Below are 144,179 nucleotides of genomic sequence, written 5' to 3'. Positions count from 1 at the left end.
CTCATCTGCCAAAAGAAATTCAGCAAATACTGCACTCCCAAATCCACATGCCCCCTCCCTTCTGATCCTCAGTGTGCATAAATCACTTTTAGCATTCACATTTGGCAGGGGTATGATTTCCAAAATGTAATCACTTGAGGGGGGATTCTGCTCTCTAGCACTAGCATCAGACGCCTCACAGCCGTCACTCCGGGCCTGTGCGCCGGGCGCCGCCTCCTCTTGCTTCATTAGCTTTCCTGGCGCCTGCGCTGTAAGTATTTTTTTCCAGGCATTCGCAGTTGCGCTGCCCTTCGAACTTACAGCGCAGGCGCCAGGGACGCTAATGAAGCAAAAGGAAGCGGCGCCCGGCATGCACAGGCCCGAAGTGACGGCTGTGAGATGTCTGATTAGGGGGGAAAGACCTGCCCCGGGACGATTTCACGGTATGAGGGGACACATTTTATAAGCGTTTATTTCAGCGCCCACGCAGTATATAACACAGCCCACGTAGTATATAACACACGCCACGCAGTATATAACACAGGCCAAGTAGTATATAGCAGTGTGGGCACCATATCCCTGGTAAAAAAATTAAAATAAAAAATAGTTATACTGTATATTCACCCTCCGGCGTCCAACTAAGCTGTCCTGATGCACGCGATGCTGCCGCCAGCTTCCGTTGCCAGTGATGCATTGTGAAATTACCTAGATGACTTACCGGTATCGCCACACCGCTAAGTCATCTGGGTAATTTCGCAATGCATCACTGGGAACAGAAGCTGGCGGCAGCATCGCGCGCATCGGTGGACGTCGGAAGGTGAGAATAGCACAATTTTTTTTAAGTTATTTTTAACATTATATCTTTTTACTATTGATGTTGCATAGGCAGCATCAATAGTAAAAAGTTGGTCCGGGATGTGGCGACACACTGGCACTGACTGGATGGGAGTAGGGAGGGGGGCACTGACTGGAGGAGAGTAGGGAGGGGCCAATTCACGGCCGGACTAAGCCTGTCGCTGATTGGTCATGGCCAATCAGCAATGCGGGATTTCCATTACAGACAAACGACAGAAAGACAGACAGACAAACAGACGGAAGTACCCCTTAGACGATTATATATGCACTGTAGATGCTCTCTGAATAAGAGAGTCGAGAGTCTATCCTGTTCTTAAAAATGGTCGTTGGGTCTGAGGGTAGAACCAAATAACAGTTAGAATCATTCAGCTGTCTCAACACTTCCTTAACATAAAGGTCATGTGGCCACAATACGATGTTCCCCTCTTTATCAGCTTCCCATACAATAAAATCATTGTTGTCACAAAGACTCCTTAAGACCCTCCTTTCTTCCCGATTCAGATTATCCTGTCAATTTTTATCCAATCTTAGGGAATTAATGTCCCTACATACACAATCAAATAAAATTTGGATTACAGGGAATAATGATAAGGAGGGGATCGTCTGTGAAGGGGATTTCCTGGTGAACCTTTTGTTATGCATGGGTGTTTCATTTTCTTGTAGAAGCTCTAATAAATCCTGAAAAACCTGCCTCTCATTATCTGGAAAGGAGTTTAGAATTGAGGGTTGGTGGTATAGCAATTTAAAGGTCATCTGGCGACAAAACAAGTAAAGATCTTTTACTAGAATAAATTTATTTAGGGTGTTCATAGGTACAAAGGAGAGACCTCGAGTCAGTACCTGTTTCCAAGGATCCAGGTGTAGATGTCGCAGAATTTAACGCTTCCAATTGAATCTGGTTACTTTTTGGTGAATTGGCGACCACTTTCTGTGTCCTCTGTTTTTCTGTCTTGTGGACATTAGTTTTCCGTCTTCCCCTCCTCCTGTGGCACCTTCTATGTTGCTCGCGTCCGAAGATAAAAAATCGCTTGACGATAGTTCAAGCCTTGAGGTCGTTTGACTTGGGTTAGTGGTGGTATTTTTTCATTCCACTCTGTCATATCGTCTATTATTATGATGTGTCCATTTGAATGCCTGGTTTCTGGTGAAGTCCATCTTATCGCGATGGAATTTGTTACTCTTACCATTAATGATCTCCTTTTCAAATAGATCAATGGTGGTTTTAAGTTTCTGATAAAAGGGGGTAACGAGAGTCTCCTTAACAAAATCATTGATCTTGTTTTCACAGATTTTAATATTTTCCCTAATTTTGGTAAACAAAGCCTGGTCATGTTCTATTAATAAATCTATCAAAATTGTGGAACACTTAAGAAGACCAGTTTCCCAGGTCTCCTGAAATGCCCCAGATACTTCCCACGCCAGGAAGATCTGAACTCGTAACCCTCTAGGGACCAGTCCAGCCTTTTCATATGCTTCCAAACTTCTCACATTCCACCACACCCTTGTACGAGATTTATGTAAATTTATAGCTTCTGATGATAATGTATGAAAATCAGGATTTTTGTCCAAAGTAGAGGAATCAAAAACTGAACCTGTCTCAAAAATCCCTTGTGCACGCTGGCTTCAAGCCATTTCTCTAGCTGTCAAATCCATCATAAATAAACTGGCTTGACTGGGTCAATGACCAACCAAATTTTAAATATCAAATATTCATTCTGATGTGCCTAACACTCCAGAAAAAAGTGGGTAAAAAAACCCCACTTATACAAGAATTCAATATAATCTTAGAACAGGGAGGGCACCATCAAGTAGATAGATTACAAATATTAGCGAGATCCTCCTGCAGTATATACAGAATCAAAAAACAACCAAGACAAGAAGGCATACACCAAGGCAGGGATCACCTTAGAAAATAACAAATTTTATTGACACACATCTACCAACAACAAGAAAATTATAAAAACATTTAAAAACATAAGGTGATTGCACCATAAGCAGCCATAACAAACAGGAGCAACGGTTAGCCTAATAACACCAGGTCATGCATGAAAAATTCAGCACAGTACACAGTTCCCACATTTCTCTCCCTAATCGCCTCATATGGGTATAATTTCTTTACCTTGTATTTGGTGCCAATCTATATCATTATAAATGTGCTAGATATATCCATTTTTTTAAATTATGTATCTCCCCAACTGGTATTTTGAGTCTTGTAATGTACTGTGCTGAATATTTCATGCACGACCTGGTGTTATTAGGCTAACTGTTGCTCCTGTTTGTTATGGCTGCTTATGGTGCAATCACCTTATGTTGTTAAATGTGTTTAGAATTTTCTTGTTGTGTGTCAATAAAATTTGTTCTTTACTAAGGTGATCCCTGCCTTGGTGTATGTCTTCTTGTCTTGGTTGTTTATTCAACCAGTAATGACTGTTACCCAACATTTTGAGAAGGCGAGGGTCACGGGAAAGGCAGAATAACATAAACTTAGCCATGCGTGCCAGACTGCTAACAGGAGTTCTCCATTTCTGCATGGCTTATTTTAATCTCCAACTACATTTTTCATGAACTTGTTTTTAATTGTCAATTTAAATAAAGATCATATTGTTTTATGATTTCTGTTTGGAGGACTTTTGCTCTTTTACATAATTATTTGTCTGTTTCACGGTCCTCCATGTGTAGTTATTGGGGCATCTTTTTGTGGTGTCAATAACTAGACTAAGACACAGCAAAAAATTGAGCCCAAAAAATGACCCAAATTTTAGCCCACAGATAGGTGAGGCCTGTGACAGAGATCCCTCACTTTTAGTTATCTGGCCTGGATTTTTTTTTATAGCAAAATTGTGTCAATAACTAGGCTAAGACACAGCAACAACAGTTCAATGGAGCACAAAAAATGCCCCAATATTTAACACCCGGATAGGTGAGGCCTATGACGGAGATACCAGATTTTAAATTATCTGGCCTGTATTATTTTTTGTAGCAAAATTGTGTCAATAAGTATGCTAAAAAGGAAAGGCGTGGAGGGCACCGCCGTATAATGCTAAAAGGGGTTCATCATGGGCAAATATAGAAACATGGCAAAAAGAGAGGAAGAAAAGCATGCCCATAAAGTGAGAACACCCAGGCTAAATAAAAGGTGTTTGTAGTTTTTATTATTTTCAATATCAAACAGTGATTGAACAAAAGACACAACAATAATTAAAAACATTTAAAAACACAATGTGAACTGCTCTATAGTCATGCCGTATGATATAGGCAATGATCAACCACAACAAATTTCTCAGACTAAGGCCGGCGTCACACTAGCGAGTTTTACGGACGTAAGGGCGCAGAAAATACGTCCGTAAAACTAGCCAAACAAATGGCACAATTATTCTCAATGGGTCTGGTCCTATCAGCCGTATATTACGGATCCGTATTATACGGCTTTCTACGGCCGTACAAAATCGCAGCATGCTGCGTTTGTCAGCGTATTGCGCAAATAATACGCCAATGAAAGTCTATGGGGGGCGAGAAAAATACGGATTCCACACGGACCAGCAGTGTGACTTGCGAGAAATACGCAGCGGTGTTAGTGAAAAGCCGGTAATTCAGTTGCCGGCTTTTAATTTCTCCTTCACAAACCCGACAGGATATGAGACATGGTTTACATACAGTAAACCATCTCATATCCCCTTTTTTTTTGCATATTCCACACTACTAATGTTAGTAGTGTGTATGTGCAAAATTTGGGCGCTGTAGCTGCTAAAATAAAGGGTTAAATCGCGGAAAAATATTGGCGTGGGCTCCCGCGCAATTTTCTCCGCCAGAGTGGTAAAGCCAGTGACTGAGGGCAGATATTAATAGCCTAGAGAGGGTCCATGGTTATTGGCCCCCCCTGGCTACAAACATCTGCCCCCAGCCACCCCAGAAAAGGCACATCTGGAAGATGCGCCTATTCTGGCACTTGGCCACTCTCTTCCCACTCCCGTGTAGCGGTGGGATATGGGGTAATGAAGGGTTAATGCCACCTTGCTATTGTAAGGTGACATTAAGCCAGATTAATAATGGAGAGGCGTCAATTATGACACCTATCCATTATTAATCCAATTGTCTGAAAGGGTTAAAAAACACACACACACGTTATTAAAAAGTATTTTAATGAAATAAACAAACAGGTTGTTTTAGTATTTTATTGCTCTCTCAATCCATCTGGAAGACCCTCGCTTGGCAAAATAATAAACCAACAATATACATACCTTCGGATGAACTGTCAGGTCCCACGAAGTAAATTCATCTGAAGGGGTTAAATCATTTTACAGCCAGGAGCTGCGCTAAAGCACTGCTCGTGGTTGTAAAAACCCCGGGTGCTGAAAGGAAAGCTGGGTGATCTGTACTTACATTGAGTCACGGTGAGGCGCCCTCTGCTGGATGAACTCATATGAACTCGAGCATGGGAACGTTTCCAAGGCTGCAGTTCACGAGAACATCCACCAGAGGGCGCCTCACCGCAACTCAATGTAAGTACAGATCACCCAGCTTTCCTTTCAGCACCCGGGGTTTTTACAACCACGAGCAGTGCTTTAGCGCCGCTCCTGGCTGTAAAATGATTTAACCCCTTCAGATGGATTTACTTCGTGGGACCTGACAGTTCATCCGAAGGTATGTATATTGTTGGTTTATTATTTTGCCAAGCGAGGGTCTTCCGGATGGATTGAGAGAGCGATAAAATACTAAAACAACCTGTTTGTTTATTTCATTAAAATACTTTTTAATAATGTGTGTGTGTGTGTTTTTTAACCCTTTCAGACAATTGGATTAATAATGGATAGGTGTCATAATTGACGCCTCTCCATTATTAATCTGGCTTAATGTCACCTTACAATAGTAAGGTGGCATTAACCCTTCATTACCCCATATCCCACCGCTACACGGGAGTGGGAAGAGAGTGGCCAAGTGCCAGAATAGGCGCATCTTCCAGATGTGCCTTTTCTGGGGTGGCTGGGGGCAGATGTTTGTAGCCAGGGGGGGCCAATAACCATGGACCCTCTCTAGGCTATTAATATCTGCCCTCAGTCACTGGCTTTACCACTCTGGCGGAGAAAATTGCGCGGGAGCCCACGCCAATTTTTTCCGCGATTTAACCCTTTATTTTAGCAGCTAAAGCGCCCAAATTTTGCACATACACACTACTAACATTAGTAGTGTGGAATATACAAAAAAAAAGGGGATATGAGATGGTTTACTGTATGTAAACCATGTCTCATATCATGTCGGGTTTAGGCAGGGGAAATGAAAAGCCGGCAATTGAATTACCGGCTTTTCACATATATAGCGCTGAATTAAATATAAATACATAATATATATATGTGTGTCTCAATGACATATACACTCACCGGCCACTTTATTAGGTACACCATGTTAGTAACGGGTTGGACCCGCTTTTGCCTTCAGAACTGCCTCAATTCTTCGTGGCATAGATTCAACAAGGTGCTGGAAGCATTCCTCAGAGATTTTGGTCCATATTGACATGATGGCATCACACAGTTGCCGCAGATTTGTCGGCTGCACATCCCAAAGATGCTCCATACAAGGCAGGATGGATCCATGCTTTCATGTTGTTTACGCCAAATTCTGACCCTACCATCCGAATGTCGCAGCAGAAATCGAGACTCATCAGACCAAGCAACGATTTTCCAATCTTCTACTGTCCAATTTCGATGAGCTTGTACAAATTGTAGCCTCAGTTTCCTGTTCTTAGCTGAAAGGAGTGGTACCCGGTGTGGTCTTCTGCTGCTGTAGCCCATCTGCCTCAAAGTTCGACGCACTGTGCATTCAGAGATGCTCTTAGGCCTACCTTGGTTGTAACGGGTGGCGATTTGAGTCACTTGCCTTTCTATCAGCTCGAACCAGTCTGCCCATTCTCCTCTGACCTCTGGCATCAACAAGGCATTTCCGCCCACAGAACTGCCGCTCACTGGATTTTTTTTCTTTTTCGGACCATTCTCTGTAAACCCTAGAGATGGTTGTGCGTGAAAATCCCAGTAGATCAGCAGTTTCTGAAATACTCAGACCAGCCCTTCTGGCACCAACAACCATGCCACGTTCAAAGGCACTCAAATCACCTTTCTTCCCCTTACTGATGCTCGGTTTGAACTGCAGGAGATTGTCTTGACCATGTCTACATGCCTAAATGCACTGAGTTGCCGCCATGTGATTGGCTGATTAGAAATTAAGTGTTAACAAGAAGTTGGACAGGTGTACCTAATAAAGTGGCCAGTGAGTGTATATATATATATATATATATATGTATATATATATATATATATATACTGTATATATGTTTTAACGGACATTTGAGCACATAAATCCATTAGATGTCGGTTTTGCAAGCCTGTGAGAAAATATCGCAGTACGGATGCCATACGGATTACATACGGAGGATGCCATGCGCAAAATACGCTGACACACCCTGCCTACGGAGGACATACGGATCACTATTTTGGGAATATTTCTCCGTATTACGGCCGTATTACGGCCGTAAAAAACGGACCGTATTGTCTTACGCTAAGTGTGACGCCGGCCTAAATGTTATATACACTGGCTAGAGGTACACATGTTTAGGCAGAAAAAATATATTAATATATGTATATATATATAGTAAAGAAAAAAGGAACAGCACTTCACTTGTACTTATCTTCGGGTGCAAGGCCCCAGGCAACCAGTCCAACGATTGCACCAGATTCACAAAGACTCAAAGAAGAGGCAGCACTCCATTGTTAAAGTGAAACATGTGGTAGGCCATAGCCCGGCTATATGGGTCGATTAAACCTACCACATGTTTCACTTTAACAATGGAGTGCTGCCTCTTCTTTGAGTCTATATATATATATATATATATATATATATATACACTGCACATGTGCACATTTAAACTAGTCGACCAGTTCACAGTATCATATTAGCCATTGGGTGGAACAAAAAACACATACATTGATCAAAAAATAAGCACCTAAGTCCAGTTGCATAGGAAATGACAATTCTACAATTCTAGGGCCCTGAAAAAGACATGCAAAAAATATGCAAGGAACATGCTCACCCACTCCTGTTTTTCTCAGCTCACATGGCTCTTTATTGGATATACTGTATCTTCTCCCTCAGTGCTGGGTCTGAGTTCTTGTCTTCCTTTCCTTGCCATTTGGTGGATACGGGTTTTGTATGGTTGTATACCTCTGACCATATTGTTCCTTGCATGTTTTTTGCATGTCTTTTTCAGGGTCCTAGAATTGTAGGGACTCCTGAACAAACTCGATCTATGATCCTATATATGCCATCTGTCAGTGGCTAAGCTCATTTCCTATGCCACTGGACTTAGGCGCTTATTTTTTGATCGGTCTTTGATGTTCAAAATGTATGTGTTTTTCGTTCAACCCAATGGCTAATATGATACTGTGAATTGATAGACTAGTTTATATGTGCAGTGTTTATATATATCTACTATATAATTGTCTAAGGGTCACTTCCATCTTTCTGTCTTTCTGTAACGGAAATCCCAAGTAGCTGATTGGTCGCGGCAAAATAGCCACGACCAATAAGCGACGGACACAGTCGAGCGGCAAAATGGCCGCTCCTTACTCCCCGCACTCAGTGCCCGCTCCATACTCCCCGCTCACACAGGGTTAATGGCAGCGTTAGCAGACCGCGCTATGCCGTGGTGTAACGCACTCCGTTAACGTTGCTATTAACCCTGCGTGACCAACTTTTTACTATTGATGCTGCCTATGTAGCATCAATAGTAAAAAGATCTAATGTTAAAAATAATAACAAAAATTAAAAATAGTTATATACTCACTGTCCGTCGGCCCCTCGGATCCAGAACAGGCCTTTACCGCTCCTCACGACGCTCTGGTGACCGCTCCATGCATTGCGATCTCGCGAAATGATGATGTAGCGGTCTCACGAGACCACTACGTCATCATCTCGCGAGACCGCAATGTACTCTTGGGACCGGAGCATGCGAGGAACATCGGTAAACGCTTCGCCTGGATCCAGGGGTCAACGGAAGGTGAGTATATAACTATTTTTTATTTTAATTCTTTTTTTAACAGGGATATGATGCCCACATTGCTATATACTACGTGGGCTGTGCAATATATTACGTGGGCTGTGCAATATACTACATGAGCTGTGCAATATACTACGTGGGCTGTGCTATATACTACGTTTGCTGTGCAATATACTTCGTGGGCTGTGTTATATACTACGTGGGCTGTGCAATATACTATGTGAGCTGTGCAATATACTATGTGGCTGTGCAATATACTACGTGGCTGTGCTATATACTATGTGGGCTGTGCTATATACTACGTGGGCTGTGCAATATATTACGTGGGCTGTGCAATATACTACATGAGCTGTGCAATATACTACGTGGGCTGTGCTATATACTACGTTTGCTGTGCAATATACTTCGTGGGCTGTGTTATATACTACGTGGGCTGTGCAATATACTATGTGAGCTGTGCAATATACTATGTGGCTGTGCAATATACTACGTGGCTGTGCTATATACTATGTGGGCTGTGCTATATACTATGTGGCTGTGCTATATACTACGTGGCTGTGTTATACACTAGATGGGCTGTTATATACTATGTGGGCTGTGCTATATACTATGTGGGCTGTGCTATATACTATGTGGGCTGTGTTATACACTATGTGGGCTGTTATATACTACATGGGCTGTGTTATACACTCCGTGGGCTGTGTTATATACTGCATGTGTGGGCTGTTATATACTACGTGAGCTGTGTTATATGCTACGTGGGCTGTTATAAACTACGTGGCTGTGTTATATACTACGTGGCTGTGCTATATACTCTGTGGGCTGTGCTATATACTACTTGGCTGTGCTGTATACTACGTGACTGTGCTATGTACTATGTGGCTGTGCTATATACTATGTGGCTGTGCAATATACTGCGTGGCTGTGCTATGTACAACGTGGCTGTGCTATGTACTATGTGGCTGTGCTATTTACTACGTGGGCTGTTATATACTACGTGGCTGTGCTATATACTACGTGGCTGTGCTGTATACTACGTGGCTGTGCTATGTACTATGTGGCTGTGCTATATACTACGTGGCTGTGCAATATACTGCGTGGCTGTGCTATGTACAACGTGGCTGTGCTATGTACTATGTGGCTGTGCTATTTACTGCGTGGGCTGTTATATACTACGTGGCTGTGCTATATACTACGTGGCCAGCCGCGAACAATCAGGGACAGGCGCAGTCCGGCCGCGAATTGGCGCGGGATTTGAACCACGCTTCGCTAATTGGTCGCGGTTGGTCGAATCCTGTGTATTCAATGTATTATTTTAAAATCTTCATAAATAAAATACATACATATTCTTGAATACCCGATGCGTTAGAATTGGGCTACCATCTACTGTAGTATACATATATTAATATATTTTTCCTGCCTAAACGGCCAGTGTATATAACATTTAGGCTGGCCTCACACTCAGCATATGTAAATACGGTCCGTTTTTTACGGCCGTAATACGCAGAAAAGTCCCCAAAATAGTGATCCGTATGTCATCCATAGGCAGGGTGTGTCAGCGTATTTTGCGCATGGCATCCTCCGTATGTAATCCGTATGGCATCCGTACTGCGATATTTTCTCGCAGGCTTGCAAAACCGACATCTAATGGACTTATGTGCTCAAATGTTCGTTAAAACATATATACAGTATATATATATATATATATATATATATATATATATATATATATATATATACACTCACCGGCCACTTTATTAGGTACACCATGCTAGTAACGGGTTGGACCCCCTTTTGCCTTCAGAACTGCCTCAATTCTTTGTGGCATAGATTCAACAAGGTGCTGGAAGCATTCCTCAGAGATTTTGGTCCATATTGACATGATGGCATCACACAGTTGCCGCAGATTTGTCGGCTGCACATCCCAAAGATGCTCCATACAAGGCAGGATGGATCCATGCTTTCATGTTGTTTACGCCAAATTCTGACCCTACCATCCGAATGTCGCAGCAGAAATCGAGACTCATCAGACCAAGCAACGTTTTTACAATCTTCTACTGTCCAATTTCGATGAGCTTGTACAAATTGTAGCCTCAGTTTCCTGTTCTTAGCTGAAAGGAGTGGTACCCGGTGTGGTCTTCTGCTGCTGTAGCCCATCTGCCTCAAAGTTCGACGCACTGTGCGTTCAGAGATGCTCTTAGGCCTACCTTGGTTGTAACGGGTGGCGATTTGAGTCACTGTTGCCTTTCTATCAGCTCGAACCAGTCTGCCCATTCTCCTCTGACCTCTGGCATCAACAAGGCATTTCCGCCCACAGAACTGCCGCTCACTGGATTTTTTTTCTTTTTCGGACCATTCTCTGTAAACCCTAGAGATGGTTGTGCGTGAAAATCCCAGTAGATCAGCAGTTTCTGAAATACTCAGACCAGCCCTTCTGGCACCAACAACCATGCCACGTTCAAAGGCACTCAAATCACCTTTCTTCCCCATACTGATGCTCGGTTTGAACTGCAGGAGATTGTCTTGACCATGTCTACATGCCTAAATGCACTGAGTTGCCGCCATGTGATTGGCTGATTAGAAATTAAGTGTTAACAAGAAGTTGGACAGGTGTACCTAATAAAGTGGCCAGTGAGTGTATATATATATATGTCATTGAGACAAAAAAAAAATGCAAAAAAAAAAGGGGATATGAGATGGTTTACTGTATGTAAACCATGTCTCATATCATAAATAAGAAATACTTGGCACTCTAGAGATGTTTGTTGCAAATTTCAGAAATAGATTTTATTCGGTGCATCCAGCTCAACATATAAACGTTTTCGGTCTGTATAAAAAGACCTTCATCAGATACAGTTGTGAATACTGAAATATATATACAAAAACAAGAAGAAAATGTTTCTAAACAAAAATTCATAATGCACAACGTAAATAGAAATACGATGCATTCCGTTCTATCATAACAGCCTGTATAAAAAGCATGATAGGTAACAGACAGCAAAAGTGACGGTTTGAGCGAATCCGGCCTGGAGATACGTGAGACGTGAATCTTTATCCGGGGATGCTAGAGGTTGTACACGTGTTAAAGACATAATTGTTCAGGGTGAGGTGAATATGTTCAGGTTGTTGCCATGCGGAGGAGGAGTACAGACTAATAAATAAATAAATAAATCACCCCAATAAAAGGATACAGGTTACAGGGTGGCCTCCCCCAAAGATACGGGGACATGCGGAAAAAGTGCACAGTGAGCTGCCTAAAACAGAGAAAAATGGAGACATAAATACATAGCGTAATAGACGTGATGCAGAGTGATGGGGCATATCGCCCTGTGGACTATATCATAATGCCAATCAATCTAAGGTGTGACCACCAGATGCCCGGACCCCCAGTCAATATGTCTGTTGGAGCAGTTACACAGAAAAGAGCCCCCTAAGGGACTTAGGACAAATACCTGGAGACCATAATGTTTGTGTGAAGACCAACACACAAAATCAGACGTCAGCTGAGGTTCGGGAGCACAAGGCGTCTAAAGAATATAATAGGGGTGCATATGAAGGCAACAGCACTGCCAATACTGAGTCCAGCCCAGTGAAAAATGTCCTGATAACAAAATTCGTACCTTGATGAGAGTGACGATATGTGCATAAAGTGCTACAGAAGAGCGAACAACTCGCAGGGGCAAGAGCGCTGTAACAACAAAGGCAAAGAGTTACCAGGTGTAGGGGATGCTGGAGGCAGGGCAGAGCCACCGCTGGGACCGGACCGGATACTGCTATACCTGGAAATCACTGACGCCACGAACGCCGTGCTGAAGGAGACGCTCCCGGGGCTGCTGGAGGAGGGCGGCACTTCCGGGTTTATGTTCGCGCCGCAATGTGTCACCTGATCCTGAACGTCATCGGATCACGTGACCGGAGGGGCCGCGCATGCGCAGAAGGGCCGGCTAAGGTAACAAGCCGGGCAAAGCACTAAAAGAAGTAGCGTGTGCGCAAAAGGCCATGGGGGCGGGGTAGCTGCGTCAATGAGGATCTCGGCGCTATGTAGAATGTGTAGAGGCGGCCAAAGGGGAGTATGGGATGGACCGGGGTTACAGAAGTTGGATCCTATAACCTATGGAGGTGGTGTAGGTAACCCCAACCATAGGTACCTCTAAGGTGGTCACACCAGCACTATAGAGAATTTGTTAACACTCTATCAGGCATTGGCATAAAGTATATACTATACCCTGTAAGGTGCTCGGTGCGAGGGGTGCAGTTAGCGATTCTGTGAAAAGAGAGAATAAAACACAATCAGTTAAAAACCAGATATTATAATACAATACACATCTAATGGGGTGCTTATACCCCTTTTAGTAGATTATTACACGTATACAATGTTACAGAAAGGCTGAGACGTCGTAGTCCCTGTTCAGTCCCCTTGGCTCTAAAGTCTGTAGTGTATAAATCCAGTATGCCTCCCTCCTTCGGAGCATACTGATACGGTTTTGGCCCCTTCTAGGGATGTCTACCTGTTCTAAGACCTGGAAACGGAGTTGGGATATGTTATGGCTTTTTGCAGAAAAATGGTATGGAAGACGTAGGTGTGTTTTGTTGCATCGGATCATGGATTTATGTTGGGCCACTCTATCCCTTACTGTCTGTGTAGTCTCCCCTACATATGCCAAGCCGTAAGGGCATTTGATGACATAAATTACATATGTAGACTCACAGGTAAAGAAACCTTTGATGGGAATGGCTTTGCCCGTTTGTGGGTGGGAGACTGATGGGCCCTTCTGGACATTGCTGCACTGTAGGCAGTTTAAGCAAGGGAATGTGCCTTGTCCCTGGGTCTGTAAAAAGGATTGTCTAGGGACCGTAGTGCTTGAGCCAATATCCGCATTGACCAACTTATCCTTAAGGTTCCTAGCTCGCTTAAAGCATGACATGAAAGGCACTCTGAATTCTGGAATATTGGGGTAGCTCTTTGTTAGGATACCCCAATGCCTCCTGATGGTGGACTGAACCAGGTTCGAGAAGGGATGAAAAGTGGAAACGAAGGGGATTCTCCTACGGCCATCCTTGGGTTTGCTTACAGAAATGTTCCGTTTGGCCTCCGTCAAAATCCGCTGAGGGTATCCCCTATCAGAGAACTTGTGTTCCATCTCACTAAGTCTGGGTTTTTTAACACAATCATCCGAGACAATTCTGTCAACCCTGTGGAATTGGGACTTGGGAATGGAGTTTTTGATGGAAGGTGGATGACAACTGGTGAAATGTAAGAGGCCATTACGGTCCGTTGGTTTGGTAAATAAATCGATTGACAATAGGCCTCCCCTCTCTTTGTAAATAAGAGTATCTAAAAAACTGATCTTGGACATGTCATGTTGCATTGAAAAACCGAGTTCGGGCCAGATACTGTTGATGTATTGGTCAAACGCCATTAGTGACTCAAAGGGCCCATCCCAAACGCAAAAAATGTCATCGATATACCTTCGCCAAACCCTGCAGTGGGCTAAAAACAATGGGTGATTGTATACAAAATCATTCTCAAAGGCCGCCATATACGCTATAGCGTAAGGGGGCGCTACGTTCGCGCCCATTGCTGTGCCTTGTAACTGGGCATAAAAAGTGTCCTGGAACATGAAGTAATTTTCCTTTAGAACCAAACTCAATAGGTCGGCACAGAAATGTCGTATTTTGATGTCAATTTTGTTGTCAATCAAGAGTCTGTCAACAGCAGCTAAACCTTTCTCATGAATGATTGATGTGTAAAGGCTATTGACGTCCCACGTAATCAGGAGTGCCATCGAGACCCAATTAACCAGCACCATGCCCCAGGAAGAGTTCCAGGAGCTCAAGACAAAGAATCAAGAACAACTACAGCTACACAGATTAGAAGTGGAAAAAAGAAAAAGATCAAAGTTTCTACGGGACACCGAGGACTACCTTCAGAACCGGGTCTACCAGTGGCGGGATTCTCGGCATTTTACCAGACGACACAGCTCGATAAGCTCTTCTGGTTCCACCGACAGCAGGCCCGGAACCTCAAATTCTGCTTCTTTTTTAGGGTACAACCGTGGCCGCCAAAGAGGAAAACGAGGCGGGGGGGCCAATGCCATCGGGGAATCCAGAAACCAGATGGCAACACGCTCACAGGTAAGGACCTCCCTCTGGTAGTCAACATTTTGTCCAAGAATTTGGACACACACCAACTGGCCGTCCTCCAAAAGGGGTTGTCTTTTTGCCCGATGTACAAGTTCAATTCATTTGAACTTAGCATGGACCTACAAAGGTTCTATCGGAACCTCAGACTACGGGTCCACTTCGCAGCACAACCCCCGGTGTTGAGTCCTGCTAGACAGGACAAAACTCTTCTGGAACTCCATAACCTGGGGCTTCGGAACCATAGCCTCTACATGCCACCTCGGTCCGATCCTCCAGTGGAAACCTTTGTTTCCCTTGTTGAAAGAGACATCCACACACTTACCCAGCAAATGGACCAGGGGAAGTTCCAGTTCCAGACTAATCTCTCATCTTCGGAAAGACTCTCATTGGAACAACTATCTTCCGATAAATCTTTAATAATTAAACCGGCAGACAAAGGTGGGGCGACGGTAGTGATGGACAGGACTGACTACCTTGAGGAAGTGTATAGACAACTAGGGGACACTATGGTATATAAAATAATACCACACAATCCTCTGAATCGACTAGTACAAAAAATTGCACCAATTATTGACTTCCATTTTCAAGCAGGCACTATTGACAGTAAGATGAGGGAGTTCCTCATCAAGAAGGACCCCATCACCCCCATATTTTATGTTCTGCCTAAGATACATAAAAGATTAGTTAAACCTCCTGGCCGGCCCATTGTCTCCCTCACCGACTCGGTCCTCTCACCACTATCAATAGTGCTAGAAAAAATCCTTACGCCACTTGTCAAAACCACTCGTTCCTTCCTTCTGGACACTAATGAATTCATTCAAGTCATCAAAACTCTGGGTCCCATATCTCCTTCCTCCCTCCTGATTACGTGGGATGTCAATAGCCTTTACACATAAATCATTCATAAGAAAGGTTTAGCTGCTGTTGACAGACTCTTGATTGACAACAAAATTGACATCAAAATACGACATTTCTGTGCCGACCTATTGAGTTTGGTTCTAAAGGAAAATTACTTCATGTTCCAGGACACTTTTTATGCCCAGTTACAAGGCACAGCAATGGGCGCGAACGTAGCGCCCCCTTACGCTATAGCGTATATGGCGGCCTTTGAGAATGATTTTGTATACAATCACCCATTGTTTTTAGCCCACTGCAGGGTTTGGCGAAGGTATATCGATGACATTTTTTGCGTTTGGGACGGGCCCTTTGAGTCACTAATGGGGTTTGACCAATACATCAACAGTATCTGGCCCGAACTCGGTTTTTCAATGCAACATGACATGTCCAAGATCAGTTTTTTAGATACTCTTATTTACAAAGAGAGGGGAGGCCTATTGTCAATCGATTTATTTACCAAACCAACGGACCGTAATGGCCTCTTACATTTCACCAGTTGTCATCCACCTTCCATCAAAAACTCCATTCCCAAGTCCCAATTCCACAGGGTTGACAGAATTGTCTCGGATGATAATGTTAAAAAAACCAGACTTAGTGAGATGGAACACAAGTTCTCTGATAGGGGATACCCTCAGCGGATTTTGACGGAGGCCAAACGGAACATTTCTGTAAGCAAACCCAAGGATGGCCGTAGGAGACTCCCCTTCGTTTCCACTTTTCATCCCTTCTCGAACCTGGTTCAGTCCACCATCAGGAGGCATTGGGGTATCCTAACAAAGAGCTACCCCAATATTCCAGAATTCAGAGTGCCTTTCATGTCATGCTTTAAGCGAGCTAGGAACCTTAAGGATAAGTTGGTCAATGCGGATATTGGCTCAAGCACTACGGTCCCTAGACAATCCTTTTTACAGACCCAGAGACAAGGCACATTCCCTTGCTTAAACTGCCTACAGTGCAGCAATGTCCAGAAGGGCCCATCAGTCTCCCACCCACAAACGGGCAAAGCCATTCCCATCATAGGTTTCTTTACCTGTGAGTCTACATATGTAATTTATGTCATCAAATGCCCTTACGGCTTGGCATATGTAGGGGAGACTACACAGACAGTAAGGGATAGAGTGGCCCAACATAAATCCACGATCCGATGCAACAAAACACACCTACCTCTTCCATACCATTTTTCTGCAAAAAGCCATAACATATCCCAACTCCGTTTCCAGGTCTTAGAACAGGTAGACATCCCTAGAAGGGGCCAAAACCGTATCAGTATGCTCCGAAGGAGGGAGGCATACTGGATTTATACACTACAGACTTTAGAGCCAAGGGGACTGAACAGGGACTACGACGTCTCAGCCTTTCTGTAACATTGTATACGTGTAATAATCTACTAAAAGGGGTATAAGCACCCCATTAGATGTGTATTGTATTATAATATCTGGTTTTTAACTGATTGTGTTTTATTCTCTCTTTTCACAGAATCGCTAACTGCACCCCTCGCACCGAGCACCTTACAGGGTATAGTATATACTTTATGCCAATGCCTGATAGAGTGTTAACAAATTCTCTATAGTGCTGGTGTGACCACCTTAGAGGTACCTATGGTTGGGGTTACCTACGCCACCTCCATAGGTTATAGGATCCAACTTCTGTAACCCCGGTCCATCCCATACTCCCCTTTGGCCGCCTCTACACATTCTACATAGCGCCGAGATCCTCATTGACGCAGCTACCCCGCCCCACATGGCCTTTTGCGCACACGCTACTTCTTTTAGTGCTTTGCCCGGCTTGTTCCCTTAGCCGGCCCTTCTGCGCATGCGCAGCCCCTCCGGTCACGTGATCCGATGACGTTCAGGATCAGGTGACACATTGCGGCGCGCACATAAACCCGGAAGTGCTGCCCTCCTCCAGCAGCCCCGGGAGCGTCTCCTTCAGCACGGCGTTCGTGGCGTCAGTGATTTCCAGGTATAGCAGTATCCGGTCCGGTCCCAGCGGTGGCTCTGCCCTGCCTCCAGCATCCCCTACACCTGGTAACTCTTTGCCTTTGTTGTTACAGCGCTCTTGCCCCTGCGAGTTGTTCGCTCTTCTGTAGCGCTTTATGCACATATCGTCACTCTCATCAAGGTACGAATTTTGTTATCAGGACATTTTTCACTGGGCTGGATTCAGTATTGGCAGTGCTGTTGCCTTCATATGCACCCCTATTATATTCTTTAGACGCCTTGTGCTCCCGAACCTCAGCTGACGTCTGATTTTGTGTGTTTGTCTTCACACAAACATTATGGTCTCCAGGTATTTGTCCTAAGTCCCTTAGGGGGCTCTTTTCTGTGTAACTGCTCCAACAGACATATTGACTGGGGGTCCGGGCATCTGGTGGTCACACCTTAGATTGATTGGCATTATGATATAGTCCACAGGGCGATATGCCCCATCACTCTGCATCACGTCTATTACGCTATGTATTTATGTCTCCATTTTTCTCTGTTTTAGGCAACTCACTGTGCACTTTTTCCGCATGTCCCCGTATCTTTGGGGGAGGCCACCCTGTAACCTGTATCCTTTTATTGGGGTGATTTATTTATTTATTTATTAGTCTGTACTCCTCCTCCGCATGGCAACAACCTGAACATATTCACCTCACCCTGAACAATTATGTCTTTAACACGTGTACAACCTCTAGCATCCCCGGATAAAGATTCACGTCTCACGTATCTCCAGGCCGGATTCGCTCAAACCGTCACTTTTGCTGTCTGTTACCTATCATGCTTTTTATACAGGCTGTTATGATAGAACGGAATGCATCGTATTTCTATTTACGTTGTGCATTATGAATTTTTGTTTAAAAACATTTTCTTCTTGTTTTTGTATATATATTTCAGTATTCACAACTGTATCTGATGAAGGTCTTTTTATACAGACCGAAAACGTTTATATGTTGAGCTGGATGCACCGAATAAAATCTATTTCTGAAATTTGCAACAAACATCTCTAGAGTGCTAAGTATTTCTTATTTATGCCTGACGGGTTGGACACCTAACTTGTGCACCTCCAAGAAGCCTTGAGTGCCGTGGCCACTAATTCTACATGTCTCATATCATGTCGGGTTTGTGAAGGAGAAATGAAAAGCCGGCAATTGAATTCCCGGCTTTTCACTAACACCGCTGAGTATTTCTCGCAAGTCACACTGCTGGTCCGTGTGGAATCCGTATTTTTCTCGCCCCCATAGACTTTCATTGCCAATTTTTTTGCGCAATACGGTGACAAACGCAGCATGCTGCGATTTTCTACGGCCGTACAAGACCGTATATTACGGATGCGTAATATACGGCAGATAGGAGCTGGGCCATAGAGATTCATTGGGCCGTGTGTAATGCGTATTTTACGGACGTAGTTTATGCGCTCATACATCCGTAAAACTCGCTAGTGTGAGGCCGGCCATAGTCTGAGAAATTTGTTGTGGTTGGTCATTGCCTATATCATACAGCATGACTATAGAGCGGTTCACATTGTGTTTTTAAATGTTTTTTATTATTGTGGTGTCTTTTGTGCAATTACTGTTTGATATTGATAATAATAAAAACTACAAACACCTTTTATTTAGCCTGGGCGTTCCCACTTTATGGGCATGCTTTTCTTCCTCTCTTTTTCTGCAATAAGTAGGCTAAGACACAGCAAAAAATATTTACTGAAATGGCACAATTTTGAGCACAATAATAGGCGATCCATGTGGCGGACAAAACACAGTATAAAATATCTGCCCTGTAGGTAAAGATTTTTTTTAAGCCTACTGGTATCAAGAACTTGTAAAAGACACTCCAAAAATTCTTTACAGTACCATAAAAATGGCAGAATTTTATGCACACTCAGATGTGATCGCTGTGACAGTAAAATCCTTGTTTAAAATAGCTGTATTTTAACACTGTACTATGCAAAGGATCTGGCTGTATTCTGCAGTACCAACAAGCAAATGGAGAAAAAAAAGGTGTGCTCTGGATTGCTTTTAAATAAAATTATCAGTATTAAGATGCAAAAAAAAATTATTCCTGGCCACTGATACCTGGGGCTATGTAAATACGGTCAATATCTGTAATAGGCAGCAGCAGACAGTAATGGAATGGACCCTCTTGCTGTATGCAATAAAGTATGCCACATACACTGCCTGCCTACCTATCACTGATATGTACAGTATAGACCAAAAATTTGGACACACCTTCTCATTTAAAGATTTTTCTGTATTTTCATGACTATGGAAATTGTACATTCACACTGAAGGCATCAAAACTATGAATTAACACATGTGGAATTATACACTTAACAAAAAAGTGTGAAACAACTGAAAATATGTCTTATATTCTAGGTTCTTCAAAGTAGCCACCTTTTGCTTTGATTACTGCTTTGCACACTCTTGGCATTCTCTTGATGAGCTTCAAGAGGTAGTCACCGGAAATGGTTTTCACTTCACAGGTGTGCCCTGTCAGGTTTAATAAGTGGGATTTCTTGTCTTATAAATGGGGTTGGGACCATCAGTTGTGTTGAGCAGAAGTCTGGTGGATGCACAGCTGATAGTCCTACTGAATAGACTGTTAGAATTTGTATTATGGCAAGAAAAAGTGCAGCTAAGTAAAGAAAAATGAGTGGCCATCATTACTTTAAGAAATGAAGGTCAGTCAGTCCAAAAAATTGGGAAAACTTTGAAAGTGTCCCAAAGTGCAGTTGCAAAAACCATCAAGAGCTACAAAGAAACTGGCTCACATGAGGACCGTCCCAGGAAAGGAAGACCAAGAGTCACCTCTGCTTCTGAGGATAAGTTTATCCGAGTCACCAGCCTCAAAAATCGCAGGTTAACAGCAGCTCAGATTAGAGACCAGGTCAATGCCACACAGAGTTCTAGCAGCCGACACATCTCTACAACAACTGTTAAGAGGAGACTTTGTGCAGCAGGCCTTCATGGTTAAATAGCTGTTAGGAAACCACTGCTAAGGACAGGCAACAAGCAGAAGAGACTTGTTTGGGCTAAAAAACACAAGGAATGGACATTAGATCAGTGGAAATCTGTGCTTTGGTCTGATGAGTCCAAATTTGAGATCTTTGGTTCCAACCACCATGCCTTTGAGCGACGCAGAAAAGGTGAATGGATGGACTCTACATGCCTGGTTACCACCATGAAGCATGGAGGAGGAGGTGTGATGGTGTGGGGGTGCTTTGCTGGTGACACTGTTGGGGATTTATTCAAAATTAAAGGCATACTGAACCAGCATGGCTACCACAGCATCTTGCAGCGGCATGCTATTCCATCCGGTTTGCGTTTAGTTGGACCATCATTTATTTTTCAACAGGACAATGACCCCAAACACACCTCCAGGCTGCGTGAGGGCTATTTGACCAAGAAAGAGAGTGATGGGGTGCTACGCCAGATGACCTGGCCTCCACAGTCACCAGACCTGAACCCAATCGAGATGGTTTGGGGTGAGCTGGACCGCAGAGTGAAGGCAAAAGGGCCAAAAAGTGCTAAGCATCTCTGGGAACTCCTTCAAGAATGTTGGAAGACCATTTCCGGTGACTACCTCTTGAAGCTCATCAAGAGAATGCCAAGAGTGTGCAAAGCAGTCATCAAAGCAAAAGGTGGCTACTTTGAAGAACCTAGAATATAAGACATATTTTCAGTTGTTTCACACTTTTTTGTTAAGTATATAATTCCAAATGTGTTAATTCATAGTTTTGATCCCTCAGTGTGAATTTGCAGTTTTCATAGTCATGAAAATACAGAAAAATCTTTAAATGAGAAGGTGTGTCCAAACTTTTGGTCTGTACTATATATACCCTGTAATTAGTCCTTAGAAGGACAGAACAGCATGTTCTGGGTGCATGGTAAATAAAGGTCATCATGACCCGGGGTAACAGGGGGGCTACATGAGTTACATTTGCTGTACATTTGCTGCAAATGGTATAAAATACTGCCTCTTGCTCCATTAAATCAGATAAAGTGACTTGCTCACAACCTGTGTGCAGTTTCCTTTTTCTCCAAGCGCGCTTGTCAATGAAGGGCGTAACCTCCTGATTTGGCCTCACTGGTGATCTGGCATATCTGACATTGGGTCAGAATGCAAACAGCTACAACAGTGGAGCCAGGTCTGATATAGACTTGATGACGCTGCGTGACCAGCCAATCACTGTAATGCCACAACCAACATGGCTGCGGCATTACAGTGCGTGGCAGACAATCCCTGCATCTTGATTGGTGCTCTAAAGAGCACCAAAAATGTAGGTTGGGGACCCCAGGCCCTGCCGAGCAAACCCGGAAATGCTTGGCGCTCACCAAGCATCATGAGCACTGCGATGCTCAGGCGAGTACCAAGCATTACCGAGCATGCTCGCTCATCACAAGTGACCATATTGTGGTAAATACCAGTTCTGAGGAACATATAAGAGATTACAGTACAGTTATTGATGCTGACATACAAATGACGTTCTTTCCTTCCCCACCGTCCTGTAGAATGTAAGCTAACAAGGGCAGGGTCCTCTCTCGTCTGTATCAGTCTGTAATTGTTAGTTTGTTTACTGTAAGTAATATCTGTAATTTGTATGTAACCTCTTCTCATGTACAGCACCATGGATGCTATATAAATAAAAAAAATGATAATAATAATAATAATGGAATCATTCACTTTTCCCATCTTTCCATTTCACCCAGACCAACACGATAACTTCTCTGACCACGATTTGTCTGCAGAGATTATAACAAAGACACATTTGACTCCTCACATTTCAGGCACTGTCCACATCTATTCCCTACCTGCTCATCCTACTGATACCCCAATGCTGAGCCTCTGCTGTCGTGTGTGTATACTACACCTGCCGAGTGGTACTGTGTGCAATCTAGATGGTAAAACAAACCTATAGAATATATTGATGCTCTTTGCAAGTACCCTAGAAAACAGAGCCCACATTGTACCCTCTTAGAAAGTAATAATGCCCTCTGTGTGCCCCTTTGACATTCACAATAACCAGAGTGCCCTTGTAACAATAAGTGCTCTGTCCACTTAACATTTAATAATGTCCAAAGTCTCCCCCTGTACAGCTTCCCTCTACACAACATAATGCCCCTCAAAGTATACTGACCCCCAAACTGTATGATGACCCCCACACTGTACAAAGACCCCACATGAGCTTCCACATTGTATGATGGCCCCCTAACTGTAATCCCCACACTGTATGATGGCCCTCTCACTGTATGATGCCCCCTAAATAGCTTCCATATAGTATAATGCACCCCATAGTTTTCTATATAGTACAATGCACTCCTCATAGGCCTTTATATAGTATACTGCTCTCCCCATAGGCTTCCATACAGTATAATGCACTCCCCATAGGTCTCCATATAGTAAAATGCACTACCCATAGGCCTCCATATAGTATAATAAACTCCTCATAAGGCTCCATATAGCATAATGCACTCCCCATAGGCCTTCATATAGTATAATGCACTCCTCATAGGCCTCCATATAGTATAATGCACTCTTCATATTATTCTATATAGTATAATGACCTTCCCATAGGCCTCTATATAGCATAATGCACTCCCCATGGGCCTCCATACAGTATAATGCATTTCCCGTAGGCCTCCATATAGTATAATGCACTCCCCATAGATCTCCATATAGCATAATGCATTCCCCATAGGCCTTCATATAGCATAATGCACTCCCCATATGCCTCCATAAAGTATAGTGCACTGCACACAGGTCTCCATACAGTATAATGCACTCCCCATTGGCTTCCATACCATATAATGCACTCCCTATAGGCCTCCATGCCTCCATACAGTATCATGCACACCTATAGGCCTCCATACAGTATAATGCACTCCCCAATTTCCGAGGTTGGCCATTTCACTCATGTCTCAGTGCGTTTTATTAGGTCTAATTTCAATTCTAAAAACAAAAGACCTGTTTAGAAGAGAGATTGTTCACTACTTGAGATGCATTGGCGAGACCTTATGAAAACCAAAAGTATTGCGCATTTGTCCACGTTGCGCATTTGTCCACGTTCGTTGGTTCTGCTGGGGCTTGCGTCTTAACCCACCCCTGGCAAAACAGGACTCAGGCGTATGCGCCAAATGGGCTATAGACTATAATAGTGCCAAAGTATGCTCTGGTGTGCATCATTTTTGGGAGGTATACACCTACTGGAGGCAGACACCGAGCCGTAGTAGATTGTTTAAATATATGAGCATACAATAAAATTAGGGCATCTTAAAGGGAACCTGTCACCCCCAAAATCGAAGGTGAGCTAAGCCCACGGGCATAAGGGGCTTATCTACAGCATTCTTTAATGCTGTAGATAAGCCCCTGATGTATCCTGAAAGATGAGAAAAAGAGGTTAGATTATACTCACCCAGGAGCGGTCCCGCTGCGGTCTGGTCCGATGGACGTCGCGGTCCGGTGCGCGGCCTCCCATCTTCTTATGATGACATCCTCTTTTTGTATTCACGCTGTGGCTCTGGCACAGGTGTACTTTGTCTGCCCTGTTGAGGCATAGGGTAAATACAGTAAAGTACAACACTTGTATGCAGTAATTGTGACAGACAACCCACTTAGGCTAGTTTCACACTAGCGTCGGGAACAACCCGTCGCTGCGCGTCGGGCCGACGTTCCCGACGCTAGTGTGTTCTCCGCCGCACAACGGGGGCAGCGGATGCATATTTCCCACGCATCCGCTGCCCCATTGTGATGTGCGGGGAAGTGCGGGGAGGTGGGGGCGGAGTTCCGACTGCGCATGCGCGGTCGGAAAAAGCGGACCGTCGGGAGCAAAAAACGTTACATGTAACGTTTTTTTCTCCCGACGGACCGCTACCATACGCCCAAACGCCGCCAAACGCATTCACCGTTTTGAAATGCGTCGCAAATGCGTCGCAAATGCGTCGCTAATGTTACTCTATGACGAAACAACGTATCCAGCAAAAACTTTTGCTGGATGCGGCGTTTCGCAAAAACGACGCATTTGCGACGTATTGCAGTTAACGCTAGTGTGAAACTAGCCTTAAATAAAAATGGAAACTAAAATTCAGTCTGAAGTCTGCTCATTAGACCAGTCTACCTCTGTACCCTTAGATATTTTTTTCTGGTATTAAGGGAGCATGTAACCTGTTATAAACACATGAAATAAATTACCATTATAAAAATGCAAAAAAATAATTACAAAATAGTCCCACATGTGCACAATAGAATGTGTAAATGAGATAGCCATACTGTCTCCTACCTTTCACAGAGAGGTGTGACTGTCCATTGTCCCCTTGGCATTAGCCTCACAAAGGCAACCTTATCATTTAGATAGTAGTCTGGCCAACAGTACAGGTGTTAGGGGAAACATAAACAAAAAGAAAAAAATCACTTTAGGTACCTTCACACTGAACAACTTAACAACGATAACGATAGCGATCCGTGACGTTGCAGCATCCTGGATAGCGATATCATTGTGTTTGACACGCAGCAGCGATCTGGATCCTGCTGTGATATCGCTGGTCGGAGCTAGAAGTCCAGAACTTTATTTTGTCGTCGGATCGGCGTGTATCGTTGTGTTTGACGGCAAAAGCAACGATGCCAGCAATGTTTTACAATGGTAACCAGGGTAAATATCGGGTTACTAAGCGCAGGGCCGCACTTAGTAACCCGATATTTACCCTGGTTACCATTGTAAAAGTAAAAAAAAAACAGTACATACTCACCTTCTGATGTCTGTCACGTCCCCCGGCGTCCGCGCTGCTGCTCAGAGCTTCCTGCACTGACTGTGTCAGTGCCGGCCGTAAAGCAAAGCACAGCGGTGACGTCACCGCTCTGCTTAGGGCCGGCGCTTACACAGTGCAGGGAAGCGGACGCCGGGGGACGCGACAGACACCGGAATGTGAGTATGTAGTGTTTTTTTTTTTTACATTTACGCTGGTAACCAGGGTATACATCGGGTTACTAAGCGCGGCCCTGCGCTTAGTAACCCAATGTTTACCCTGGTTACCCAGGGACTTCGGCATCGTTGGTCGCTGGAGAGCTGTCTGTGTGACAGCTCTCCAGCGACCACACAACGACGAAACAGCGACGCTGCAGCGATCGGCATCGTTGTCTATATCACTGCAGCGTCGCTAAAGGTACCTTCACACGAAACGACTTTACAACGAGAACGACAACGATCCGTGACGTTGCAGCGTCCTGGATAGCGATATCGTTGTTTGACACGCAGCAGCGATCTGGATCCTGCTGTGATATCGCTGGTCGTTGAATAAAGTTCAGAACTTTATTTGGTCGTCAGACCGGCGTGTATCGTCAGGTTTTACACCAAAAGCAACGATACCAGCGATGTTTTACGCTGGTAACCAGGGTAAATATCGGGTTACTAAGCGCAGGGCCATGCTTAGTAACCCGATGTTTACCCTGGTTACCAGCGTAAAAGTAAAAAAAACAAACAGTACATACTCACCTGCGCGTCCCCTGCCGTCCGCTTCCTGCTCTGACTGAGCGCCGGCCCTAAAGTGAAAGTAAAAGCACAGCGGTGACATCACCGCTCTGCTGTTAGGGCCGGCGCTCACACAGTACAGGAAGCGGATGCCGGGGGACGCGCAGGTGAGCATGTACTGTTTGTTATTTTTACTTTTACGCTGGTAACCAGGGTAAACATCGGGTTACTAAGCGCGGCCCTGCGCTTAGCAACCCGATGTTTACCCTGGTTACCCGGGGACCTCGGCATCGTTGGTCGCTGGAGAGCGGTCTGTGTGACAGCTCTCCAGCGACCAAACAGCGACGCTGCAGCGATCGGCATCGTTGTCGCTATCGCTGCAGCGTCGCTTCGTGTGAAGGTACCTTTAATGTGACGCTACCTTTAGAATTTAGGTCATCACTCAATGTAGAGGCTTCTCCTTAAACCCTTAAGGAGCAAACCACTTTGTATTGTATGTTAATGACTAAGCCTCATTTTTCAAATCTGATCAGTGTCACTTAATTAATAACTCTGGAATGCTTCTATATATCTTGGTGATTCTGTGAATCATTGTTTTTTTGTGACATATTGTAATTTATGTTAGCAATAAATTTAAGTTGATTCTTTTTTGTTTTATGAAAATATCTGAAATTTTACAAAAATGTAGAAATATTTGGGATTTTCAAACTTTCAAAGCTCATAGCCTTAAATTAGATAGTCATACCACACAAAATAGTTAATAAATAACATTTCCCACATGTCTACTTTATTTCAGCGTCATTTTTCAAATGTACTTTTCATTTGCTGCGATGTTAGAAGGGTTAAAATTTAGCAGCAATATTTCATTTTTTTGAGAAGCGAAACTGTTTTAAAAACTACACACCTCAAATTATTCTAAGTTGCTGCTAACCCTTCAGATGCTACACATGAACTAAGGCAAAGCGGAATAAAACAAAATAAAAAAATATATTTTTTTCCACTACAATATTGATTTAGCTACAATATTTCATAAGGATAACAACACTCAGAGGTGAAACTAAATGTGCCTTGGTGCATGCCTAAAACATGGGCATCATCAGATCACTGGTCAAAGTGTCTCCATCTCCCTCATTATAGGAAATGTTCCGTCGGGGATTCGTCATATTTCAGAAGCTTACACAAAGGTTTACACATAAACTCTCAATTAAAGGGAACCTGTCACCCCCAAAATTGAAGGTGAGCTAAGCCCACCGGCATCAGTGGCTTATCTACAGCATTCTGGAATGCTGTAGATAAGCCCCCGATGTATCCTGAAAGATGAGAAAAAGAGGTTAGATTATACTCACCCAGGGGCGGTCCCACTGCGGTCCGGTACGATAGGCGTCGTGGCCCAGTCCGGGGCCTCCCATCTTCTTACGATGACGTCCTCTTCTTGTATTCACGCTGCGGCTCCGGCATACTTTGTCTGCCCTGTTGAGGGCAGAGCAAAGTACTGCAGTGCGCAGGCGCTGGGCCTCTCTGACCTTTCCCGGAGCCTGCGCACTGCAGTACTTTGCTCTGCCCTCAGCAGGGCAAAGTACACCTGCGCTGGAGCCGCAGCGTGAGTACAAGAAGAGGGCGTCATCGTAAGATGGGAGGCCCCGGCCCCGGCGACGCCCATTCGGACCAGAACCGGACCGGGACCGCCCCTGGGTGAGTATAATCTAACCTCTTTTTCTCATCTTTCAGGTTACATCGGGGGATTATCTACTGCATTCCTGAATGCTGTAGATAAGCCCCTGATGCTGGTGGGCTTAGCTCACCCTCGATTTTGGGGGTGACAGGTTCCCTCTAAGTGCCTCCATCTGGCTCATTATAGGGAATGTTCCATTTGGGGTTTCATCTGAATCACATACTTCAGAAATTTACATGTAAACTCCAATGTAAGCGCTCAACATAGCGCACAGGATAAATGTGATCCAAGCCCAATTGTGATTTTTGGGAGACAGAATAAGCAAATCAACAGCAAGTGAAGAATTTTTATTTAAGCCATTTACTGTGCTGTCTAACTGATAAAACAGCTTTTTTTCTGCGAGTCAGTATGATCACAGCAATACCAGATTTATATTGTTCTGTGTTAGGTTTCGCTACTATCTCACACTAAAAAGTGCTTTTTCTTTTAAGTTTTTTTTTTAAACATATTCTGAGAGCTTGAATTTTTCCATTTTTCTGCAGACAGTCATGTGAGGGTTTGTATGATTAGTTGATCTTTTTATTAGTACCATTTTGGGGTGCATAACATTTTTTATCACTTTAATTCCGATTTTGGGAGGCAGAATGAACAAAAAACAACAATTCAGGAATTTTTTTCTTTTCTTTTTTTATAATGTTCACCGAATCCGCACAAAAACCGCGGTAAATCTGTGATAAATCAGCAGGAAAAAAACAGTGTTTTTGCCCTGCGGATTTATCAAATCTGCTGCGGAAAAATCCGCAGTGGACCATTCTATGTGTACACATACCCTTATAGAGCCGGTTGTTCTGGATGTGGCAATACCAAATATGTTTATTTTTATTTTTTACATAAATATGCACACTCAGCGTCATCCATGTTGCTGGGAAAAAAACGGACATATCTCTGTTTTGTACCGACACACGGTCCTTGTAAAAACATGGACATGTGCATAACGCCGTAGGTTATAATGGGTACATGTGGCATCAGTGAAAAAAAAGCAGAAACCACACGTCCATGCAACATCTGAACGAGGCCTAAATCTGGGTGACATCCGATAGCAGTTTGCCCCCCGTCCATATTCTGGGGTCTCAACATCTAGCTCACATACAACATGCATTGAGTTTAAGCAGATATTTTGTGGTGCCTTAGAGAATATATAAAAATTTAGAATGTGACTTATTTTTGTAAGATAAATCTAATAAAAAAATTAAATTCATGTGGAACTTTCTGGTGAGACTAAATAACGCGAGGCGCTGGCTCCACACAAGAATGAGGCTGTGGGGTCTTTTCTGTCACCAGTGTAGATGGTCATTGATGGTTAATCTCCATGGTTGTTGTCGCTGAGTATTTATTTACTATTGGGGGCAGGACAATCACAGCCTCGTCCACTTTACTGTCCCCAGACCCCACAGAGAGCCCACCCAGCCCATTCAGAGGCCGCATACCGAGACCGCACAGAGCTACCCACTGTCCGCACACAGCCGAGCACAGACGCGCCGCTCAGGCGGGAACCGCACACGTGACCTCAGGCATATCACTCCGCACCGACAGCGCGTTGTTGCCCGGCTACGTGAAGTCACCGGAGTACAGGGCTCAGCGGAACATGTCTGACTGGGAGGAAGAGTACGAGACCGGCAGTGCAGTGAGGGCGCAGAAAGCGCTACAGACCAAGTATTGGGCGCCACCGGCCACGAATGAAAGACGTGAGCCGGCATGGAAGAGGCCCGAGGCTCGTGGCAGGAGGAGAGAGGACGGCGGCGGTTATTCCCACCAACCTAACCGGCAGACTGCCCAGGGGGCAATGGAGTTCAGGAGACGGGAGACCAGCGACGACCCTGGAGCTAAACCCTTGTGTTTCCCCGTGGACGCCTCGATGGTCGGGAAGGTGATAGGTGAGCAGCACGGGTGGGCAGCAGGGTGGGCCATGGTCACCCCCAACCGTTCTCAGCCGAGGTCGCCACTGGCTGCACAGTGTGGGGGGTAACATGGCCTGGGTCAGAGCTCTGCTCCTCACATCCATGGTGTGAGCAGGGCCCAGTCCTGAGCCGCACAGCACACTATCTGCTCACCCTAATTATTATGGTGTAATATTTCCACAGGTGTGAACAGGGCCCAGTCCTGTGCTGCACAGCACACTATCAGCTTACCCTAATTATTATGGTGTAATGTTTCCACAGGTGTGAGCAGGACCCAGTCCTGTGCTGCACAGCACACTATCAGCTCACCCTAATAATTATGGTGTAATGTTTCCACAGGTGTGAACAGGGCCCAGTCCTGAGCCGCACAGCACACTATCTGCTCACCCTAATTATTATGGTGTAATATTTCCACAGGTGTGAACAGGGCCCAGTCCTGAGCCGCACAGCACACTATCAGCTTACCCTAATTATTATGGTGTAATGTTTCCACAGGTGTGAACAGGGCCCAGTCCTGAGCCGCACAGCACACTATCAGCTTACCCTAATTATTATGGTGTAATGTTTCCACAGGTGTGAACAGGGCCCAGTCCTGTGCTGCACAGCACACTATCAGCTTACCCTAATTATTATGGTGTAATGTTTCCACAGGTGTAAACAGGGCCCAGTCCTGTGCTGCACAGCACACTATCAGCTTACCCTAATTATTATGGTGTAATGTTTCCACAGGTGTGAACAGGGCCCAGTCCTGTGCTGCACAGCACACTATCAGCTCACCCTAATAATTATGGTGTAATGTTTCCACAGGTGTGAACAGGGCCCAGTCCTGAGCCGCACAGCACACTATCTGCTCACCCTAATTATTATGGTGTAATATTTCCACAGGTGTGAACAGGGCCCAGTCCTGAGCCGCACAGCACACTATCAGCTTACCCTAATTATTATGGTGTAATGTTTCCACAGGTGTGAACAGGGCCCAGTCCTGAGCCGCACAGCACACTATCAGCTTACCCTAATTATTATGGTGTAATGTTTCCACAGGTGTGAACAGGGCCCAGTCCTGTGCTGCACAGCACACTATCAGCTTACCCTAATTATTATGGTGTAATGTTTCCACAGGTGTAAACAGGGCCCAGTCCTGTGCTGCACAGCACACTATCAGCTTACCCTAATTATTATGGTGTAATGTTTCCACAGGTGTGAACAGGGCCCAGTCCTGTGCTGCACAGCACACTATCAGCTCACCCTAATAATTATGGTGTAAGGTTTCCACAGGTGTGAGCAGGGCCCAGTCCTGAGCCGCACAGCACACTATCAGCTCACCCTAATAATTATGGTGTAATGTTTCCACAGGTGTGAGCAGGGCCCAGTCCTGAGCCGCACAGCACACTATCTGCTCACCCTAATTATTATGGTGTAAGGTTTCCACAGGTGTGAACAGGGCCCAGTCCTGAGCCGCACAGCACACTATCAGCTCACCCTACTTATCATGGTGTAATGTTCCCACAGGTGTGAACAGGGCCCAGTCCTGAGCCGCACAGCACACTATCTGCTCACCCTAATTATTATGGTGTAAGATTTCCACAGGTGTGAAGGACTAACGAGAAACTGATTAATGTTGTGCAAACCGCAGGCAGCATGACTGCGCGATTGCTCTGGTGTTTGAGAAACAGTATACCATAAACCTCTGTCCGGGACCAGATCGGCCCTACTGTCCGTGGCTGGCTCTCCCCGGTGCCCTCCAGGTGACTGACAGGTCTCCCCTTAGCCGGAGACCTGTGGGTCACTTGGATCAGCGCTGGGTAGAGTCACCCGTGCAGCGCTGGCTAGTGTGGTCTCGGCCTGTGTGGCCCGTGCCCTGATCTCACGCCGGAAATCTGCTTTAGGTCACATCATTATTTTTAAGCCAAAATCAGGAGTGGGACAATCAGAGGAAAAGTATAAGGCCAGGTTCACATTGCGTTAACAGCAGCCCGTTCAACACATGCGTTAACGGGCTGCTGTTAACGCAAGTGCTGAATTTCGCTAGCGCAGATAGATCATCTGCTAGCTCTATCTGCGCTAGCGGTGACGGACCCGGAAACGCTGCAGCCCGAGTCTCGGGTCTGTCACTCAATGACGGCACATGGCTAGCGTACGCCCATTGTGGGTGTGCGCTAGCGATGCGTCCGACATGGGGATTAATGGTGGCGTTAACGGACTGTGCTACACCGCGTTATGCTGCGGTGTAACGCAGTCCGTCTAACGGACTGCCAAAATGAAATGTGAACCCAGCCTAAGGGCAGTCTCACACGTCCAGATAATTCCAGTACCGGAAACAATCGGCACCGGAATTATCCGTGTCCGTGTGCCCCTACGTTTCTGGTGTACATCAGTGTGGCACACGTGTGCACACTGGGTACCACACGCACCGTGCTGGGTACCACACGTACCAGCATCTGGTGCTGAATCCGCGATTCATATCTTCCCTGCAGCAGCGTTTGCTGCATAGAAGATATGAATAATAGTGTTTAAAAGAAAGATCTATCTGTCTCCCGCCCCCTGTGCGCGCCCCCCCCCCCCCCCCGCTGTTCTGAAAATACTCACCCGCCTCCCTCGCAGTGTCCTGTCCTGGCCGCACCTTCTACTGTATGCGGTCACGTGGGGCCGCCGATTACAGTCATGAATATGCGGCTCCACCTCCCATAGGGGTGGAGCCGCCTATTCATGACTGTAAAAACGCCCAGTGTGAACATGCCCTTATAGAACATTTCATAACTTTCCACAAATTGTTATGAAAACATTTACAGCACATCCTGCATTGAACTACTGATCCCAATTTATTATATATTTTAGGAGTCGGTCCATTTTATAATGATTCCAACTCCACCAAAGTGGACAATTACTCCACAGCTCATGTCTCTACCCAGTGCAGAAAGCTATTCTCATTTTGATACAGATTTCGGAGCAGACAGTTGCCCTTTTAAAAGCACAAGAACTTTTAATCCCCCTTACCTTTACTGCATGGATACAGATTGACGCTGTGATTTATGACAAGATTACGACTCTAAAGGTACCGTCACATTAAGCGACGCTGCAGTGATATAGACAACGATGGCGATCGCTGCAGCGTCGCTGTTTCGTCGTTGTGTGGTCGCTGGAGAGCTGTCACAGACAGCTCTCCAGCGACCAACTATGCCGAAGTCCCCGGGTAACAAGGGTAAACATCGGGTTACTAAGCGTAGGGCTGCGCTTAGTAACCCGATGTTTACCCTGGTTACCAGTGTAAATGTAAAAAAAAAAAAAACACTACATACTTAAATTCCGGTGTCTGTCGCGTCCCCCGGCGTCCGCTTCGCTGCACTGTGTAAGCGCCGGCCCTAAAGCACAGCGGAGACCTCACTGGCGCACTGGCCGGCGCTGACACATTCAGTGCAGGGAAGCCGCCGGCGGGGGATGTGACAGACATCAGAAGGTGAGTATGTAGTGTTTTTTTTTTTTTTTTTTTTACTTTTACAATGGTAACCAGGGTAAATATCGGGTTACTAAGCGCTGCCCTGCGCTTAGTAACCCGATATTTACCCTGGTTACAAGTGAACACATCGCTGGATCGGTGTCACACACACCGATCCAGCGATGTCAGTGGGTGATCCTGCGACGAAATAAGGTGCTGGCCTTCTAGCTCCGACCAACGATATCACAGCAGGATCCTGATCGCTGCTGCATGTCAAACACAACGATATCGCTATCCAGGACGCTGCAACGTCACGGATTGCTATCGTTATCGTTAAGTGTGAAGGTACCTTAAGGCTATGTGCACACATCAGGATTTCTAGCAGAAATTTTCCTGACAAAAACTGGACATTTCTGCCAGAAATCCGCATGCGTTTTTTTTTTCGCGTTTTTTTCATGCATTTTTGACGCGTTTTTTTGTGCTTTTTTTTTTTTTTTTTTTTTTCAAAATGCATAGAATTGTGGGAAAATGCGGAAAATCCACAAAATTAGTGAACATGCAGCTTTTTTTTTTTTTTTTACTGCGATGCGTTTTTTTTTCACGGAAAAAAACGCACCATGTGCACAAAACATGCAAAATGCATTCTAAATGACAGGATGCATTAAGTATGCGTTTTTATCGCAAAAAAACGCGAAAAAACCTGAACGTGTGCACATACCATAAGCCCGGGGTCGCACTAGAGAGAAATACTGCTTTGTACAATTTTCATAGTCATGAAAATACAGAAAAATCTTTAAATGAGAAGGTGTGTCCAAACGTTTCTCTTTTTGGAGAGAAAATCGCATCCTTACATTGAATACGGATCACTGTTCAGGAAATTTTCTGCGTATCTCGGCCTTAAAAAACAGATCGTATTTTTATACGTTAGGTCTGACCCCGACCTAAGGAGTTATCTTCTGCTGAGGATTTCTCAGTGTACGAACAATCATCATGGTTAATAAATGCACACTTATTTTTTTTTTCACTTGGCAGGTAGGAAAAAAAAAAAAAAAAAAAGATTTGATTGTATAAGATAATATGGAGAATCTTTTTGACTTATTTTCCATGGGAATTTTTTGGGAATTTGTTTTTCAGGGCGTGGAGGGGCTAAGATAAAGGAGCTAGAGCAGACATCTAGTGCAAGGATAAAGGTAAGCAACATGAATCTCATTTTATATTTATATTTTTTTTTTTACGTCATTGTAACATTAACCCCTTCACCCCCAAGGGTGGTTTGCACGTTAATGACCGGGCCAATTTTTACAATTCTGACCACTGTCCCTTTATGAGGCTATAACTCTGGAACGCTTTGACGGATCTTGGCGATTCTGACATTGTTTTCTCGTGACATATTGTACTTCATGTTAAAGGTAAAATTTATTCGATATAACTTGCGTTTATTTGTGAGAAAAATGGAAATTTGGCGAAAATTTTGAAAATTTTGCAATTTTCCAACTTTGAATTTTTGTGCCCTTAAATCACAGACATATGTCACGCAAAATACTTAATAAGTAACATTTCCCACATGTCTACTTTACATCAGTACAATTTTGGAACCAAAATTTTTTTTTGTGACGGAGTTATAAGGGTTAAAAGTTGACCAGCAATTTCTCATTTTTACAACACCATTTTTTTTTTAGGGACCACATCTCATTTGAAGTCATTTTGAGGGGTCTATATGATAGAAAATACTCAAGTGTGACACCATTCTAAAAACTGCACCCCTCAAGGTGCTCAAAACCACATTCAAGAAGTTTATTAACCCTTCAGGTGTTTCACAGGAATTTTTGGAATGTTTAAATAAAAATGAACATTTAACTTTTTTTCACACAAAATTTATTTCAGCTCCAATTTGTTTTATTTTACCAAGGGTAACAGGAGAAAATGGACCCCCAAAGTTGTTGTACAATTTGTCCTGAGTACGATGATACCCCATATGTGGGTGTAAACCATTGTTTAGGCGCATGGCAGAGCTTGGAAGGGAAGGAGCGCCATTTGACTTTTCAATGCAAAATTGACTGGAATTGAGATGGGATGCCATGTTGCGTTTGGAGAGCCCCTGATGTGCCTAAACATTGAAACTCCCTACAAGTGACACCATTTTGGAAAGTAGACCCCCTAAGGAACTTATCTAGATGTGTGGTGAGCACTTTGACCCACCAAGTGCTTCACAGAAGTTTATAATGCAGAGCCGTAAAAATAAAAAATCATATTTTTTCACAAAAATGATCTTTTTGCCCCCAATTTTTTATTTTCCCAAGGGTAAGAGAAGAAATTGGACCCCAAAAAATGTTGTGCAATTTGTCCTGAGTACGCGGATACCCCATATGTGGGTGTAAACCATTGTTTGGGCGCATGGCAGAGCTTGGAAGGGAAGGAGCGCCATTTGACTTTTCAATGCAAAATTGACTGGAATTGAGATGGGACGCCATGTTGCGTTTGGAGAGCCCCTGATGTGCCTAAACATTGAAACTCCCTACAAGTGACACCATTTTGGAAAGTAGACCCCCTAAGGAACTTATCTAGATGTGTGGTGAGCACTTTGACCCACCAAGTGCTTCACAGAAGTTTATAATGCAGAGCCGTAAAAATAAAAAATCATATTTTTTCACAAAAATGATCTTTTTGCCCCCAATTTTTTATTTTCCCAAGGGTAAGAGAAGAAATTGGACCCCAAAAAATGTTGTGCAATTTGTCCTGAGTACGCTGATACCCCATATGTGGGTGTAAACCATTGTTTGGGCGCATGGCAGAGCTTGGAAGGGAAGGAGCGCCATTTGACTTTTCAATGCAAAATTGACTGGAATTGAGATGGGACGCCATGTTGCGTTTGGAGAGCCCCTGATGTGCCTAAACATTGAAACTCCCTACAAGTGACACCATTTTGGAAAGTAGACCCCCTAAGGAACTTATCTAGATGTGTGGTGAGCACTTTGACCCACCAAGTGCTTCACAGAAGTTTATAATGCAGAGCCGTAAAAATAAAAAATCATATTTTTTCACAAAAATGATCTTTTTGCCCCCAATTTTTTATTTTCCCAAGGGTAAGAGAAGAAATTGGACCCCAAAAAATGTTGTGCAATTTGTCCTGAGTACGCTGATACCCCATATGTGGGTGTAAACCATTGTTTGGGCGCATGGCAGAGCTTGGAAGGGAAGGAGCGCCATTTGACTTTTCAATGCAAAATTGACTGGAATTGAGATGGGACGCCATGTTGCGTTTGGAGAGCCCCTGATGTGCCTAAACATTGAAACTCCCTACAAGTGACACCATTTTGGAAAGTAGACCCCCTAAGGAACTTATCTAGATGTGTGGTGAGCACTTTGACCCACCAAGTGCTTCACAGAAGTTTATAATGCAGAGCCGTAAAAATAAAAAATCATATTTTTTCACAAAAATGATCTTTTTGCCCCCAATTTTTTATTTTCCCAAGGGTAAGAGAAGAAATTGGACCCCAAAAAATGTTGTGCAATTTGTCCTGAGTACGCTGATACCCCATATGTGGGTGTAAACCATTGTTTGGGCGCATGGCAGAGCTTGGAAGGGAAGGAGCGCCATTTGACTTTTCAATGCAAAATTGACTGGAATTGAGATGGGACGCCATGTTGCGTTTGGAGAGCCCCTGATGTGCCTAAACATTGAAACTCCCTACAAGTGACACCATTTTGGAAAGTAGACCCCCTAAGGAACTTATCTAGATGTGTTTTGAGAGCTTTGAACCCCCAAGTGTTTCACTACAGATTATAACGCAGAGCCGTGAAAATAATTTTTTTTTTTTTCTCAAAAATGATTTTTTAGCCCCCAGCTTTGTATTTTTACAAGGGTAACAGAATAAATTGGACCCCAAAATTTGTTTTCCAATTTGTCCTGAGTACGCTGATACCCCATATGTGGGGGGGAACCACTGTTTGGGCGCATGACAGAGCTCGGAAGGGAAGGAGCGCCATTTGGAATGCAGACTTAAATGGATTGGTCAGCAGCCGTCACGTTGCATTTGCAGAGCCCCTGATGTACCCAAACAGTACAAACCCCCCACAAGTGACCCCATATTGGAAACTAGACCTCCCAAGGAACTTATCTAGATGTGTTGTGAGAACTTTGAACCCCCAAGTGTTTCACTACAGTTTATAATGCAGAGCCGTGAAAATAAAACATCTTTTTTTTCCCACAAAAATGATTTTTAGCCCCCCAAATTTTTATTTTCCTAAGGATAACAAGAGAACTTGGACCCCAGAAGTTGTTGTTCAATTTGTCCCGAGTACGCTGATAACACATATGTTGGGGTAAACCCCTTTTTGGGCGCACGGGAGAGCTCAGAAGGGAAGGAGCACTGTTTTACTTTTTCAACGCAGAATTGGCTGGAATTGAGATTGGACGCCATGTCGCGCTTGGAGAGCCCCTGATGTGCCTGGACAGTGGAAACCCCCCAATTCTACCTGAAACCCTAACCCAAACACACCCCTAACCCTAATCCCAACGGTAACCCTAACCACACCCCTAGCCCTGACACACCCATAATTCTAATCCCAACCCTAATCCAAACGTAAATGTAATCCAAACCCTAACCCTAACTTTAGCCCCAACCCTAACTTTAGCCCCAACCCTAACTTTACCTCCAACCCTAACCCTACCCCTAACCCTAAACGTGGCACTGAAATACGTGGCACTGAAATACGTGGCACTGAAATACGTGGCACTGAAATACGTGGCACTGAAATACGTGGCACTGAAATACGTGGCACTGAAATACGTGGCACTGAAATACGTGGCACTGAAACACGTGGCACTGAAACACGTGGCACTGAAACACGTGGCACTGAAACACGTGGCACTGAAACACGTGGCACTGAAACACGTGGCACTGAAACACGTGGCACTGAAACACGTGGCACTGAAACACGTGGCACTGAAACACGTGGCACTGAAACACGTGGCACTGAAACACGTGGCACTGAAACACGTGGCACTGAAACACGTGGCACTGAAACACGTGGCACTGAAACACGTGGCACTGAAACACGTGGCACTGAAATACGTGGCACTGAAATACGTGATACGTGGCACTGAAATACGTGGCACTGAAATACGTGGCACTATGACTGTCAGAAAATGTTCATTAAACGGTTAGGGGTGAGGTTAGGGGTAGAGTTAGGGTTAGGGTTTGGATCTCTATCACCTTGATGGTGGTGGGTGGCTTTTCAGTGTGTTTTCTGTTTTTTTTCGATAAAAATGCATGCGTTTTTAACGCAAACAAACGCATGTGCTTAAAAACGCAAGAAAATACTGCAGGTTGTATTTCTGAAAATGAACGCATGCAGAAAAAAACCGCATGCGTTTGAAAACGCGACCAAACGCGTACAAAAAAACGCATGCGTTTTCAATGTTAAATATAGGGAAAAAACGCATGCTTTTTTTGTGCAAAAAACGCTGCAGACAAAAACGCAAGTGTGAAACCAGCGACGCTTTTTATAGCAAAAAAGTTTTTGCGTCTCCACATTTTGAGACCTATAATTTTTCCACATTTGCTCCACAGAGTCATGTGAGGTCTTGTTTTTTGCGGGACGAGTTGACGTTTTTATTGGTAAAATTTTCGGACACGTGACCGTTTTTGATCGCTTTTTATTCCGATTTTTGTGAGGCAGAATGACCAAAAACCAGCTATTCATGAATTTCTTTTGGGAGAGGCGTTTATACCGTTCCGGGTTTGGTAAAATTGATAAAGCAGTTTTATTCGTCGGGTCAGTACGATTACAGCGATATCTCATTTATATCATTTTTTTATGTTTTGGCGCTTTTATACGATAAAAGCTATTTTATAGAAAAAATAATTATTTTGGTATCGCTTTATTCTCAGGACTATAACTTTTTTATTTTTTTGCTGATGATGCTGTATGGCGGCTTGTTTTTTGCGGGACAAGATGACGTTTTCAGCGGTACCATGGATATTTATATCAGTCTTTTTGATCGCGTGTTATTCCACTTTTTGTTCGGCGGTATGGTAATAAAGCGTTGTTTTTTGCCTCGTTTTTTTTTTTTTTTTCTTACGGTGTTTACTGAAGGGGTTAACTAGTGGGGCAGTTTTATAGGTGGGGTCGTTACGGACGCGGCGATACTAAATATGTATACTTTTATTGTTTTTTTTTTTTTAATTTAGATAAATGTATTTATGGGAATAATATATTTTTTTTTTTTTTCATTATTTTGGAATATTTTTTTTTATTTTTTTTTACACATTTGGAAATTTTTTTTTTTACTTTTTTACTTTGCCCCAGGGGGGGACAATACAGATCGGTGATCTGCCAGTTTGCATAGCACTCTGACAGCTCACCGATCTGATTGAAGTGCAGGCTGCTTCACAGTGCCTGCTCTGAGCAGGCGTCTGTGAAGCCACCTCCCTCCCTGCAGGACCCGGATCCGCGGCCATCTTGGATCCGGGTCTGGAGCAGGCAGGGAGGGAGGTAAGACCCTCGCAGCAACGCGATCACATCGCGTTGCTGCGGGGGGCTCAGGGAAGCCCGCAGGGAGCCCTCTCCCTGCGCGATGCTTCCCTGCATCGCCGGCACATCGCGATCATGTTTGATCGCGGTGTGCCGGGGGTTAATGTGCCGGGGGCGGTCCGTGACCGCTCCTGGCACATAGTGCCGGATGTCAGCTGCGATATGCAGCCGACACTCGGCCGCGCTCCCCCCGTGAGCGCGGCCGATCGGCTATGACGTACTATCCCGTCAAGGGTCAGATAGGCCCAGGTCACCTCGACGGGATAGTACGTCAAAGGTCACAGAGGGGTTAAATTTCTTTTGAGAGTCGTTTTTTTTTTTCTTTTTGTTTTTTTTTTGTCCTCCTTCCATTAATAGAAAAATAGAATTCATGCGCAAATATATTTGTTGCACAACTGATGCAAACTGGAGCAGAGGGGCCCCATTGTTATGGCATCCGTCGGAGTTCTTTTGTGTCGGTTTTTAGAATGGAAGAAATAGTCCTGCTCAACAGGTGTATTTCTCCCATAATAAAATCTTGCACAACAGAACCCAGACAGACATTGTAATAATAAATGGGTTCTGCACTTCATTTGTATCAGTAGATCAGCTTTGGCCATGAACTCTGTTTTTGTTCCTAATAACAGAATTACAAGACACAATTGTGTACACAGCCTTTGTCTCACAGTCATGGTACATCAGTGGTGATTTTGCTCAGCCCTATCATCCTCATCAGTAAATAAGTCACATATTTAATATTTACAATTCAATTTATACAGTGGCTACTGAGCAAAGGGTCCGAATACTTATGACCATGTGATATTTCAGTTTTTCTTAAATTTGCAAAAATTACTACCTTTTTTTTTTTTTTTTTTATTTCAGTCAAGATGGGGCACAGAGTGTACATTAATGAGAAAAAAAATGAACTTTTTTGAATTTACCGAATGGCTGCAATGAAACTAAGAGTGAAAATTTTAAAGGGGTCTGAATACTTTCCATACCCACTGTATATGCTATTTTCATATCAAACTGGCTTCCATGTAGGTTACGTTATTTGGGCACAAGTTTATGAGCTGGTCACTTTTTAATGAAGAGATGTGGTTTAATCTTCATTTAAGCCAAGTATGTGGAGATTCCAGATATTGGGTCATTCCATATCAAGTGATCCAAATATGAATATTTTTTTTACCTTACGTCTTTAGATTTTTTTTATTTTTTGTTTTTATGAAGTACAACTTTAGTTAATTACAAATTAAAAGTTTAGAATTTTTTTCTTCATCAGTTAATTTTTTACAGATTTTTAAAGTTTTGAAAAAGCATGGATTTTGGCCTGGTATGGCTTTACATTTTGTATCATATCTCGGGCTAGAATTAAGATATAGAGGTGGGAGAGGCATCATTTTTCTCAGAACGGTACCGGCTTTCATTTGATATGTCACAAGACTATGTTTCTTTATATTTTGTTTTGGAGAAATCAAATTAAAAATTTTGATGCGCAATTCTGAAAAAAACGTATGTTTTAAAATTGTGAAAACATGCATGTGTGTCACTTGTGTCCTTGTTTACATTTGTACAGGGATTCAACTTGGGATCTATCACATTTGTATTTTTTTTTTTAAGCCTTGAATCATCTGATTTTATGTTTGTGTGAGTTTCTTCCTTTTTTCTTTTCAAATTACAACTTATTGCATTCAACATTTATATGTAACAATAAAGAAACACAAAAAACAAAGTGCCAGAATAAATGCATCTTAGGCTACTTTAACACTAGCATCGTACTCGGCCCGTCGCAGTGCGTCGCGCCGACGCTAGCGTTGTTTGCGCTGCACAACGGGTGCAGCGGATGCAGATTTTCAGCGCATCCGCTGCCCCATTGTGAGGTGCGGGGAGGAGGGGGCGGAGTTCCGGCCGCGCATGCGCGGTCGGAAAAGACGTTCCCGACGTACCAAAAAACGTTGCAAGCAACGTTTTTTGCTGCCGATGGTCCGCCACAACACGACGCAACCGTCGCACGACGGTTGCGACGTGTCAATGCGTCGCCAATGTTAGTCTATGGAGAAAAAACGCATCCTGCAAGCACTTTTGCAGGATGCGTTTTTTGACCAAAACGACGCATTGCGACGGAGGACAAAAAACGCCAGTGTGAAAGTACCCTTAATCATCATAACTACTTGCTCAGCATTTTCAACCTGAATTCATTGAACAAGCCAAAAGATAAAAGGTGATCACATCCTCAAGTGTGGTTTTCTAAATACAGTCTGATCCTAATTATATGTTAAAAACAAGAATAAAAGAACCAATATTTTTACCACCTATTTATACATGGAACAATTTTTTGTCTACTATATCACTAAACATGTCATTTCTGAAGTGTTTAAGAAGAATAGTCCAGTAGTTAAATCCTCGTACTATAAAATATAAACTAATCAAACAATTAATAGTAGGTTTTTACACTGGCCTTCTATCATCAGTGTCCCTTCTAGAGGATGAAATGTCATCTTGCCCATAAGCGCTCACTAGCAATGGCCGTTTCCTTCTGTGTCAGAGTATGGACGGCCTGTCATGGTGCTCGGCTCCACCTGAGTTATATCTGATTTTTGTTCACTTTTACAATGTCTGGTTTTCTTGGATACACAAAGGACGGCGCTGGACCAGACGGTGCAGAAAAGTCACTTCTACGTCTTCATTTTCACAATCTTTGGAGAGTCCAGTAGCCGCCACCAGCGCCGATCATATTCACAGGTCACATAGCCAGTTGTCATCCATTGCCAATCTTGTGCCGCCTTCTACCACGTCATGGACGTCACTGTCTTTATTTCCACTACATGGGATGACAGTCCGGTATTGCTGAGTCCCTGTGATGGGTTCTGCTTCCTGTAAACGATATAACAAACTCTCCTCCTCCTCTTCGTAGTCCTGGTTTGTACAACACATGAACTGGATGGTAAGAATATTTTTCTCTCTCCATTTGAGGAGTTGCCTGGGCGATAAGATTTGGTGTGAATACGGTCTGTGGAGGCCCGAGCTACTGGCCTGTCATCTGTTCTGCAGTCACCGTCTACCCCTGGTCATTCTCAGCCCTAACAAAGCTTCCTCCTCTGTCCTCTCCTGCTTCTAATACTCTGTAACATAATAAATAATACCGTAATATCTAGCAATCATGGATTATTTGGTAAATATAGACCTCACACTGTTAGACCACAAGCTGAGCAGATCTGAAATCAAGATTTTTGAACTGACACTGTAATAGTTTTATTTTTTAAAATATGATCCCATCACAATCCCAGCTTGTATTTTGGTACAGATGTGAATAGGAGCATAGCAGGCACATGTGCAGTTTTTGAAATTTTTAAATTAAACGTTTTTTTCGGAAATGCGTTTTCAAGTTTTGCGCTTGCATTCGCATAGGTAAAATATTATCAAAGATACTCTTGTGACATATCTGGTGAAAGCCTGTACAATTCTGAGTAGAATGGTGTTTATTTTGTTTCTCTTGTTTCTCTATCTCTTTTCTAGCCTGAGTTATGGGGAGAAATGTAAAGGCAGGCAACACCGAAATTCGCACTTTTTCCGAACTTTGAAAATCAATAAAAAATAAAAAAAAAAATCTAGAATTTTTTTCTTCTTCACATTTTGCATTCTCTGACACACTATTACCAAATAACAAAATCTCAAAAGAATTAAAAATATAGTGGTAAAAATCATTGGTTCACTTGACATGGAATGACCTTATTGCAATTATTGCCTGTAAAATCTTAGGCTCTGTTCATATGTCAGTTTGGGATCACTTTAGAATTGATAGAATAGAAAAATTATCTTTCAAACCAAAGCTAGTTTTTTCATTTTTAAAGGGAACCTATTACCACGAAAATGCAGTTCAATCTGCATACACCTTGGGGGAAGCTGAGCAAATTAGATCTAGTTTTGTGAGTATTAAGTGTTTAAACATTAAACCTCTGTTCTTTCTGGGATTCTCAGTCCAGTGGATGGTCCGATAATTGACTGTAAAAGCGTGTATACAGATAAAGCTGTCAAAGACTGTCTGTCACTGAGGCTATTGATTGGCATGCACGCGGAACGTTAACAAAAGCCAATATGGGACCATTATTCATCTTTACTAGAGTACTGTATTTGTTTCTTTCATTTCACTTCGTGATTCACATGTAAACAATGTTCCCCCAAGGAACATTGGGGAGATTTTAATTGTATTTACGCTTTGACAGTCGACTCAAGAATTATATCTTTAAAATAGATAAGTCATCAGTCTTTTGGGGCAAAACTTTTCTTTTATAAGCTTGTTGCATTTTACTTATGTTTAGATTGTGAATGAAGGATACCAATCGGTAGTAAAGATATTTGGAAATTGTGAACAACAGAGTAAAGCCAAAGAGTTGATCGAAAATATTGTAGGAAGAGATGATACCCCGGAATTTGGTGAGTAAACTTTATTTTATAAATAAGATTCTAACCAGTTAGCACAGTGTCGCAAGCTTTATGAGTTTTTTTTTTTTTTTTTTTTTTTTCTTCCCTTCTCATGTCTTCCCAAATTGTTGGCACTTCATAAATTTTGCTTTAGTATTATTTGCAAAGTGAACAAATACTGACATTGCACCCAAGTTTTAAAAGTGACGATAGCTGCATGAAATAGGAAAAAAAGTGGAACATATTCCATGTCTAAGAAGCCCAGGAAACCGATTAGGCTGTGTTCACAGGTTGTTTTTGCAGTGTTTTTTTTTTTATGCAAATTTTCAGCTGAGTTTTACAGTACCAGCAAAGTTTGAGATTTCAGAAATCCCATGAACACACATTAGTTTTATTTTCTTGACTGGCCTGGAAAACTGCTGTGTTTTTGTAGTCTGCATCATGTCACTATTTTTTCAGCGTAATTGCAGTGTTTTTTCACCCATAGCAAATAATGAGTAAGTGCAGCAAAATGCAGCACAAGACACAGTTTTTGGTGCAGAAACCTAAGGAAGTTAAATTGTTGTTTTTTTTTTTGTTTGTTTTTTTTTATTTTATTTTTTTTGTGGGTGGGGGAGCTCTGAACTTTATTAGCATGCACAAGAGAGACCTTAAAGGGAACCTGTCACCCCGTTTTTTCGGTATGAGATAAAAATACCGTTAAATAGGGCCTGAGCTGTGCATTACAATAGTGTATTTTGTGGACCCCGATTCCCCACCTATGCTGCCGAAATACGTTACCGAAGTAGCCGTTTTCGCCTGTCAATCAGGCTGGTCAGGTCAAAAGGGTGTGGTGTCCTCCCCCAGATCTTGCGTAGTTTTCCGTTGGTGGCGTAGTGGTGTGCGCATGTCCAAGTCCCGAATCCTCTGCCAGGGGTGTAAAAACAACAGCGATGTCCGTTATTCCATTGGTGGTCGGTGGGCGCGGCCATCTTGCTTTGCCTGCAAAAGCGGCGCTCTGCTGGCCGCGGCTTCAGGAAAATGGCCGCGGGCATCCGCGCGTGCGCAGATGGCTATCGCGGCGGCCATTTTCGTGAAGCAGAATTCGCATCTCGGCTTCACGAAAATGGCCGCCGCGATAGCCATCTGCGCACGCGCGGATGCCCGCGGCCATTTTCCTGAAGCCGCGGCCAGCAGAGCGCCGCTTCTGCAGGCAAAGCAAGATGGCCGCGCCCACCGACCACCAATGGAATAACGGACATCGCTGTTGTTTTTACACCCCTGGCAGAGGATTCGGGACTTGGACATGCGCACACCACTACGCCACCAACGGAAAACTACGCAAGATCTGGGGGAGGACACCACACCCTTTTGACCTGACCAGCCTGATTGACAGGCGAAAACGGCTACTTTGGTAACGTATTTCGGCAGCATAGGTGGGGAATCGGGGTACACAAACTACACTATTGTAATGCACAGCTCAGGCCCTATTTAACAGTATTTTTATCTCATACCGAAAAAACGGGGTGACAGGTTCCCTTTAAAAAAAAAAAAAAAAAAAAAAAAAAAAAAAGCAAGCTCTGCAAGATCTGGTTTTTGTAAGCAGCTTCTTTACTTGTCAAGAGAGCAGGTTTTTGCTTTAGGGGAAAAAACACAGCAAAAACGCAATGTGTGAACACAGCCTTAGGCCGGCGTCACACTCGGCGTAAGACAATACGGTCCGTATTTTACGGCCGTAATACGGCCGAAATACGGTGAAATGTTCCCAAAATAGTGATCCGTAGTCAGGGTGTGTCAGCGTATTTTGCGCATGGCATCCTCCGTATGTAATCCGTATGGCATCCGTACTGCGAGATTTTCGCGCAGGCTTGCAAAACCGACATCTAATGGATTTATGTGCTCAAATGTTCTGGAAAACATATATACAGTGTATATATATATATATATATATATATATATATATATATATATATATATATATATATATATATATATATATATATATTCTGTATTTAGATTTCATTCAGCGCGATATGTGTTAAAAGCCGGTAATTCAATTGCCGGCTTCTCATTTCTCCTGCACAAACCCGACAGGATATGAGACATGGTTTACATACAGTAAACCATCTCATATCCCCTTTTTTTTTGCATATTCCACACTACTAATGTTAGTAGTGTGTATGTGCAAAATTTCAGCGCTGTAGCTGCTGAAATAAAGGGTTAAATGGCGGAAAAAAATTGGCGTGGGCTCCCGCGCAATTTTCTCCGCCAGAGTGGTAAAGCCAGTGACTGAGGGCAGATATTAATAGCCAGGAGAGGGTCCATGGTTATTGGCCCCCCCGTGGCTAAAAACATCTGCCCCCAGCCACCCCAGAAAAGGCACGTCTGGAAGATGCGCCTATTCTGGCACTTGGCCACTCTCTTCCCACTCCCTGTAGCGGTGGGCTATGGGGTAATGAAGGGTTAATGCCACCTTGCTATTGGAAGGTGACATTAAGCCAGATTAATGATGGAGAGGCGTCAATTATGACACCTATCCATTATTAATCCAATTGTAGGAAAGGGTTAAAAAACACACACACACATGATTGAAAAGTATTTTAATGAAATAAACACAGCGGTTGTTGTAGTAATTTATTGTTCTCTCAAATCCATTTGCAGTCCCTCGCTTGGCAACATAATAAACGCACAAGATACATACCTTCTGATGTACTGTCAGGTCCAACGATGTAATCCATCTGAAGGGGTTAACTAATATTACAAGCAGGAGCCCTGCAATAATGCAGCTGTGCTCCGTGCTTGTAATTCCCCTGCGAATGAATGAAATGTAGGTCATTGACCTACATTTCATTCATTCGCGGTGATGCGCCCCCTGGTGGATGTCCTCATATGACCTGGAGCGTGGGAAAAAGTTCCCAGGCTGCAGTTCATGAGAACATCCACCAGAGGGCGCATCACCGCGAATGAATGAAATGTAGGTCAATGACCTACATTTCATTCATTCGCAGGGGAATTACAAGCACGGAGCACAGCTGCATTATTGCAGGGCTCCTGCCTGTAATATTAGTTAACCCCTTCAGATGGATTACATCGTTGGACCTGACAGTACATCAGAAGGTATGTATCTTGTGCGTTTATTATGTTGCCAAGCGAGGGACTGCAAATGGATTTGAGAGAACAATTAATTATTACAACCGCTGTGTTTATTTCATTAAAATACTTTTCAATCATGTGTGTGTGTGTGTGTGTGTGTGTGTGTTTTTTAACCCTTTCCTACAATTGGATTAATAATGGATAGGTGTCATAATTGACGCCTCTCCATTATTAATCTGGCTTAATGTCACCTTCCAATAGCAAGGTGGCATTAACCCTTCATTACCCCATAGCCCACCGCTACAGGGAGTGGGAAGAGAGTGGCCAAGTGCCAGAATAGGCGCATCTTCCAGATGTGCCTTTTCTGGGGTGGCTGGGGGCAGATGTTTTTAGCCACGGGGGGGCCAATAACCATGGACCCTCTCCTGGCTATTAATATCTGCCCTCAGTCACTGGCTTTACCACTCTGGCGGAGAAAATTGCGCGGGAGCCCACGCCAATTTTTTCCGCCATTTAACCCTTTATTTAAGCAGCTACAGCGCTAAAATTTTGCACATACACACTACTAACATTAGTAGTGTGGAATATGCAAAAAAAAAGGGGATATGAGATGGTTTACTGTATGTAAACCATGTCTCATATCCTGTCGGGTTTGTGCAGGAGAAATGAAAAGCCGGCAATTGAATTACCGACTTTTCACTAACACCGCTGCGTATTTCTCGCAAGTCACACTGCTGGTCCGTGTGGAATCCGTATTTTTCTCGCCCCCATAGACTTTCATTGGCGATTTTTTTTGCGCAGTACGCTGACAAACGCAGCATGCTGCGATTTTGTACGGCCGTAGAAAGCCGTATAATACTGAACCATAAAATACGGCTAATAGGAGCAGACCCATTGAGAATCATTGTGCCGTATGTTATACGAGTTTTACGGACGTAGTTTCTGCGCTCTTACGTCCGTAAAACTCGCCAGTGTGACGCCGGCCTTATACCTCTCTATTTTTGGACCTATATTTTATGTTCATTCTTCTTCATGACCCAGCCTATTTTGACCTTAAATGACCTGGCCGTTTTTTGCAATACTGACCAGTGTCCCTTTATGAGGTAATAACTCAGCAACGCTTAAACGGATCCTAGCGATTCTGAGATTGTTTTTTCGTGAAATATTGGGCTTCATGTTAGTGGTAAATTTAGGTAGATAATTTCTGCATTTATTTGTGAAAAAAAGGAAATTTGGCGAAAATTTTGAAACTTTCGCAGTTTTCACATTTTGAATTTTTATTCTGTTAAACCAGAGAGTTATGTGACACAAAATGGTTAATAAATGACATTTCCCACATGTCTACTTTACATCAGCATAATTTTGAAAACAAAATTTTTTTTTTTGCTAGGATGTTATAAGGGTTAAAATTTGACCAGTGATTTCTCATTTTTACAACAAAATTTACAAAACCATTTTTTTTTAGGGACCACCTCACATTTGAAGTCAGTTTCAGGGTTCTATATGGCTGAAAATACCCCTAAGTGACACCATTCTAAAAACTGCACCCCTCAAGGTGCTTAAAAACACATTCAAGAAGTTTATTAACCCTTCAGGTGCTTCACAGCAGCAGAAGCAAAACGGAAGGAAAAAATGAACATTTAACTTTTTAGTCACAAAAATGATCTTTTAGCAACAATTTTGTTATTTTCCCAAGGGTAAAAGGAGAAACTGGACCATGAAAGTTGTTGTCCAATTTGTCCTGAGTACGCTGATACCTCATATGTGGGGGTAAACCACTGATTGGGCACACGGCAGGGCTCAGAAGGGAAGGAGCGCCATTTGACTTTTTGAATGGAAAATTGGCTCCAATCCTTAGCAGACACCATGTCGTGTTTGGAGAGCCCCCGTGTGCCTAAACATTGGAGCTCCCCCACAAGTGACCCCATTTTGGAAACTAGACGCCCCAAGGAACTTATCTAGATGCATAATGAGCACTTTAAACCCCCAGGTGCTTCACAGAAGTTTATAACGCAAAGCCGTGAAAATTAAAAATAATTCTGCTTTCCTCAAAAATGATTTTTTTAGCCCGGAATTTATTTTCCCAAGGGTAACAGGAGAAATTGGACCCGAAATCTTGGTGTCCAGTTTGTCCTGAGTACGCTAATACCCCATATGTGGGGGTAAACCACTGTTTGGGTGCACGGCAGGGCCCGGAAGGGAAGGCACGCCATTTGGCTTTTTGAATGGAAAATTAGCTCCAATCATTAGCGGACACCATGTCGCGTTTGGAGAGCCCCTGTGTGCCTAAACATTGGAGCTCCCCCACAATTGACCCCATTTTGGAAACTAGACCTCCCAAGGAACTAATCTAGATGTGTGGTGAGCACTTTGAACCCCCAAGTGCTTCACAGAAGTTTATAACGCAGAGCCGTGAAAATTAAAAATCATTTTTCTTTCTTCAAAAATAATTTTTTAGCCCGCAATTTTTTATTTTCCCAAGAGTTACAGGAGAAATTGGACCCCAAAAGTTGTTGTCCAGTTTCTCCTGAGTACGCTGGTACCCCATATGTGGGGGTAAACCACTGTTTAGGCATACGTCTGGGCTCGGAAGGGAGATGGCACCATTTGACTTTTTCAATGCAAGATTGGCTGGAATCAATGGTGGCGCCATGTCGCGTTTGGAGACCCCCTGATGTGCCTAAACAGTGGAAACCCCTCAATTCTAACTCCAACACACCCCTAATCCCAACCCTAACCGCAACACACCCCTAACCCTAGTCTTAACCCTAATTCCAACCCTAACCCTAAGGCTATGTGCCCACGTTGCGGATTTGTGTGCAGATTTTTTTGGCACCGTTTTTGAAAAATCTGCAGGTAAAACGCACTGCGCTTTACCTACGGGTTTACCGCAGATTTCCAGTGTTTTTTGTGTGGATTTCACCTGCGGATTCCTATTATGGAGCAGGTGTAAGACTCTGCGGAATCCGCACAAAGAATTGACATGCTGCGGAAAATACAACGCAGCGTTTCCGCGCTGTATTTTCCGCACCATGGGCACAGCGGATTTGGTTTTCCATAGGTTTACGTGGTACTGTAAACGTGATGGGAAAACTGCTATGAATCCGCAGCGACCAATCCGCTGCGGATCCGCAGCCAAATCCGCACCGTGTGCACATAGCCTAATTCTAACCCTAATTCCAACCCTAGCCCTAATTCTAACCCTGATTCTAACCCTAAGTGCAACCATACCCCTACCCCTAATGGAAAAAACAAAAATAAATATATTTTCTGTATTTTATTATTGGCCCTACCTATGGGGGTGATAAAAGGGGGGGGGGGGGGTTTATTTACTATTCTTTATTTTTTTTATTTTGATCGCTGTGATAGAACTTATCACAGCGATCAAAATGTACAGGGAACGAATCTGCCGGCCGGCAGATTCGGCGGGCGCACTGCGCATGCGCCCGCCATTTTCCAAGATGGCGGCGCCCATGCGAGAAGACGGAGGACACCGGGACTAGGTAAGTATGGGGGGTGCGATCAGACAGCGGGGGGGGGGGGGGGCGGAGGGGAGGACGGGGGAGGGGAGAGGAAGGCGCTTAGGACAGGACGGAGGGGTAGGGAACACTGACGGCGGCTGCAGATCGCCGCCGCCAGTCGGTAGGGGGGCCAGATCGGGGTCTCCAGCCGTGGCCGGTGCTATTGCAGCATCGGCCATGGCTGGATTGTAATATTTCACCAATTTTCATAGGTGAAATATTACAGATTGCTCTGATTGGCTGTTTCACTTTCAACAGCCAATCAGAGCGATCGTAGCCACGGGGGGGCGAAGCCACTCCCCCTGGGCTGTAGCACCACTCCCTCTGTCCCTGCATGTCGGGTGAAATTGGAGTAAACCCTTTCACCCAGCCTGCAGGGACGCGATCCGGCCATGACACATATGCTGCGTCACAGGTCGGATTGGCACTGGTTTTCATGACGCATACGCTGCGTCAAAGGTCGGGAAGGGGTTAATACATCTCTTCATTTATACCTCATTTAAGTTTTCCGTGGTTTATTTCTGCCTTCAGCCTGGAGACAATGTATCTCACTTATGATCAAAGAACTGCACTTATCTACCTGTTGTATTTAAATGACACCAAGATGGCTGGTCAGGTGGTATCGCCCCCTCATAGTTGTAATACAGTGGGGGAATTTCTTGTGCTCTCTGTATCCTTTGTACTTTAAAGGTACCGTCACACTCAGCAACGCTGCAGCGATATAGACAACGAGCCGATCGCTGCAGCGTCGCTGTTTAGGTTGCTGGGGAGCTGTCACACAGACAGCTCTCTCCAGCGACCAACGATCAGGGGAATGACTTCGGCATCGTTGAAACTGTCTTCAGGACCGCGCTTAGTAACCCGATATTTACCCTGGTTACCATTGTAAAAGTAGAAAGAAAAAAAAAAAGAACATACTCACCTTCTGATGTCTGTCACGTCCCCCGGCGTCCACAGGGTTACGCGCTGCTGCCCAGAGCTTCCTGCACTGACTGACTGTGTCAGTGCTGGCAGTAAAGCAGAGCACAGCGGCGACGTCACCGCTGTACTCTGCTACTGCCGACGCTGACACATTCAGTGCAGGAAGTTCTCGGCAGCAGTTTTAACCCTGTGGACACCGGGGGACGTGACAGACATCAGAAGGTGAGTGTGTACTGGTGTGTTTTCTTTTTCTTTTTTTTTTTTTTTTTTTACTTTTACAATGGTAACCAGGGTAAATATCGGGTTACTAAGCGCGGCCCTGCGCTTAGTAACCCGATGTTTACCCTGGTTACAAGTGAACACATCGCTGTATCGGCGTCACACACGCCGATACAGCGATGACAGCGGGTGATCAAGCGACAAAATAAAGTTCTGGACTTCTAGCTCCGACCAGCGATATCACAGCGGGATCCAGATCGCTGCTGCGTGTCAAACACAACGAGATCGCTATCCAGGACGCTGCAACGTCACGGATCGTCGTCGTTCTCGCTGCAAAGTCGCTTAGTGTGAAGGTACCTTAAGACACATTAAACCTTGACGTAAGCATCCTGATTCACTGAGCAATCGTTAGACTAGTGATTAGGGAACTGTTAGTACAGTAAACTCACACAATGATATCTCATACCTCTGTAGGCTACATTCACACATTGGTCAGTATTTTACATCGCTATTGATCATCGCATGAACAAATATAAAGTGCCCCTCCCTGGATCACCATATTCACATAGGGTCTCACTGAAGAGTGTATTTCCTGGAGTCAGACCATATGTGGGCTGAGAGAACGTAATCTTTGCAGATTACCAATACTCTCCTTTTGTGTGTAGGAGCAGAATGTTCTGAGTGCAGAGTAACGGGTCCTTCCTGCGGGGCAGTGCAAATGAAGGCAGTGAGCCTTCCAGCCCCTCTCTGGCTGTTAGAACGGCTCATCCTGCAGGAGGATATAGCATGACACAACCCAGTTGTTAGCAGGCAATACACAAGGCAGGGAATTGGGGAAAGATAGGTATTTACTCTGTGACTGTGGACCCCACAGGATGATGAACTCCAGGTACTTTTAATACTACATTCCAAAAGGATATGCCAGGCTAGTAGTTACACACCAGTGATGCTGTATTCCTTTTCAGAAGATCTGTGCTACTATTAAATGTTCATTAGGTGGCAACAGAGGACAGACGCTGGATGTGAGGACATTGTAAAATCTACAGATTCTCAGGAAAGGCTAAAGTAGATCCACATGTAATTTCGTAGAGCATAAAAAGTTTCAAGGCCACAGAAATGAATTCTTTAGATATGTCAGACACTCAAATTGTGCTGTGCTGGAGCCATTCATTTCATGTGCCTGTCCATTTAGCAGCCGGAAGGCACTTCTGGTCCAGGAGACCCGACCGCATCCCTAGACTGGGTTCAAAATGGTCCTGGATGTACATTGTGGGTGAAATGCCAGGCTCCCTAGCTGCATTTTTACTTTTGCTGCAGATGGATCAAAGGAACAATTTTGTTTGGATTTGTGTTTGTATTTGCTCATTAAAATGGAGTGTTGAATTACTGAAACACTATAGTCTTCACATTAATTATTAAATCATCCGAAATTATACAATGTTACTTTATTTGGTATGAGATGCAATGATCCGCTAAATGGCCACCCTATATAAAGAGCAACAACTCCTATGGCTAAAAATGAATCCTTCAAAAGAACATTGAGTCAAAGTTCACTAAGATAAATAATTACTTTTATTAACGCATATCAAAATGTGGCTCAAAAAGTATATGTTGAGTAATAAAAACATGCATGGGGACTCTGGAGACGAAGTGATAGTTTGTACACATGGTATGCAACAATTGGAAATAATAGAAATAACAGATGCACACACAAACACTGGATAAACTGTCACTGTCGGGGTACTAGTAACTCGCCCGTTGCACTGTGTCAGAACCATCAGCCCTGACGCACCTTTCGCATGGGCTTCCTCGGAAGGGCTGTAATGTGTTTTTGTGGATCTTGGTCAGTAGTCCTTGACAGGTGGTGCATATTACCTGCCAATGGGAGCACATGCACATGCATATGTAGGAACCACTAAAAATCACTTCACTCTACAAATAAGCGTCTTGCTAGTTCATTGGGTGATCAGCAGCATGTTTACACTGCATGATTATCGTGGACAAATATTCCTAGGAGTTCTCCAAGAATGTAATGAAATGCTCCTCCCTCGAGCATATTTCAAACTGAAGCTCATCTTGGTCATGTGTCAAGATGGGTTGCAGACTGTAGAAACCCTTAATCTGAGACATGTCTCAATGACAGAGGACAATATCTGTCAGCAGTCCTGTCATTAGAAAAGATAACTTCCTGTACACAAAGTAATTTTTCTCTCCAGCATGTCCTCCTTGCACAGCATGTCTCTCATACCCTGCTATAAAGTTGTCAGTGTGACTCTGCATAGCAAACATAAAAGTATGCATGGGAGAGCATGAAGCTGGGGATAAAACCCCTCAGCGGTGGAGAACATTTATTTCTTGTCACAACCCTGTGCTGATGGAGTTGTGGTTTAATGATCTAGTGCCTCTGTCCGTTGAGATACAAGTGTCGGGAGGGAGTTTTTTCTGTCTGCATCTTGTCCTCACAAATGACAAGTATGGGCTGCAGTTGAAACTGTGGGGCCATTTTATCATATTCTCAGAGAATCCCTTCAAGTCTGTGTTCTGTATTGTAAATTCTAAGCTGTGAAAACAGTATATTAGACTCCTAGATGCATTATTGTTGTAGAGCATGGGCTGTCTGTAGCCTTAAGGTACCTTCACACTGAACAACTTAACAACGATAACGATAGCGATCCGTGACGTTGCAGTGTCCTGGATAGCGATATCGTTGTGTTTGACACGCAGCAGTGATCAGGATCCTGCTGTGATATAGTTTGTCGGAGCTAGAAGGCCAGCACCTTATTTCGTCGCTGGATCACCCGCTGACATCGCTGGATCGGTGTGTGTGTGTGACACCGATCCAGCGATGTCTTCACTGGTAACCAGGGTAAACATCGGGTTACTAAGCGCAGGGCCGCGCTTAGTAACCCGATATTTACCCTGGTTACCATTGTAAATGTAAAAAAAACAAACTACATACTCACTTTCTGATGTCTGTCGCGTCCCCCGGCGTCCGCTTCCCTGCACTGTCAGCGCCGGCCGGCCGTAAAGCAGAGCACAGCGGTGACGTCTCCGCTGTGCTTTAGGGCCAGCGCTTACACAGTGCAGGGAAGCGGACGCCGGGGGACGCGACAGGCACCGGAATGTAAGTATGTAGTGTTTTTTTTTTTTTTTTTTTACATTTACACTGATAACCAGGGTAAACATCGGGTTACTAAGCGCGGCCCCGCGCTTAGTAACCCGATGTTTACCCTGGTTACCCGGGGACTTCGGCATCGTTGGTCGCTGGAGAGCGGTCTGTGTGACAGCTCTCCAGCGACCACACAACGACGAAACAGCGACGCTGCAGCGATCGGCATCGTTGTCTATATCGCTGCAGCGTCGCTTAATGTGACGGTACCGTTACTCCGGGACCACAAAGATGTCTTCAGAGACTTTTATTACATGGTGATAATCTGTTTCTCTTCAGCTATCAATGTAAAGTAACCCCCGGATGAGGCACGGAGGGTCGGAAGGAGGGGGGCATGACCGAGCAGGTTGCCAGTGACCAGGTGATTGGGTTTTTGGGAAAAGGCAGGGAGAATGACAAAGAAGGAGGAGGGGAGGAAGTAAAAGGATTGACAAAGGGGGAAATGACATAGGGGAAGTGACCTAGGCATGGGGGGGGGAAGGGGGGTCAAGGGGATAAAAGGACGCAGGGATTAGCCATAACCCTCTTTTCACTCCCAGGACGGCAGGACAACGAAGCCAACAGAAGCCTTTGAAGCAAGCAAGAAGACTTCTGGAAAGACAATGGACAGCAAGCAAGATACCACACCTCCCGGAGATTCAAGTGGAAGGACATTACAGAAATCCTCAGAACAACTACTCCCCTCATCATTTCACATGCACTTTCCTTCAAACAAACAAAGAAGCATGTCTGCTGCTTCAGGGAGTATAATATGGGGGATATAAGTATGGGGGATATAAGTATGGGGGATGCGGGTACATATATACAGTACACAATATACAATATAGTGTCTTCAGGCAGAAACAACATGGAGTTTTCCTGCTTGGGGTGTGTTCACAAATAGCGGCATAGCTTGTAACTGTAAGATAATCCATGACTGCCAATCTGTACCAACTCTGGTGGATTTTGGGGCAGATTTGTGCTTTTATTTGCCTCGCCTGGCACTCCGGTGGTAATGGTGGCCTGGTTCCCCAGTGTCTGTGTTCTGGCAGCCAGAAGATGGCACAGGCCATACTACTCTCACCATGAGAGGTCCAGAGGAGTATACACAACATAAATGATCACACTGGGGATTTGTTATATATATATGTACAGGGTATATATATATAGGATCATTATATCCTGGGAGATCTGTGTCCTCAGGGATCTCTATATGTTACCTGCCTCATGCGTCCCCGTGGCAGGGCTGCAGACACAGGTACATGTATAGTAATATATATAGACAATGATGTTATATTATGTACTGCATGGCTGTTATGCCTTGGATTACTACCTGATTATTCAAAGCAGGATATATATACACATACTGCCATAGGGTATGCATGGGACTGGGGTTATTTATAGATACGGTAGCATGTTGGTGTATGCCGATGAGATATACATATGGAAAATGAGTGCATGGCGAATATATGGGATGCTTCAATATAGTGCATGGCATGTATGTATATGCTGCAATTGAGGCCAGGGGTATATATTGATACCACAGTACAGTGCATGGCGCTTGTATGCATACTTTTACTGGTAAGGTGGCGCTTGTATGCATACTTTTACTGGTAAGGGTGATAGCAGGCGTATCACAAGTGCTAATAGGAAAAATATCCGAAATATGGGTTCTGGATTATATATTTCGATATTAGATGATATATATGCCGCCATTAATTTTATGGGCAAAGGGGTTACATCAATACCACTCTCTATTAATAGCTGCATGCATTAGTGTTATTATATATCATAGACACTGGGTTAATACATGATGGTATATACATATTGCTGTAGGACTCATGGCGGATATATCGATATTACATTATCCAGATATTTCTGGAGCGTACAAGGCCTATTGTGGGACACGGGATGTATGGGTATATATACGTGGGCGTATATACATATAAATATATGAGTGTGGGTTTATGCGGGTATGTATATGTATATATACGTGGGGCGGATCTACAGATATTTTGCATGATTCATTGCTAATATATCAGATAATTCAGTATAGTGTAGGGCATAAAGCCATGTATATACTACAACCATCTTAGCACCTTTACTGAAGAGACGCTATTACCTTGTGTCCCAACCGGTACTTCCAGTTTTATGATCCCCATTACACCAGGCTGTATGCTGGGGGAGGGGTGAGGCCCTGAGGGGAATTGCACACACACTCCCAAGGGAAGGGGGAAGCCGGCCCTGTGCTATATGCTTGACGTATGGTCTATATGGAGGCTATCTATCCATGCCAGTTCTGCTGGGAATATATTCGCTTCACCTTTATATGTTGTACCCCTGAGAATAGCTGCACATCAGTGTGGGTGTGAATGTATGTATGTATATATATATATATATATATATATATGTGTATGTATACGGCTGGACCTCGGCATATATTATTATTATTATTGGTTTATATAGCACCATTAATTCCAGGGTGCTGTACATGAGAAGGGGTTACATACAGGATTATAGATACAGTAAACAAATTTACAATGGCAGACTGATACAGAAGGGATAGGACCCTGTCCTTGCGGACTTACATACTGGAAATATTCCTACATTATATAGATAAATATAGCAGTCTCCCTATCTGTTGTACCTCCTGAGCTATAATATATGCAGGTGTCCCCCGGTACGTTCGGCTCTATATATGTATACTTTTACCCCAGACTTATGGCTGGCCCACAGGATATGGGTGGACTTAATAATAATAATAATAATAATAATAATAATGAAAATGGTCTTTGTGTCACGCTGGCATGTCCGCGGCGCGTTGCAGTGGGGACACATTGTCATTGCTGTCCACATTGGGGCGCACAATCTAAATAGTTTATATGGCACTTCCTCTATATGTATAATTGGACCCTGAAAGTATAGTGCTACCCGGGGATGTACATTATATATCCATACTCCAGAAGCCCAGTATATATGGCCAAGAGGCAGAGCCAAAAGGGTCCGTGTTTAATGGGTATAGCCTCTGCTGCAACCAAGAAGCAGGGCCAAAAAACACACATGCCAGCATTACCGAGGGCAGGCAGAAACCTAAGCAGCACGGTAGCCCAGTGGTTAAGACTGCTGCTTGCAGCATGGGAGATCACGGTTCTAGTCCCACCACGGGAAGTAGCAAATGGAAGTGCAAAAATTTAAGGACATAACACTGCTGGCCATTACTAAGGGCTAGCAGACAAACAACAAGTTTTATTTAACACCCTGGGAAATTAGGCAATTGCTTCAATTGCTAGGACAGGAAAAGTCATGAGCGGTGCCTTTATCCTATATGGTTGACCGTAATATAGATGAATTACCGTAAAGTAGGTAATATAGTGGATGAGGAATTAGTCAACGCAGGACGCAGGGGTCTAATGCGTATAGTCTGATGTTATGGACTGTTATACTGACCAAGTCTTGTTTCTTTAAGGCTGTCTTCTGCACAAGTAGTAATCCAGTGCAATAAACTGAAGAGCGGTATACCTAATCGGGGGACCTTCAGTCCGGAGGAGTGGCAAAAGGAAAAAGGGATCATGTGCATTAACACAAAGGACAATAGGCCTATTCCCAGTGCCCTCCAGCCACGGGAAGCAGCTAGGATGAGGGCGGTTTCAGACATTGGGCCCCGGAAGCAGAAGAAACGGGCCTACCCTGCCCTCCCGGACTCTGGAGGGGGGCATCAGGGCTGCCAAGCCACTGATCAATTCATCCTTAGCAAGTAGCACGTGAACGGCTTATCTTTGCACATGGCAGCTGGGGTAATACTGGTTGGGACAAGGGAGGGAGGACTTAACAGACAGGGATTTTTTATTGATGGGAATTAGGCAGGCCACGGTTGGTAAGTGGTCTACAGCGTAGAAAAAATCAATTAATTTCACGGTTAGTGTTCGGGCTTCAACTGGGGAACAGATCGGACTTAAAAAAGAATGGTTTAGTAAGACAGGCCATTAAGGGTGTCCGGAAAGGAGAAAGCCAGGAAGGATAACAGGCGGCCTGTGCCGTTTGGTTTATTGGAGAACCTGGATTACATTTAGAAGCGGGGTGCATGTCACGTTTTGAGGTGGGCCTGTTTAGCCTGGCATTCACATCAGCATTTTTCGGAGCAATGAGGATAGGGGAACTAGAAGCACCAGACGGAGCGAAGAGGTGGGGGCAATCTAGCTAAAGACATCATGGCTAGGCAGAAATTATTACAGTTATATATCAGAAAAAAAAAAAAAAAAAAAAGAAAAGGGTGCTATTGGAAAAGGTCAGCGGTTCTATCAGGTGTCCTTGGAAGTGTTTTATGATAGTCTTGGCCGCCAAGCCTCAACGGGATGAACCGCTGCTATGTCACGAGGAGAGGTCCTTCTTGTCCAAGTAGCAATTTATTAAAGTATTCTGGAAATGCCTGGTGGGGACAGGCACGGATCCTGGCAAATACACGGGAAATCCTTTTGGATTGGGGGCGGCAACAGAGGCCGTGGTGGGGGACTGAGCCCGTGACCAACTATGTTTAATGGCCAGGGGAGTGCCAACGGAGTCTTACGTACGACATCAGGTTATGAGGCAGCAATCTGTCCTGGATATGGTGCCCCGCAATAATTTCTTTTTGGTTTGTTACAGGACAAGGCCCGATCGTGATTTGGATTTTAGGACATTCATACGTTTTCTGAGGAGCACAGTGGGCTGACAGACGGACGGGTGGGAGACAGTTGGTTTTTGCAAGAGTAAGGGCAGTGATTAGGTGGCTGGGCAACAAGGGTTTAACATGGGGCCGGGTACTATACAAGTAGCTCGGGCGGTGTACCTTTAAGGGACCACAGATATATATTAGTAGTACGTGCAGGGGGTAATGACCTGGGACCCAGCTTGAAAAAATGACTGAGTTCCAACATTAGAAGGGATGTACGTCAGCTGGAATTAGCGTATCCAAGTATGAGGCTAGTGTGGTCTGACATGGTACCTAGAAGGAAATGGGAAGAGGGGCTGGCAATATGTCACGCAGGCTTAGATTCTACGGAAAGAGATTGCTGGTTAGGGGATAGAGTGCATTTGAACACTATAGGGATGGATTTGTGGATTGACGGCTTGTGAGAGGGGATACGGAGGGCCACAGCAGGGCGGTCTGGTGGGGTCTCGAGCACTGAAAGGGGGGTCAGGTGCTCTCGGTGTGGCGCTGGTGGGTCCTCGAAGCAGGCAAAAAAGTTCGGTATGGGGGGGTCTTGCATTGCGGGCCCCCCCTACAGTGGATGGTTACTGGTCTGGTGAGACTTGGGTGATACCTGACGAGGCAAGTCGGGGTCACATTATCATGGGACCCGGAGGGCCACCCGATGTTGGAGGTCGGGTGCGCGGTACCGATGGGTGGGTACCCGACGATGGAAGTCGGGTACAGGTTTAACGGTGTGGAGGCAACCTCTTCCCTCAAGTCATGGTGCTCCCGAGCCGGGAGGAAAACGCGGCGGGAAGTAAGGCTGGGGAAGAGGCAATGCCGACGGTTTAATAACCAGACCAGGATCGGGTTAGCTTCGAGGGCCCCACCAAGTGTTATAATTAATATTAATATTATTATTATGATTAATAATAATAAATTGGCTGCTGTGGCCGTTATTATCCATAAGTACTGGTGTGGCGTGTTTATTCAAGGGGAGAAAAGGGAGAAGGTCACGGAAAGTCAACCTTGCCAAGGTCAAGTAACCCCCGGATGAGGCACGGAGGGTCGGAAGGAGGGGGGCATGACCGAGCAGGTTGCCAGTGACCAGGTGATTGGGTTTTTGGGAAAAGGCAGGGAGAATGACAAAGAAGGAGGAGGGGAGGAAGTAAAAGGATTGACAAAGGGGGAAATGACATAGGGGAAGTGACCTAGGCATGGGGGGGGGAAGGGGGGTCAAGGGGATAAAAGGACGCAGGGATTAGCCATAACCCTCTTTTCACTCCCAGGACGGCAGGACAACGAAGCCCCACCCACCCATCCCAGAGGAGGAGAAGAACAGCTGAGTCGCAGTAGCCGGACCAACTATTCGAATAATGATATGAAGGATAATTATGCAAACGTGTTTAATTTGGCAGTTACCTCTAAGCCCAGGGGAAGGGCAATCCAACGCCATGGTTCCCTGGAGGTTTCCCCCACAGGGGGTTTTTCCTCTCCTGACTGGTGGCGGATGGCTCTTCGTGAGCCTGAGGTTCTGTTAGAATCAACGAAAAGTGATTTGAGCGCTGGTGGGTCCTCGAAGCAGGCAAAAAAGTTCGGTATGGGGGGGTCTTGCATTGCGGGCCCCCCCTACAGTGGATGGTTACTGGTCTGGTGAGACTTGGGTGATACCTGACGAGGCAAGTCGGGGTCACATTATCATGGGACCCGGAGGGCCACCCGATGTTGGAGGTCGGGTGCGCGGTACCGATGGGTGGGTACCCGACGATGGAAGTCGGGTACAGGTTTAACGGTGTGGAGGCAACCTCTTCCCTCAAGTCATGGTGCTCCCGAGCCGGGAGGAAAACGCGGCGGGAAGTAAGGCTGGGGAAGAGGCAATGCCGACGGTTTAATAACCAGACCAGGATCGGGTTAGCTTCGAGGGCCCCACCAAGTGTTATAATTAATATTAATATTATTATTATGATTAATAATAATAAATTGGCTGCTGTGGCCGTTATTATCCATAAGTACTGGTGTGGCGTGTTTATTCAAGGGGAGAAAAGGGAGAAGGTCACGGAAAGTCAACCTTGCCAAGGTCATGTAGTTGCAGGATGTTTTTCATGGTGACAAATTCCCTTTGCAGAATAAAACATGAATTGGGTTATGGTTAAATTGTGCAAATAGTTAAAGTAACTTGTTCATAAACAACATTAGCTATATGTTAAGGAACACTGGGCAAACCTGATACATCAAGTCCAGAGCTGCAGGGTGACTACATGATATCGGTCTTATCTCATTAACCTTTACTAGACCTAGCACGCTGATGATCACATCTGAGATATACTGTGTTAAGTACCGTAACTTTAACCTCTATTAATGTATTTTTGTAATTGATTAATGTAAGCCGCATATTTTCTAAATGCAGGACACAAGGACCGTTATTCCTCCAACTCTACTCCTATTAAGGTTCAAGAAAAACCAGTGATAAATTGGGCTTTAATTCGGGAAAATCAAGATAAATATCAAGCTGAGAAATGGGCAGGTTTGTGTGTTTTGATGTGATTTTACACTGTCCTTTTGAATTTGTTGAAGGAAATGGATTGGGTACAAGTCGTTTTAAACTTTAAACAGTACAACTGAGTGAGTGGTACAAGTCTGCTGAGTTCTTGAGTCTTTCCCTGCATGTCTTCGCAGTGATTTGGGGGCTTTTGTATTTCTAAATGCATCCTACAGATGACTGCTGACAGAGGCAGAAGGTACACTCAAGAACAGAGCATCCTATTAGCCATGTGCTACACTCTAAAGGGAGTCTATCACCACAAATGCATACTAAACGTGCTATACAGTGAAATTGGGGGACTAGTAAAAACCATATTAGCACTGTAACTGTGCTTGAGAAAATAACTTAAGTTCCCTCATCTGTATAAGAATTGAGTGCACTTTTTCTGTAGCTAAGAATTCCATTTAAGTAGGGTTTCCAACAGATTGTTTGTTATCTTTTGACAGCTGATGGTACCACCGTACTCCATACTGCGACCCGCAATAGAGAGTGGGTTTGGTTGCTCACTGTTGTATCTTGTACTTTAAAGGGAACCTGTCACCACGTTTTTGGAAGATGGGATAAAAATAGCGTTAAATAGGGGCAGAGGTGGGCGTTACATTAGTGTGTTTGTTATGCGTTTATTACCCACCTAAGTTGCCGAAATACCTTTGCAAAGTCTCCGTTTTCGCCTGTCAATCAGGCTGGTCTGGTCAGATGGGCGTGGTGTCTTCCCCCAGATCTTGTTTAGTTTTCCGTTGGTGGCGTAGTGGTGTGCGCATGCCCAAGGTCCCGAATCCTCTGCCAGGGGATTTCAAAGAGCGCGGTGTCCGTTATTGCATTGGTGATCGGTGGGCGCGGCCATCTTCCTTTGGCCGCGCGTGCGCAGAAGCGGCGCTCTGCTGGCCGCGGCATCAGGAAAATGGCCGCGGGATGCCGCACGTGCGCAGATGGATATCGCGGCGGCCATTTTCCTGAAGCCGCGGCCAGCAGAGCGCCGCGGCCAGCAGAGCGCCGCTTCTGCGCACGCGCGGCCAAAGGAAGATGGCCGCGCCCACCGATCACCAATGCAATAACGGACACCGCGCTCTTTGAAATCCCCCTGGCAGAGAATTCGGGACCTTGGGCATGCGCACACCACTACGCCACCAACGGAAAACTAAACAAGATCTGGGGGAAGACACCACGCCCATCTGACCAGACCAGCCTGATTGACAGGCGAAAACGGAGACTTTGCAAAGGTATTTCGGCAACTTAGGTGGGTAATAAACGCATAACAAACACACTACTGTAACGCCCACCTCTGCCCCTATTTAACGCTATTTTTATCCCATCTTCCAAAAACGTGGTGACAGGTTCCCTTTAACTGCTCTGATTCTTAGGCTGCCGTCACACTAGCAGTATTTGGTCAGTATTTTACATCAGTATTTGTAAGCCAAAACCAGGAGTGGAACAAATAGAGGAAAAGTATAACAAACATATGCACCACTTCTGTATTTATCACCCACTCCTGCTTTTTACAAATACTGATGTAAAATACTGACCAAATACTGAGGTTGTGACGGCAGCCTTAATCAGATGATTGATAAATGGAGATTTCCCTCTACAGTTGCTTCGGGGGTTTGAGAGGATTGCAAGGCTATCTGTTCAGTAAGTTTGCTGTTACCGCATGCTAGAGGTGTCCCTATATATTAACCCCTTCATGACCCAGCCTATTTTGGCCTTAATGACCTTGCCGTTTTTTGCAATTCTGACCAGTGTCCCTTTATGAGGTAATAACTCGGGAACGCTTCAACGGATCCTAGCGATTCTGAGATTGTTTTTTCGTGACATATTGGGCTTCATGTTAGTGGTAAATTTAGGTCGATAATTTCTGCGTTTATTTGTGAAAAAAATGGAAATCTGGCGAAAATTTTGAAAATTTTGCAATTTTCACATTTTGAATTTTTATTCTGTTAAACCAGAGAGTTATGTGACACAAAATAGTTAATAAATAACATTTACCACATGTTTACTTTACATCAGCACAATTTTGGAAACAACATTTTTTTTTGCTAGGAAGTTATAAGGGTTAAAATTTGACCAGTGATTTCTCATTTTTACAACAAAATTTACAAAACCATTTTTTTTAGGGACCACCTCACCTTTGAAGTCAATTTGAGGGTTCTATATGGCTGAAAATACCCAAAAGTGACACCATTCTAAAAACTGCACCCCTCAAGGTGCTCAAAACCACATTCAAGAAGTTTATTAACCCTTCAGGTGTTTCACAGCAGCAGAAGCAACATGGAAGGAAAAAATGAACATTTAACTTTTTAGTCACAAAAATGATCTTTTAGCAACAATTTTTTTATTTTCCCAAGGGTAAAAGGAGAAACTGGACCAGGGACGTTGTTGTCCAATTTGTTCTGAGTACGCTGATACCTCATATGTGGGGGTAAACCACTGTTTAGGCGCACGGCAGAACTCGGAAGGGAAGGAGCGCCATTTGACTTTTTGAATGAAAAATTGGCTCCAATCTTTAGCGGACACCATGTCGCGTTTGGAGAGCCCCCGTGTGCCTAAACATTGGAGCTCCCCCACAAGTGACCCCATTTTGGAAACTAGACCCCCCAAGGAACTTATCTAGATGCATAGTGAGCACTTTAAACCAACAAGTGCTTCACAGAAGTTTATAACGCAGAGCCGTGAAAATAAAAAATAATTTTTCTTTCCTCAAAAATGATTTTTAGCCCAGAATTTTTTATTTTCCCAAGGGTAACAGGAGAAATTGGACCCCAAATGTTGTTGTCCAGTTTGTCCTGAGTACGATGATACCCCATATGTGGGGGTAAACCACTGTTTGGGTGCACGGCAGGGCTTGGAAGGGAAGGCACGCCATTTGGCTTTTTGAATGGAAAATTAGCTCCAATCATTAGCGGACACCATGTCGCGTTTGGAGAGCCCCTGTGTGCCTAAACATTGGAGCTTCCCCATAAGTGACCCCATTTTGGAAACTAGACCTCCCAAGGAACTAATCTAGATGTGTGGTGAGCACTTTGAACCCCCAAGTGCTTCACAGAAGTTTATAACGCAGAGCCATGAAAATAAAAAATATTTTTTCTTCTCAAAAAATTTTTTTTAGCCCTGAATTTTTTATTTTCCCAAGGGTAACAGGGGAAATTTGACCCCAATAGTTGTTGTCCAGTTTCTCCTGAGTATGCTGATACCCCATATGTGGGGGTAAACCACTGTTTGGGCACATGCCGGGACTTGGAAGTGAAGTAGTGATGTTTTGAAATGCAGACTTTGATGGAATGCTCTGCGGGCATCACGTTGCTTTTGCAGAGCCCCTGATGTGCCTAAACAGTAGAAACCCCCCACAAGTGACCCCATTTTGGAAACTAAACCCCCAAGGGAACTTATCTAGATGTGTGGTGAGCACTTTGAACCCCTAAGTGCTTCACAGAAGTTTATAACGCAGAGCCGTGAAAATAAAAAATCATTTTTCTTTCCTCAAAAATAATTTTTTAGCCCGCAATTTTTTATTTTCCCAAGGGTTACAGGAGAAATTGGACCCCAAAAGTTGTTGATCAGTTTCTCCTGAGTACGCTGGTACCCCATATGTGGGGGTAAAGCACTGTTTGGGCACACGTCGGGGCTCGGAAGGGAGAGAGCACCATTTTACTTTTTCAACGCAAGATTGGCTGGAATCAATGGTGGCGCCGTGTCGCGTTTGGAGACCCCCTGATGTGCCTAAAAAGTGGAAACCCCTCAATTCTAACTCCAACACTAACCCCAACACACCCCTAACTCTAATCCCAACCCTAACCACAACCCTAACCCCAACACACCCCTAACCCTAGTCTTACCCCTAATTCCAACCCTAAGGCTATGTGCTCACGTTGCGGATTTGTGTGGATTTTTCCGCAGTTTTTGAAAAATCTGCAGGTAAAACGCACTGCGCTTTACCTGCGGATTTACCGCGGATTTCCAGTGTTTTTTGTGTGGATTTCACTTGCGGATTCCTATTATGGAGCAGGTGTAAAACGCTGCGGAATTGCACAAAGAATTGACATGCTGCGGAAAATACAACGCAGCGTTTCCGCGCTGTATTTTCTGCACCACGGGCACAGCGGATTTGGTTTTCCATAGGTTTACGTGGTACTGTAAACGTGATGGAAAACTGATACGAATCCGCAGCGACCAATCCGCTGCGGATCCGCAGCCAAATCCGCACCGTGTGCACATAGCCTAATTCTAACCCTAAGTGCAACCCTAAGTGCAACCCTAAGTGCAACCCTAAGTGCAACCCTACCCCTACCCCTAATGGAAAAACAAAAATAATTATATTTTCTGTATTTTATTATTATCCCTACCTATGGGGGTGATAAAGGGGGTGATTTATTTACAATTTTTTTTATTTTGATCGCTGTGATAGAACTTATCACAGCGACCAAAATGTGCAGGAACGAATCTGCCGGCTTGCAGATTCGGCGGGCGTACTGCGCATGCGCCCGCCATTTTCCAAGATGGCGGCGCCCATGAAGCAGACGGCCGGACACCGGGAGGGACATCGGAGCTAGGTAAGTATGGGGGGGTGGGACCGGAACACGGGGGGGGGGATCGGAGGACCTGGGGAGCGGACAGGAGGACCGGGGGAGCCGACAGGAGGGAGGAGGGGAGCGGAACGGAGATCGGGGCAAAAAGGACGACTGGGGGGGCGATCGGTGGGGTGGGGGCAGATCGGGGTCTCCAGCCATGGCAGATGCTATTGCAGCATCGGCCATGGCTGGATTGTAATATTTCACCATTTTCATAGGTGAAATATTACAAATCGCTCTGATTGGCAGTTTCACTTTCAACAGCCAATCAGAGTGATCGAAGCCACCCCCCCTGGGCTGAAGTACCACTCCCCCTCTCCCTGCAGATCGGGTAAAATAGGAGTTAACCCCTTCACCCGATCTGCAGGGACGCGATCATTCTGTGACACAGCATATGCGTCACAGGTCGGGAAGGCACCGACTTGCATGACGCATACGCTGTGTCACAGGTCGGGAAGGGGTTAAAGGGAACCTGTCACCCCGTTTTTTCCATATGAGATAAAAATACTGTTAAATAGGGCCTGAGCTGTGCATTACAATAGTGTATTTTGTGGACCCCGATTCCCCACCTATGCTGCCGAAATACGTTACCAAAGTCGCCGTTTTCGCCTGTCAATCAGGCTGGTCTGGTCAGATGGGCGTGGTGTCTTCCCCAGATCTTGCTTAGTTTTCCGTTGGTGGCGTAGTGGTTTGCGCATGCCTAAGTCCCGAATTCACTGCACAGGGGAGGGAAAAGAGCGCGATCTGCGCTATTTCCCTGGTGATCGGTGGGGGCGGCCATCTTCCTGTGGCCGCGCGTGCGCAGATGGAGCGCTCTGCTGCCCGGGGCTTCAGGAAAATGGCCGCGGGATGCCGCGCGTGCGCAGATGGAGATCGCGGCGGCCATTTTCCTGAAGCCGAGATGCGAACTCTGCTTCAGGAAAATGGCCGCCGCGATCTCCATCTGCGCACCCGCGGCCATTTTCCTGAAGCCCCGGGCAGCAGAGCGCTCCATCTGCGCACGCGCGGCCACAGGAAGATGGCCGCCCCCACCGATCACCAAGGGAATAGCACAGATCGCGCTCTTTTCCCTCCCCTGTGCAGTGGATTCGGGACTTGGGCATGCGCAAACCACTACGCCACCAATGGAAAACGAAGCAAGATCTGGGGGAAGAAACAGCGATGTCACCACGCCCATTTGACCAGACCAGCCTGATTGACAGGCGAAAACGGCGACTTTGGTAAGGTATTTCGGCAGCATAGGTGGGGAATCGGGATCCACAAAATACACTATTGTAATGCACAGCTCAGGCCCTATTTAACAGTATTTTTATCTCATACGGAAAAAACGGGGTGACAGGTTCCCTTTAAGCTCAACTTGATGAAAATGAACAATTTCAACATTTGACTGGTATAATTGCACATGAAAGGCTAGATTAATGACTGTAACGGCCAATAATGGACAATATATGTATGGCCTCAGTGAAACGATGGTTGACCAGATTTTCATAGAGGGATTGTTTAGCCATCAACCCTTTTTTTTTTTTTTTTTTTTTTTTTTTTTTTTAATCTAATGTTTAAGACCACCTTTTAAAGAGAACCTGTAAAACTGAAATGTAAGAGTCTATCTCTGAGAGCGTACGAATACAGTGCCTGGCTTCAAGTTCCATGAAGCTCGGGCATTGAAGCTGGCAAGATGCAGCAATCCGACCATCTTCAGAGCAGTACTTGCAAGCTCTAACAAATGGCTTAGGCTATGTGCACACGTAGCAGAATTGCCGCGGAAATTTCCGCGGCAATTCTGCGCCTCCTGCCGCGGGTATATCGCATGCAGAATTTGCATGCATATACCCGCAGAAAACTAGCGTTTTGCAAGCATAATTAGCTTGCAGAATGCTAGCGTTTTCCAAGCGATCTGTAGCATCGCTTGGAAAACTGTTTGACAGGTTGGTCACACTTGTCAAACATAGTGTTTGACAAGTGTGACCAACTTTTTACTATAGATGCAGCCTATGCAGCATCTATAGTAAAAGGTAGAATGTTAAAAATTAATAAAAAAAAAATAAAAAAAAAAGGTTATACTCACCTCAGCGGCGTCCGTTCCTAATGCTGTGTGTTCAGGACCTTCCATTGACGTAGCGGTCACGTGACCCGCGGTCATGTGACCGTGACGACATCGCAGGTCCTTCACACACACCTCGGAAGACGCTGAGAAGGTCGGGCCGCCAGAGGGTGAGTATATCGTTATTTTTTATTTTAATTCTTTTTTTTTTTTACCACTTATATGGTGCCCAGTCCGTGGAGGAGAGTCTCCTCTCCTCCATTCTGGGTACCAACCGCATATAATCTGCTTACTTCCCGCATGGTGTGCACAGCCCCGTGCGGGAAGTAAGCAGATCAATGCACTCCTATGTGTGCAGAATCGCCGCGATTCCACAATTTTAATGAACATGCTGCGTTTTTTTCTGGATTGCGATTCCGCTCAGGAAAAAAAATGCAGCATGTGCACAAAAAATGCGGAATGCATTCTGTTACATAGGATGCTTAATGTTAGCGTTTTTTTGCGGTTTTTATAGCGAAAAACCGCGAAAAAAACGCAAAAAATCTGCTACGTGTGCGCACAGCCTTACACACACTTCTTGTCAAAGAAAGTGGCCATAACTGTGGCAGTGGCCTGTAATCTGGCTGACAAGCTGTAAATATACAATAAAAAATCTCCTCTTTCTGAGAATGGAGACTTGTTTGTTTTTTTGTTTGTTTTTTTAAAGTAAGAAATAAATACAATGTCATGTTTTTACAGGGGCTTAACAATTGTAACTATTTATGAAGATGAGACTGCCATCATGCTCAATTTGGCCAATAGTCACTTCTTTTTTTTTTTTTCTTCTAGATTTGCCTCCCATTCAGAAGGCTTTCTACAAGGAATCATCAAGTGTTGCTTCAATGTCTGAAGAGGAGGCAAGAGAATGGAGGTAAATGTGTGCTGTTTATGCTTATTGTGACGTGGAATGCTTAAAACAGCACTCCATTGTTTTTGCAAAACATTTTTCAGCGCTGGTGCGTTTTAACCTAAGCTCCCCTGTCTTGTACTCTCCCAGCGTTTTTGCAGTTTTTCAGCGTCCTAGTGACCACAGCTTCTGACTGTCTGAAAGTCAGACGCTACCTCACAAGCCCTAAATGCAAGTCTGAGAGCCAGAACTAGGCTCTCATATGCTTGCGGGGGCGGCCTTTATTTATTCTTTTGGCATGCAAACTATATGACTGACTTCTCATGCTCTGGTTTCTACTGAAGCGTATACAGAATCTTTGTGCGCGACTATGTTGAAAAGCAAAAAAAAAACTTAATATATCTATAACTCTTCTGTCAATTTATCAACACAAAAATGAGAAACTAAAATAACCATTTGCCAGTATTGCACTTGGTCTAGTTAGCCCTATTTTTAATTAATTCCTTTTTGTGTTTTGACAGGAAGGAAAACAATAACATCATATGTGATGACTTAAAAGTTGACCAAAAGAGACCATTTCCCAATCCTGTCCGTAACTTTAAAGATGCATTTCAACCATTTCCAGAAGTAATGGATGCTCTACAAAATGCTGGATTTGAAAGACCTACACCAATTCAGGTAAATCAAAAGTAAAGCTATGAAGCGTGCAGTTTGAATCATAGTGAGACTCTCAAATCCTTTTCTTTTAAGAGAGTCTGTCCTCAGTATTTTACACCCCAAACTAATTACTGAGAAATCAGCGTTTGAATAGATATGAAAAGGCGGCTGAAGGACTATGGTAGATCCGAAGCCTCCGTCTCTTCATTCCTGTCCCAGTGCCCCCTCCTTTTTCTTGACTGATTTCTCTTTTACCTGAAGTCACACTGCTTAGAGGCTGTCAGTTCAGCAGAAAGTGGCCATGCTGGACATAGCTGGTGTGACAGATGCAAATGAGGCTGCAGACATGAAGACTAGCATTTTTAATGCGGATATATAAGCAATGGAGGAACTGGACAAGTCGCTGCTGCTCCATGGATGAAGGAAAAGGTTCTTCCAGAGGTATAAGGGCAAAAATGGAAGCTGGGTGGGCTGCGCTGCACTAATGAAGGGCCTTGGGATTCCAAAACGGTTTTTATTGATACCAACACATTTCTGTGCTGGACTGGCACTGTTTTCAAAGTATGAAAACCAAATGACTTGGTTTGTATACCATGAGAAGGTGCCGGTCCGGCACTTACGCATTGGGAATTAAGACTGTTTAGGAATCCCAAGGCTCTTTATTCCACCTGCATCCCACCTAAAAGGCTCCAGCTTCCATTTTTGCCGCATAGAGTAAGTGAGCACGTTTTTAGAGTGTTCAGCAAAACAAATTAACTGCACCCAGGTAATGCAATACATGTACAGTAGAATGATTTTGCCAGCTCGCAAGCAGAATTAGCAAAATCATCAGCGGTTGTCAGCTATATGTCATAAGTGAAACGCTACTGTAATCTGTATGGGCACTGATTACAGCCATTTAACCCCTCAGATGCTGCTGTCAATGCCGATAGCGGCATCTAGATACTTATTTGAGGAGGGGGCTCCATTTTTATCCACATCGGTGCCATGCAATTGCTATCATGGGGGCCTCATGGTTGGCATGGTGATGCCAAGCAATGGCCTTGGGGTCTCCCAGCTACGCTATTCCGTTAACTATAGTAAGCAGGGTCCAACAGACAGGTCAAATATCCTATATAGTATAATACCCAGCAATCATTGTATTAGACAGTCACACAAATGAAAATGGAGTTTTCGGGGAGGGTGATCTAGTAAAATTAAAAAAACAAAAAACAAAAAAAACACGAAAAAGTACACAATTGGTAATCACCACGTGTGTTTTAGACCATAATTAGAAAACCATGTATCATTTCCTCTACACTGCATACTACCTACTTTTTGTTGCTATAGCACATAAATTCCAAATAAAATACATTTGTTTGTGGGTGTAACATGAAATCATGTGGAAAAGTTTGCAGAGCGTGAATACTTTTTCATGGCACTGTAAGTAACATAATGGCCAGAATTAGGCTAGGTTCAGATTGCGTTAGGGCAATCAGTTTCTGAATAGACAGGGTATGGGTGCACCGCCATATAACAATCAGACAAATAATGGGTGCAAAATCAGTAGTTGAACTGAGACAGAAAACCAGAAAAAGCCTACTGATAAATATGCACACCAATAATATAAGTAACATGAATAAAATACAAAACTGCTTTTATTTAGACAATCCAATAACATCACATACAGTTAAAACACAATTAAAAAATTACATCATCCATAATACACAAAGGTAGAGATCCAATGACAATATATACTGTGTGAAGGTCCCCCCACATGAACGTGCCCTTACCCCAAACTACTGGCTCATGGGAGAATGCAAGCCGAAAATGCAAGGACCTATGTAACGTGCTGAATGGCCACACGCCGAAGGGCTATGTGAAACTGATGTATAGCCATGGCCCTAATGGCACAGTGCAGGGCCAGACAGAATGGGGAAGGGAAAGGGAAAAAGGGAATAAAGGGTTAAAAATAACCCATGCAATGAAAGGACCAACTAGATCTCAGAACTGTAAGAAGAGGAAACCCTCCATACAAATACAACCTGGTGTGATATGGCGATGCCGACGCGTATCGCCTGGCAAGCAGGCTTCCTCAGGGAAGATGTCAAAGGAAGCCTGCTTGCCAGGCGATACGCGTCGGCATCGCCATATCACACCAGGTTGTATTTGTATGGAGGGTTTCCTCCTCTTACAGTTCTGAGATCTAGTTGGTCCTTTCATTGCATGGGTTATTTTTAACCCTTTATTCCCTTTTTCCCTTTCCCTTCCCCATTCTGTCTGGCCCTGCACTGTGCCATTAGGGCCATGGCTATACATCAGTTTCACATAGCCCTTCGGCGTGTGGCCATTCAGCACGTTACATAGGTCCTTGCATTTTCGGCTTGCATTCTCCCATGAGCCAGTAGTTTGGGGTAAGGGCACGTTCATGTGGGGGGACCTTCACACAGTATATATTGTCATTGGATCTCTACCTTTGTGTATTATGGATGATGTAATTTTTTAATTGTGTTTTAACTGTATGTGATGTTATTGGATTGTCTAAATAAAAGCAGTTTTGTATTTTATTCATGTTACTTATATTATTGGTGTGCATATTTATCAGTAGGCTTTTTCTTGTTTTCTAGGGCAATCCGTTTAGCGCTAAGCGCTAGCGGATTGCGCTAACGCAATGTCTTTTTCGGGGTCGCGTTAAACGTCCCCGCTAGCGCAGATCCCTGATCTACCAGAGCGGGGAACGGACCTCGGGCGCGCCGCGGACGCAGCAAGCAGCATCCGAGGCGCGCCACAAAAGAACGGCACATCGCTAGCTGAAAATGGCACGCGCTAGCAATGCGCTTTAACATTGCTGGCAATGGGAGCGCTAACGGACGCGTTGCACGGCGTTAATTTCACCGTGCAACGCTGTCCGTTAGCGCTCACACCAAAACGCAATGAGAACCTAGCCTTAGTGGTGTTCCTCATGTGTACACACAGGACAGCTGATTCTCAAAAGTTACTTAAATTCAGTGTTGCCCTTACAGTAAAGTGAAACATCACACTTGAAAACTGTCTGCATCCATACTTGAAAGTGAACTTGTCAGCAGGACTGTGCTCAGTAAACTACTGTCAGTGTCTGGTTGGTGCCGTTATACTGATTAAAATGATACCTGGGTTGATGAAATCCGTCTTGTGGTTGTTGTCTATTCTTTATTTTCAGTTAACTAGATTCTTGCGCTTCGGGGCGGGACTGTAGGGGGGGTCTTTTTGTGGTGCTCTGCTTAGCTATTCATACTGATGGCTTATGAGGGTATGTGCACACGTAGTTTTGAGCTCTGCGGATTTTTCCGCAGCGGATTTGAGAAATCCGCAGGTAAAACGCACTGCTTTTTACCTGCGGATTCCACCTGCGGTTTTACACCTGCGGATTCCTATTATGGAGCAGGTGTAAACCGCTGCGGAATCCACACAAAGAATTGACATGCTGCGGAATGTAAACCACAGTGTTTTCGCTCGTTTTTTTCCGCAGCATGGGCACTGCGGATTGCATTTTCCATAGGTTTACATTGTACTGTAAACGCACGGAAAGGTGCTGCGGACCCGCAGCTGCAGATCCGCAGCAAAATCTGCAATGTGTGCACATAGCCTCACAGGCCACTGATCCCTACATGACCCTCCCCCTATTTTACATACTGCATGTGATTTGAAAAAAAACCCCACATTCATTAGGCAGGCACCCCGAAGCACGAGAATCTCAGTAACTGAAAATAAAGAGTAAATAAGAACCACAAGACGGATTTCATCAATCCAGGTCTCGTTTTAATAAGTATGACGGCGGCGACCTGACACTGTAGTTTGAGCACAATCCTGCTGAGTTCACTTTAAGAAATAGGCAGCTTCATTAAATTGGTAAACAGAACTACAGTTTTGTTTGTTAGGATTCTATTATCTTATTTTGTGTATTATGGTCTGCTTTCAGTTTCTAATTCTGCCTTTTGTTGGTTTTTTTATTAAGTCTCAGGCATGGCCCATCCTCCTTCAAGGATTAGATCTCATTGGGATAGCACAAACCGGTACCGGAAAAACATTAGCTTATTTGTTGCCAGGATTCATACACTTGGATCTACAACCGGTGTAAGTTTTTATATTTTTCTTGTTTACAGCCTTAAAATTGCTTATTTTTCAGACTATAAGATGCTCATCACTTCTAGAAATCAGAAAATTGGAAAAATGATATTTCTGATGTATTAAAATGTCCCCGTTGAGTTATGTAAGCACCGAAGTCAATAAAGTATGAGTAGTTAATAGTTCAGTTAATATTCTGCTCCTGTGTTTCTCTGCAGCATTCATATTATGCACACAACACTGCTGCATACACAGCATTGGTAGTTTAGTGCCAGTTTTGAAGTAGTGGTTTCCCCCATTTGTTTTCTGTTTACTCAATTCATGTGACTGATTTATATATGATTGTGATATATTCTGGAAGGTGCTTCAGCTCCAGTGTTCAGTGGTTTGCTGTATTGGGACCTGCAAGATGGTGAGGATTGTTGGCTACACAATAAATGGCTGTCGGCTGATGTGTGGCTCGATCGGTCAGTCAGCAGCTATCTCTTCCGACTCTTCAATAGACAGTAGCGCTTGCTCTATCAAACCCTCCTTTGTTCTTTACAACAGGTGCCACTGGACTCCCCTGATGGTAGCGTGCTATAGACAAAAGGATCTTCAGTCCAAAATCGGACATGCAGAATCCTTCTCTCCCTGACCATGATGTGTTGGCTGAGAGTTATCCATACACTTTATAGACTGTGACTGAGCTTGCCGAACACTTATTTTATCAAATAAATGAGGAGTCCTATACCATCTGGGTGAAAACGTTGTTCACTAGTGACCAATTAATTGCAAACTGTAAAGGGTTATTCCCAAAATCACAATGTGATCTTAGAATAATATACACACATTATATTTCGAGAAATTAATAAACGTATAATGTTTTTACACACCCATTTTGCATATGCTATTCCCCACAAAAGATGCCCCTCAGTACTATTTAGCATCCAGTTGCCATTAGGTCCATCTAATGTTTCCTGGCTGATCAGGCACCATGCAGTCTGAGCTGGCTTCCTGCCAACATGGCTCTGACATACAGTGTAAACTATTATAACACACTCTATGCTTCTGTGCTACACCCTGCCTGAACTGTTCTTATTTTCTTCTGGCAATATCAGTAGAACTGCCCACATGCTTTTACATAATTGTTAGCTGGAATCTAGCAGAACTCCATTCTCCTGCACTCCCCTGAAATTGAGCTTGTAATTACTATGCAGAGGTGAGCTATGTTGATGCCTGCTGCAGACAGATCAGTGATATGAATCTGCAAATACCACTCTATAAAACCACACAGACTTCCATACTATTATAGATTGCAAAGAGTATCAGGCAGGGTACTGAACTATAGCAGATGGTGTTCAAAACAATAGTGGGAATTCTATACTTGGGTCCGGAGCACAAAAGAGAGGAAGGGAGGGGTCTGCAGTACTGAGGAGTAGCAGGGTGCTTCTGAAAAATGTAGTTTTAATATTGTAAGAATATTACAATATAATAGCCCTCTCGGTTATGAAAAGCTTTATATACAGAGGGGCTAACGGAGATGAAAAAAGACCTGTACAAGAATAAAGAAACTTTTATGTTGGGCTTATACTGTATATTAACAGTAGCTATATATTTACTGTGCTTTTTCGAAAGTAATGTTACTGTGTGAATAAGTATTTACCGTAATCATTTTTCACAAGTGGTGCAACATGGCTTGACTGCCTTAAAAGCTGATTACCATTTACATACCAAATTATTATTTTTTAAATCCGGTAATTGTTATTAATACTTTTCTAAATCGGCATCGAAATTTAGTTACTTGAGGTAGTGAGCTGTATTCACGAAGTTTTATACTGCCCCACTCCATACAACATGGAAAAAATAAAAAAAGTTAACGTTAATTAACGTGTTGTGTAACAGACATTCTGTAACCGCTCTTCTTCATTGTAAGAGATGAGGGCACAGAATATAGGAGTTCCTTTGGGTTTTCTAAACTAGTTGCCCTCTTTTAACCCCTTCCCGACCTTTGACGCCACGTAGGCGTCATGAAAACCCGTGCCAATCCGACCTATGACGCCTATGTGGCGTCATGGAAAGATCGCATCCCTGCAGATCGGGTGAAAGGGTTAACTCCTATTTTACCCGATCTGCAGGGAGAGGGGGAGTGGTACTTCAGCCCAGGGGGGGTGGCTTCACCCCCCCGTGGCTACGATCGCTCTGATTGGCTGTTGAAAGTGAAACTGCCAATCACAGCGATTTGTAATATTTCACCTAAAAAACTGGTGAAATATTACAATCCAGCCATGGCCGATGCTGCAATATCATCGGCCATGGCTGGAAACACTAATGTGACCCCCCCCCACCCCACCGATCGCCCCCCCCAGTGCTTCGTTATAGGGTCCGGTCCCCTCCGTCCGCCTGCCGGCTCCCCCGTCCTGCTGTCCGCTCCCCCGTCCTCCTGCCCGCTCCCCCCCTGCTCCTATGTCACCCCCCCCCCCGTGCTCCGACGCCCCCCTCGTGCCCCGATCTCCCCCCCCCTTATACTTACCGAGGCTCCCGGTCCCCGTCCGCCTCCATCATGGGCGCCGCCATCTTCCAAAATGGCGGGCGCATGCTCAGTGCGCCCGCCGGCCGGCAGATTCATTAGAGGTACATTTTGATCGCTGTGGTAGGTCACAGCGATCAAAATAAAAAAATAATAAATAAACCCCCCCCTTTATCACCCCCATAGGTAGGGACAATAATAAAATAAAGAAAATTTTTTTTTTTCTTTTTCCACTAGGGTTAGGGTTAGAACTAGGGTTAGAACTAGGGGTAGAACTAGGGGTAGAACTAGGGGTAGGGTTAGGGTTATGGCATGTGCACACAGAGCGGATCGGCCGCGGATCGGCAGCGGATCGGCCGCGGATCGGCAGCGGATCGGCCGCGGATCCGCAGCGGATTGGCCGCTGCGAATTCGAAGCAGTTTTCCATCAGGTTTACAGTACCATGTACACCTAAGGAAAACCAAATCCGCTGTGCCCATGGTGCGGAAAATTCCGTGCAGAAACGCTGCGTTGTATTTTCCGCAGCATGTCAATTCTTTGTGCGGATTCCGCAGCGTTTTACACCTGTTCCTCAATAGGAATCCGCAGGTGAAATCTGCACAAAAAAAACACTGGAAATCTGCTGTAAATCCGCAGGTAAAACGCAGTGCCTTTTACCTGCAGATTTTTCAAAAATCGTGCGGAAAAATCTCACACGAATCCGCAACGTGGGCACATAGCCTTAGGGTTAGGGTTGGAATTAGAGTTAGGGTTGGAATTAGGGCTAGGGTTTGAAATAGGGTTAAGATTAGGCTTGTGGTTAGGGTTACGGATAGGGTTAGGGGTGTGTTGGGGTTACAGTTGTGGTTAGGGTTGGGATTAGGGTTACGGTTGGGATTAGGGTTAGGATTAGTGTTGGAATTAGGGTTACGGGTGTGTTGCGGTTAGGGTTGTGGTTAGGGGTGTGTTGGGGTTAAGGTTGTGATTAGGGTTATGGCTACAGTTGGGATTAGGATTAGGGGTGTGTTGGGGTTAGTGTTGAAGTTAGAATTGAGGGGTTTCCACTGTTTAGGCACATCAGGGGTCTCCAAACGCAACATGGCGCCACCATTGATTCCAGCCAATCTTGCGTTCAAAAAGTCAAATGGTGCTCCCGCCCTTCCAAGCCCCGACGTGTGCCAAAACAGTGGTTTACCCCCACATATGGGGTATCAGCGTACTCAGGAGAAACTGGACAACAACTTTTGGGGTCCAATTTCTCCTGTTACTCTTGCAAAAATAAAAAAATTCTGGGCTAAAAAAATATTTTTGAGGAAAGGAAACACATTTTTTATTTTCACGGCTCTGCGTTATAAACTTCTGTGAAGCACTTGGGGGTTCAAAGTGCTCACTACACATCTAGATAAGTTCCCTTGGGGGTCTAGTTTCCAAAATGGAGTCAATTGTGGGGAGTTCCTACTGTTTAGGCACATCAGGGGCTCTGCAAACGCAACCTGACGCCCGCAGAGCATTCCATCAAAGTCTGCATTTCAAAACGTCACTACTTCCCTTCCGAACCCCGACGTGTGCCAAAACAGTGGTTTACCCCCACATATGGGGTATCAGCGTACTCAGGAGAAACTGGACAACAACTTTTGGGGTCCAATTTCTCCTGTTACCCTTGGGAAAATAAAAAATTGTGGGCTAAAAAAATCATTTTTGAGAAAAGAAAAATTATTTTTTATTTTCATGGCTCTGCGTTATAAACTTCTGTGAAGCACCTGGGGGTTATAAGTGCTCACTATGCATCTAGATAAGTTTCTTGGGGGGTCTAGTTTCCAAAATGGGGTCACTTGTAGGGGAGCTCCAATGTTTAGGCACACAGGGGCTCTCCAAACGCGACATGGTGTCCGCTAACGATTGGAGCTAATTTTCCATTCAAAAAGTCAAATGGCACGCCTCCCCTTCCGAGCCTTGCCGTGCACCCAAACAGTGGTTTACCCCCACATATGAGGTATCGGCATACTCAGGAGAAATTGCCCAACAAATTTTAGGATCCATTTTATCCTGTTGCCCATGTGAAAATGAAAAAATTGAGGCTAAAATAATTTTTTTGTGAAAAAAAAGTACTTTTTCATTTTTACGGATCAATTTGTGAAGCACCTGGGGGTTTAAAGTGCTCACTATGCTTCTAGATAAGTTCCTTGGGGGGTCTAGTTTCCAAAATGTGGTCACTTGTGGGGGAGCTCCAATGTTTAGGCACACGGGGGCTCTCCAAACGCGACATGGTGTCCGCTAAAGATTGGAGACAATTTTTCATTCAAAAAGTCAAATGGCGCTCCTTCCCTTCCGAGCCCTGCCGTGCGCCCAAACAGTGGTTTACCCCCACATATGAGGTATCAGCGTACTCAGAACAAATTGGACAACAACGTCCCTGGTCCAGTTTCTCCTTTTACCCTTGGGAAAATAAAAAAATTGTTGCTAAAAGATCATTTTTGTGACTAAAAAGTTAAATATTCATTTTTTCCTTCCATGTTGCTTCTGCTGCTGTGAAACACCTGAAGGGTTAATAAACTTCTTGAATGTGGTTTTGAGCACCTTGAGGGGTGCAGTTTTTAGAATGGTGTCACTTTTGGGTATTTTCAGCCATATAGAACCCTCAAAATGACTTCAAATGTGAGGTGGTCCCTAAAAAAAATGGTTTTGTAAATTTTGTTGTAAAAATGAGAAATCACTGGTCAAATTTTAACCCTTATAACTTCCTAGCAAAAAAATAAATTGTTTCCAAAATTGTGCTGATGTAAAGTAGACATGTGGGAAACGTTATTTATTAACTATTTTGTGTCACATAACTCTCTGGTTTAACAGAATAAAAATTAAAAATGTGAAAATTGCGAAATTTTCAAGTTTTTTGCCAAATTTCCGTTTTTTTCACAAATAAACTCAAAAATTATCGACCTAAATTTACCACTAACATGAAGCCCAATATGTCACGAAAAAACAGTCTCAGAATCGCTAGGATCCGTTGAAGCGTTCCTGAGTTATTACCTCATAAAGGGACACTGGTCAGAATTGCAAAAAATGGCAAGGTCATTAAGGCCAAAATAGGCTGGCTCATGAAGGGGTTAAGAGCTGTTTGTAAGTATTAGGGCTCTTTTTCACTTGTGAGAAATACGTCCGAGTCTCGGAGGTTAAAACCAAGCTCTGGCGCCGGCACTTGGGAGCGGAGCGTGCAGCTCCGTGTATTGCTATGCAGCCGCACGCTCCGCTCTGTAGTGCCGGCGCCAGAGCTTGGTTTTAACCTGCGAGACTCTGACGTATTTCTCGCAAGTGAAAAGGAGCCCTTAGAAATGGAGTAGCTTTGAGAGAGGGGCTGAAAATGCAAATGGAGAGAATGTGTGGTGTGAAGATTTAAAGCTATCGCAGAAGAACTGCAGCAGATCATCCACCAAGAATATTTATTTATGTGTTACTTATATTGCGCCACCATATTCCGCAGCGCTTTACTGACATCACCAATGTCCCCAATGGGACTTGTAATATAGATCAGTATGTCTTTGGAGTGTGGGAGGTAACCTGAGAACCCAGAAAAAAAAACACGCAAGCATGGGGAGAACATACAAACTCCTTGGTGTCTTTTTAACACAGGACCCCAGTGCTGCAAAGCGACAGTGCTAATCGCTGAGCCACCCTGACAATATTAGTCCACAAGTTTCACATATTTCTTGGTGGTTTTGCATTTCTGCATTCTATTTTGTAACATACAATTCTTTGTAATTCTCTCTTCTTAACTTAGTCCTAGGTATGAACGTGACGGTCCAGGAATGTTAGTCCTAGCTCCAACACGTGAGTTAGCTCTTCAAGTACAGGCGGAGTGTTCAAAGTACAGATATAAAGGTTTCACAAGGTATTGTATTAGGGTGTGATGGTGAAAATGATGCAAGTATCTTGTGGATACAATTAAAAATGAATGTTCCATTTTGTTATTAGACTTTTGTAAAGATATTCACTTTTACCAATTTAATTTTTTTTTTTTCACCCCTGGACCATCTAATATGTACAAATTTGTACTGTATCATGTCTCCTCCATGGAACGTCCGATAGCATGTTCACCAGTTCCGCGTACCAGGCCCTGCGAGGCCAATCTGGAGCTACCAAGAGCACGGGGACCCCTTCCAACTTGATCTTTTTGACGATCCTCGGGATCAAGGGGAGGGGTGGGAACAGATAGGGCATCTGGAACTGGGCCCACGAGATCACGAGAGCATCGCATCCGACGGCCATCGGATCCAGAGATCTGGAAACGTACTGGGGAACCTTGTGGTTTGCCCGGGAGGCCATTAAGTCGCATTGTTGATTGAAGATCCCCCTTACCTGAGGACAAGGAGCGCGTCAGGAGCCCTCGTACCGAGGAAAGGGTCCTGGAATGAAGTCCTCCTTTCTGCGCTGTTTCAGCCAGCGCAGAAGACGGTGTCAACCCCTAAACAGGGGGATGGGGACACTGGATGTGACCGCCGTCTTCCTCTCAGCCCACTCCGAGGAGAGGGATGAGGGGGAGGATCAGGGCAAGGACTGGCCACCAATAGCGAGACATGAACACCCCAGGGTGACATGAATCGCAGTCCTGCCCAGCGGATCCGAGAGGGTGCGATGTGGGAGATACCACACTGCTCGCTCGGTCGCTTACTGAGGGGAATCGGGGTGAGCGGACTGCACCCTGTAGCCCCAAAAGAAGCCTCTGAAACCGAAAGGAAAAGAATTAATAAACACACACACAAACCTGAAAGGAAAAAACAAATGCGGATCTGGGGTTAGATCCAGGTCCGCCTCCTACAGACACTAAGCAAAAACTGAGTTGCCTGGTGCCTGTCGGAGGGTGTATACTGCCGGGGAGGAGCTACTTATTCTTTATTTGCATAGTGTCAGCCTCCTAGCGACAGCAGCATACACCCATGGTTACCTGTGACCCCCCCCCCCCCCCCCAATGAAGGCTCCAAGAGAGATTTTATGGTAAGAACCAAAAATCCCTCTTTTCAGCATTTTTTTTTTTTTTTTGTGCTGAAAACTCTCCCCTCGGCTTATACAGGAGTCAATGTCCAGAAAGCCAGAGGGGGAGCAGTGGCTTGAGCGGGCTAACAAAAGACATCATACCAGAACAGGGATGAGGGGACAATGCATACCCGGCTTATACTCGAGTCAATAAGCTTACCCAGTTTTCCGTGGCAAAATTAGGTGCCTCAGCTTATACTAGGGTTGGCTTATACTCTAGTATATATGGTAGGTCCATCAAGTTCAGTCTTTCTTCTCCAATTATACATTTATTTATTTTTATCACTAAATTAAAAAAAATGGATTTCCCTGGAATAAAACATCAGATCAGGGATATCCATGTATCATTTTATTCAGGTTTCTAGGACCTGCATGCCCATATAGAGGGTCTATCCTACTGAAAGATTCCCTTTAAATGACTGATCACTGACACTGTATTTTATGTAACACTAACCTATTCCACAGCACTTTACAGACTATGGTTGGGCAAGAACGTCATTAATGAAATAGAATTGTGTAAATGTGTTTGTGATCTCAATTTTGCCTGCATAATAAAAACATAGCCTATCTTTGAAGTTTGTGCTTGCATATTGAATTTCCAAAGAGATCACTGCATGACCTATATATCTCTGTAGTCCCACTCGTCGCTTTCCATGAGGAGAAACTTTACACCTTTTAGACATTCATAAAAAGCTTGCACCAGTTAACCAGTTTTATTGTTGCATTTGCTGAAATTTTCAAATGTTGCACCTTTTTATATTTTAGCATTTGCATTTATGGTGGTGGAGATCGTAAGAGCCAAATAAATGTGGTTACAAAGGGAGTGGATATTGTTATTGCTACGCCTGGGAGGCTGCACGATCTGCAAATGAATGATTTTGTTAATCTGAGAAGCATAACCTACTTGGTAAGTGTAGTTCTCTCCTACTACAAAAATTATACACAGTATAGAATTGCAGGAAATACTAAAGATGCACTTAATGTATAAAGTGACCTAAATAAGTGATGCATCAACTACTATTGGTTTTAATCTTTAACACGGAAATATTTTTTTATAAAAGCACTCCCACTAACTTGTTTTTTTATGCATTAAATGTGTGTATGTGGATGTAATGTCATGAAAGTGTATTAATCTACTCTCCTACCGCTGCTTTCTCCGGTGTCCAGCGCCGTTGTGCTCTGCTTTTCCGTGATGTCACAGCCAGACTGCCCAGGGGTGACCCAGCTCTGTGTGACCCAGAAGTGGTTCTTATGATGAAAGCCTGCGGAGCGTCAGGAGCCTCCATAGGCTTTCATTGTAAAATAGACTTCTGGCTCATACATAGTGCATAGAACGAGCCGGCAAGTCAGAAGAATTGCGGTGACGTGGCAGAGAAGAAGTGCGCTGAATACCGGAGAAACTAGTGAGTATATTAATACACACACTACACAACATGCATGTTAACACAGATTTAATGCATAAAAGTTAGTGGGACTGCTAATTTAATCAAGAAATAATGGCAAAAGGCATGATTAGGAAACTGCAAGACATGACATACAGAGAATACAAGTTTTGTTAGTCTATGTTGGTTGTCAACCTGTTCCCATGGCCTCCTTATCCGTACACTCACAAATAACACTGTATGTAACACTCCATGTCTGTACACTCACACACAGTACCTGGTCACGGCGCACTGCGCCCTTACATGTATAACCCTATTTCTTGTAATGGATGGCTGCAGCGTACACAAAAAGCACTTTGTTACCCTTCGTATTCCCCTGCTTCCTCATAGGGTATGCTAGTGATCAAGCCCCTTAATCTCTGAATTGTTGACTGTTGTGTTACTCTATAATATCTAAAAAATTTTGTACACGTTCCCTCTTATATTTCTATAGCAACAACATATTTATAACAAAAATGGTATTTTTATTGTCTCCTTATACCTGCCAGCAATACTCTGGCCTCTTGTATTTTTACCAGCCCAAGAAATGGCAGAAAAAAAAGCCACTAAATTTGTGTAGGAAATGATCTATTAGTCAGATGAGGGAATTGGCCAGCTGGGTGGACTATTTTGCTAATGCATCAGTATTGGTGAAAAATGTGTTTTCCTGTCTCAGAGCAGTCAAAATCTTGCAAAGCTAATACTCTTTAGAAAGTTTTGATAGAGACATAGAAGATCTGACTGTAGAACAGTCTAACTCTGCACACATTGTTCATCATTATCTTTTATAGGCATACTTCACATTATCACATTCTTTCTCTGCATCCATTGTGATCATGCCAGTATTCCAGTGCATCACCCTGACTTTTCTAACATTAATCAAACATTTACTATGGGATTTATCTTTTGTGATTTTTATTGTTAAAATTGTACATTCTGCTGTGAGATCAGGCTAGTATTGTTTGGAAGACACTCATCAAATTTTTATCCTTTTCAGCTGACCCCGTAAAACTTGATAGTAACATGTTCTTATTGCACATGACCATGCTTTTTTTTTTTCCCCTCTTTGACCTTTTGACCTTCCTTTAGAGGATGTGGGACTAATTCCTCATGTGGCCATTACTGATTCTTACAGAGATGTGTTTTGTTTTTTTTTTTCTCCATCAAAACTAAATATCACACAGGGCCATTGCATAGTAATGGTGAGAGTTAGGACTGTACTTGAGATTTTCCTAACTTATGTATCACTCATTAAAGGGCCACTGTCACCCCCTCCAGCCGTTATAAACTAAAAGAGCCACCTTGCGCAGCAGTAATGCTGCATTCTAACAAGGTGGCTCTTTTAGTTTTTTGGTGCATGTATTCCCAAAATAATGCGTTTTATAAATTCTCCAAAATACTTTTCTTTCGCCAGGGAGGCAGGTCCTCACCCCCCTGCTTGAAACGCCAGACTGCAGTCACTCGAATCTTCAGGGGCGCTGGGCGCCACCCCCTGCGTGCTGTGTTCGCATGAAATCCGGCGCCTGCGCTGTGTAGTACTGTCTGGTGCAGGCACAGTGAGCTCTGGCTGTCTGACGTCACAGCCAGGCTTGCAGACTGTGCCTGTGCGGCCGCCCTGCTAGTGAATCCCAGCCCCGCACTCTGTTATGCATTATGAATTTATAAAACGCATTATTTTGGGAATACATGCACCAAAAACTAAAAGCCACCTTGTTAGAATGCAGCATTACTGCTGCACAAGGTGGCTCTTTTAGTTTATAACGGCTGGAGGGGGTGACAGTGGCCCTTTAAGGTGGCGGAACTTCCTATATACTGACAATGCCTGGACTACAACCTCTAATTGTAATTATCATTGAGTTCTAGGGGTTTCCCACAAACAAATTTCAATTACCGTATATACTCGAGTATAAGCCGACCCGAGCTTAACCCCCCCCCTAATTTTGCCACAAAAAACTGGGAAAACTTAATGACTCAAGTATAAGCCTAGGGTGGAAAATGCAGCAGCTACTGGTAAATTTCAAAAGTAAAAATAGATACCAATAAAAGTAAAATTAATTGAGACATCCGTAGTTTAAGTGTTTTTGAATATCCATATTGAATCAGGAGCCCCATATAATGCTCCATAAAGTTTGATGGGCCCCATTAAATGCTCCATATTAAAATATGCCACATATAATCCTGCATAAAGGGTAATAAGGGCCCCATAAGATGCTCCATAGAGATATTTGCCCTATATAGTGCTGCACAAACGTTATGGCCCCATTAGATGCTCCATACAGTCACTTGCCCCTTATAGTGCTGCACACACGTTATGTCCCCATAAGATGCCCTATACTGACACTTGCCCCTTATAGTGCTGCACACACGTTATGGCCCCATAAGATGCTCCATACAGTCACTTGCCTCATATGCTGTGGCACTTTCAATATTCACCGGTCCTCGTTCCGGTGCGGCTCTGTTTTCAGCACTGACGTTCAAGCAGAGGGCACGCATTGACCACGTCACCGCGCCCTCTGACCTGAGTGTCACAGCCAGAGGACACTGAAGACGGAGCCGCATCGGAACGAGAAGAGGTGAATATCGAGCAGCGCTCCCCCTCCCCGTATACTCACCTACTCCTGGCACGGTCACTGCACGTCTCTGCTTCTCCCGGCGCTGCATCTTCTTGCTGTACTGAGCGGTCACCGTTACCGCTCATTACAGTAATGAATATGCGGCTCCACCTCCCATAGGGGTGGAGCCGCATATTCAATACTGTAATGAGCGGTACCATGTGACCGCTCAGTACAGGAACAAGCTGCAGCGCTGGAAGAAGCAGGGATGTGCAGGGACCGCGCCAGGAGTAGGTGAGTATAATTAGACAGCTCCCCCTCCCCTGCCGACCCCTGGGTATGACTCGAGTATAAGCCGAGGGGGGAACTTTCAGCCCAAAAAATGGGCTGAAAATCTCAGCTTATTCTCGAGTATATACGGTAATAGTTTTTATAATAAAAAGACACACCATTTCACAATTGGATGTGTAAAAGTGTAAAAAAAAAAAAAAAGTTCCTTTCCTGAGATCATATAAATGTGCCCCTGTGTGTTGTCTGTGTCTGACCGTACAGGAACATGGTCAGGTATACCACAGCTCCTGGGCAGGGGAGGAAGCAAAAGGGAGTATACAGATGGAACAGCAGGGGAACACAGCTTATTCTTTGAGGTAAAACACATTTTTAAACAGGCAGGGAAATGTTTTTCATTAAAAAAAAATTCATTAGTTATGACCCCCTGCTGTAACGTCTGTATACTCTTTTGCTTCCTCCCCTGCCCAGGAGCTGTGGTATGCTCAGACCATGTTCCTGTATGGTCAGACACAGCCATTACACAGTACACAGCAGGGACACATTTATAACATTATCTCAGCACAGGGACGTTTTATTTAAACATCCAATTGTGGAAATTATTTTTATTTCAAAATCTATTGGTGAAGCGTACTTTGTTGGACTAATCCTTTAAGCTAGATCCTGGCGCATAGTTATACTTTAAGTATACAGGTTAAAGCTTATAATATTATTCTATACTTTCTTAACGGTCTCTTTACTTATAACACTCTGACCACCCAGCTGGCAGAGATGGGCCAAGGCCATGTGATGTGGTGCTTTAGGCATCCTGGGTTTGATAACGTAACATAAAGCGCAAGGTGACATCTAAAATTTTAAGATCCAAATCAGACAAGGTGTGATGTGAGGGAGATATATGTAAACCAAGTCCAGTACTTGACAGATGTGTTTCTGGACTCTATGGTAGAAACTGTGCAAATCTGAGATAAGCCTACGTCTACTGCAATGATGTCAAGTGAAGCCTCCGATTTTATGGTTTGGATTTATCTTTATGTAGATATGCTATGAAACATATTTATATTTCAGACCATGCATACAAATATCTTTCTCATCCCAAATAGGTTTTGGATGAAGCGGATAGAATGCTGGATATGGGCTTTGAACCCCAGATTATGAAAATACTAATTGACGTTCGTCCTGACAGGCAAACCATAATGACTAGGTGAGTGCATTTATTTGGCTGTATGTCTTCAACATTCTTTTTTTTTTTTTTCTTTCATGCCCCAGTTTTCTTTCTCCTCCATGATGATTAACAGCATATTTTTTTTTTATTTTTTTTTATATATTTTTTTTAAGCTACACTTACACACTACGACTTTCCAGCCCCTGTAATACAGCATGCAAAGAAGCACTTCGGCCCTTTTTGTGATGCCATACGCCTCAGATTTTTCGCAGCCTGTTGAAATATTGGCCTTGCTTCTAGGGCAATCTTAGTTGCATGTGGTACACATTAGTCTATGCAGCTGAACACACAGGTGACGTGGTACTGTGCTGCCTCTGTGTTGCTTAGCCTAGAAGCAAAGATTTTATGCGGTAACATGGCTCATGTCCTTCTTTTTATTTTTTTTTATTTTTTTATCCATTTATCTGTACGTTTGTAAGCTTACTTTTTTAAAAAAAAATTTCTTGATGTTTTGCAGTGCCACCTGGCCAGAAGGAGTTCGACGCTTGTCTAAGTCGTATTTAAAGGACCCAATGATGGTATATGTTGGGACTCTCGATTTAGCTGTAAGTTTTTGTGAAGAAAAGGGGCAGTTAGTCTTTAGGAAATAGCGTCACTTTGGAGGTCTGAACTTTGACACCCACACCGATACAGAAATGCTGAAGCCTTTTTCAGCCTTTCTCTGCACAGTGAGTGGCAAAGACTCTGAACGGGCTGCAACATGAACCTCAGGATCATAAAGTGTTCGCATATCCATGATACCACATTGATTTTTATTGAGTATTCCCACCTCAGAGTTTGTACATAATGTAGCATTGTGTTCAACCCCTATATGAAATGCTCCATGTTATGAGTTTCTTATTTTTATTCTTATCACGTCCCTATGCTTTTGCGGTCGTATTAATGAAAGTCATCACTGGAGTTAAAGTAGACTATTGCCAGGTGCCCTAGAGTAACAGGGAATTTACCCTGGCATTTGTGGATTGTTTATAAGAGATGGGAAGAATTTTAGTGTATATGTATATGTGTGTGTGTAATATATATAATATGTGGAATGCTTTTCCTTCTGTGGATTTATTTTATGCTGTCTTATTGTTTGGCTTTCATAATTTTAAATCTATTAATTTCTATTTTTGTTTTTAGGCTGTTAATACAGTAAATCAGCGAGTCGTTATTGTTGCAGAAGAGGAGAAAAGAGCATTCACTGCAGATTTTATTGATTCCTTAAAGCCTAAAGATAAAGCCATCATATTTGTGGGAAAGAAATTGATGTATGTTTGAAGCCCTAAATCCATGATGGTACACATTGTGGAGACGTCACCCTGTGGGGGGATGCCTTGTCCTTTGATATTAGAGAGAAATGCTGACTTTCTGACCTATGATGTGTGCACAAATAACTTGTGTGGCTCAGTTAGAGACTTTAGTGTTTTGGTTAAAGAGGGTGTCTCATTTTCTTGAATTGATAAAGTTGCAAAGTGCTTCTAAGAATGAGCAACTTTGCAATCTATTTAGAAAACACCCTTTCCTATAACACTTGAAATCACTGACTGAAGGTGGCTGTATCTGTCCAGTGTCATTCCCCCTGTGCTTCTGCAATGCTGCAGAGGCAAAAGTCCAGTTCTGGCAGTGGTGCAACCATGCGGCTGGCCCAAACTGTCAATCATAAAGAGCAGTCGCAGATCAAGTACTCAGCTGGAGAACCAGACAGGATTCCTTACTGATATTGCGCTCTATCTATCTATCATTTTTTTTTTCTTTTTTTTTCTCCCTGCTTGACTGAGCATATAATCTTCCGTTTTATATGATATGCCTTTTCATTAAATTTCAGTGCTGACGATTTAGCCAGTGACTTCTGCCTTCAAGGAATTCCTGTCCAGTCTTTACATGGTAATAGAGAACAGTGTGATCGAGAAGAAGCACTGAATGATTTTAAGACGGGTGAGATACATTGCATCTATTTACTGATATTCACTTAAAATTAAATTTAACACAAAAAGTAGATTAATAAATTTAGGATTTTTTTTTTTTTTTTTTATAAATGATACAATTTCTTTCTCGCTTCATTGGGGGACACATGTAACCATGGGTGTATGCTGCTGTCACTAGGAGGCTGACACTATGCAAATAAAGAACAAGTAGCTCCTCCCCGGCAGTATACACCCTCCGACAGGCACCAGGCAACTCAGTTTTTGCTTAGTGTCTGTAGGAGGCGGGCCTGGATCTAACCCCAGATCCACATTTCTTTTACAGGGATTTATTGTTTATTAATCATTTCCCCTTTCTTTTTCAGACCTTTTTCTTCAGGGTAACAGGGTGCAGTTTTCTCACCCTGTTTTCCCCACTTTGAGCAACCGAGAGAGCAGTGTGGTTTCACCCACATCGCACCCTCTCGGACCCGCTGGGCAGGACTTCGTCCCCTGTCACCCTTTTGGGTGTTCAGGATGACCCTTTCTTCGGTGGCCTGTCCTGCCCGTTTCCCCTCCTTATCCCTCTCCTCGGAAAGGGCTGAGAGGAAGACGGCGGTCACATCCAGTGACCCTCTCCCCCTGGTTAGGGGTCGACGCCGTCTTCTGCGCCGGAGAGTCGTGGCGCGGGAAGGAGGACTACTTCCAGGACCCTCTCTCTGTACCAGGGATCCTGATGGTTCCTCATCTGCAGGTAGGGATCCTTCAATCAACAAATGACCCCCCCCCCCCCTTCCCTCCCCCCACCAATGACCCTGCCCGGCGGCGATCTCCTCTTACCAGAGGAGCATCTGACAGGGAAGTGGGCCGCATAATCGGGCGTCGGGATGTGCTACCACGTAGGGATGGGAGCAGGAACGCTGGCACTTTTCCCCCCTCCTTATTCAAACTTGCAGGTGCGCGTGCCCGCCATTTCTCTCTGCTCTCCCGGCTTTTTCCCTTTCTTGGCGCTTGCGCGCCCTCTTGTGGCGGCCGGCGGTATAGCGGCCGGGATGCTTTCAGTTTTACAGGGGGCGTTCTTTTCTTTCCCCCCTTCGGTCCTGTGCACACCTACAGCGTTGCACTGTTTCCGCGCTCTTTTCTCCTGCTTCCTGCTACCTGTCAGCGTCTGATCACCGCGTGGGACACAGGATTTCTTGGGGGAACACAGGCACCTGCGGCTACCGCTATCGCTGTCTGTCAGCCGGCTCAGTGCTACTACCTACTCCACCTGGCAGTATTCTCCGGGGACAAGGTAATATCCACCTATGTCTGACCCGACCCTGGCCTTTGCCCCTACAGCCATCCATTACGCCTGCGCTCACTGTAAGAAAAAGTGGGTCTCAGGTCAGCCATCTCCTTTCTGCCCGTCCTGCGTTCCTTCCACCATGTCAGTGCCCCAGGAAGCTTCTAGGTCCCGGGATGAGTGCACCCCCCCTCCCCCAGAGTGGGCTGTTGCTATGTCTCAATCAGTGTCTGACCTGACTAAGGTGTCTCAGTCCCTGGTCCAGGCAATTGAACGCATCCCGCTTCTCTCTAATGCCACCAGTGCCACGAACGCCTTACACGGCGATTCGCTCGCACCTGTCCTAGACCCTCACAGAGTCAGAAAGAGGACCTTATCTTGATCTCCCTCCTGTTCACCGGACCACATCTGGATTCCCTTATCTGCCTGTACCCCTTCCTCAAAGGCGGACCTCGGGTCTGCAGATCAGACTTCCGGAGCACAGGACATGGTCGATAGCCTTATTTCAGCTATCGTTCAGACACTTGATCTTAAGGAAGATGAGGCAAGCTCTCAGGACATCTCCGTTGCTTTTAAACGGATTAAACGTCCCTCTAGGGTTTTTTCTAATCACAAGGAGTTTGACAGCACTACCTCCACTCACTGGGAAAACCCTGGTAAGCGTTTCCCCGGCATGAAACGGCTTGATATGTTGTACCCTTTTCACTCCGACCTGGTCTCCAAATGGTCCGAGTCTCCTAAGGTCGACCCGCTCGTGTCCAGGCTATCCTCAGACAGTTCTGTCTATTCCGGACGCGGCTTCCCTTATGGACCCCACGGACAGACAAATGGAGACGCTAGCAAAATCGGCATTTGAGGCCTCCGGAGCCTCCCTTTGCCCTAGTTTTGCCTCGTCATGGGTAGCTGAGGCTGTATCAGCCTGGGCCAAGACTCTGCGCAGGGGCATTTTGGCCTCTGCTCCTGCTGAAGAACTGTCTGAATTAGCGGATCAGATTTCGCTGGCGGGATAATACCTCATGAATGCTTCCCTTGATGCAGCGGCCTGCTCTACCAGGGCTAACGGCAACATTGTCGCCATTCGCCGGATTCTTTGGCTAAAGGCGTGGAACGCTGACCCCACATCTAAGAAATCGCTCACTGGTCTGCCCTTCCAGGGCTCCAGACTCTTCGGCTCGCAGCTAGATCAAATGATCTTGGACGCTACTGGCGGTAAGAGTACCTCCTTACCCCAGTCCAAGCCGAAACGTCCCTTCAACAGGGGGGCCCCCCCAGTCCTTTCGTCCCTTTCGGTCTTTTGCCTCTTCGGGAAACCCCGTCCAGGACCGTTCCTCCTCACAAGGGGACCGAAGAAAACCTTCTTTCACGCCTCCGCCACGCTGGAGAGCCAAGAGCCACCCCGCAAAACCATCGGGATCTCGGGGCCACAGGTTTTCTAATAAATGACAGGTCGCCCCCACCTGGAACTCCTTCCAGGGTGGGAGGCCGCCTTCTATTCTCAGAGGTTTGGCTTTCAGTAGTCGACGACGCCTGGGTCAGGGAGCTCGTCACGTCGGGCTACAAAATAGAGTTTTCTTCGCCCCCAGGAAGACGTTTCATGCTCTCTCATCCTCCCAAACAGCCCTCTCATCTCCCAGGGCTTCTCCAGGCCGTCGATTCGCTCCTCGCCTCGGGAGTCGTAGTGCCGGTGCCTTTTCGCCAGCGGTTTTCCGGGTTTTATTCAAACCTGTTCGTGGTTCGCAAAAAGGACGGCTCTCTCCGTCCGATTCTGGATCTCAAGCGATTGAACTGCCACCTTCAGATTCGACACTTCAAAATGGAATCTCTGCGCTCGGTGATCGCGTCCATGGAGCCGGGAGAGTTTCTGTGCTCGGTGGACATTCGGGATGCGTACCTTCACATTCCGATTTGCGTACAGCATCAGAGGTTCCTCCGATTCACGATCAGGGAGCATCATTACCAGTTCACTGCCCTCCCCTTCGGGCTGGCATCTGCTCCCAGTGTCTTTACGAAGGTCATGGCAGCTGTCATGGCCATTCTGCGTTCAAAAGGGATTCTGGTAATCCCATAACTCAACGACCTCTTGATCAAGGGCTCATCCCAGCGGGATTGCAGCCAGAGCCTCCAGCTTACTCTGGACACCCTAGTTCGCCTAGGCTGGTTGATCAACTGCCAGAAGTCTTCCTTGATTCCAACCCAGCGGCTGGAGTTCCTAGGCATGGAATTCGATACCTTTCGGGCTCAGGTCTTCCTTCCCAAGGAGAAGTTTCTTTCTCTTTGTCGGGGTGTCAGAGCGCTAAAGGGTCCGAGCCCTCTGTCCCTTCGTCTAGCCATGAGCGTTCTGGGGAGAATGGTCGCTTCTATGGAAGCGGTCCCCTATGCTCAGTTCCACTCTCGTCCCCTCCAGCTGGCTCTTCTGTCTGCCTGGGACAGGAATCCGCTTTCCCTGGACCGTCTGTTTCGCCTCTCTCCCAGGGTGAGGCAGTCTCTCACTTAGTGGACGCTGTCCACCTCCATTCTGCGCAGGAAGTCATTTCTCCCTCCCCACTGGCAGGTGATTACCACCGACGCCAGTCTCCAGAGTTGGGGAGCGGTCTTTCTCCACCTCACAGCCCAGGGCCGCTGGACTGCTCAAGAGGCGTGCCTCTCGATCAACCTCTTGGAAATCGGAGCAATCTTCCTAGCCCTCATCCGCTGGGAGTCCCTCCTCTCGGGAAAGCCGGTCCGCATTCAGTCGGACAACGCCACGGCCGTGGCATACATAAACCACCAAGGGGGGGGCTCGCAGCAGTCAAGTCATGGCGGAAGTAGCAAAAATTCTCCGCTGGGCGGAGGGTCACGTTCCCTCTGTCAGCCGTCCACATCCCAGGGGTGGACAATTGGGAGGCTGACTTTCTAAGTCGCCAGGGCATCGTGGCGGGCGAGTGGTCTCTTCTTCCCGCAATCTTCAGCCAGAATTGCCAGCGGTGGGGCGTTCCAGACGTCGACTTGATGGCCTCCCGGGCAAACCACAAGGTTCCCCAGTACGTCTCCAGGTCTCGGGACCCGATGGCCGTCGGATGCGACGCCCTCGTGATCTCTTGGGCCTAGTTCCGGATGCCCTATCTGTTCCTGCCTCTCCCTCTGATCCCAAGGGTCGTAAAGAAGATCAAGTCGGAAGGGGTCCCCGTACTCTTGGTAGCTCCAGATTGGCCTCGCAGAGCCTGGTACGCGGAGCTGATGAACATGTTATCGGACGTTCCGTGGAGACTTCCGGATCTTCTGGACCTTCTTTCACAGGGGCCCCTCTCCCACCCGAATTCTCGGTCGTTGAATTTAACGGTATGGCCGTTGAGGCCGCGGTCCTGAAGAATGCGGGTTTTTCTCATAGCGTCATCCAGACTATGATAAGAGGGAGAGAACCGGTCTCCTTGCGTGTCTACCACAGATGTTGGAAGGCCTTTTTCCGATGGTGTCGGGATAACAATCTGTTTCCTATGACCTTTTTCCCTTCCTTCCCTTCTCAGCTTTCTTCAAACGGGCCTAGATTCGGGTCTTTCCCTTAGCACCTTGAAGGGTCAGATCTCTGCTCTATCAATTCTTTTTGAAAGAGACCTGGCTTCCCTGCCTCAGGTGAGGACCTTCATCCAGGGGGTCTCTCGTATAACTCCCCCTTACCGTTCTCCTGTTGAGCCTTGGGATCTCAACCTTGTCTTAGACGCCCTACAGCGGGCGCCCTTTGAACCGCTTCAGGACTTTTCATTCTCACTTCTATCCTGGAAGGTAGCCTTTTTGGTCGCTATCACCTCCATTAGAAGGGTTTCAGAGCTGGCGGCATTATCCTGTCGTTCTCCCTTTCTAGTCCTGCATCAGGACAAGTTGGTTCATCGTCCGGTTCCTTCCTTCTTACCGAAGGTTGTCTCATCTTTTCATGTCAACGAGGACATTGTCCTCCCGTCCTTTTGCCCTTTCCCGGTTCATCCATTGGTGAAATCCCTTCACAAGCTGGATGTGGTCAGGGCTATCCGGATTTACATAGCCAGAACTGCCTCTTTTCGTCAGGCCGATCCTCTGTTCGTCGTCTCGGATGGGCGTCGAAAGGGTCTTCCTGCCTCGAAGTCCACAATTGCTCGTTGGATCCGTTCGGTGGTTCTGGAGGCATGCCGTGCCCAAGACAAACAGCCTCCTTCGGTGGTGAAGGCTCACTCTACCCGGGCAGTGGGAGCTTCCTGGGCAGTTCGTCACCAAGCTTCGGCCTCGCAGGTTTGCAAGGCCGCTACGTGGTCATCCATGCTCACCTTTGTCAAATTCTACAGGGTGCATACTCGGGCTTCCGTGGACGCGAGCCTGGGTAGGAGGATACTGCAGGCGGCGGTTTCTCACCGGCCGACCTAGCTCCTCTTTTTCTGCAGAATACCCGCCCTAGGGACTGCTTTTGGACGTCCCATGCTTACCTGTGTCCCCCAATGAAGCGAGAAAGATAGAGGGATTTTTGGTTCTTACCGTAAAATCTTTCTTGGAGCCTTCATTGGGGGACACAGCACCCTCCCTTGAAGTTGTACCGTGTTGGCTAACGTGCCGTTGTTGTGGGTTGGTACATAGGTTGAGTTTTTTATATTACCTGTTCCTACTACTGCTTTTGCACCAACTGAGTTGCCTGGTGCCTGTCGGAGGGTGTGTACTGCCGGGGAGGAGTTACTACTTTAGTTGCATAGTGTCAGCCTCCTAGTGACCGCAGCATACACCCATGGTTACCTGTGTCCCCCAATGAAGGCTCCAAGAAAGATTTTATGGTAAGAACCAAAAATCCCTCTTTTGTTAGAAGTGGGTCATGCCCATTGTTTTGGTGCATCTTAAGGGTAAGTTCACACAGGGCGTGAAGATTTTTTGGTTTTTTTTTAATGCTAATTTTCAGCTGCTTTTTACAGTACCAGCAAAGCCTATGATATTTCAGAAATCTCATGCACACATATTGGTTTTTTGTGTGATCGGTATTTTGTGCTTTGCTGCATTTTTTGGTCATGGAGCATGTCACTACTTTCAGCATTTTTTTTTTTTTTTGCGTTTTTTCACCCATTGACTTGAATGGGTGTTTAAACTAAATGCAGCAAAAACGCAGGTATCATTATTTGCTGCGTTTTTGCTGCTGAAAATCCAAGGACATTAGCATGGACAAAGAAAAAAAAAACTCGCCTAAACCTGCGTTTTTGATGCAGCTTCTTTCCTGCCAAGAAGATCAGGTTTTGCTGCAGAAAAAAAAGCTGCAAAAACGCCCTGTGTGAACTTACCCTTAGACAGTCCAGTCTAAGTTTACATTGCCTACTTTGGTCTAGAAATGTGTTCCAAAGTTGTGTTGCACTGCAGCCCATATTCATGTTAAGCAATACCCCTTTGTTGAACCAGACACAAATTGGTTCAACACATAATAAATGTGGTGCACGGCTTGTACAACAATCAGTTAGCACAAACTGCACCACAATTCTGCATTTAGGTTAGTAAATCTCCCCTACTGTATCCTGAAACTCTTAAAAGGGCTGTCCAAAGTCTCCAGTCACTCCGTGTGACAGCAAACTTGTGATTCCTCACAGTGTGCGCTGTCGGGATTCTCAAATCAGACCGCAAATATGTGATGCACTCTCTTCCAGGAACATTACAACTTCATGTGTGCGACCTCACTGTGAGAATTCTCAAATTTGCAGTCACATAGTGACTGCAGAATTTCTTGCCAAACCTGAACAGTCCCTTTAACCCCTTCCCGACATGTGACGGAATAGTACGTCACATGTCGGGACCCCCGCTTTGATGTTTGCTCCGGCGGTGAGCGCACATCAAAGTCGCGACATGTCAGCTGTTTTTTACAGCTGACATGTGCGCGCAATAGCGGCGGGTGAAATCGCGATCACCCGCCGCTATTAACTAGTTAAATGCCGCTGTCAAACGCAGACAGCGGCATTTAACTACCGCATCCGGCCGTGCGGCCGGATATGAGCGCATCGCCGACCCCCGTCACATGATCGGGGGTCGCCGATGCTCCTCCATTGTAACCATAGAGGTCCTTGAGACCTCTATGGTTACTGATTGCCGGTGGCTGTGAGCGCCCCCCTGTGGTCGGCGCTCACAGCACACCTGCATTTTAGCTACATAACAGCGATCTGATGATCGCTGTTATGTAGCAGAGCCGATCGGGCTGTGCCTGCTTCTAGCCTCCCAAGGAGGCTATAGAAGCATGGCAAAAGTAAAAAAAAAAAAAGTTTTTAAAAATGTGAAAAAAATAAAAAAAAATATAAAAGTTTAAATCACCCCCCTTTCGCCCCAATCAAAATAAATCAATAAAAAAAAAACCCAACCTACACATATTTGGTATCGCCGCGTTCAGAGTCGCCCGATCTATCAATAAAAAAAAAGCATTAACCTTATCGCTAAATGGCGTAATGAGAAAAAAATTCGAAACGCCAGATTTACGTTTTTTTGGTCGCCACGACATTGCATTAAAATGCAAAAATGGGCGATCAAAAGAACGTATCTACACCAAAATGCTATCATTAAAAACGCCAGCTCGGCACGCAAAAAATAAGCCCTCACCTGACCCCAGATCACGAAAAATGGGGACGCTACGAGTATCGGAAAATGGCGCAATTTTGTTTTGTTTTGTTTTTTGCAAAGTTTGGAATTTTTTTTCACCACTTAGGTGAAAAATAACCTAGTCATGTTAGGTGTCTATGAACTCGTAGTGACCTGGAGAATCATAATGGCAGGTCAGTTTTAGCATTTAGTGAACCTAGCAAAATAGGCAAGCAAAAAACAAGTGTGGGATTGCACTTTTTTTGCAATTTCACTGCACTTGGAATTTTTTTCCCGTTTTCTAGTACACGACATGCTAAAACCAATGATGTCGTTCAAAAGTACAACTCGTCCCGCAAAAAATAAGCCCTCACATGGCCAAATTGACGGAAAACTAAAAAAGTTATGGCTCTGGGAAGGAGGGGAGCGAAAAACGAAAACGGAAAAACGGAAAAAGCTCCGGGGGTGAAGGGGTTAAAACCTGAAGGTTTTTTTCTCACTTTGCATTTACTAGTGTAATTGTCATGATTGTAGGAAGGTTGGCTATCACTGCAGTAACAGACACTGGTCTGTTTTGAACGCGCAACAGACATTCGATTGGGTTCACACCATGAATCCAAAATTGTTTTGATAAACACCATGGGGCAGATTTATTCAGACTGGTGTTTAAAAAAAATAAATAAAATAAATAAATAAAAAATCTAATAAATTGGTTTAACAAATTAAAAATGGCCCTCTTTTATACATTTGATACTGTGTAGCCCAAGAGTTTTGTGCAAGTAGACCTTTTTGGGTACTCTGGCACAGAGTTATTATCCTAGTGTTCTGTGTGCTAGTCTTAATGAAGGGAGACCTGGAGTAAGATGCAGCAAATTCATTATGAGACCATCACCTCTTAAGGAATTTGGCGCATCAATCCAACTGCCATTCACCATTAGAAATCTACCCCAAGTAACGTTACACGTCTATTGTAATTTATGCCACGTTTGTCATGAATTATGATGAATTTGTTGGGTGCTCTTGGTCACAGCATTGTTCAACAATTGTGAGTTGCACAAACATTTTGCCACATTGTAAATACTCTAGAATTAGGTTAAAACTGTTTGAATTGGGTCCATATGCCAGGGGTGGGAAACATGTACATCTTTGTCTATGTCTGTGCTCACTCACTAATACACTAATCGTACCCCACAAACAATTATAAAAATAAAATCAATATTTTTTACTGTTTGTGTCTGATGCATTTGGAGTAGCACCCAGTAGCTTCTGTGTATTGCCAGACTATTGTAAATAATTTTATAATGTAAAAAATTGAACTGTTATGGACAAGACAATACAAAGTATGCTTATCTTTTTATATTTAGGTTGGAAAATGGTGTGTGATTTGAACATTTATAAACATTTTTGCTATACGTGTATGGTGGATCTCAGGAAAGGATTAAAGATGAAGTGTTTTGTTTCATTATGTTAGAAGTTAATGCAAAAATAAAGTTACTAGTCCTAAACGACTTTTAGAAATAAAAATCCAAAAATGGCTTAGACAGAAAAGGGTGAAGGTTACAATGTTATGCAGGTGAGCTGAAACGTTTCCAGTAATGACCCAATGATTAGGATATGAGGATATGCAGCCTATATCATATCTTTGGGAGGTCAACTCTCCGGTTTCCCCGTAATCGTGATTGTGCCGCCACCTCTTTTTAAATGAACTCTCTGAGAAACATGTCTTGTTTATATTGGTAAATTTTTATTTTTTTTTCTCTTTTAGGGAAAGTTAGAATATTAATAGCTACTGACTTAGCGTCTCGTGGATTAGATGTGCATGATATTACTCATGTTTTCAACTTTGATTTTCCACGTAACATTGAAGAATATGTTCACAGAGTTGGTCGGACAGGACGAGCTGGGTTAGTAGATATACTGACTTTAACGAATTGTATCTATTTTCTCACTATCAGATTGTCACCTTTAAAATGTAAAATGGTGAAGGCTGCAATGGGATAGGTTGCTAGGTCTGTCCTGTCTGTCTGTCTTTCTTTCTGTCACGGATATTCATTGGTCGCGGCCTCTGTCTGTCATGGAATCCAAGTCGCTGATTGGTCTCGCCAGCTGCCTGTCATGGCTGCCGTGACCAATCAGCGACGGGCACAGTCCGATTAGTCCCTCCCTACTCCCCTGCAGTCAGTGCCTGGCGCTCGCTCCATACTCCCTGCAGTCACCACTCACACAGGGTTAATGCCAGCGGTAACGGACCGCGTTATGCCGCGGGTAACTCACTCCGTTACCGCCGCTATTAACCCTGTGTGACCAAGTTTTACTATTGATGCTGCCTAAGCAGAGTCAATAGTAAAAACATCTAATGTTAAAAATAATAAAATTAATAAAAAATCATTATATACTCTTCTTTCCCGCTCCTCGCGACGCTCCAGTGACCGCTCCATGCAAGCGGCAGGTTCCGGTGGCAAGGATGGTGCGCGAGAAGGACCTGCCATGATGTCACGGTCATGTGACCGCAACGTCATCACACCCTGGAACTGGAAGCTGCCGCCTGCACCGCACACAGGCGACAGAACTATAAGGGGCCCTCGGAAGGTGAGTATACGAGGGGTGATCCAAAAGTAATGATGATCGGTTATTTCTATTGCATACAGAAATTAAAATAAAATGTTTTCTTCTCTCTTAGGTACCCACTAGTCCAGGAAAAAAAAATCTCTTAAATAGACCACGATTCCCCGGAGCTACATTCATTTGAATATGAACTGCCGAGGAGTGAACATCAAAATGGAAAAAACGAGCTCAGAGCTGTCAACAAATACCTCTGCTTGAAAAAAATGACTACAAAAGACATACACAGCGACTTGGTGGAAACATTGGGGGACTCTTCTCTTCCATATTCCACAGTTGCACGCTGGGCCAAGGAATTTTAAGCTGGGAAGAACATCGACGGAAGATGAACATCGTGAAGGACGCCCATCCACTTCCCTCAATGAAGAAAACATGAAAAAAGTTGAAGTTGCATTGGCAGATCGAACAGTGACTATCAGGCATGTAGCTGAGGTCACCGGGATCTCATATAGCAGTATTCAAAGAATCCTTGCAAAAGAATTGCATATGAGAAAGGTCTCCGCGCGTTGGGTGCCAAAAATGTTAACCGATGAGCAAAAGAAGAAACGAGTTGACATTTCAATAGCAAATCTCGAAAAGTTCCAAGCAGACAAGGATAATTTTTTGTCACGTTTTTTTGACCATGGACAAGACCTGGATCCACCACTTTGATCCCGAAACTAAACAACAATTGATGACATGGAAACAAGCCGACGAACCGACGCCAAAGAAATTCAAAGTGTCAAGCTCAGCAGGAAAGGTTATGGCATCCGTTTTTTGGGACGCTGAAGGAATTATTATGGTGGACTATTTGGAGAAGGGAGCCACTATTACAGGCTCCTTCTATGCAGAACAAATAAGATTGCGGGAGGCTATCAAGGAGAAAAGACGCGGCAAACAGCGGGCTGGAGTGCTGTTTCACCAAGATAATGCACCGGCTCACAAAGCTGCAGTTGCCATGGCTACAATTCAAGAAGCGGGCTTTGAACTGGTGGAACACCCCCCCTATTCGCCAGATCTAGCCCCCAGTGACTTCTTTCTCTTTCCTCGGCTCAAGGAACACCTTCCGGGGCAAGAAATTTGACGACAATAGCGACGTGATAACCACTGTTGGGGATTTTTTTGAGGGTCAAGATCAAGAATTTTTTTTGAAGGGAATTCTAAGTTTAGAAAAGAGATGGACTAAATGTATAGACTTGTTAGGAGACTATGTAGAAAAATAAATTTTTTTTTTTACTATATTCGTTTTGTTTAGTATTGATTATCATTACTTTTGGATCGCCCCTCGTATGTTTATTTTTTAACCTGTGACATGCGTGGCTGGGCAATATACTACGTGACTGGCCAATATGCTACATGGCTGGGCAATATACTACGTGGCTCTGTGCTGTATACTACATCGCTGTGCAATATACTACGTGGCTCTGTGCTGTATACTACGTCGCTGGGCAATCTAGTACGTCGCTGGGCAATATACTACCGTATATACTCGAGTATAAGCCGACCCCCCCCCCCCCCCCCTAATTTTGCCACAAAAAACTGGGAAAAATTAATGACTCGAGTATAAGCCTAGGGTGGAAAATGCAGCAGCTACCGGTAAATTTCAAAAGTTAAAAATAGATACCAATAAAAGTAAAATTGAGACCTCAGTAGGTTGTGTTTTTGAATCCATATTGAATCAGGAGCCCCATTAGATGCTCCATATTAAAATATGCCCCATATAATCCTGCATAAAGGGTAATAAGGGCCCCATAAGATGCTCCATAGACATATTTGCCCTATATAGTGCTGCACAAACGTTATGGCCCCATAAGATGCTCCATACAGTCACTTGCCCCATATAATGCTGCACAATCGTTATGGCCCCATAAGATGCTCCGTACAGTCACTGCCCCTTATAGTGCTGCACAAACGTTATGGCCCCATAAGATCATCCATACAGTCACTTGCCCCATATAGTGCTGCACAAGCGTTATGGCCCCATAAGATGCTCCGTACAGTCACTTGCCCCATTATAATGCTGCACAATCGTTATGGCCCCATACAGATGATCCGTACAGTCACTGCCCCATATGCTTTTGCTGCGATAAAAAAAAATAAAATCACATACTCTCTTCGCTCAGGACCCCCGACACTTTCAATATTTACCTGCTCCTCGTGCGGCTCAGTCTTCAGCACTGACGTTCAGCAGAGGGCGTGCACTGACTACGTCACCGCGCCCTCTGACCTGAGCGTCACAGCCAGAGGACGCTGATGATGGAGCCGCACCGGAACGAGGAGCAGTAAATATCGCGCAGCGCTGTATACTCACCTACTGCTGGCGCTGTGCAGTCCCTGCTTCTTCCAGCGCTGCAGCTTTTCCTGTATTGAGCGGTCACAGTTACCGCTCATTACCGAAATGAATATGCGGCTCCACCTCTATGGGAGGTGGAGCCGCATATTCATTACTGTAATGAGCGGGACCATGTGACCGCTCAGTACAGGAAGAATATGCAGCGCTGGAAGAAGCAGGGACGCGCAGGGACCGCGCCAGCAGTAGGTGAGTATAATTAGGTAGCCCCAGCCCCCCCTCCCCTGCCGACCCCCGGGTATCACTCGAGTATAAGCCGAGAGGGGGACTTTCAGCCAAAAAAATGGGTTGAAAATCTCGGCTTATACTCGAGTCTATACGGTACGGAACTGGGCAATATACTACGTGGCTGTGCAATATACTATGTGGACATGCATATTCTAGAATACCCGATGCGTTAGAATCGGGCCACCATCTAGTGAGTTATAATTGGTGCAAAACAGCAGACTGCAGCTGTTTATATGCCCATAGTTATGATCGTACCACATCCTTTTACCTTTATGTATTCATATGCTTTTCCCCCAATGTAATGGCGTAGTTTACTAAGCATTTGATTACAGGCGGAATAGCTAATAAAGATGTGTACTGCTCAGTTTTACTTTTAATGCATAACACTGGGTAATATATACAACTGTATGGCATATGTTTACTTACATATATTTATGGAATACATGTTGACAGCATTTACTAGTGTATATTCCAAACCTAAACAGAAAAGCTGTGACTAAAGCCGTAGTCTGCCTGTTGCCTAATGTTTCAGTTTAATCAGTTTGTCATTTCATATTTTATTTTAGTCGCTCGGGTGAATCCATAACTTTGGTGACTAGGAAGGACTGGAGAGTTGCAGGAGAACTTATAACCATTTTGGAGCGGGCAAACCAAGTAAGTTGCTTTTCAACAACTTTTCTTTTTATAAGAGTGACAATATCTTCAGAGATGAGTGGCTGTGTACCAATTGTCAGTATATCCAAATGCTAGAAGTAAAAAAGGTATTTAAAAAGAATCTGTCAGTAAGACCCCACCCCAGGTATGCTTCTCTCTGAAAGCTAGATACATCAACACCTTATAGTTTCTATTTGTTGCTGCATTTCCGGGAAATCAGTGTATTCGTCCATATGCCCTGTAGAATGTACGCCCGCAAGGGCAGGGTCCTCGCCCCTCTGTATCAGTCTGTCATTATTAGTTTGTTTACTGTAAGTGATATCTGTAACCTGTATGTAACCCCTTCTCATGTACAGCACCATGGAATCAATGGTGCTATATAAATAAATAATAATATGCAAATGAGGTATTAACTGCTTTCGATGTGACAGAGCTCTTCCTGAGCCTCTGCATTCCAAGGTTGTTTCTATGCCCATTACTAGCCTCATTAGCTGTCAGTCAAGATGGTTTTAATTATTTTTAGAGCACCATTGATTCCATGGTGTTGTACCTGAGAAGAGGTTACATATTATAAATGATGGCAAACAATGACAGACTGGTACAGAAAGGAGAGGGCTGTGGCTTTGCGGTTTACATTCTGCAAGGTCTCAATGGATGTTGCTTTCAAAATCCGGTATGATGGAGGGAGGTGGGAGGGGGTTGGTTTATCTTAACAACTTCTTTTTTACAAAAAAAAAAAAAAGAAAAAACATTAGTATATGATATGGACCTCTTTTGTGCCAGTTAAGTGTGCAATATGCGAATGTGACTGTCTACCTAGCACATGTTCTAGTCTAATCCATAAATCAAACCAGACTTGTACATTCTGCAGTTTTTGTGTGTGTGTATATATATGTGTATATATATATATATATATATATATATATATATATATATATATATATATATATATATATATATATATATGTATATGTATATGTATGTATAATTTTTTTTTTTTTTTTTTTCACGCTGTACCAATGTCCATGTGTGAATTGTCCCATGTGATCTAATACGTGGGTCCATATGTTGTCTGTTGTCCACACACACATTTCTGAACGTAGCTTAAACACTTTGAAGACATATAGTCCCAGATGCAGCAGGACAAACCCCCAAATATTATGACTCTTGCATGTTTCACTGTAGGCTGTGTTAGATGGCCGCTAGGCAGGTCTTTGAGGGGAGATATTTGGCACATCAAGGTGGTTAACCTCTATGATGTAAGCCCGGAAAGCAGGCTCCAGTACAGATAGTGCTGAGAGTGTTAATAGGGCATAGCAAGCTCCGGGTTTAAGAGCAGTTCCATTAGATGGGTGGGACTGGCTGCTCCCATATCTCCTCCCAGTGGTACGGCCTATATAAAGTGGCCAAGCTGTCTCCTCAGCGTCTGTGTGTAGAGGAGGAAGCACCTTGGTGGTTTTACTCTGCAAGAGGCTGAGTGGAGGACAGTTGGCTAAACGAGTGAGCCCTTGCTGTAATATATGAACTGTTTATTTTCCTTTGTGCCCAGAAAAGGGCTATTTTCTGTTTGTGTGTTTTGCTGACGTTTATGACTGTTAATAAACTTCCAAAATACTTTGCACCAGAACCAAAAAAGGCCTATGTGTTTACTTTAACTCCTGCTAGAGCGAGTGCATTCCTTTCAACAACAAGTGATCTTCTTTTAGGGGCTTTAACCCCTTTCTGCCAGCTGACGGAATAGTACGTCAGCTGGCAGAACCCAAGCTTTGAGGGTGGGCTCCTGCGGTGAGCCCACCTCAAAGCCGCGACATGTCAGCTGTTTTGCACAGCTGACATGTGCGCGCAATGAGCGCGAGCGTAATCGCGATCCGCTCGCTCCCATTAACTAGTTAAATGCCGCTGTCAAACGCTGACAGCGGCATTTAACTAGCGCTCCTGGCCGGAGGTGCTCGCACCGCTGACCCCCGTCACATGATCGGGGGTCATCGGTGCATTGCCATAACAACCAGAGGTCTCCTTGAGACCTCTATGGTTGTTGATGGCCGATTGCTTTGAGTGCCACCCTGTGGTCGGCGTTTAAAGCAACCCTGCATTTCTGCTGCATAGAGGTGATCTGTGCTTCACCTCTATGTAGCAGAGGCGATCGTGTAGTGCATGATTCTAGCCTTCTATAAAGGCTATTGAAGCATGCCAAAATAAAAAAAAAGTGTTTAAAAAAATATATATATATATATATAAGTTCAAATCACCCCAATCAAAATTAAAACAAAAAAATCAAACCTACACGTTTGGTATCGCCGCGTTCAGAATCGCCCGATCTATCAATAAAAACAAAGGATTAACCTGATCACTATACGACGTAGTGAGAAAAAATCAAAACGCCAAAATTACGTTGTTTTTTTTGTAGCCGCAACATTGCATTAAAATGCAATTACGGACGATCAAAAGAACGTATCAGCACTAAAATGGTATAATTAAAAACGCCAGCTCGGCACGCAAAAAATAAGCCCTCACCCGACCCCAGATCACGAAAATTGGAGACGCTACGGGTATCGGAAAATGGTGCAATTTTTTATTTATTTTTTTTTTTTTTGTAAACTTTGGAATTTGTTTTACCACTTAGATAAGAGAACCTAGACATGTTTGGTGTCTATGAACTCGTAATGACCTGGAGAATCATAATGGCAGGTTAGTTTTAGCATTTGGTGACGCTAGCAAAAAAGCCAAACAAAAAACAAGTGTGAGATTGCACTTTTTTTGCAATTTCATCGCACTTGGAATTTTTTTTCCCGTTTTCTGTTACCATTGGTTTTACCATGTAGTGTATCGTTCAAAAGTACATCTCGTCCCGCAAAAAAATAAGCCCTTACATGGCCAAATTGACGGAAAAATAAAAAAGTTATGGCTCTGGGAAGGAGGGGAGCGAAAAACGAAAAAAGCTCCGGGGGTGAAGGGGTTAATTTGTCATCTGTTAAATATATTGCTAGAACATACTAGACAAACCGCAATCCATTTGTTACGATTGTCATTGTTTGGTTGCCCTTATTTAAAATGTCAATTTTGCCAACATTTTGAACCAACTTATGCTTTTTATTCAGTTTTCCTCTTTCCACCACATGCTGAAGTTTTTTGACGGTTTCTTGAGTTGCAAACTTCTTGACAACATTTTAAACTGGTAAAGCCACAAGTCTTTGGAGATTTTGTATGGTTTTAACGATTTATGCTTGGTAATAGCAATTCTGGTCTGCCCAGACAGTTCTCTTGTCTCTGCCTAAAATCTGGCCTTTTTTAGTATCAAAGCCACCATTCATGGACTAATCTGTCCCCAACTTATCAGTGCTCGTTAGTGTTATTTTTATTTAATCAAAGATTATTTTGTGTTTTGCATGTTTTTTTTGCCCTTTTGCTATTCTTCATTAATCTGAACTTTTAAACTTCTCAACACTATATATAATTGCAACACAAACCAGGAAAAATCATTGAGCTATGCAAATCCCTGTATCGGTATATATGTTAATGATATGCAGATGTAAGTATGAAAGCAAAATGTTAATGACTTCTCGATTTTAAAGGGGTACTTCCATCTCCGAGATCCTAATATGTAGTAGGTGTAGTAGTAATAATATTGACAAATACCGTATTTTCCGGCGTATAAGACGACTTTTTAACCCCTGAAAATCGGCTCAAAAGTCGGGGGTCGTCTTATACACTGGGTACGGCATGTGCGCGGAGCTCTGAAGTCGCCGCATATGGTGCAGGGAGCGGTCCCGGATGGTTCCCAGGGTCTGGAGGAGAGGAGACTCTCCTTCAGGCCCTGGGATCCATATTCGTGTAAAAAAATAAAAAATATGGATATACTTACCTTCCAACTGCCCTAGTTTTCCCAGCTCTCCACGATGCATGCGGCGGCTTCCGTTCCCAGGAATGCATTGCGCGCATCCGGGACCACTCCCTGGACACGCCATATAAGACGTCACCCGGTGTATAAGATGACCTCCGAAAAGTTGGAGGTCGTCTTATATGCCGAAAAATACGGTACCTCTAATTAGAAATGTAGTATACTTTTTCTGACTTGCTATGTCTTTTTTTTTTTTTTTCTCATGCGCAAGACCTTGGGTATCCATGATTACGACCACTGCTATAGTGACAGGCAGTTGCTAGTGGAAAGCTAAGGTCCTGCACATGAGGAAAGAGACATAGTGAGTCAGAAAAACTATACTACATTTCTAATTGAAGCCTCTCGCTAGCAGGTGACCAAATAAATTAAGTGATCTCCACAGTGGTGCTTTGATAAAGCCAATTTTTTATTATTAATCAAGATTAAATGACAAAGTATACGTTGTAAGAAGGGTACATAGTCCAAAAAGAGGGACTTTATTTCCTGGGATATTTTCAAACTGTGGCTGTATATATAACAAGGGGCAGAGGGACACCGAGGAATTTCACGTGGCTGCACTCTAGATGATAACCTTTCTGTTGCTAATCCAACTGTTGACACATTATCAATACTGACTGTAGCATACCCGAATACATAGGGATGAATTTAGTTTCACCTATTTAGAGTCAGTAGGGATCTTTTTGCTCATACATGTTAAGGTACCTTCACACGAAACGACTTTGTAACGATATCGCTAGCGATCCGTGACGTTGCAGCGTCCTCGCTAGCGATATCGTTTAGTTTGACACGCAGCAGCGATCAGGATCCTGCTGTGATGTCGCTGGTCACTGAATAAAGTCCAGAACTTTATTTGGTCGTCCGATCGCCGTGTATCGTTGTGTTTGAAAGCAAAAGCAACGATACCAGCGATGTTTTACACTGGTAACCAGGGTAAACATCGGGTTACCAAGCGCAGGGCCGCGCTTAGTAACCCGATGTTTACCCTGGTTACCAGCGTAAAAGTAAAAAAAACAAACAGTACATGCTCACCTGCGCGTCCCCCAGCGTCTGCTTCCTGACACTTACTGAGCGCCGGCCCTAAAGTGAAAGTGAAAGCACAGCGGTGACGTCACCGCTGTGCTGTTAGGGCCGGAGCTCAGTCAGTGTCAGGAAGCGGACGCCGGGGGACGCGCAGGTGAGCATGTACTGTTTGTTTTTTTTACTTTTACGCTGGTAACCAGGGTAAATATCGGGTTACTAAGCGCGGCCTTGCGCTTAGCAACCCGATGTTTACCCTGGTTACCTGGGGACCTCGGCATCGTTGGTCGCTGGAGAGCGGTCTGTGTGACAGCTCTCCAGCGACCAAACAGCGACGCTGCAGCGATCGGCATCGTTGTCGCTATCGCTGCAGCGTTGCTTCGTGTGAAGGTACCTTAAGGTTTGAGGTATTGTCACTCAATCTTCATTTGAGATTGATAAACTTGCCATCTACAGGTATATAATTAGGAGCAATATACTATCAATTGTTATATATACAGCCACAGTTTGAAAATATCCCAGGAAATAAAGTCCCTCTTTTTGGACTATGTATACCCTTCTTATAATGTATATAATTTGTCATTTAATCTTGATTAATAATAAAAAATTGGTTTTATCAAAGCACCACTGTTGAGATCATTGAATTTATTTGGTCACCTGCTAGTGAGATGTTATGATATGTAGTGGTGCCGTGCCCTTCAGGTGGATGGGTTTAGTATTTATGAGCATTTTTTGTGAATATATAATTTCTAATTGAAGGCATTTGCTGCTATTGTTATTATTATTATTATTATTATTATTATTATTATTACTACACCTACTACATTTTGGGATAGGATCTTGGAGATGGGAATACCCATTTTAATTGAGTATGAACATACACAATTCCACACTTGCACACCTTGGCATGATCTTACTAATGGTTGTCTGAGGAATGTTCTGCCATGCTAAATGCACTAGGGCATGCATATCCTCAAGCTCCCCTTGCAATGACTCCATAGATGTACTTAGCGGAAGACTGTTTTGGAGGCACTGCAGGTTATAATAGCACGTAGTTGATCTTTATGAATTTTGGGCCCATGTGCTTTCAGGGAAGCGGAACATTCCTCAGACAACCATTAATCTCATTGATAGATGCCAAGGGATGGAAGTGCCTGTATTTCTGCATGTGGTGTTCATACTCAATACCAGACAGATCAAGTTGTTTTAAATAAATGTGTTTACACTTTTTCATAATTTGTCAATGTTGAGGAGTGATGTAACCAAGCAGTATGCCAGTAAGTTGATTACAAAAAATTACAGTGGTTATTCATTTAATATCTGGTATTTTCACAGCTCATCTGTGAGTAAGAAGATAACCTAGATGATCAGTTTTTCAAGCAAGGTGCACCCAGCTGTGAGAAGCTGGCAGGGAGACACACAGCAGACACTTCAATTCCGTGTTTAAAACAATGTCTCTAAAATGGGTTTAAAAGTAATATTTAATGAGAAAACCTGTCTCAACATCATGCCCATGATCATGCCAGCATGACCATATCCAAATCAACAGTTTTGTGTTGCTTGGTGTTTGAAAAGACATACCAACATAAAATGTTTACTTTTTCTGAAGATAAATGTTGAAGTTCAATAATTTGATTGCCTTAGGGTGCCTTCACTTTGCAATCTGTGCACCAGTTGGGGCATACCTCCGAAATCCCCTGAAAAACTACGTCCAGATGCATGCTTCAACGAGGTCATAGAATGTAATGGTTATGGTAGAGCGCACGTTCGCTCTTCCATTACTTTCTAAGGCCCCCTTGGTGCATGCGTACGGGCTCTATTTTGGGGGTTATTCGGACACGTCCCAACGGGAGCGAAAAATGCAATGCGAAAGTACCCTTATTCACTTTCTTTATATAGAATGTAAAGATTTATACTGTTCTGTATTTTTATTAGGAAGTTCCACAGGAGCTCGTTGATATGGCTGAGAGGTATGTCCAGTTTAAGAAGAAAAAAGACGCCGAAAGAGAGATGGTCCCTCGAAAAGGCAGATGGCGTGACAACTAATAGGTATGGCATCCATTTTTGTAACTCTTATCTACTGTATGCTTTAGTGTAGTGGGTTCCAGCCATGTAGGCCAACAAATTACTTCACCCTTTATATATTAAAGACTTTTAATCCTCCTCAGCCCTTCTTGCTGGCTGAGTACAAGAGTGCAAGTTGTGTGGTATCGCCACTCCATTCATTTCAAGTGCTAAGCTGCAGTCCCAGACATAACCCATGGATAGTCATGTCTTAGTACAAGAGGACCCCTTTAAAGCATAATCCCTCCTCTGACACGCTATATCTTATTGCTCACTTGGATTGATAGGTGCATGCTAGAGAAGAATGATCTCAGGGTGAATCCTGAAGTCATAGTCCAACATTCCAGTGGGTCAGAGTCCAGAAGAAATATGCAGCACTGTGTCAGCCCATGCTTATGTATCTGCTTTGCCATTAGTACCAGATTCATCTGCTCCTCACCGGCACTACTAGAGTTTGTGACTTGCAGATCGGGGGTGTGTGTGTGTGTTTCTTGATATGTTGGGCTCAGCCAATAAAACTTCTACTCATATCATATTTTATATCTAAAGAGATTTTCTTATCGCAAGGACAATGTGTTGTATTGGATTAATTTTAATATTCACCTTTTTCCATCCAGGAGCTGGAACAGAAAGCTGATTGGATGAGAGGCGAGCAAGTTCTGTCAAGAATATTTGTGTTATTTTCACTGTTTAAAGAAGGTGGTCTTTTCTGTCTGGCCAGCTGCTGAGACGAGTAAATAATTGTTGATTTAAAAAGAACAAAGTGGGCCGTTTTTGCCCTTACTTTATTCCCGCTGCTACTGTGAGTATTCTGGCTTTTGTTTTCTTTTAAATCCGCTATATGGTTCCAGAGCCTTTTTATTTGGCTCTAAGTTTTATTTATTTACCAAGAGGATGGTTTTATCACATGGTAAGTGCAGAGAAGCCCAAACAGATGTCCCCAGAGAACACTGTGATCACTGTCCTCTTTATGAAGACCATCAAAATTAGAACTATGTAAAATGGCTTGTATCTGGAACTGCATGGCAGATTTAAGACACTGCAAATTGTTTACTCAGGGGAGCAGTGGGCATAAAACAAGCAAAAGGGTTCCAATGTTAACCTGGTAACAGGTCCTAATTGATTCCTAGGGTATCATGCCATACTTCATTTTCTATGAGGATTTTTTCTCAAAATATAAACCTTGCCACATATTGTTAAATTATATATGGCCAGTCATATATTGGTAATTGTCTCATTTTCTAAGACGTTTTTTTTTTTATTCACATTTGATGTCCGTGAATGCAGATGTATAAATGGGAAGTAACTCAATGTTATAGGGAACCTGTCACCCCGTTTTTTCAGTATGAGATAAAAATAACGTTAAATAGGGCCTGAGCTGTGCGTTACAATAGTGTATTTTGTGTACCCTAATTCCCCACCTATGCTGCCGAAATACCTTACCAAAGTCGCCGTTTTCGCCTGTCAATCCAGGTGGTCAGGTCAAATGGGCGTGGTGACATCGCTGTTTCTTCCCCCAGATCTTGCTTATTTTTCCATTGGTGGTGTAGTGGTTTGCGCATGCCCAACTGCCGAATCCACTGCGCAGGTGAAGAAAAAGAGCGCGATCTGCGCTATTCCCCTGGTTATCGGTGGGGGCGGCCATCTTCCTGAGGCCGCGCGTGCGCAGATGGAGCGCTCTGCTGCCCGGGGCGCAGATGGGGATCGCGGCGGCCAGTTCGCATCTTGGCTTCAGAAAAATGGCCGCCGCGATCTCCATCTGCGCACGCGTGGCATCCCGCAGCCATTTTCTTGAAGCCCCGGGCAGCAGAGCGCTCCAACTGCGCACGCGCGGCCTCAGGAAGATGGCCTTCCTCACCGATAACCAGGGGAATAGCGCAGATCGCGCTCTTTTTCTTCACCTGCGCTGTGGATTCGGCAGTTGGGCATGCGCAAACCACTACGCCACCAACGGAAAAATAAGCAAGATCTGGGGGAAGAAACAGCGATTTCACCACGCCCATTTGACCTGATCACCTGGATTGACAGGGGAAAACGGCGACTTTGGTAAGGTATTACGGCAGCATAGGTGGGGAATCAGGGTCCACAAAATACACTATTGTAACGCACAGCTCTGGCCCTATTTAACGGTATTTTTATCTCATACTGAAAAAACGGGGTGACAGGTTCCCTTTAAGTGGATTACTTCTGTGTAAACGTGTCAGCATGTTAAAGTGACAAATGACAGAGCATAATTTCCTGGATAGCTGCTCTACCAATATAGCTGTACTTACGGTCTTAACATCTGATTTTATTAATATAGGACACATTATTATTTGTATTTTATTTTTTTGTGAAGTGGAACTCCTCTTTACATTTCTACTTATTTCCGCTTTTAATATTTCGAGTCCTATGGACTGAATTGCTGAACTATTTAGGTGAAAACTATTGCTATTCAAACCCTTTTCCTCATTGGATCCGAAGAAATTGATTAGTAATTTAAAAATCTTCTGACTAAGGAGGTTTTACTGTTTGTATGCTAATTAATGTTTTTGTTGAGCATTCTATTGATATAAATTATAGAGGAACTGGCATTTCTGTTGGGTTTAAACCTGAAGACTGTGTTTAAAACCTGTATCACATGGTCCAACTAAAAGAAGGCCAACTAAAAAAGGCAAAGCAGAGACCAAGTACCCCAGCTAGTTACGTATTGATGGCATGTGGTAGTTGTATGATTCCAAGGCTTCTGATACAAGCCCTTTAAGATAATAAGCTATTTTAAAGAAAGCCTGTCATGAGCAATCTGATCTGTAGACAGCATGATCTAGAGAAGGAAAATCTGAGCAGAATAATATAAAGCTTTGTTGGAAAATATTTGCTTTAACTTGTACACCTACAATCAACAGGAATTATAACATAAAATATGAGTCCAGTGGGTGGTCCTTCTTGGTGATTGACATTCTACTCTTTATGACTGCATGCAAGGATAGCTGTCAGTCACAGAGTAGGTCTGTCCACTGGACTCGTTGTTATACAGTCACCAGTGATTTCAATAAATGCAAGTTTTACTGAACCTTTTCCCACAAAGATGTATAAGAAATCTGATCAGCTCCTCCTGCCTTATAACATCCGGCATGCAGATCACATACTATTTTCATTGTGACAGGTTCCTTTTATAGTTCACAGCAGATTCTAGTTTATCATTCCTGTTAGGAGATGGCTGATCGTTTTTAACACAAGAATTTATGGGAATTAGCACACTATTTCTATATCTTAATGAATGCTGAAATTACACCAAATACATGAGCAGTTTATACGGAATAGTTTAGCTATGTAAATTGCCTGTATTTTGATGTCCCCGCCAGATCTCAGAAAGCACAGTTCAGTATCCCCCTATACGTTCAGTAAATAAATTGTCTCCCGTATGTACTACCAAGAATAATTTGAGTTAGTATTGTATATTCTTGAGAATTCCTTTTTAAATGAGGCTTTGGTTCAACTAACCCACCTTTTTTTTTTTTTCTCCATTTACTTTTAATTTTTTTTAAACTCTCTACAGTTTGCAAGAAATGAAACTTTTCACTGAAAAGATTGTTTACTGAAATAAAACAGTGACAAAATCTTTGTTGTAAAAAAAATATTTAAAAAAAATCTTGATGGTATTTGAACATATTTTTCTAGTATATAGTTGTATGTTGCTATGACAAGAAATGTTCCAGTTTCTTAACTTGTCATTGTTTGTTGTCCAGCATTTTTGTGTGAATAAAGTTTCTTATATCTGGACTGAGGTTTTTTGTATATATTGGTGTACAAATGTTCTCTTTTGCTCAAGTAGCCAGGTTTAACCCCTTTCTGCCATTAGACGTACTATTTCGTCCATGTGACCCAGGCCCGGAATAGTACGTCTAACGTGATCAGCCGCGCTCACGGGGGGGAGCGCGGACGATCACGGCCAGGTGTCAGCTGACTATCACAGCAGACATCCGGCAAATTAACCCCTGGAACACTGCGATCAAACATGATCGCAGCGTTACGGCGGCATAGGGAAGCATTGCGCAGGGAGGGGGCTCCCCGCGTGCCTCCCTGAGACCCTCGGAGCAACGCGATGTGATCGCGTTGCTTCAAGCGTCTTCTCCGTCCTCCTCTCTGCAGGCCCCGGAACCAAGATGGCCACAGAGCTCCTTCCGGGTCCTGCAGGGAGTTGGCTTGCAAGCTCCTGAACAGAGCAGGCAAGGGCAAGCCTCCTGCAGTGCCTGTCAGATGGCTGCTCTGACACAGTACATTGCAAACTATCAGATCAGCGATCTGACACTAGAACATGATGTCCCACACTGGGACAAAGTAAAAAAGTAAAAAAAAAAAAACCCTAGATAAAAAATATTATTCCAATAAATACATTTTCTCTAGTAACCCCCCACGACAGCACACCTGGAGGATGTTACCCCTTTCCTAATAGGGACAGGAAATGACAAGAGGTTAAATAACCCCTCCCTCATCCTCCCCTCAGTGTTCTTTCCTGTCCCTACTAGGGATGAAGAGGTCATCCCAGGTGCACTGTGCCGGCAGCGGTCACCGGGGGGAATACAGATAGTTTGGCCGGGCAGCTGGGATCAGACTTACGTCCATTCCCTGTCGCTGCTCCCGTCTCCTCCGACTCGGGACTCTTCTCCGCCGCCATTCCGCGCCTGCGGGTAAGGTCTGGGGCGTTCTTCGGCTGGAGGCCTCTCTGAGCTCTCCAGCCCTTCTCCTCCTCCGTACCACGCGCGCGTGTAGGTACTTCCGGTCTGAAGCCGGCGGCCGGATATGACGTCAGACGCCGGCCGGCTTCTCTGAATCAGGAAGTTCCTCGTGCGTTCCAGCCAGGAACGCTAGGCAGATTACATGGAAGACGTCGGCGTTTTCCCCCCACGTACTTCCGGACATCGGAGGAGGAGGTCCTCATGCAGAGGACAGGTGCTGCGTCCGGTCGCCTATATATTCAGGCCCTGGACAGGAAGACATCGCAGGTAGGACCACTGTGTGGTGAAGACTATGGAAATGTCTACTTCCTCGCGCTCTGCACCTGCAGAACACAGCACCATCCCGGCCCCAGTGAGTAGTCTGGCCCCGGTTGTCCACTCCCTGATGTGGGTTGTAGTCTTATGATTCCTTCTCCCCTTCCTTTTTAGGGGGACAGGGAATCCACATCAGGAAGTAAAACAAAAGCCCGCAAATGTGCAGTTTGTATGAAGAAGCTATCCTCTTCATACAAGAAATCATTGTGCAAGGAATGCACAGACAAAATTGTCAGCGAGGAACGGCCATCCCTGATAGAGGAGATTAAAACCTTAATCCAGCAGGAGATTAAAACATCTCTGGCCACTTTTTCCCAACCTACACCATCTCCTAGTGCCCCTCCTGAGACTAAGAAAAGAAAACTCAATCCACAGGAGGAAGAGCAGGAGGACTCTCAGGGAGAGACGTCGGACGAACCCCCAGAGGAAGGTGAATTATCCCTGGACTCTGAAACTGTCCAGCAAGAGAGATACTACTTCTCTTCATCTGATATAGAAGAACTCCTTACGGCTGTAAGGAAAACTATGGAGGTTGAGGAAGAAAAGACGGCCCAGTCGGTGCAAGAAGAGATGTTTGGAGGACTTCGTTCTAGGAAGCGTCAGGTATTTCCTATTCACCAAAACATCCGAGATTTAGTTCTGGACGAGTGGGAATCCCCAGAAAAGAAGCTGACTACTCCAGCAGAAATTAAAGACAGATTTCCTGTGGATGCCGAAACAGCGTCATGCTGGTCAGAAATCCCAAAAGTGGACGTCCAGATTGCCAGAGTAGCCAAGAAGACCACGCTACCGTTCGAGGATGCCTCTCAACTAAGAGACCCTCTGGAACGTAAGATGGACGGACTACTAAGGAAGTCGTGGGAAACGTCAGCATCTTTACTGAACATCAATTCAGTATCCACTTGCGTAGCTAGATCTATGCATCGCTGGCTGGGGCAGCTAGAGGAGCACTTATCCTCAGGTACTCCGAGAGAAGATATTCTGGCCTCCTTGCCTATCTTCCAGAAAGCAACAGGCTTTTTAGCAGATGCTTCTGCAGAATCCGTCAGAGTGACGGCGAGATCATCCGCACTGTCAAACTCAGTAAGGCGTGCACTCTGGCTAAGATCCTGGTCTGGAGATATGACTTCCAAGATGAGGCTGTGTTCCATTCCCTTTAAAGGAAAGTATATGTTTGGACCAGCCTTGGATGATCTTTTGGAGAAAGCTTCAGACAAGAAAAAGACCTTACCGGAACCTAGAAACCCAAGAAAAAAACCCTTCCGCGCTCAGCAGGAGCATACCCCTCAATACAGGGGAAAGGGTAAGACAGGTCGCTGGAGCTATCCAAAAGGAGGGAAGGACAGGAATCTTTTTCTTTCACAACCCCAAAACCAGAGAAAGCAATGACGCCGTCATAGTGGGGGGTCGGATTTCGAACTTCCTCCCAGTCTGGCAAAAGATCGGGGTGGATCAGTGGACCTTAAAATTGGTCAAAGAGGGGATGAAAATAGAGTTTACATCATACCCCCAAAAAAGAATGAAAACTACAACGTTATCAACACCAAAGCTACAGTCCACCCTGATAACTGGGATAGAAGATCTCTTAATCAACAAGGTGATCTCCCCAGTCCCAAAAAACGAAAGAAACAAGGGCCATTATTCCAGCCTATTTCTGATAAGAAAACCAAACGGAACCCATCGGATGATAATCAATCTAAAACCGCTGAATCAATATGTAACCTACAGAAGATTCAGAATGGAGTCCATCAGATCAACAGTACCCTTAATAGGGCAAGACTTCGTCATGGCAACCATCGATTTACAGGACGCATATTACCACGTCCCAGTCCATCCAACCTATCGGAAATTCCTAAGGTTTGCAGTCACCAGGGGAGAAGTTATAGACCACTTCCAGTTCAATGTCCTCCCATTCGGACTATCAGCAGCTCCAAGGATCTTCACAAAGGTCATGTCCGAGGTGATGGCGTACATCAGAAGTCGGCAGATATGCATAATCCCATACCTCGACGACCTCTTGGTAGTGGGCCCCACGGTTCCAATTCTACAGGAACACCTTCAGACAACAGTCCAGATCCTGTCATCCCTGGGTTGGGTGATAAACCCCAAAAAATCGGATATGGTTCCGTCCACAACAAAGATCTTTTTAGGGGTCTTATTAGACTCCCAAAGACAAACCTCTTTCTTGCCCGAACAAAAACGATCCCTGCTTACATCAAAGATAAGAACATTACGGGACAAGAAGTGTGTATCTCTAAGATGGGCCATGTCGGTTCTAGGTACCATGACATCTTGCATCCAGATGGTGGCATGGGCTCAAGCCCACACCAGGATACTTCAGACATATATTCTGTCAAGCTGGGACGGATCCCCAGGTTCTCTAGACAAAAAGATCCGGATACCACCGCATGTAAAGTCCTCATTAACATGGTGGCTACAAAAAGAGAACCTAATAAGAGGAGTTCCCTGGTTGCAGGTCCCAGCAGTGACCATAACAGTAGATGCCAGTGGAAAAGGTTGGGGAGCCACGGTAGACCAGCACATATTCCAGGGATCCTGGTCAGCCGAAATAGCACAAAAATCCTCAAATTTCAAAGAGCTAAAGGCAGTGGAAGAAGTCCTCAAAGCAGCGGTAATTCTTGTACAAAATTCCCACATAAAAATATACTCAGACAACATGACAACAGTTGCCCACCTTCGCCACCAGGGAAGTACAAGACACGAAGATCTAAAGACAATATCAGCAAGAATATTTTCGTGGGCCGAAGAACATGTTCTCTCCATATCCGCCCTACACATAAAAGGGGAGATAAACGTACAAGCCGACTTCTTGAGCAGAACAGAGGTCCATCCAGGAGAATGGAGCCTAAACCCAGAAGTCTTTCAGATACTAGTCAAAAGATGGGGTCAGCCAGAAGTGGACTTGTTCGCAAACAGCCAGAACACAAAGGTAGACCAGTTCTTCTAGCTAGATCCGATGAATCCGGGGTTAGCTGTGGACGCATTGGTCCAACCATGGACATTCACGCTAGCATACGCTTTCCCGCCATTGCCAGTCCTACCAAAAGTCCTGCAGAAAATAAGGGCAGAAAAACTCAAGGTGATCCTAGTGGCTCCACTTTGGCCCAAAAGAGGTTGGTTTGGGGCCCTCATCAGTCTGAAGATAGATGGGCCAATAGCACTTCCACCGGTCAAAGACCTTCTCTACCAGGGGCCAATACTGCATCCAGATCCCGAGAGGCTACACCTAAACGCCTGGCTTCTGAATTCTCAATTTTGAGAACTAGAGGACTATCAAAGAGGGTAATTAAAACATTACAAAAAAGCCGCAAAACGGTTACTAATTCTATTTACCATAAGATCTGGAAGACGTTCATCACATGGTGTGCTCCTGAACAACCTAACCCAGATAAGCCAAACCTAGCCAAGATCCTGGATTTTCTACAAGATGGGCTGGAGAAGGGTCTCAGACCCAGCACCCTCAAGGTACAAGTAGCAGCCTTGAGCTCTTATTTTGACCAGTCTTTAGCTGAACATAGATGGGTAAGAAGATTCATGACGGCGGCATCCCGCATATCTCCAAGACCTATAAATATAGTTCCATCCTGGGACCTGAATATAGTCCTGAAAGGACTTACACTGCCACCGTTTGAACCCTTATCTTCCATAGCCATGGATAAACTCGCTTGGAAAACCACCTTCCTGGTAGCCATAACAACAGCCAGAAGAGTGGGTGAACTACAAGCCATGTCAATCAATGAGCCCTACATGAAGATTCTTCAGGACAGGCTTATCCTGCGATTAGACCCATCCTTTCTCCCAAAGGTAGTCTCCGATTTCCACAAATCACAGGAGATAATTCTTCCATCATTCTATCAAGAACCAAAGAATGAGGAAGAGGAACATTTCCATACCTTGGATGTTCGAAGAATGGTACTCTATTATCTTCATGCATCAGAGAAGATTAGAAAGGATCAAAATCTGTTTGTTCACCTCCTCGGCCAGAATAAAGGGAAGAAGACTTCCAGATCCACAATTGCAAATTGGATCAAAAGAGCAATCCTGGAGGCTTATCAAATTCAAGGCCTTCCACCACCAAGAAAGCTCACAGCCCATTCTACTAGAGCAACAGCTGTCTCCTGGGCCGAGAAAGCCAGTGCTTCCATCGAGCAAATTTGCAGAGCGGCTACGTGGTCCTCGGTCCACACGTTCTCCAAACATTACAGGCTTGACCTGATGTCAAAAGAAGACTTAGCCTTCGGAGAAAAAGTCCTTAGTGCTGTAGTCCCTCCCTAAAAATTACTCTTGGGTACTGCTCCAGGTGTGCTGTCGTGGGGGGTTACTAGAGAAAATAGAATTATTCTTACCGTTAATTCGGTTTCTAGTAACCCACCACGACAGCAGGAGTAATCCCTCCCTTTGCTTAATATACGTTCTGAAAAGAATAAATATAATTTGAAGCATTCATTCTCCTGTGGTCCTTTATAATAACACTGAGGGGAGGATGAGGGAGGGGTTATTTAACCTCTTGTCATTTCCTGTCCCTATTAGGAAAGGGGTAACATCCTCCAGGTGTGCTGTCGTGGTGGGTTACTAGAAACCGAATTAACGGTAAGAATAATTCTATTTTCTTTATGTAAATAAAAAAAACAAAAGTGCACATATTTAGTATCGCTGTGTCCGTAACGACCCGACCTATAAAACTGTCCCACTAGTTAACCCCTTCAGTGAACACTGTAAAAAACAAACAAAAAAAAAGCTAGGCAAAAAACGATGCTTTATCTTACCGCCGAACAAAAAGTGGAATAACACGCGATCAAAAAGACGGATATAAATAAACATTGTAAAACTTCATCTTGTCCCGCAAAAAACGAGCCAACATATATCATCAAAAGCGAAAAAATAAGTTATAGCCCTCAGAATAAAGCCATTCAAAAACAATTATTTTTTCTATGAAATAGTTTTTATTGTATAAAAGCGCCAAAACATAAAAAAAAGATATGAGGTATCGCTGTAATCGTACTGACCCGAAGAATAGAACTGCTTTATCAATTTTACCAAACGCGGAATGGTATAAATGCGCGCCCCCCCAAAGAAATTCACGAATTGCTGGTTTTTGTTCATTCTGCCTAACAAAAGTCGGAAAAGAAAGCGATCAAAAAATGTTATGTGCCTGAAAATGGTACCAATAAAAATGTCAACTCGTCCCACAAAAAACAAGACCTGACATGACTCTGTGGACCAAAATATAGAAAAATTATTGCTCAGAATGTGGCAGCGCAAAAAAAATTTTTTTGCAATAAAAAGCATCTTTTAGTGTGTGACAGCTGCCAAACCTAAAAACCCGCTATAAATAGTAAATCAAACCCCCCATTATCACCGCCTTAGTTAAGGAAAAATTATAAAATTAAAAAAAAGTATTTATTTCCATTTTCCCATTAGGGTTGGGGTTAGGGTTTGGATTACGTTTACGGTTGGGTTAGGGGTGTGTCAGGGTTAGGGGTATGGTTAGGGTTGTAATTGGGGTTAGGGGTGTGTTCGGGTTAGGGGTGTGGTTAGTGTTGGCATTAGGCTTAGGGTTGTGTTGGGGTTAGGTTTGGAGTTAGAATTGGGAGGTTTCCACTGTTTAGGCACACCATGGGCTCTGCAAACGCAGCGTGACGTCTGATCTCAATCCATACAATTCTGCGTTGAAACAGTAAAACTGTGCTCCTTCCCTTCTGAGCTCTGCCGTGCACCCAAACTGTGGTTTACCCCCACATATGGGGTGTCGGCGTACTCAGGACGAATTGGACAATAACTTTTAGGGTCCAATTTCTCAAAACTGGGGACTAAAAAATCATTTTTGTGGGGAAAAAAAAGATTTTTTTTTTTTTCACGGCTCTGCATTATAAACTTTAGTGAAACACTTTGGGGTTCAAAGTGCTCACCACTCATCTATATAAGTTCCTTGGGGGTCTAGTTTCCAAAATGGGGTCACTTGTGGGGGTTTCTACTGTTTAGGTACATCAGGGGCTGTGCAAACGCAACGTGACTCCCACAGACCATTCCATCAAAGTCTGCACTTCAAAATGCCACTTCTTCCCTTCCGAGCTCTGCCATGCACCCAAACAGTAGTTTTCTCCCGCATATGGGTTACCAGCGTACTCAGGAGAAATAGTACCCCAAACGTTGCTGTCCATTTGTCCAGTTACCCTTGGGAAAATGCAAAACTAGGGGCTAAAAAATCATTTTTGTGGAAAAAAATATTTTTTAATTTTCACGGCTCTACATTATAAACTTCTGTAAAGCACTTGGGGGTTCAAAGTGCTCACCACTCATCTAGATAAGTTCCTTAGGGGGTCTACTTTCCAAAATGGGGTCACCTTTGGGGGTTTTCCACTGTTTAGGCACATCAGAGGCTCTCCAAACGAGACATGGTGTCCCATCTCAATTCCAGCTAATTTTGCATTGAAAAGTCAAATGGCTTTCCTTCCCTTCTGAGCTCTGCCATACACCCAAACAGTGGTTTACCCCCACATATGGGGTTTCAGCGTACTCTGCACAAGTTGCACAACATTTGGGGTCTAATTTATCCTGTTACCCTTGGTAAAATAAAACAAATTGGAGCTGAAGTAAAAAAAATTTGTGAAAAAAAAGTTAAATGTTCATTTTTTTATTTTTAAACATTCCAAAAATTCCTGTGAAACACTTGAAGGGTTAATAAACTTCTTGAATGTCGTTTTGAGCACCTTGTGGGGTTCAGTTTTTAGAAAATACCCCAAGTGTGACATCATTCTATCATATAGACACCTCAAAGTGACTTCAAATGTGATGTGGTCCCTTTAAAAAAAAAAAAAAAAAAAAAAGTAAAAGTAAAAATGAGAAATTGCTGGTCATCTTTTAACCCTTATAACTCCCTAACAAATGTTGGTTCCAAAATTGTGCTGATGTAAAGTAGACATGCGGAAAATGTTACTTATTAAGTATTTTGTGAGACATATCTCTGTGATTTAAGGGCATGCAAATTTAAAGTTGGCAAATTGCAAAATGTTCAAAATTTTCGCCAAATTTCCTTTTTTTTTTCACAAATAAACTCAAGTAATGTCAAGGAAATTTTACCACTAACATGAAGTACAATGTCACGAGAAAACCAGGTCAGAATCACTGGGATCCGTTAAAGCGTTCCAGAGTTATAACCTCATAAAGGAACAGTGGTCAGAATTGTAAAAATTGGCCTGGTCATTAACGTGCAAACCACCCTTGGGGGTAAAGGGGTTAAGGTGCCTCTTTCAAATTTGGGTTAAAATTACTCACCAGTGTAATTCTCCATTTTTTTATTTATTTTTTTTTTTTTACTTAACCCCATCATGACATGAGACTTAAAATTGTGTCATATGTTGTGTCTCTGCCTTTGATGCGGGCTTGCAAGACTAGACTGCATCTTTCTCGGGAGATGATGTCTGAAGTATTAATGGGTGAGCACAGCTAAGCTTTCGGCTGTTAGTGTGAAATGCTGAAAATCCGTTTCTTAGGCCTCTGTCACACCCTTGGGTCTGTCCTCAAGTACTTACCTCTTTTCCTTCCGCCGGCAGGTGTCTGATATGGTCCCTCGCCGCTTTTCGCCCGATTTCTTGGGCTCACGGCGGTTCGCACATGCGCAGATGGGTCTCTTCCGCCGCTAAGTGTCTTGGGAGGTCGTGACCCGGTGGCTCCCGCCCCATCATGGCGGCGCCCACCTGATACTTCAGCCTGGCATCTGCGGAGGTAAGATGCCTTTTATCGTCGTTGCGGCGCCTGCATTATTGCTGGTATCCATCCTCGTTCCCAGGTCCTGAGTCTCTGCTGCTTTCCCTGGCTCTGTCCATTTACAGCTCCCATGTCTTTTGCCCGTTGGGGTTTTCCATTCTCTGTTTGTCCGGTTCTCTACCCTGCTTCTCTGTTTCATCTCTACCCTGTCTGTCAGCTCAGTCTCTTCAGCAGTCCTTCCCTCCTGCACTTCGTGGGTCTTTAGGTTTCTCCTAGCCTGGTCCCATAACTGTTCCTCAACCATTTTCCTTTTTCCCTCTCTTACAGCTCCAAGTCGTCGTTAATCCCTGGTTCCCCTGATTCCATCTTCCTTCCTTATTCCTTGGTACCCATGATCTCTCCTCCTGTTTTTACCCTAGTCGTCCCTTTGTCTTCGGCAGTTGTGGTTACATCCCCCTTGGGCCTGCTCCTAACACTCCCTGTATAGGGTGTGGATCCATCTGGTCCGCTCGTCCTCTGTGGACTCTGGAGCTGCAACCCAGAGGGTCCACTTTCGGGTTTTGGACTCTCGTCTTTCCGCTCTTCAGACCTTCGATCCTGGGAATGCCTCCCAGCTGGCCAGCCTGCAACAGCAACTGGCTCAGCAGCGAGACACCCAGGCCCATATCCTTAGCTACATGGCATCTGTCGACGGCCGACTGCTCTCCTTGCAGTTTGCCGCGGCTACTCCCTTCCCAGCCTCGTCTCCTTACCCTCCTACCCTTTTGGCCAAACCTCCTCGTTATAATGGGGATCCCAAATTATGTCGGGGTTTCCTAAGTCAGTGTCGCCTTCATTTTGAACTCTTGCCTCTGCAATACCCTACTGATCGGGCTAAGGTGGCCTTCATAACTTCCCACCTGGAGGGAGACGCCTTGGCATGGGTTAATCCTCTTTGGGAGCGTGACGACCCCGTGGTCTCTCAACTATCTATTTCTTTGGAGACTTTTCATCGAGTTTTCGAAGAGCCGGGTCGCCTGGCCTCTACCACAGTCTTTGTTTAATCTTCACCAAGGGTCTCTATCAGTAGGTCAGTACGCTATTCAGCTCCGTACTTTGTCTTCCGACTTGGGTTGGAATAATGAAACTCTGTTGGGAGCCTTCTGGCGAGGCCTATCTGGGCGTATAAAGGATGAATTAGCAGGTCGCGATACGCCTACTGTTTTGGAAGATTTGATTGCTTTGGCCACTCGTATTGACCTTCGTTTACAAGAGCGTGCCCATGAGAAAAGGTTTCCTCGTCATCTTCCATCTACCCGCAGACCGCCCAGCCCTGGACTCAGGATGTCCTCTTCTGTATCTGCACCGGAGCCGATGCAAGTCGATCGGCTTAAAATGTCTGAAAAACGTCATAAGGAGAGACGCACTCAAGGTCTTTGTTTCTACTGTGGGAGTGCCTCCCATCTTCTTCGAGCTTGTCCGGAAAACTCTGCCTAGGTCAGGTAAGAGAAGCCTCCCTAGGTGCTTGTGATACCTCTCTACCCCTCACTCTGTCTATCTTGTTGCATGTTGATGGTAAACGCTTTTCATTAGCAGCCTACGTTGATTCGGGCACAATGGAGAATTTTATTAAGCTAGAGGAGGTCATTAAATTTTCAGTCTCTGTTAGGACCTTAGAAAATCCCCTGCTCCTCGCGTCTGTGGATGGCAAGCCCCTGCAAGAGACCATTACTCAGCTTACGCAGGTGGTGGAACTACAGGTTTGGGCTCTGCATAAGGAGAAAATTGCATTTTTTGTTTTAGCCAGTATCTCCCATCCGGTACTTCACGGTCTTCCTTGGTTGCGGACCCACAAGCCCACCTTTGATTGGCATAATGGTATTATTTTGCGCTGGGGGAATTCCTGTCGGGCTCGGTGTCTGCTGCTGGTGCATCCTATTGGTGTTCCTTGTTACCTCTATTCCTACTGGGTTGTCCTCTGTTTACAGTTCCATCTCGGATGTCTGACAAGGAAGCTGAGAATCTTCCTCCGCAACAACCCTACGACTGCCCTATTGATCTCATTCCAGGTACCGCTTCTCCTAGAGGAAGAATCTATCCTCTCTCCTGCAGAGACTCAAGCCATGTCGGAGTATGTTTAGGAGAATCTTGCCAGGCTTCATTCAGAAATCTTCCCCTGCTGGTGCGGGCTTCTTTTTCGTTAAGAAAAAAGATGGCTCTCTGCGCCCATGTATTGATTACAGAGGCTTAAACAACATTACGGTAAAAAACAAATACCCGTTGCCACTTATCCCTGAGCTCTTTGACCGCCTGAGGGGAGCGCAAATATTTACCAAGCTTGACCTTCAAAGAGCCTATAATCTGGTCCGTATCCGGGCAGGGGATGAGTGGAAGTCTGCATTCAACACATGTGACGGTCACTATGAGTATTTAGTTATGCCGTTTGGTCTCTGCAATGCGGTATTCCAAGAATTTGTAAACCATGTCATCCGAGATCTCCTCTATTCCAGTGTCATGGTCTACCTTGACGACATCCTCGTCTTCTCTCCAAATTTGTCCACCCACCGACGTGACGTTCGTCAAGTTTTACAACGACTAAGGAAGAATCATCTTTTTGCTAAGATAGATAAGTGTGCCTTTGAGCAATCCTCCTTGCCCTTCCTTGGTTTTATTGTTTCAAAGTCTGGTCTGAAGATGGATCCAGAGAAGGTGTCAGCCGTCCTTAACTGGCCACGTCCCCTTGAAGTGAAGGCAATCCAGCGTTTTCTTGGCTTTGCCAATTATTATAGGCAATTTATATTTTTTTTCACTGATCAGACCAGTTTCCCAAAGGGGTCAACCCCAATCACTGGTCCTCGGAGGCTGAGGTAGCCTTCCAAACCCTGAAGCAAGAATTTGCTACAGCCCCTGTGCTCCATTGTCCGTACGCCAATAGACCATTTATCATCGAGATTGATGCATCTTCTATTGTAGCTGAGGCAGTTTGTTCACAAAAATCTACCTCTGGTTGCTTAGTCACTTGTGGCTTCTTCTCTAAAACGTGCTCTTCAGAACGCAATTATTCCATTGGGGACAAGGAACTGCTAGCCATTAAACTGGCTTTAGAGGAGTGGCGTTATCTTCTCGAAGGGGCCGTTCATGCCTTCATCATTTTCACGGATCACAAGAATTTGGCCTACATTCAGTCCGCTCAAAGACTAAACCCTCGGCAAGCCAGGTGGTCCTTGTTCTTTGGACATTGACTTCGAGCTCCACTTTCAACCTGGTAATAAGAACATCAGAGCTGATGCCCTATCAAGGTCCTTTCAACCATTTAACATAGTGGAGAGTCCTGCACATATTATAGATCCAGCTAGGATCATCACTGCGGCTCCTTTTAAACGTGATCACTCCACCACCAGGAAAAAGCTTTGTGTCGGATCGTGACAAGGTGAGTCTTGCGTTGGGGTCATTCCTCCAAGTTTGCTGGACATGCTGGAATCAAGAAGACTCACTCTTATCTCTCGCCATTATTAGTGGCCAACACTTCGCCAAGATGTCTCAGATTTCATCACTTCCTGCTCATCTTGCGCCAGAAACAAAGTTCCTCAGCAGCTACCTTCTGGACTCCTGCATCCGCTCCCTGTGCCATCAGTGCCCTGGAGTCATATTGCTATAGACTTTGTCACTGATTTACATCGCTCCACTTCGTTTCTTTGCCTGGACTGCCTTCTGCCCCCGAGTTGGCGAAGATCTTCGTGCACCACGTCTTCCCACTTCACGGCCTCCCACTGCATATTGTGTCCGATCGAGGGGTCCAATTCACCTCCTGTTCTGTTTCTTGAGAGCCCTTTGCGGACTGATGAAAGTAACTGGATTTTTCCTCCGCCTATCATCCTCAGTCCAATGGTCAAGTAGAACGAGTCAATCAAGCTCTGACATCCCATCTTCGGCATTTCTCCAATGCTCATCAGAATGATTTAGGTTTCTCTCCTCCCATGGGCAGAGTACAACAATCACCCCAGTGAATCCTCTTCTAAGTCTCCCTTCTTTGTGGTCTTTGGGCAACGCCCCGACATTCCTCTTCCCATTTCCCCCACCTCAGGTGTACCGGCGGCGGACTCTGTCCTTGGAATTTTCTAAAATTTGGCAAGAGACTAAAGAGGCTCTTGAGAGGGCTTGTAGCAGGATGAAGAAATACGCTGACAAGAGACATCTGGATGCCCCTATCATCCAGGTGATAATCTGGCTTTCTTCACGTTACATTAGGCTTAAGATTCCCTCTCAGAAACTAGGACCACGCTACATTGGTCCCTTTGAAATTTTAAGTCGTATTAATGTGGCCTACAAGTTCCTACAAGTTGAAGTTGCCTGCTTCGCTGCGAATCCCCAATGCTTTCTATTTGTTGCTCCTCAAACCTGCAGTCTTTAATCACGTTCACTCTTCTCCGTGTCTCTCCCCTCAACCCAGCACTTCAGATGGTATCTTTGAGATTGAGGATATTCTAGCCAAAAAGACCGCCTATGCAGCATCAATAGTAAAAAGATATAATGTTAAAAATAATAATAAAAAAAATTAAAAATCTTGATATTCTCACCTGCTGTCCCTCGCAGCCTTCCCGATGCTCGTGACGGATCCAGTGCATCCGTTTTTTACAATCTGCACAGGATCTGTCTTTTCAATATTTGGATGGATTGTGATTTGTAAAAGACGGAAGTGTGAAAGAGGCCTTACAGCAGCATTTAACACATCCATCTGCGTGCTCTTGACTTGATCATTTGGCGTTGATGAGTTGCCATCATGAGTTGCCGAAGGTTTGCTGAAGACACCCATGCCTGTCATTGCAAGTCTCCTGTGAAAGCCATCGGTTAGCTGATGTTAATAGGACACCATGATTTTAGCTATAAATGTAGAGAACAAGTGATAGGATGAGAGCAGGTTCAAGTTTCCTAGGAGGACTAACAAATGCCATATAAAGTGAAAAAGTTTATTTTAAATATTAAAAAAAAAAATCAAAAGTTCAACTCACGTCCCCCCTTTCGCCCCATTAAAAGTAAAGCAATTTTAAAGGAAAAAAAAAAATTGCTATCGCTTTAATTGTGAAAGTCTAACCTATCAATTTATTAAGTAAATTAATCCGATCGGTAAAGGGTGTATCATGTAAAAAATAAAAATGCAAGCATTTAATGTTTTTGCAACTGCAAAAATTGCAATAAACATTGTATCTACACCAAAACAGTATCAGTAAAAACGTCAGCTTAGGTTGCAAAAAAGAAGTCTTCACACAGCTCCATATGCCAAAAAATAAAAATGTTAACGGGCCTCGGAAAATGGTGACACCCATCAAATTTTTTTTTTTCTGAATTTCTTTTCACCCTAAAGGGGTTGTGCCAAAATACTTTTAACCAAGCCAAAAAGGTGGATATAAATGGTTTCATAATTTACAGTTATTTAAAATGATGTGAGTGGGGAGTTGGGTGGACCTCTTATGATGACGGGTACTGTGCAAGCTCAGACAGCTGATCGTTTACTCGGAGGATGGATAAAGCTTGCAGAATAACATACATTGGCGACGGAATACCGCCAATGGGCGCCTGGGAACATACTCAAGCTTTTCGTCTTTTTTTTTTTTTTCTGAATGGAGCATGATGTTTAACCCCATAACAACCACCGATACGACTTTTAACGTTGGCGGTTAAAGTGCCGCTGCCCCGGACCACGCAACTTCCCCATGAAGTCCTGAGGGCTGCTGACCTCTTCCGGGAGAAAATGGCGGGTTCATTTTGATCACTATGATAGCCCCTATCACAGTGATCAAAATAAAACAAAAAGTAAATCAAACCCCCCTTTATCACCCCTGAGTTAGGTAAAAATAATAAAATGAAAAAAAAAATTATTGCCATTTTTTCATTAGGGTTATGGTTGGGGTTAGGGTTGGGCTAGGATTGTGGTTAGGGTTATTGTTAGAGTTGTGATTAGGGTTAGGGGTGTGTTGGGGTTAGGGTTATAGTTAGAATTGGGAGGGTTCCACTGTTTAGGTACATCAGGGGGTCTCCAAACGCGACATGGCACCAACATTGATTCCAGCCAATTTTGTGTTCAAAAAGTCAAACTGTGCTTCCTCCCTTCTGAGCCCTGCCATGCGCCCAATCGGTGGCTTTCACCTACATACGGGGTATTGGCGTACTCAGAAGTTGCACAACAAATTTTGTGGTCCATTTTCTCCTGATACCCTTGTGAAAGTAAAAGAAATGGTTCCAATGTAATTTTTTCTTGAAAAAAGTAAAATGTTAATTTTTTTCATGAGAATAGTCTCATCATCTGGCGCCTGTATTCAATTGTAAAAAAAACAAAAAACATTTACATATTCACATACACAATACATACTCACCGAACACCTGATCCCTGATGCCCGTGTTTCATGCAAGCAATCAAAAATAATAAACCATCATATACATACCTGTCTGCCGTAATTTATTTAATACAGAGTGTCCCACGTCAATTTCACCCGGCCGCCGGCGATACACTGCGGGAGCAATCACCTCCTCTCAGTGTATCACTGAGCTGCCGTGAGAGTTCACCAGAGTTCATCAGCTGATCAGCCCCAGTGCTCTCACGGTACCGCTGTGTGGGAAAGTTCACACTGTGGTGCTGTGAGAGTATCGGAGCTGATGAAATCAGGTGGCTCAGTGATACACGGACAGGAGGTAATCCCTCCTGCAGTGTATCGCTGGAGGCCAGTTGGAGCGGTCACATCTCCCGATGTGACTGTTCTACACATGACATCGCCGCGGGACACTCTGTATTAAATGAACTACGTCCTACAGGATAGTATATGTTGGTTTATTATTTTATTTTTGTTGCAGGAGACGAGGGCATCGGGGATTAGGCATTCAGTAAGTATGGTAAATTTAGATTCAATAAAGGAGTCTGTGATTATTTCAAATAAAGGACTTTATTCTGGCTTTGTCTTTATTTACCATGTAACTATAGGATTAGTAATGGATAGGTGTCTTATAGATTCTTCTCCTTTATTATCCTCTGGACTTGATGTCACTTGACAATGCAAAGGTGACATCAACCCCACAAATATGAACCCCACTTGCCACCACTACAGGGCAAGTGGGAAGAGTGAGGCTAAGGCCGGAATCACACACAGCGAGATCCGGCCGAGTCTCGCAGGTTAAAAAGAAGCTCTGGCACCGGCACGCCGGAGCGGAGAGTGCGGCCGCGTAGCAATACATGGAGTCGCATGCTTTGCTCCGGAGTGCCAGTGCCAGAGCTTCTTTTTAACCTGCGAGACTCGGCTGTATCTCGCTGCAGTGTGACTTTGGCCTAAGTGCCAGAATTGGTGCATCTATAAGATTGCTGATATTTTTAGCCTGGGGGATGCCAATATCCATGGCACGTTCCCAGACTATTAATATCAGCCCGTAACTGTCTACCTAGTCTTTGCTGGTTCGATTTTATAGGGGACCCAGTTTTAATTTTTCTGTTTGGAGGGTGGGAGGTTTTATTCTGGGTGGAGGTTGTGAGGTTTCATTCTGTTTGGAGGGGGGTAGGTTTTATGCTGTGTGGAGGGATGGGTATTTATTCTGTGAGGGGGGGGGGGATTAACACACAGGAAACAGTCTATTATGGTACACGCCAAATGGTCAAATCACCATATTCCCATGAGTCCAGACAGTAAAGTGCAAAATAGTGCGCATAGAGCAGGTCTTACCCATGGACGCCAGAAACCCACCATGCAGATACCCCAACGTGCGTTTCACCGCTGCTTCTTCAGGGGGCAGTGTGTAAATGTGCAAGGTTCAAGGTTTAAATATCCCCATGTGAAAACAGGGACCAATCACTGTATAGAGTGAGATTAACTCCAGCCGTGTCAAGTGAGCGCATGGGGGCGGAGCCTATCTCAGCCAATCATCCCACAAGGCGTCACAGAGCGGTGAGTGTTGGGACAAGGTTCCCATAACAACGTGTACACACATCGCCTGTGATAGACGCCCCTTCGGATAAGAGGCGGAGGAGGCATTAGCGCGCATGCGCTACCCGCGGCAAGGAGCAACCAGGCCGCAATGAATATAGAGAAAACTGTTCCCATAACAACCCCTATACTGTGCTGCACGGCGCCCAAAAGGAAACACATGAAGGGCGGAAGTAAGAAGGCAGCCATCTCTATCAATGGCAACCGCAGATCAGAGGGCGGTGAGTGTTGGAACAAAATTCCCATGGCGACGTGTACACACCTCGCCTGTGATAAACGCCCCTTCAGATAACAGGTAACGGAGGCATCACCGCACATGCACTGTTAAAGAGAGGTACGCAGGACGCATGCCGATGTAGGCGGAGATGAAGTAAGAGGTGCAGCAATGGGCAGGACTTAACTGAGAAACTAAGCAGCCCTGCCGATCTAGCCTTACTGAGATCTTTGGGAGGCAGAATTGAAAAAATCAACATTTGAAGAATTGGTTTTATTTTTTTCCTAGGATGTCCCTCATGACAGCACGACAGGAGGAGGTAGTCCCGTTTATCCTCTAGGGACAGGAAACACACAAGAGGTTAAAAGCCCCCTGTCCATCTCACCCCCAGTGTTTTTCCTGTGCCTAGCAGGACAGGAGTGCGATACTTACCAGAGGTCAGTGGGGTCGAAGGGGACCAGATCTCTTCCCTTCCCACTGTCAACCGGCTCCGTCGCTGATATCTCACTGGGGCGGTCCCTTAGCGTGCCGCCGGCCGCCTACTTCCGGTCGCATCGAACATCCGTTTTACTGGGGGACGTGTTTCCGTCCGGATGCATTTTGAGGATGCACACTTTTGGTTTAGAGGGACACTTCCGATCGCGACAGCGCAGCGTGGGTTCCAATCAGGAACACATGGGAAAGCTATGTGGGTATTCTGGAGGCCACCTGGACAAGGTGAGACCCTTTTAAAAAGGGTACTGATAGAATGGTGATGTGCACAGTCTGAACCATGGAAGTTAATCCACCACGCTCAGAAGCACCAGTCGAGCTGCCCTTGGCCAGTGTAAGTAACCCTATAGCGCCTGCTTTACCTCATGGTAGTGGTCACTCGGTAAGAATGGAAAATGTTCCTTTTTTTTTATTAGAATAAAGGGACTCCCTTAAGGTCCGGCTCCTCTTCCCTGAAAAAAATGAGAAGATGCCCGACATGCAACACCAAGTTAGCTGATTCATACAAAAGCAGTTATGTGCGGAGTATGTTGCAAAATTTCTAAGGAAAGAACAGGCGTCCTTCCTGACTGATATGCGAGCGATAATCAGGGAAGAGGTCCAGAGCACCATTGCCAATCTTGTGCCGCCACAGCCAGATCCAAGCATCTCCTGTCACAAGAGAGCCCAATGGGAGATGGAAGTATCCTCAGAGGAGGCGTACCCGTATTTGTACTACTCAGAGGAAGATGCTGAAGACGGTTTAGAAAGTTTTTGCCAGAGGCCGTCCGAGGAGAGGAAGAAATATTTTATCTCATCCGAAAATTACGGACGACCTGTTGAAGAAGGTGAGTGCAAATATGAACATTGAAGAAACGGAGGTCCCCCGCACGGTTGAGGATGAGATGTTTGGCGGCCTCAGAACACAAAGAAATAGAATGTTCCTGGTAAACCAGCCCATAGAGCCATGATCCTGGAAGAGTGGGAAGATACAGAAAAGCGCCTAGTCATCCCTCGAGACTTTAAGGCCTGTCTCCCCTTTGACCCTTCGGAGATCAAGTAATGGTAGGAAATCCCCAAAGTGGACATTTCTATTGCCAGGGCGGTGAAAATGACCGCTATACCATTTGAGGACTCATCCTACCTGTGGGACGCTATGGACAGGAAAGCAGAGGGACTGTTGAGAAGGAGCTGGGAGTCTTCGGCGGCGATTATTAAGGCCAATATAGCAGCCACCTCTGCAGCTAGGTCCATATGTGTCTGGATTGACGAGCTGTCCACCCAGATAAAATCTAACACCCCTAGAGAGGTTATATCGGAATCTATCCCTATGTTAAAAATGGTGACGCAGTTTATGGCTGATGCTTCAGCGGAGTCTGTAAGGTTTGCAGCTAGGAGTAACGTGCTCCTGCAGTCTAAAAGCAAGCTCTTCTCCATTCCTTTCTCAGGTACACGTCTTCGGTCCAGTACTAGACGACATTTTAGAGAGGGCTGCTGACGACAAGAAAAGGTTCCCGGAGAAAAAAACCAAAAGATTTTGGTCTTTTCGTAGGCCCCGTCAGTCCCCTAGGCAGGACTATAAGGGAAAGGGCGTCCTGGAAGAGGCATCACTCGGGCCTGGACGGGAAGATGAGAATCCCAGTGAGTCTAAAGCATTCCCTGTCATGGTGGACGTCGGGAACAATCTTCGAAGAGGAGTGCCATGGATCCTCTCTCCCTACGTCTGTGTTACCACCGACGTAAGTCTGAAAGGATGGGGTGCAGGGGTGGAGGATCGTTTCCTGCAGGGTACATGGTGCCCGGAAGACCAGAGAAGATCCTCCAATTACAGAGAGCTAAAGGCAGTATGGGAGACTCTGCAATGTTGTCAGGATGCGGTCAGAGATCGCCATGTGAAAGTCCTGTTGGACAACTTCACAGCAGTTTCCTCTCTGCAGTGCCAAGGAGGTCCAAGAGGCCAGCTCCTGCAGTCCTTAGCAGAAAGTATATTTCGGTGGACAGAAAGAAATGTCCGGTCCATCTCCACAGTGCATTGAAAGGTTCTGAGAACATAACAGCAGACTTTCTCAGCAGGAAAAAGCTTTGGTTTTCCGAGTGGGAACTGAACCTGGAAGTATTCCACCAGCTGACCCGGAGATGGGGAACACCGTGTATAGACTTGTTTGCGACCCGGCAGAATGCAAAGGTGGCAAGATTCTTCTCTATAAATCCAGGCGATATCCCAGAAGGCATAGATGCCCTATCTCAAAGTTGGGAAGAAGGTCTTCTGTTTGAATTTCCCCCATTTCCCCTCATACCGAGGATCCTGAGGAAAATCAGAAAAGGACAGCCACAGTTATATTGGTAGCTCCCTTCTGGCCTAAGAGGAGTTGGTTCCCAATATTGCACCGCATGACTTTGGAAGACCCAATTCCTCTTCCAGATAGACACGACCTGCTGTCCCTAGGTCCCCTCTGGCACCAAGACCCTGGTCTTCTGCGCCTGACGGCCTGGATCCTGAGTGGAAAATCCTAAGCTCCAGGGGGTTGTCAGACAGGGTGATAACTACTATGCAGGCGAGTAAGAAATCAGTAACATCAGTGATCTATTCCAAGATATGGAAGAGGTTCTGTTCTTACATGGGGGAATCTACTTCGAGCACAGCCCGCTCAGACATTCCCAGAATATTGGACTTCCTCCAGAATGGATTCGAGATGGGCCTAAAGCCTAGTACGTTAAAGGTACAGATCTCTGTCCTTAGTGTCTTCATGGACTCTCCTTTAGCTGGCCACCCTTGGGTAACAAGGTTCTCGAGCCATTACCAGGTTAAGACCCACAGTCCGAGAGACTGTTGCTCCTTGGGACCAAAACCTTGTGTTAGGTACAATGTAGAAAAACAGAAATGCTGAAGTCTGAGCGCCATATGTGCTCAAAATGTGTCCAGCGACTACATGGTAGCTTCCATCCAAATGATGCAATTTTTCACTTGTCAGCAGTTTTCCAAATTTTAATATGTTTAAATACATTTTTGATACTTTTTATTCCTGGAGCTGGATTTTTCTTTTCATGTGCATTAGGTACATTGTGCAGATTCCCCTATGATCCCCAGGAAGAATCCAACATCAACTTTCTCTCTATGAAGACGGCATTCCTGGTGGCAGTCACCTCGGCAAATGTTTGGGTGAATTAAAGGCACTGTCAGTCAGGGATCCCTATTTGCAGATCCTAGAAGATTGATTAATATTTAGGCTTGACCCATCCTTTTTGCCAAAGGTAGTGTCAGAGTCAATTTAAGTCAAGAGATCGTTCTTCCATCTATTTGTCATCTCCCAAAAATGAGAGAGAGTCTGTTTCACACACTAGATGTGAGAAGGGCAGTGATTCGCTACATAGAGGTCATCACTTCCTGGAGGCAGGATTCAAATCTTTTCATACAATATGCAGGGAAGAAGAAGGGTAAAAAAGCCTCAAAATTAATGTTTTCTAGGTGGCTCGTGTCAACCATAGCTGTAGCATATGAGTCGGAGAAAAAAGATCCCCCGCTTAAAATTAAAACCCACTCCACAAGGGCGATTTCTGTATCCTGGGGCGGGAGAGCAGGGGCTTCCCATAGACCAGATTTGCAGAGCTGCAACTTGGTGTAATATAATGACTTTCTGTAAACACTTCAAGGTAGATGTGATGTCAGGTCAACAGTTGGCTTATGGACGGAAAGTCCTACAAGCGGTGGTCCCACCTTAAAATACCATTTATTTGGTATTTCTTTTGTCGCGCTGTCATGAGGGACGTCCTGGGAAAATAGGAATTAGACCTACAGGTAATTGTATTTCCAGAAGTCCATCATAACAGCACCATTACATTCCCTCCCCTGAATTCTGAAACTGATGTGAGTTAACATTTGTATGTAAGAGTTCAATAAAATAGAGTTGCATCCATCCTGGTGTAGTTATTGGTAAAAGACACTGGGGGTGAGATGGAAGGGGAGGCTTTTAACCTCTTGTGTGTTTCCTGTCCCTAGAGAATAAACGGGACTACCTCCTCCTGTCGTGCTCTGATGATGGACTCCTGGAGATACATTTACCGGTAGATCTAATTCCTATTTTTACACCGTTCATTGTGCGGGAAAAGTGATTAGGCAACTTTATTCTTCGGATAGGTGCGATTACAGCGATACCAGATTTATAGCATGTTTTTATGTGTAGCTGCTGTCACACACTAAAAGGTGCTTTTTATTGCAAAAACTAATTTTTGCATCACCATATTTTGAGAGCTATAATATTTTTAGATTTCGTCCGACAGTCATATGAAGGCTTGTTTTTTTGCAGAACGAGCTGATGTTTTTATTGGTACCATTTTCTGGCACATGACATTTTTTGATCGCTTTCTATTTTTGGGAGACAGAATGAACAAAAACCAGCAATTCAGAAATTGCGGTTTTTTTTTTTGTTTGTTTTTTAATATAAATATAAATTATATATATACACTCACTGGCCACTTTATTAGGTACACCATGCTAGTAACGGGTTGGACCCCCTTTTGCCTTCAGAACTGCCTCAATTCTTCGTGGCATAGATTCAACAAGGTGCTGGAAGCATTCCTCAGAGATTTTGGTCCATATTGACATGATGGCATCACACAGTTGCCGCAGATTTGTCGGCTGCACATCCCAAAGATGCTCCATACAAGGCAGGATGGATCCATGCTTTCATGTTGTTTACGCCAAATTCTGACCCTACCATCCGAATGTCGCAGCAGAAATCGAGACTCATCAGACCAAGCAACGTTTTTCCAATCTTCTACTGTCCAATTTCGATGAGCTTGTACAAATTGTAGCCTCAGTTTCCTGTTCTTAGCTGAAAGGAGTGGTACCCGGTGTGGTCTTCTGCTGCTGTAGCCCATCTGCCTCAAAGTTCGACGCACTGTGCGTTCAGAGATGCTCTTAGGCCTACCTTGGTTGTAACGGGTGGCGATTTGAGTCACTGTTGCCTTTCTATCAGCTCGAACCAGTCTGCCCATTCTCCTCTGACCTCTGGCATCAACAAGGCATTTCCGCCCACAGAACTGCCGCTCACTGGATTTTTTTTCTTTTTTGGACCATTCTCTGTAAACCCTAGAGATGGTTGTGCGTGAAAATCCCAGTAGATCAGCAGTTTCTGAAATACTCAGACCAGCCCTTCTGGCACCAACAACCATGCCACGTTCAAAGGCACTCAAATCACCTTTCTTCCCCATACTGATGCTCGGTTTGAACTGCAGGAGATTGTCTTGACCATGTCTACATGCCTAAATGCACTGAGTTGCCGCCATGTGATTGGCTGATTAGAAATTAAGTGTTAACAAGAAGTTGGACAGGTGTACCTAATTAAGTGGCCGGTGAGTGTATATGTATATATATATATATATATATATATATATATATATATATATATATATATATACCGTTCCACATGTGGCAAAATTGGTAAGAGTTTTATTCTTCGGGTCAGTACGATTACAGCGATACCTCATTAGCAATAGTTCCACAGCTTTTCAATATTAAATGCATGTGCTACAGTTAAAGCACAAAGCCAACAGTCTTATTGCCGCACTGATTAAAAAAGGGAGCATATAAAGCAAAAGCAAGCTTGTAATATAGTGATGCGTATACTTACAAATACTAATAAGCCTGTGAATGAGGATAACGTATCACAACCCCGTTCAAGTATCCACCTTTGAAAAAGTTTTTTTTGCCTGTCATGTTGACCTAATTCAGGACGTTATTATCATACCATCAACAATAACGTATCACTTGCTTTGTGTTCCCATGCTTGGGTTTTTAATATTTTTAAATATTTTGCAATAAAATTCATATTTTTATCTAAAATTTATTTTGTAATGGATCCTCTTTCCCCTTTAATTTATATCTTTTAGGGGTTGTGGTGTTACTAATATCCCACGGAGGTTTGGAGTTGGAATGATGCTCAAAATCAAATTGGAAAAGGAAGTTACAGGCTGATCCAACTTCGGTGGCAATGCCTCAAGACAAGGAAATTATGCTCAGTACTGTGTGTGGCCTCCACGTGCCTGTGTGATCTCCCTACAGTGCCTGGGCATGCTCCTAATGAGGCGGTTGATGTTAACCAGAGGGATCTCCTCTCAGACCTGGAATAAAGCATCAGTCAACTCCTGGACAGTCTGTGGTGCAACATGGCGTTGGTGGATGGAACGAAACATGATGTCCCAGATGTGCTCGATTGGATTCAGGGATGGTGGATGGGCAGGCCAGTCCTTAACATCAATGCCTTCATGCAGGAACTGCTGACAAACTTCAGCCACATGAGGCCTAGCATTGTCATGCATCAGAAAGAACCCAGGGCCTACTGCGCCTGCATATGGTCTCACAAGGGGTCTGAGGATCTCATCTCAGTACCTAATGGCAGTCAGGCTATCTCTGGCGAGCACATGGAGGACTGTGCATCCCTCAAAAGAAATGCCACCCCACACCATTACTGACCCACTGCCAAACCGGTCATGCTGAAGGATGTTGCAGGTAGCAAATCGCTCTCCACGGCGTCTCCAGACTGTCACGTCTGTCACAGTGTGAACCTGCTTTCATCTGTGAAGAGCACAGGGTGCTAGTGGTGAATTTGTCAATCCTGGTTTTCTGTGGCAAATGCCAAGCACGGCTTTGGGCTATGAGCACAACCCGCATCTGTGAATATTGTGCACTCAGACCATCCTCATGGAGTCAGTTTCTAACCATTTATGCAGACACATGCACATTTGTGGCCTGCTGGAGGTCATTTTGCAGGGCTCTGACAGTGCTCCTCCTGTTCCTCCTTGCACAAAGGCTTAGGTAGCGGTCCTGCTGCTGGGTTGTTGCCCTCCTACGGCCCCACCACATCTCCTGGTGTACTAGCCTGTCACCTGGTAGCGCCCCTGCCTCTGGAAACTATGCTGACAGACACACCAAACCTTGCCACAGCTCGCATTGATGTGCCATCCTGGATGAGCTGCACTACCTAAGCCACTATGTGGGTTCTAGAGTCAGTCTCATGCTACCACGATGGTGAAAGCACAACCAACATTCAAAAGTGACCAAAACATCAGCCAGAAAGCATTGGTACTGAGATGTGGTCTGTGGTCCCCACCTGCAGAACCACTCTTTTATTGAGTGTCTTGATAAATGCCAATAATTTCTGTTATGGACTGGTGGTTTAGGAGCTAAATGCGACGAGCTCGGAGCAGGTGGTAACTATACTGACCGCAGTTCCTGATCTTAACACAACACTAGAAGTAGCCGTGGGATGTTCCTATCACTCCCTAGACACCTCTTCACAGCCGGAAAACTAACTACCCCTAAAGATAGAAACAGGAAAGCTATACCCAAAGGATAGACAGCCCCCCACAAATATTGACTGTGAGTGGAGAGGGAAATGACATACGTAGAATGAAACAAGATGTAGCAAAGGAGGCCACCTCTAGCTAGATAGATAGTACAGGACGGAATACTGTGCAGTCAGTAATAAAAACTAGAAAAAGTCCACCGCAGAGAATGCAAAAATCTCCACCACCTAACTAAAGGTGTGGAGGGCAAGTCTGCTGCCCAGAGCTTCCAGCTTAGCTGAATAGATCCATATTGATAAGCTGGACTAGAAAAACAAACATAGAATGTGCTGAACAATTAAGTCCACAACAAGTGGACTGCAAAAGAACAAGCAAGGACTTATCTTTGTTGAACTGGTCAGGATGTCAGATAAATCCAAAAGAGATGTGACTCCCAGCAGGAACCATTGACAACTAGCACTGATTGAGGGATAAGGCCAGACTAAAATAGCCGAGCCAGAAAGACGATCAGTGGAAGCAGCTGCTGATGCTAAATCCAAGGAGCAGCCACTCCACTCAAAACCACCGGAGGGAGCCCAAGAGCGGAATTCACAACAGTACCCCCCCTTGAGGAGGGGTCACCAAACCCTCACCAGAGCCCCCAGGCCGATCAGGACAAGCCAAGTGAAAAGCACAAACCAAATCGGCGGCATGGACATCGGAGGCAACAACCCAAGAATTATCCTCCTGGCCATAACCCTTCCACTTGACCAGATACTGAAGCCTCCGCCTCGAAAAACGAGAATCCAAAATTTTCTCAACCACATATTCCAACTCCCCCTCAACCAACACCGGGGCAGGAGGATCAACAGAAGGAACAACAGGTACCACATATCTCCGCAACAAAGATCTATGGAAAACATGGATAGTAAAAGAGGCTGGAAGGGCCAAACGAAAAGACACTGGATTGATAATCTCAGAAATCTTATAAGGACCAATAAACCAAGGCTTGAACTTAGGGGAAGAAACCTTCATAGGAACATGACGAGAAGATAACCAGACTAAATCCCCCACCCGAAGCCGGGGACCAACACACCGACGGCGGTTAGCAAAACGTTGAGCCTTTTCCTGAGACAACGTCAAATTGTCTACCACATGAGTCCAAATCTGCTGTAACCTGTCCATCACAGAATCCACACCAGGACAATCAGAAGGCTCAACCTGCCCCGAAGAAAAACGAGGATGAAAACCAAAATTACAAAAGAAAGGCGAAACCAAAGTAGCCGAACTGGCCCAATTATTAAGGGCAAACTCGGCCAACGGCAAGAAAGCCACCCAATCATCCTGATCAGCAGACACAAAGCATCTCAAATAGGTTTCCAAGGTTTGATTAGTTCGCTCAGTTTGGCCATTCGTCTGAGTATGGAACGCCGAAGAAAAAGACAAATTAATGCCCATCCTAGCAAAAAAGGCCCGCCAAAACCTAGAAAAAAACTGGGAACCTCTGTCAGACACAATATTCTCCGGAATGCCATGCGAACGAACCACATGCTGAAAAAATAATGGAACCAAATCAGAGGAGGAAGGCAATTTAGGCAAAGGTACCAAATGGACCATTTTAGAGAACTGGTCACAAACCACCCAGATAACAGACATCCTCTGGGACACAGGAAGATCCGAAATAAAATCCATGGAAATATGCGTCCAGGACCTCTCAGGGACCGGCAAAGGTGAAAGCAACCCACTAGCGCGGGAACAGCAGGGCTTAGCCCGGGCACAAGTCCCACAAGACTGCACAAAAGAACGCACATCCCGCGACAAGGAAGGCCACCAAAAGGACCTAGCAACCAAATCTCTGGTACCAAAAATCCCAGGATGACCGGCCAACACCGAACAATGAACCTCAGAAATTACCTTACTAGTCCATCTATCAGGGACAAACAGTTTCCCCACTGGACAGCGGTCAGGTTTATCAGCCTGAAATTCCTGAAGCACCCGCCGTAAATCAGGGGAGATGGCAGAAAGAATCATCCCCACTTAAGAATGCCAACCGGCTCAAGAACTCCAGGAGAATCAGGCAAAAAACTCGTAGAGAGGGCATCCGCCTTAACATTCTTAGATCCTGGAAGATACGAGACCACAAAATCAAAACGGGAGAAAAACAGGGACCATCGAGCCTGTCTAGGGTTCAGCCGTTTGGCCGACTCAAGGTAAATCAGATTCTTATGATCAGTCAAGACCACAACGCGATGCTTGGCTCCCTCAAGCCAATGTCGCCACTCCTCAAATGCCCACTTCATAGCCAACAATTCCCGATTGCCGACATCATAATTGCGTTCTGCATGCGAAAACTTTCGGGAAAAGAAGGCACACGGTTTCATTAAGGAACCATCAGAATTCCTCTGTGACAAAACGGCCCCTGCCCCAATCTCAGAAGCGTCAACCTCAACCTGAAAAGGAAGAGAAACATCCGGCTGACGCAACACAGGGGCAGAAGTAAATCGGCGTTTAAGCTCCTGAAAGGCCTCAACAGCCGCAGAGGACCAATTTGTCACATCAGCGCCTTTCTTCGTCAAATCGGTCAGGGGCTTAACCACACTGGAAAATTTGGCAATGAAACGGCGATAAAAATTAGCAAAGCCCAAAAATTTCTGTAGGCTCTTCACAGATGTGGGTTGAATCCAGTCATGAATGGCTTGGACCTTAACAGGATCCATTTCTATAGACGAGGGAGAAAAAATAAAACCCAAAAAAGAGACCTTCTGAACTCCAAATAGGCACTTAGACCCCTTCACAAATTAAGCATTATCACGAAGGATCTGGAACACCATCCTGACCTGCTTCACATGAGACTCCCAATCATTGGAAAAAATCTAAATATCATCCAAATACACAATCAAGAATTTATCAAGATCATTCTGGAAGATATCATGCATGAAGGACTGAAACACAGATGGAGCATTAGAGAGCCCGAATGGCATCACAAGGTATTCAAAGTGGCCTTCGGGCGTATTAAATGCTGTTTTCTATTCGTCACCCTGTTTTATACGAACAAGATTATACGCCCCTCGAAGGTCAATCTTAGTAAACCAACTAGCCCCCTTAATCCGAGCAAACAAATCAGAAAGCAAAGGTAAAGGGTATTGGAAATTGACCGTGATCTTATTAAGAAGGAGATAATCAATACAGGGTCTCAAGGAGCCATCCTTCTTGGCAACAAAAAAGAATCCCGCTCCCAATGGTGATGAGGACGGCCCTTCTCCAAAGACTCTTTAACATAACTCCGCATGGCGGCATGCTCTGGCACAGACAGATTGAAAAGTCAGCCCTTAGGGAACTTACAGCCAGGAATCAAGTCAATAGCACAATCAGTCCCTATGTGGAGGAAGGGAACTGGACTTGGGCTCATCAAATACATCCTGGAAATCCGACAAAAACTCAGGAACATCAGAAGAGGGGGAAGAGGAAATTGACATCAAAGGAACGTCACTATGTACCCCTTGACAACCCCAACTAGTCACAGACATAGATTTCCAATCCAGCACTGGATTATGTACTTGTAACCATAGAAAACCCAGTACAACAACATCATGCAAATTATGCAACACCAGAAAACAGCAATCCTCCTGATGTGCTGGAGCCATGCACATAGTCAGCTGAGTCCAATACTGAGGTTTATTCTTGGCCAACAGTGTAGCATCAATGCCCCTCAAAGGAATAGGGCTCTGCAAAGGCTGCAAAGAAAAACCACAGCGCCTGGCGAATTCCAAATCCATTAAGTTCAGGGCAACGCCTGAGTCCACAAATGCCATGACAGAAAAGGACGATAATGAGCAAATCAGGGTCACAGATCAGAAATTTAGGCTGTACAGTACTGATGGTAACAGACCTAGCGACCCTCTTAGTACGCTTAAGGCAATCAGAAATAGCATGAGCAGAATCACCACAGTAAAAACACAGCCCATTCTGACGTCTGTATCCCTGCCGTTCTGCTCTAGTCAAAATCCTATCACATTGCATAGACTCAGGACTCTGTTCAGAGGACACTGCCATATGGTGCACAACTTTGCGCTCGCGCAGGCGCCGATCAATCTGAATGGCTAGAGACATAGATTCGCTCAAACCAACATGCGTGGGGAACCCCACCATAACATCTTTAAGGGCTTCAGAAAGACCCTTTCTGAAAATTGCTGCCAGGGCATCCTCATTCCATTTAGTGAGCACAGACCATCTTCAAAATTTCTGGCAGTATAATTCTGCCGCTTCCTGACCCTGACACAGGGCCAACAAGGTTTTTTCTGCATGCTCCACAGAGTTAGGTTCATCATACAATAATCCGAGCGATTGAAAAAATGCATCTACATTAAGCAATGCCGGATCCCCTGACTCAAGGGAGAATGCCCGGTCCTGAGGGTCACCACGCAGCAGAGAAATAACTATTTTAACCTGCTGAATGGGATCACCAGAGGAACGGGGTTTCAGAGCAAAAAACAATTTGCAGTTATTTTTAAAGTTCAAAAACTTGGATCTGTCCCCATAAAACAAATCTGGAGTAGGAATTCTAGGCTCTAAAGCCGAAGTCTGGACAACATAATCTTGAATACTCTGTACTTTTGCAGCAAGTTGATCCACATGAGAAAACAAACCCTGAACATCCATGCCCTTTGCAAAATCCTGAACCACCCAGAGATTAAGAGGAAAAAAAAGACAAAACAGACTACAGAAAAAAAAAATGGCTCAGAACTCTTTTTTTTTTTTTCCTTCTTTTGAGATGCATTTAACTCATTTATGGCCAGTTGTACTGTTATGGACTGGTGGTTTAGGAGAGACATGCGACGAGCTCTGAGCAGGTGGTAACTATACTGACCGCAGTTCCTGATCTTAACACAACACTAGAAGTAGCCGTGGGATGTTCCTATGACTCCCTAGACACCTCGTCACAGCCGGAAAACTAACTACCCCTAAAGGTAGAAACAGGAAAGCTATCTTGCCTCAGAGAAAATCCCCAAAGGATAGACAGCCCCCCACAAATATTGACTGTGAGTGGAGAGGGAAATGACATACGTAGAATGAAACAAGATGTAGCAAAGGAGGCCACCTCTTGCTAGATAGATAGTACAGGACGGAATACTGTGCGGTCAGTAATAAAAACTAGAAAAAGTCCACCGCAGAGAATGCAAAAATCTCCACCACCTAACTAAAGGTGTGGAGGGCAAGTCTGCTGCCCAGAGCTTCCAGCTTAGCTGAATAGATCCCTATTGATAAGCTGGACTAGAAAAACAAACATAGAATGTGCTGAACAATTAAG

At 44.5% G+C, this 144,179-nt stretch overlaps 1 protein-coding gene across 3 annotated transcripts; it reads left to right on the top strand.

Annotated features, from left to right (window-relative positions):
* The first annotated feature begins 29,365 nt into the window (after nt 1–29,365).
* On the top strand, nt 29,366–113,960 carry DDX43 (DEAD-box helicase 43). 3 transcript variants are annotated; one of them, XM_077289894.1, is made up of 19 exons: nt 29,366–29,965; nt 34,557–34,612; nt 43,790–43,864; nt 44,258–44,372; nt 62,318–62,434; nt 69,884–69,965; nt 70,463–70,619; nt 74,572–74,690; nt 80,946–81,056; nt 82,964–83,105; nt 87,560–87,660; nt 88,139–88,226; nt 88,804–88,931; nt 89,489–89,598; nt 99,152–99,290; nt 103,132–103,219; nt 110,070–110,183; nt 110,816–110,846; nt 113,737–113,960. In XM_077289894.1, the coding sequence occupies exons 1-17, from the start codon at nt 29,401–29,403 to the stop codon at nt 110,178–110,180; spliced, it is 2,304 nt and encodes a 767-aa protein (XP_077146009.1). In that variant the 5' UTR covers nt 29,366–29,400; the 3' UTR covers nt 110,181–110,183; nt 110,816–110,846; nt 113,737–113,960. The 3 variants fall into 3 exon arrangements, with proteins under 3 accessions (XP_077146009.1, XP_077146011.1, XP_077146010.1); XM_077289896.1 differs by lacking the exon at nt 43,790–43,864 and having other exon boundaries at nt 29,382–29,965; XM_077289895.1 differs by lacking the exons at nt 43,790–43,864; nt 113,737–113,960 and having other exon boundaries at nt 29,385–29,965; nt 110,816–111,466.
* Nucleotides 113,961–144,179: the final 30,219 nt, after the last annotated feature.

The sequence above is a fragment of the Ranitomeya variabilis genome, chromosome 2, assembly GCF_051348905.1.
Source record: "Ranitomeya variabilis isolate aRanVar5 chromosome 2, aRanVar5.hap1, whole genome shotgun sequence".
Classification (NCBI taxonomy): domain Eukaryota; kingdom Metazoa; phylum Chordata; class Amphibia; order Anura; family Dendrobatidae; genus Ranitomeya; species Ranitomeya variabilis.
The sequence above is the reverse complement of the archived record's forward strand: the minus strand, read 5'-3'. Positions and strand labels throughout refer to the sequence as shown.

Excerpts from the sequence above, each read along its gene's own strand:
- DDX43 (XM_077289894.1), top strand. The coding sequence starts at position 29,401 with ATGGTTGTTGTCGCTGAGTATTTATTTACTATTGGGGGCAGGACAATC. Across the intron at positions 44,373-62,317 it reads AGATGATACCCCGGAATTTG|GACACAAGGACCGTTATTCC; the intron begins GTGAGTAAACTT and ends TTCTAAATGCAG. Across the intron at positions 69,966-70,462 it reads GAGGAGGCAAGAGAATGGAG|GAAGGAAAACAATAACATCA; the intron begins GTAAATGTGTGC and ends GTGTTTTGACAG.